We start from the raw sequence: 144179 nt of genomic DNA on the forward strand, positions 1-144179 counted from the left end.
AGGCTTTTTTCTGTAAGTCGAATAGCACTGCAGTAAGCCCAAATAGGACTGAGGTTAGCCGAAATAACAACCTGGTTAACCTCAATACAGTGGAACCCCGATATAACGATCTTCAATATTCCCGATATAACGATGAATATGTTATGTCCCAGCAAAAATAAAATGTATAGGACAGCACCCTGATATAACGATTCCTTGATATAACGATATAATTTTACTGCCCCCTTGGCATTTCGTTATATCGGGGTTACACTGTACATGTAGCACTATTGTTAGCCTTAATAGCATTGCACTTACAATGTAGCCTAAATAGCACTCCAGTTGGCCTTAACAGCACTTTGTGTGGCCCTAAATTTTAAAACTCTGGTTAGCATGTTTATGGTTAGCCTTAAAATAATTAATAGTGGTAATGGTAACATAAAGTGTACTTTAAACATTCTGACAGTTGGCAGCTGGCCACTGTGGTCCAGTGGTCATGAGTATAGCTTACCATGCAATCAACTTTGTAGGAAATTTGCTACATGTACATTTACAGCTGGTCTAGTACAAATTCCTACATGTCCAAATGTGCATTGTAGAGTGCTTAAAAAATACATGTTCAATTGTACATGTGCATATTTTTATGAATTTTGTGATACCATAAGGTCTTTTATTCTTGTGTAAAGTTTATATTTGAGTGCAACCAGTGGACTGCAAAACTCTACTTCTCGCGTCCTTGATAACAACTGGATGGCAATGTACATGGAGCAATGTCTGCATGTAAAAAATTACTTCCAGTCAGCTGTTCTCAAGGTCAGCCCTCCCAGTTATCTTGAAGTCCCTAATGTGCAGGTTCGGAAGTGGTGATGTTGTGGTTTCAACTCTTTGTTGGCTTTAATTTTTCAAACCGGTTTTGATTTTGATTTTCTTTTGTTTCAGATAATATTAAGAAATGAGACAGTGAAAAGTAAAAATTGGTTTGAAAATTTTTTAACCACAACATTGATCTAACCAGAATGTCATTCCTAATGATTCTTTATAATTTGTTGTTAGGTTTAAGAAGGCTCTACCACTTTCACTGATGAAGTCTTGTACATACAAATACTAAAAAAGGTGGCAATAACCAGAGGTGGTTAAGGTGTAAAATCGTTTCACCTCGGGGTCAGTATCAAGTCTGTACCATCACAATGGAGCATCTTGCTGAATGTTCAGTTGGTGTACATACATGTACATGTCGTGTGGTTTTCTGGTGGAAATTTATTCCATCAGTTTTGTTCTACTTTTGTACAAATTATTTGAATTCATGGCAGTTTTTAAATAGGACCATGTTAACAAAGCCTGACAATTACAGTGATAAATGTGTTAAGTGAACCTAGGCTGGTCAGTGTTCAAAATCATTATTCAAAAGGTTCTACTATGGTTATTTGATGCCATAGCTTTTTTATCAATTGTAGTGCTATGATAGTAGTTGAAGGGTTGGAACCCAAACCATTTGCCAAATAACCACTGTTAAAGGTGAAGAATTATTCTACATCAGTGTCAGTCTTAGGTCTGTACTTTCACAATTAAGTGTTTATTCGATTAAGCGCCCAACCTCGAATAAGCGCCCACCTCGAATAAGCGCCCACTCTGTAGGTAGGAAAAGTTAAAAATAAGGTCTTGTAAATGTACAACGAGAGCGACCGAGCAAAGATGAAAATCAGCTTTTGTACAATTTAAATTCAAGGCATTTTTTTGGGAAAATTTTAACATAGCTTAGCAATGAATGGTGTTTGAACTTACCCTGCGGGAAGGCTCACCTTGGGGCACGAAATATACTTTGGGGCACTCACGACTGGCGGGCACAGCAATATGGTGGGGAGGAGACTGGTGAAGAGGCACCAGGAAATTTCATATCTCAATGAATGTCATATCTTGTCAACATTCCTGTCAAACTTCTACTTTCTTTGAAATTAAATTGGCTTGTCAGTATTCCTGCGGTTTTCGGGGTGGGAGTGAAAAATTAGCAGAGGTTGATGCAGGTTCACTCGCGGCTTTGCCACGTAAATGTCGTTCTCGTGCGTGCTCTAAGGTGAGCCTACTCGCAGGCTAGTGTGAACTTGGCTGTTCAGTGTTCAAAATCATTGTGCAAAAGGTTCTGCAATGTTTATTATTCGTTTGATTTCATAGTTTTATGATATGGAAGGGTTGTGGTAGTAACTGAAGGGCTGAAAGCAAAATCATGTGCCAAACATTACATGAATTGAAGCAAAAGAAAAACATTCAACAAAAATTTAATCCTGAAATACCATGGTTTCATTTCCAACCCTTCAGTTACTGTAAAGTATATTTTATGCGGTTATTCAAAAAGACCATTTACGCCTATTAATAAAAGTGATCAATATCTTACCCATAGTATAACTTTTAAAGGCTCATTTTCATCCTACAATACATGTCTTTCACGATATGGTACATTTTCATACATATGCTAAGCTATTGCATAATTCACTTCATATTGAGTGCATGAAGACACTTCAGTAGAGGAACATAGGATAAATCGGGGCACATGCCAAGCAAAAGAGATTGGCTTTTTAAGAGAAAAGCAAACACCAGTGCAACATGCAGGATCAAAGTGGGCCTTTGCAATAGAGGAGTAGTATTATTACTATTTGGAAATGAAGTCACTGATATGTTATTAGACAGTTCTATCAATTAATCATGCATAAATTTATCTTAATCTTTATTGTTTTCCATAATGATTATGTGAAGTTGAAATAATTGGTATCAGCAATTTTTGACCTAGTAAAACTGCTTTATTTGAACTGAAAAAACTATACAAAACTATACGATCTAAATCATTTTATTCTGAATGAAATGCTAATTTTTATTATATTTATAAAGAATATTCCAAGCTATATATACATGCTTTATTGCAAGATACATGCAGACGAACTTTATTACTTATGGGGTATAAAATCATTTGTATGTCTTATTATTAACTGGAAAAATATATGCACTGACGTACTGAAAATGAATGTAGTTAGGATAGTATCAAGAAAAGGTTCTAGACGAATAAAAGAAAACAGTGCCAGGCATTCTGTTCTTCATTTTAATTACAGGGGCTAGGCAGGTCCCCTTTGTCAATTTCCATGTTTTTTACATTTTTCAAACAGGCCCCCTTTGTCAATTTCTATGCTTTTTACATGTTTCCAAACAGGCATCCTTTGCCAATTTCCATGTTTTTTTATATGTTTCAAACAGGCCTCCTTTGTCAATTTCCATGTTTTTTACATGTTTCAAACAGGCCCCCTTTGTCGATTTCCAGGGTATTTACATGTTTCAATCAGGCCCCCTTTGTCAATTTACATGTTTCCAAACAGGCCCCCTTTGTCGATTTCCAGGGTATTTACCTGTTTCAATCAGGCCCCCTTTGTCAATTTACATGTTTCCAAACAGGCCCCCTTTGTCGATTTCCAGGGTATTTACATGTTTCCAAACAGGCCCCCTTTGTCGATTTCCAGGGTATTTACATGTTTCAATCAGGCCCCCTTTGTCAATTTACATGTTTCCAAACAGGCCCCCTTTGTCAATTTCCATGGTTTTTACATGTTTCCAAACAGGCCCCCTTTGTCAATTTCCATGTTTTTTACAGGGTTCAGTCTATTTATAAGCATCAGGTATAAATGTTTTTACATGCTTTTTACAGTGTTGATCGGATAAATTGACATGTTATTTACATGGTCCGTGGTCTTCCGTTCGGGAAATTTACATGATGTTCTGTGTTTTTACATGTTTTACTTCAAATATTTACATGTTTTTGACATGTTTTGAGAAGAACATGTAAAAGGGTAAAAACTATGTAAATCATCCTTTACAGTGTCTTTACATGTTATTTACATACTATGTAAATTTTCAACTTTTCCAGTGATAGTGACCATCTGGCGACTACCGAATATTATAAGCTTTGTCTTGTCCGGATTAAGGAGTAATTGATTATCAAAACACCAATTTCGAATTTTGAGTAGCTCTTTGTTCATCTTGTCCATTGCATTTGATTGGTCCTGAAGGCGGAATGACATCAGAAGTTTAGTGTCGTCCACATAGCACTGGGGTGCACAGTGTTCTGGCAGTGTTCTGGCACCAGTGTTCCGCGCTCGTTGTATAATTATTTAATTTCCCGCGCGTGACTTGATTTTTCATATTTTTTGTATGCACACAAGTCTATTAGGCGTGCTTGTATCTAAAGAAACATTACATCAAGAGTATACCAAGAGATAGCTTAGATGGCAGTTTTATCTCATAACTTGCAACAGCAAATAATTTCCACTTCTCTCCTGGTTATGTCCACAATTGTTCAAAGGTCATCATTTCGATATTTTTATTTTTAAACGTTTTTGAAGATTTGCTTTTCAAAAACTCTCCGAAGATGCATGCCGAATAGCAGGAATTCAAAGTGGAAAACAATTCGTGCGATACTTGTCAATTATTCCATGAACCAGCGTTGAATATGAGATGGTAGATATAATAGCCAACAAGGCGCGTAGCCCCATGTTCTAACAAGCGCGAGTGAAATAATTGTTTTTACCTAAAATAACCTAATAAATGCAATATTTGAGCTCTCCGGCTGTTTGTGTTAGCGCGTGCACCTACCCTAGTTGTTGTCCACAGTATATGAGCACTGTCTGTTAACCAATCAAAAATCAAGAATTACAATATACCATGCATATGGCTTCCAATCATTAAAACCAATTAATTAACTAGTAATAGTTCTCACTATAAAGCTGCCCCCGCCTTTTCATAATTTGTTATACAGTAATGGTCTAAGATTAGTAGTGTCTTTTTTCCGCCATAAGTTATTGATGCCGATGGACTACACAATTAGGCTTCCTTTTTTATTGTGCAATGTACGTCACTACATTGTTTGCTGCGAATTTCTTGTTGTGTGACACAGTTGCATCCTAAAAAAATTCACAAGTTCATGTCAAGTCGAATATATTACCTAGCGGAAATAACACATTGTTCGTGGTGACAACACGCAAGCTTATTCCCGGGCTTATAACATTCAAAATGAACTTACAATAATTTCCAGGGCATAAAGCCTAACAATTCAACGAGTAACAAAATATGGCAAAATCAAAGGTTCGAGAAAACAAGTTTTGATCGTTATTCAACCACTCTTTAGATCAAATAAACTGACAGTTTTTTAGCGAAACGAATAACCTTGTAATGCATGACAAAATTCACGCTTTTGTTTATTACTCGTCGTAAAATGTATGCAATTTTCCACTTGTTTTCACAACGTTCAGTTAAGATAAGAAACTCTTCGTCCCTGAATGATACGCCTGTTATGCTTCCCATGTCATTTTCGGTATCGTTTCAATTTCAGGTACATGTTTTAGCTATTTCTTCAAGCAACAGATGTTTGTTGTGATCACAGTGCGACGGCTGTTTTTATACTTTTCGGCACTGACTTCCTTTGCTCCTTAACGAGCGTCCTGGCAATCCTTTGCGAGCATTAGGGCAATCCTTTGCGAGCATTTGGGCAATCCTTTGCGAGCCGCTTAGACCAAAATCGAGATTTTTTCCGGCACCATTCACTGAATGCACTCATTTAACCTGGGAGGCGCGGTGGCCAAATGGTTAGCGCGCTCGGCTCCGAGTCGAACGGCCCGGGTTCGAGACCTGGCCGGGGCGCTGCGTTGTGTTCTTGGGCAAGACACTTTACTCTCACAGTGCCTCTCTCCACCCAGGTATATAAATAGGTACCGGCGAACTTACTGCTGGGGGGTAACCCTGCGATGGACTAGCATCCCATCCAGGGAGGAGTAGCAATATTCCTAGTCGCTTAATGCTACAGAAACCGGGATAAGCTCCGGCTGTACGGGCCACTTAGGCTCGGACACAGACTTTACCTACCTTACTCATTTAACCTACCTACGTGGGGACTTCTAAGGTGCCTCCTCGGGGGCAATAAACACCATACGAAGGAATGATCGGTAATACAGCTTAGAAATAAACCACTCTTCACTCGATGCTGCACTTACAGTACTTCTAGATTTGACAATGAAGCAAACACGTTGCTGGGTAGAATTGCAATTACGTTTGAAGATAAATCCCTGGGATAATAATAAAGATCAATGTTTTAAATGACTTAATTGCACCTAATTGAACAGCTTATTATTGTGCATGAGCCAATCGTGTGTGAAGCTCTAGGCGTATAAATAATCATGAAAAAAGACAAAAAAAGAGATTCTGAAAGATTTCCCCCATACTTCCTTCCGTCAATAACATCAACACGATGAGCCGTTATCTCATATAACATCAGGAACGCCGTAGTTAACAACAATTACATTAGATACTGAATTTAATGGAACCCGAAAATATCTGTTCCAGCTATTGTGTGGCCACGTTTTTCAACAAGAAACAGGAAAAGTGGACGAAAATGTCGTGCACAAAAGTATGAGAAAAATCAAGCATGAGTTGTTTGTGCCATTGCGGCAATTTTGTTTCCCATTTTTTTCATAAAAAGTGTTTTTACTTGTTAGTACTAACAAAGGAAAACTAAATAAGGATGACCAAACAGTATTTTCCGATGTTGTGATTTCACAATAAAAATACGTGCTGTACATGCAATTTCAAGTGATTTTCAAGCAAAAAATGTTTCACAAAGGGTAAAATCAAGTGTGCTCTCCGAAATGAGAGATTCAGGTGTCAATTAAGAGTGATTGATGTAATACTGACATATTTCAAGATAAAAACAGAAAAAAGGGGGATAAGCTGGGAATTTGAAGAACAAAATGACTTAATATGAAATGAAAAACTGTGACTTTAGTAAAACAGTCGCATAGGCAATTTTTCAGGATTTTAAGACAATCGAACACCGGGTTTAGGAATAGGAAGTGTCTTAGTAATATGTTTGTCTGACTTTAAACTTTATTCTATTTATTTAGTACTGTTTTAATTGTACATACATTTTTTTCTATTTCACTTGTTCGATTCAGCCTGTATTTATATCCACACGACCCCACAAGCTTCATGCTTTTCACATCATGTGTAAATCGTGTATAAATGAAGGTTTTACGTTTACTTAACTTATTTGCACGAAGCTAAGTACATTTTTTTAGAGTGAAATGCCCAATTAATCTTTTTGTTACCAGGATTATCAGAGTGTGCGGATTTTATCAGATGGTATATCATTTATTAAGCATTAATGCATGTTATATTCTATCTACTCATTAATTATTTTTAACTTTTTGAAATACTGTTACACGCGTAAAGTCCATTTTTCCTTTGATTATATGTATGACTATTACTTCGTTCTCGGCTTGTTAGTCTTGTGACTACAGTTTTTGATGAATTTACGTTCCTCTTCTCGACAGTTATGAAATACAACTAATTACTATAATTTACGGTATAGTGACCGCTAGTAGCCTGCACTACAGGCGTTTTTGGCGTTCAGACGCTCGATAATAAGAATGAATCTTTTTTTTTCAGTCGCCATCTTGGATGTTTGACATGTAGATGGTCAACCTGTCCCTTGGGAACACTTTTGATGCGTTGTAGTTCTCTACGCGCCTGTTCATTTAAGATGTCCATCGTAATATGCAGACACCGCTCGCGCCCAACGAATACACCTGCACTGCAGGGTAGACAATTAGAGGAGTTACATCTCTCATCATATTCCGCATTAATATGTCTTTTACTATTGCCGACAGAATTAAGCTGCAAACATTCTAATATATAATCATTACTGTCGTTTTTGTAAGCTTACACTTACAAATATTCCAGAACGGGCATCTCAGCAAAAACACCGTCCGCTACAACTTCAATAGCGTTTGAAGATAAATAGCTGTGGAAAAAAATAATGCAATAAGTTCAACTACACACATCAACGTTTTGTTTGATTAACCCTATACTGAATGGGTTTTATGGAAATGGTTTCTTTGAGATCAGCGATATAGGTTGATGACGTGATATAATCATATGACGTCATGAAGCCATATGATGATGTAAAAGCTACCGATAGAAAGTTAGAAATTTAAAAAAGGGAATTCGAATTTAAAAACACCCATCCCTTTCAAATAAGTTTGTCACGGCAACATCAATTTCAGTAAACAATATCACTGAACGTAACAAATTTATTCTTAAGTATTTCGTAAGATCAAGTTGCAATGTTTGTTGATATTTGTTTGTTGACACAGCGGTTATCAATCACAAGTAAACTTTACAGCAAAAGATATAGTTTTGGCAGAAAAAGACGGCCGACAACGTTGTTCATTCAGTAAAAAGTCGAACAATGGGAAATATCGAGTTTTGTTGCAATTGATAACTAACTACTATATTTATATAGCCCAAATTTAGTTTAATAACTAGCTACAATTGAGGATTTTTTTCTCATTATAACAATGGCATATGTGGTGCTATTTAAATTGCCATGTTCAAATTTATATTTAAATCCAAACTTTTCGAGCTTTGACTTTCATTGTTTTTCATTCTTTTTAATTATGTTCAATTGTAAGTGCATATTATTATCATTATTATTATTATTATTATTATTATTATTATTATTATTATTATTATTATTTTCAAATGCCTTCCTATCGCAAAAACACAGCTATGAATAAAAGATGATTTCAATTCGGCGAAGAATTCTCCTATACTGTGGCAGGTCAATGTTTCATGTGTCCATAAACGTTTTTTTCAGTTAAGAGGTCGTTGCGCTAATTTTCACTTACAGAAATTCCAGTATTGGCTGCAGGCCAAAAACTCTCTCGTGTAGAGTTTTAAAAGAGTTTGCAGTTATTTCCCTGTGGAAAGGAATAATTTTGTAATTTTAACAGTTAATGAGAAACATTGCTGTGGTATTTTACTACTGCGAGTGAGTGATATTCAGAAAGTTTTACAGCAAATTTGGAAAACCTGTATCACGGTATTTCAAAACGTCACCTAAGATTCATGTTATATTTTGTTTATAGCATATGTTAATATTTTACTCGTGTTACTGCCTTGGACGAGGTACCTGACTCGTACAAATCGTACAAGCTTTGTTTCGAAACTTTCACGAATTTGGCTTCCTTTCTCCGCTGCTGATGTCTATCTGATCAATATTTGTACTTAACGTAAACTTTGAAGCAGAATTCATTAAAATGCTCACTTGTCCCCCCGGTGTACATAAGAAAGGTCTGTCATGTTTTAATGACAATCGTGATTGCAAACTATATAACGACAACTGGCGATACATGAAACTGTGATACACAGCTTGCATTGGTAAGACATACAAACAGTTGAAATCAAAAACATTTTAAGCTTCTTTTTGACTACGTAGTCAAAGTGGGATGATAATATTTATATTTTGTAAAAACTAGCAATGGTATATTGCAATTCCTGCGTTTTGATTGGCTGACAGCCAATGGTATATGAACTCATATACCATTGATCACATATATGGTAGTCGATACGCGTCAACGAAAACAGTTTGGGAGCTAAAATATTGCATTTTTTTGGGCGTTTTTAATAAAACAACTATTCCACTCGCGCTTGTTAGATATGAGGATCTACCATCTAATGGCCAACGCGCGCTCCTGGAATAATTGTTAAATATACCCCGTCCGACTATATCCGTCGCCCGATTTTGTAGGCAAGCACACAACAAACGAATGAAGCCATCTTATTCAATTCTAACTTTTAATGAAATCACAGAGTTAAAATATCACGTAAACCAATCGACTTACATTTGTTTAAAACACAGTTTCGCCGCGTTTATTGCGTAGGGTTTTTCCTATAAATTTACTGGCGATAAAGCCAGTAAACATGAGAGCGTTGTAGAAATTATTCGAAGGGTTATGAAATAAATAAAACCATTTCTGGCTTGCTGGTATATTGAAGGATAACGCCCTTGGCTGAAAGATCCCTAAAATTTCACAGTTGCCCTCGAAGCTTCGCTTCTCGGCCATCTGTTCATTTTTCGACAATCTTTTACCCTCTAATATACCAGCCGCCTGAAGGGGTTTATTTACTAATTATTGACCTGGATTCGATAGGTGCTACCTACAGGTAAGAAAGAAACGTCCAGTTAGCAAACAATCCATCAGGTAGAGCTGTTAAACCGTTTGCTGACAAATTCCTATGAAAAGGAAGTAATGTGTAATGGGAGTCGATGTGGCATCTCCCAGAATAACCATTACTCTTGCGACGTTTGCCTACCGCCAAGCTTTAAGAAATTTTGGACAACTTCATGTTTTTGATCTGCTCTGCAGGTATACTCTATTTTGTAGATTGAGGTGTTTTATCAGCAGAACGTTTTTGAATAGAGACAGTTTAAGTATCATGACAAACTTCAAGAAACAAAGCAATATTTTAAATTTTTGCAATTAATTTTGTCAATGATGAAGACATTGGACCCTGGTTTGTAAGTATTGTACGCTATTCTAGTGCTACCCCCATTAAATAAAGACTTTACTTACTAAAATGTTTTTGAAGCGTTCTCTGGTTAAAAATTTGTTAAGATATAAGCTTTCGGCTGCCAAACTACAGCCTTTAACGAATGATAAAAAATGGCGCGAATGAATAAATATATAGGGTAAAAATGTGTGAAAAAATTACAGAATAAAAATGCGTAAAAAGGTGACAAGAAAAATAGTGAGAATTTGATAATAAAAGAGAACTATTTTAAAAGAATAGAATATTGCGGAGGTAATGACCTAGCATTGTTGTCCGCTTCAGTTGTCATGGCAGTGTGCCATGACTCAAGAGTTTTTCGCACGCGATAGTCTCCTTTGTCGATGACTCTTGCATTTTTGAAATCAATTTGGTGGTCGTTCACCCATGCATGGTTTGCAATGTTCGATCCTTTGTTACACTGTTTAACATTTCTGATGTGTTCTTTTCTTCGCGTCTGTAGACATCTGCGGGTTTCTCCAATGTAGCTCCAACTACAGTCATTGCAAGGAATCTTGTAGACCACATTTGTTTGGAGGTGGCTGGGAGGTCTGAATTTTGGTGAAGGGAACTCTTGGTGAAGGGTTTTGTGGGGTCTGGGGACGACACGAATTCCATTGTTTTGAAGCAATCTTTTGAGCGGTTCGGTGAGGCCATTGATATAGGGCAGACAAGCTTAAGCCAAGTTAAATGTTTCTGATGGCTCGACCCACTTAAAAAACAAACCAACAAGTTCCTCTGGAGAGGGAATTGTTTCTGTAGTGCGTTTGTTCTTTAGGATGTTAGAGATAATTGATTGGGGGTAGCCAATCGCTTTTAAAGCATTAGAGATATGTTTGACTTCTTCCGATTTTGCGTCTCTAATGAAGTAGCTCATATGGAAATTTCTGATGATGAAGTCATGCTCTCGTTTGATGTTGTCTCCCTTTTTACAGCAATCCCTGTCCAGAAAGCTTGCACCTACATTCGCGATAAACTAAATAATGACACTACATTAACCTCCAGAACAAATCTCACTACTGATGATATCATCTCCCTTTTGGAATTTGTTCTTTCAAACAACTACTTCGTCTACAACGACTGTACCTACAAACAGATCCACGGCTGTGCCATGGGTAGCCCAGTTAGCCCTGTTGTACCTCTGCATGGAGGTAATTGAAGATTCAGCTCTGATTAATTCCACGGTACCACCCAAAATTTGGAAAAGATATGTGGACGACAGCTTTGTCATCATCAAGAGAGACGCCATCTCAGCCTTCCACGACACTTTGAATTCCATCGACCCTAAGATCGCCTTTACCATCGAAACTGAAAGCAATGGCCAAATCGCCTTCCTGGACACCCTCGTCAACAGAAAAAATGGCAAAATTACCATCGAAGTATACAGAAAACCTACACACACAGACAGGTATTTAGACTTTAACTCGCATCATGAGAAGAAACACAAAATCACTGTGTCGACTGTGTCGCGGGGCGACGATAAACACGATGACTGGTTCTTTTTAACACAACTTTTTAATACTCAACACTTGAGGGAGATACACACAGCTCGCCGAGAAATTCTCACATCCCTCGGGCGCACGTGGCCCATAGCAACGTGACGTCATAATAAATTGATCTTAACTTAACAACGGACCACTCTTCTAAACCGCGCGTGTAATCTTCCAAGCACCGCAGACGCAAAATCGAAATAAGTCAAACATATCTCTGATGCTTTAAAAGCGAATGGCTACCCCCAATCAATTATCTCTAACATCCTAAAGAACAAACGCACTACCGAAACAATTCCCTCTCCAGAGGAACTTGTTGGTTTGTTTTTTAAGTGGGTCGAGCCATCAGAAACATTTAACTTGGCTTGTCTGCCCTATATCAATGGCCTCACCGAACCGCTCAAAAGATTGCTTCAAAACAATGGAATTCGTGTCGTCACGACCCCACAAAACCCTTCACCAAGAGTTCCCTTCACCAAAATTCAGACCTCCCAGCCACCTCCAAACAAATGTGGTCTACAAGATGCCTTGCAATGACTGTAGTTGGAGCTACATTGGAGAAACCGGCAGATGTCTACAGACGCGAAGAAATGAACACATCAGAAATGTTAAACAGTGTAACAAAGGATCGAACATTGCAAACCATGCATGGATGAACGACCACCAAATTGATTTCAAAAATGCAAGAGTCATCGACAAAGGAGACTATCGCGTGCGAAAAACTCTTGAGTCATGGCACACTGCCATGACAACTGAAGCGGACAACAATGCTAGGTCATTACCTCCGCAATATTCTATTCTTTTAAAATAGTTCTCTTTTATTATCAAATTCTCACTATTTTTCTTGTCCCCTTTTTACGCATTTTTATTCTGTAATTTTTTCACACATTTTCACCCTATATATTTATTCATTCGCGCCATTTTTTATCATTCGTTAAAGGCTGTAGTTTGGCAGCCGAAAGCTTATATCTTAACAAATTTTTAACCAGAGAACGCTTCAAAAACATTTTAATTATGAATCCTGGTTACTCTTCCATTTTTAACTTTACTTACTGTCGAAAAACGTTTTCGAAGTTGAGAAATGTTTGTATTCTTTATAAAAATCTCCATTACTTCACCGCTCATTACGAAAAGCGCGCTCATCAGGATTTTGGTAAGCAAAATGAAGCATAATTATTTCGAGCATATTAGTGAAGAGTTTTTAGCATCAAGTCAAAACAAAATTTAAAAAAAAATTGCATTTTGATTACCTACTATTGATTATCCTTAAAAAACCTCTATCGTTTATTTATTTTAATGTTCACTTTGCACTTTTTTCTTATCGTTTCTTGTTATAGGTAAGTCTGGCCTGTTGTTTATACGTCAGGGACCAACATGAGCGCCTAAGCTACTCTCGTCACTTAGCACATTTTATTTTGGCTTTTTATTGATATATTTTCTTTTTTCAATTTATGTATTTTGTGTAAATATAATAGTGTAATAGTGTACGATTTTTGTAAATAGTGTAAAATAATAAAAAAAAGCGTCTGAATTTGAATCGTCCTAAGTTAGCTTAGTTCGAATTTAGCGCCGTTGTACATGCAAAATGTTACGGCATTATGAGAGACGCTTTAAACACAGTTTTAAACGTTAACTTACAAGATATGTAGGAATGTTTGATTGTGAAATAGTCCTTCAGGTAAAACTTTAATAAAATTTTGGTTTAATGAACTGTGAAAGAAATCATGCTTTAGTTTCATGAGATCAAACAATTAACCAATAAAATAATTAACAATAATACTCAAACCATTTCTTTGACAATGTCTTTCGTTCGCTGCCTTTCACACTTTTCACTCAAGTACAAATAAATTGTCAATGATTCGAAAATTTTCAATCCACAAAACATTATGGAGTAATTGACTAAAATATTTTTTTAATCACTTTATAGCTATGCAAGACACAAAATTTTAGTCTCACGCTGAAGAAGACTTGGGCGAAATCATATACACCACTTTCATAATGCCAATTTATTTATTCTTTTTATGTATAATTAGCCCTACTGGCCCGTTTTAGAGTAAATTTTGAATTTTTCACATGCTGACGAGGCCAGTAGGGCAATTAAATACATATAAAAGAATAAATAAATTGGCCGCCATTATGAAAGTGGTGTATGTGACATCATTTTGAGAGCCAGCATAAATGCATGTGCTAGGATTTTTTTTCCCATTCTGCAATAAGCAGTAGCGAGTATTTTTGCCTTTTCATTGTATTAAGACATCGCGATTTTAAACGCAAGTAATAATACTCAGGTGTCTCAACGCACGGTGGAAAAAAAAAATGTCGGGTGTAAGGACACCTTTACAAAACGCCGCCTGACTTACAGACTTCGTAGCTTTGTCAGTGTAGAAAATACCCTGCCAGGCAAAACCGCGATGCTGTTTCTGGACAAATCTCTGTAAAAAGGAACATTCAATAGCGGGAAAACGAAATACAAACTTGTGCAATACCTCATAATGATAGAAGAACCATCTGGGACCAATAGTACAAATATTACTGTTACGAAATGGGCAAATAACTGGATTGTTATTCCTTTTTTTGAGTATTTATTCCTGCTGTCTGCATGTGTCTGTTCTCGGTTTACATTTAAGCAATAGAAACACGAGGGGGTTTAGGAATCATAGCACAAACAGCGGATCTAGCGAGGTCGGTAGCAATGGTATGCCTTTATTGTACGGTGAATTGTTCAGATAGCAATGATTAAACGAGTCCAGTTTCTTTTCAGGGCTGTCGTTTCCTCCGTCTTTGTAATGTGCTTCAAGCGTGGAATAAAACCTGTGGTTTTTCACATATCAAAATTTGGTATTTTTCCATTTCTTTAATATTTTTACTTGAAATTACTTTGCAAGTCTAGCTTTTTGACAGTTTTAAAATGTTTTTAAATTGTGCCGGGAAACACAGAAAGCGTGACGTCACAACGGTGTTTACATACTCTCATCTTAATATATCGACCTATCGACCAATTAGAGCGCGCGTACTATCTTAATTAGTTTATAAAAATATATCAAACCTGGAGGACTAGATTACGTGGCTTTTACGTTGATTACAAGTTGATTTTACCGTACTAGCCGTCTTTCTTTCACCGCCAAAATCTACAATGACAGTCCCAGATATGCTAACCTCTAGTAGGAAATACGCCATAGTGTACGGAGACGACAATTCCTCAAATTGATAACCGTTATTTTTTTGAGCAGATGAATAGGAAATGCTTGCCGATAAGAATAGGATGGTTGAGGGTTCGAAGCAAAGATGAGCTTTTTAACCCTTTCACTCGTAAATGCGAATTTAGGCGAATTTAGGCGCTATTTTGAAGGCGCGGTCATTGAACCACTTGTGACGTTATCAATGAGCACGTCAGTGGATTTTTGTGATAAGCCGCTGATAGAGCTAGGATTGACCTTTCGACAGGACTGTTTATTTTAAATATCGGTTGCATTCTGACAGAGTTAATCAAAGAAAAACACGATCCGTTTTTGGTGCAAAATCGGTGCCTAGGTTCCCTCATCAGGGTTTTCCAATGATAACGTCAAAACGGGGGGGGGGGGGGGGGGGGGGGCAAAGTTGCCACTTTTCTTTGAAGACATAGCAGTACCTGGAAACGGTGCGAGACCTATATCAATCACGCGGCTGCTAAGTCACTCAAAGTTGTGTTTTCTTAGAAATATGTAAATATCAATGACCGCATGCGTGCGAAATGCGAATAGTGGCGTTGTTTGCAATTGATGTTTTACGCCGCTGGGATGTTTTTTTGCATTTTCAGCCAGATTTCTCACCTGTTGTTTCACGTTTCTGAGAATGTTTTTGCGACGTGGAATAACAAGCGAATAATTTGTCACGGTTGACATTTAACAAACAAAAAAAGGTAAATCATTTCAGAATCATAGGAGTTATGTTTGTTTAGTATAATTTGCAAGCTTTACTTTTGTCAGACTGGTCACCATTATCACTGTTTGTTGTTTTGATGTCCGACAAACTTCAAAGGAACAGACAAAATGCAAATAGCTATTGTGTTTTGTTCACGGTCAAGACCAAAACATGCGAATGAGCTTTGTCAAGCTATTCACAACGCCGTTAGCAACCATTCGATATCACTGCGCACACTCGGTTGCCCGGCACCAGTTTTTGAGTCATGTAACAAAAGAAAGTTTCTTCACTCCCCCCCCCCCCCCCCTCTTGTGTCAAAACTTTTTTTCGGCTAGAAGAAAGGATATGAAGAGTAGAAAGAAACGAGAATAAGAATGCCGATAAAACGAAAGGAAAAGGAGCAGGAAAAAAAAATCGTAACGGTTCAGCAAAAATGTCCAAATTTTGGCTTATGCGCAACCACCAAAGTGAAATATTAATAATTGTACATTTTTACATGGAATCGTTATCAAAATGTTGCTGCAGTGTGAAAAATGAAAGTGCTTTCCTAGCAATTTAACGGGAATTTCTGAATCAAAGCACAAAAAAGTTAATCGGTAAAAGCTGACACACTAGTATGTTTATAGTTTTATGTTTTGTTTTTTTTGCATGCTGACCGGTGCCACTCAGTAAGCCACTTATTTCAGTTCACTAAAAATCTCACTTTTGGAAAACATTTGTCCGAAAACCTATACTGTACACTAAAGAAACGCGATTTGCTGATCAATTTTAAATATGCATCTTGCTTGCCGGCATTGACGAATCAGCCCTATGATGTGTTCTATATCATGTATGTAATGGTTGAATGGGATTTGTACGGCTAGGCCTGTCCCAATATTGTGCTCGGCAACGTGTGAGCAACTTTTAGCGTTCGGAGCAACTTTTTGCAGTTCTAGCAACCTCGAGTAAGTTTTGTCTCTCTGAGCAATTTTTGGAGCAAAATATAGGTTAAGAGCATACCAAGCAGGAAAAAGCAACGATTTCATAGAAAACTATGCGAATTTCTTGAATGTTTATCAATCTTTTGAACACATTACCTGTCACTTGACAACTTTTTTTTTCGTGTCGTTAAACTTGAATATCCTTAAATTTTGCCCATATTTACGAGCAATTCTTTAAGGATAAGTTTCAAGCTATTTTTCTTAAAATAAAGCTTTTAATTAATGTTTGTATACAAATATTAAGAAATTTAGGTAGCAACTTTTGAAATTTAAGTTTCGAGAATTTTTTCCAGAATTTTAGGAGCACAATCGGGACAGGCCTTTTTGTACCACGCATTCCTACCCATCTCCAAAATCGTAGTTTTGATCACTTACAGCACTTCAAGATTAGTGAGTGTTGCGAAACCTTTGTCCGGTAAATGAGTTATAGCGTTTGAAGACAAATGTCTATTGAAAAAGAATAATCCAAATATTATTTTAAATAATTTAAACTGGTTAAATCTTATTCAGGTAGAGCTTCAATTGTGTTTAAATAAAAAAATCATACATACTGAGGTAATCTGGTATCGCGCGCATCGCGGTAAATTGTCATCTTTAGATTTCTCTCTTTTGAAGGACATTCTCTGATAAGTTCATTTTAACAAACTTGCCTTGTATGTTGCAAAAGTGGGGTGTTACACGCAAGCTGTTTTGTTTATTGGGTATGAAGCGTTTATTTGCTGCGGTCACATCTAGACTGCTAACTATAGTTAGGACGGCGTTAACTATAGTTAGCTATTTCGGTAATGTGACCGCTTCTCTGTTCGCCCTAACTATAGTTAGAAAATTTACGCCTCGCTGATACAAAACAATACACGCTAACTATGGTTATACCCAAGCAGGGTTCATGGTTAGTCTTAAGTTTACAAACGAAAAGCCAATCAGAATGTGACAATTCTTTTCGCACGTGCGAGATGAACATAAATATGCAAAACAAAGCGTCAAGGGAAGGAAAACAAGAAAAACAACATGCCAAGAAATTACATATCATCAATGTTAGCAAAAATAAAGCTTGAATTCTTCGGTTTCTAGCATCCTTACTTCATTTTATTTTCTTCAACGCCGAAATGCTCTATTTTAGAAAAAAATAGAGGAACAACTGGACACAAGTAAACAACAAGGGCTGTCATAAACTAATATAAATACCAAATTATTCACAACCTAATCAGAACTAACTATAGTTAACTGCATTGGTGTGACCGCAAAGACGACAGAAAGCACTAACTATAGTTAGGTATGACGTCGCGTAACTTGAGACTAACTATAGTTAAACTTTAGTTACGTCGTAGATGTGACCGCAGCCATTGTGTTGTAAGGTGCAAGTGAAATTGCCTAAATGACTTTTACTGGAGGACTATTAGTTTGTCAGCTCAGAGATTTCATATTTTATGTTATATTTGTCGCAGATATAAAACATACCATTGTCCGCACTGCGTTCGTTAGATTTTACACATTTTCTCGTCAAATGTGGTCAAGTCCTCAAAAAAATCCCTTAAAGTAAAACAAAACCAATTCGCTTCACTTACAGTTCTTTGAGATTTTTAAGGTTGGAGAAAATGTCGTAAGGTAAACGTGCAATGTCATTTGAAGACAACATTCTGGAAGAGAAACCAGCAAATAAGACATAAAGTAGGTATTAATCCGTTAATACTTTATTGTATTTAGTTGCATTAATGTGTTTACCACCATTATACGGTAACTCCGGCCTCTTCGCTTTAAAATCTAGCCGATTAATTCGAACAGTCCAATATTTTTTGTTTAACGTACTGTGCACAAAAAAGAAAAAAATGTAGATTGTGCCGTCTCAGTGGGAGAAAATAGTGAGAAAAAATGTAATCTTGATGTGCAAATAATTTAAACCTTCGTAAAAGCCGTGTTAAGTGTTTCTATGACTGGCATCTATAGCATTTTCATTGCGTATGTAATTATTTATCTTTATAATGACCTAATTTACATCTGTAATGTATTTGTAATGGATGATTAAAGACATTTAAGCCAGTGAAAATATTATAATAGGTCTCAGACCTTTTTAGGTTCCACTTGTCAATGAAAGGTCAGAAAGAAACATGAAGAAACAATTTCTGCAGTGTGTTGTGAGCTGACTTGTCACTTACAACTCATTTAGATTTTTCAGTGCGGCGAAAATTCCGTCAGGTAAGTATGTTACGGCATTTGAAGTCAAATTGCTGTAAATGACAACCGTCAAATAAGTAAGGCAACGTTTAGGAAGGTTGATGTATTACGGTACAGTTTACTTGGATAAAGTACACTAGAACAGAAAGTCTTGCAGTGCAGTGTGTGCGATTTACTCACAGGCGCCAAAGATTTGTCAGGTTTCCAAACACATCGCCAGTCAGGTTGGTAATGGTGTTTGAATGTAAATATCTAAGAAATAATTAAATAAAGAATTTAAAAACGCAAGCCATTAACCTAACTTGGACTGAAATTTTCTTAAAATGGGTTTTCCGTAGATGCAGTACAAATAGCTTTTTTACTATAACCTCTTACCCAGTGAAGTTCGTCCGCTACAGCTACTTTTACTTACAAAAATTTAAAATCCAAAAAACAAAAACACGGTCAGGTAGAAGCCTAATAGCGTTTGAATGTAAATCCCTTTGAAAACGAAACAAATATAACAGAACAAGAACAATTAACAATATCTTCGGTAAAGTACCTTTACATGTATATCGTGTCTAACCCACTTACAATAGATGTAAATTTAGATTTCTTTCTAAGTTACAATAAATCAGTCTTAATACTTTTAAGTCCTTTTAACGTGATGACAGGGAAAACGTAAGAATATTTGTTCTCAATGTAACTAGATCACTTTTTGAAACTCTCTAATGGGCAAGATACTGCCATATGCTTATAAACAGGACAATTATGCTAGCTTAATTTGTGTCTGTTGGCTATTTATCTTACTACTTTTGTAATCAGTCTTCAAGAGTTTTCTATTGCTTGACAAAATATAGATATCGCAAAATAGCAACCATATGATGAAATAACCATATGAAATTTTATGCTGAATCTAAGCCCTTAACATGCTAAGCCCGGATTATTCCGGGATTTGGAGGAATGGCCATTCTACCACTTATGACGTCACCAATTTACACGTCAGCAGATTTTTGTGATTTGCATCTTATAGAGCTTGGATAGATCTTTCCACGGGACTGTCCATCTTTAATATTGACTGCATTCCGACAGAGCTAATCGAAAAAAACGCGATCAGTTTTTGGTGTAAAATTGGTGCTAAAACAGGCCAAAATACCCGTACTTAATCATGATCTCCTTTCCAGGGTTTTCTATTGATTCAGATCAAAACTTTTCAGACCAGTAGAAGGGGTGCACAGAGTAAAAGATAGAGAGAATAAGAAAGCAGAGAAAAACGAAAAGGAAAGGAGCAAGGAAAAAAATCGGAACGGTTCCGCAAAAAAAAAAAAAAGTCCAAATTTTGGCTTATGCGCATGCACCAAAGTAAAATATTGTACATCTTTACATGGCAATTTCATCAAAATCTTCCTGAATTGTCAGAAAGTGCATTTTAAGCAAAATTAGAGAATTTTTGGACCGTCGAGCCAAGAAAATCGATTAACGGTTAAAAAATACGCGTTTTTAGGAATAATTTCAGCATATTAAGGGTTAAGTGCATAACTTTGCTTTCCATGGTACATTTTGTTCATAAGTTTTTAATTGTTAAATCCTAACTGCTTTATCAATTTTTCTTCTTTAGATACAGAATAACTAGTCAACACATCTAACTTCTTACTAACATTTTCCACTTACAGCTTTTGAAGATAAGTAAGCGTGACAAATACTTCTTCTGGTAGCAATGTGATAGCGTTCGTGGACAAATCGCTGTAAAATTTAAGAGGATCGTAACAAGAGATTTTTCAGCATTAGATATGATTGTAACACATTCTTTATTCCCACCTTTCGCTAAGCTTATATGAGTCCATAATTTGAACCGTTTAAAGTCTCTTAAAAATCTCAAAAATGAGCTTTTTTATATACTTTTGTGACATTTTTCTTAAAAACTCTGTAACATGATACTTTTATTTTCATTTTTTTGCTACTGGCATTAGAAAACCAAAAGACAGTTGTTCTAATGAAATTTCACGCAGATCTTGCAGAAATGTTTCTTTGGCAAAAATACGATCAGGTAGAGAAGAAATATTGTTGGAAGACAAATATCTGAGAAAGGAAATCGCCCAAAATATGAGGCAATGAAAATTTTCTTTAGGTTCCCTCAAAATTTTCGTTTTCTTTTGATGTTGTTGTTTTCAAGTAAAGTTCTGACATCGTCATCATGTCACATAACGTCGGGAAGAACTGTGATAGGGTAAGACTAGTAACCTAGTGTCAATAACATGAAGAGCTTATAGCCTATTTACCTACGTTTCCCGATACTCAGTGGCCATGTAGCCTTGCTAATTGATAATTGTGTGAATAAACATCCAATATTCTGACTAACCTGCTGTTGTAAAATGTTGTATATAAAAACGTGTAGATTACTTCAAAAGAGGATGGTCTTCGCGTTATGTTATATTTTCTTCGACTGTTGAGCAGCCATGCATTACTATAATTATGTTCCAATTCGGTTTTTCTTTATATGAGTATATGTCTCACTTAGCATCGTTACTGTTGTCTTTGCTGTTGTTGTTGTTGTTGTTGTTATAACCGGTCAGTTCATATGATTGTGTTTCACTCATTCCTTTCATAGTACATGTAATAATTAAATTTTACTACAATTCACTCACAGCTCTTGCAAATTTGTCAAGGGTTCGAATATTCCAATTTGCAAAGATGTAATATTGTTCATAGACAAGTCTCTAAGAAAAGGAATTTGGAAAAAAAGGAAATTCAAATGATAACTTTACACGTTGGTAGCTAATCACATGTTTTCGATATTATCTTCAACATCTTAGATAAATTAACAAGCCCAAACAAGTTACTACATTTTTTTCAGCAGCCATACATAAGTAAGATTGAAAAAACCGTTAGCAGGTAGAACTTTTGCAAAGGCGCAAAATAAATTTATTTATATTACTTTAGACGTCCAGACAGTATTATTAACTTTAATCGTGTCTCTTTTAGGTATGTGGATAAAAAGCTCTCTTTTTATTTAGACACATATAACTTTACTTTAAAGGAAAAAGACTTACCCTTCTGAATGTGACCGAATAAAACAAAATATATATCCCTGACTTGTTTACGAAACATTTCACTTACAGACTTTGCAGATTTGTCTGTGTGGAGAACAAGCCGTCAGGTAGAGATGAAATGTTGTTTAAAGACAAGTCTCTAAAGACAGGGAATTTCAATCACTGCGAGGCAATATTAATGACCAGTACCCAGACGTTGGGTCCAGTATGTTCTCTTTGGCGTTGTCAACAAATTCACAACTATCATTCCAAAAGGTTGCCAGTTGGGATGTTAAGTTCAATTTCGGGTGTTTGTGCGGGGCATCATGACCAACTCTTTCACTTTACATTACATTCGTTGCATAGCTTAGTTCTTGTTCGAAGGCTCAAAAATTTGTGCATTCTACAATCTGGTCACATACTTCTGCCCTGAACTATGTTCACAAACTGAGAGGATAAACAAAATCCACGAAATTCATTTTTAATTCCAAACTTTTAGCGGACCACGAGCAAATTTCCAGCTAGATGTTCGCCTTCCCATTACTCGTCCTTTTTATATATAGCTTCGTGTTGTCGATACTGTTTACCAATTCCAATATCAGCGTTTTTATTTGCAGCCGTTTTGACGACTACATTTTACAGTTTTTTCGAGTCCGTTAATAAGCGTCCAACGCCGGCCTCTACAGTTCTTCAACTCCGTCAACCGTCTTTTCTACTTGAAGATATCAAGGCAGTTATAATGGTCAACATTACGCCTGGCCTCATACGTACGTTTTATAGATGGCCTGAGCTGTAAACGATACATTTTACTTACAGACTTTGCAGTTTTATCTGTGTGGAGAAAACGCCGTCAGGTAGAGACGTAATTTCGTTCGAAGATAAATCTCTGAGTGTGAGAGTGGCAGTAAAAGTGATTACTCCGATGTTGAATTCGAACATTTTCTTTTTTCTTTCCTCTTTCCTGTTTTGCTTCCTTCTTTAACAGCTTAGACAGATATAATGTGTGTTTGGCAGTTTGGATTATCATGACAAGTATAATTTGCTAAAAATATTACGTCAAAAAACCAACAAAACTGTCATAAACGTTATAATCAATAGTTGCTAAGAGACCTTTTTCGCTTGGACGGTTTGTTTCCCCATTACAGACCACGTGATGTTCTCTAGAGAATTTTCCTTTTATCCACATAAAATTTATTCATTCATATACACGCGACTATTTGAAAAATTGAAAGCAAGAATTCTCAAGAGTATCATCACATGGTCTGTAATGGGGCAACAAAACTCCCAAGAGAAAAAGGTCTATTAAAACATAATGAAACGATGTAAAAATGTACTAGGAGACACAGGAAAATTCAAAACTGGCAAAATATTTTTGCTATGGCACTATCAAGTTCTATAAACAAAGATGAATAACAGATCAAGTCGATCATAAAGTTCAGTGGCGTTTCCTTAAAGAGCGGAAGGAGTTTAAAAGTCATCTCCTCCACCCTTCTGATTTTTGGCCGTGAATATTCGTCGGATAGAGTACCGGCGTAAATCACACCAACAGTTTTTACGCTAATTTACTTACAGCGTTTGCATATTTACCAGTCCAGTGAACACCCCGTCAGACAGAGATGTAATAGTGTTTGAAGACAAATCTCTTTGAAAAGGAAATCAGTCGATTAATACGACTATATAATGAGATGATAAAATTGTTTCAATTTGCGTTACCTCAGTGTGTGACCATTGTAAGATATGACGTAAGGTTAAAGATGTAAGGTAAAACTCTCCTGTTTCAAAAAGCTCAGTAGTGTCGAATGCGTTCGAACGCAAATACCTATCTTTTATAATTGTTTTCGTTTTCCAAAGATATATGGCGAAGGAATAAGGCAAAAACATTAACTCTGCCGAAGTATTTTTGCGGTGTGGTACTTTTTCACTTACAACCATTGCAGATTCGTCAGGTTGGCAAATACTCCTTCTGGTAGAAAGTTAATATCGTTTGCATACAAATACCTATGAAATTAACAAATCAATAACTTAATACTGTATTCGATTTGCTTTAGATTAGTCATTTTCATCTGTTTAATTGAAATTTCTTCTTTTTTTGCGAATATGGGCGCAGGTTATGTTCGCACGCAGGAAGTTATACAGTTAGCAAGCATATACCACAAAAAAGTGTCATAACATACGTTTGTGAATGTTTCTTTTAATTTTAATGTGATCTAATCTGATAGGCCTTATCATGGTTTTAGACGCCATCTTGACGAGTCTATAATCCTTTCCAGCGAACTGCGTCAACTCACCGAACCGGAACGTAAATCTGCAGAGAAAATACTGACAAATGTATGGGAAATTAAAAACGTAACTGAACGCTTTCTAGCCCCGCTACATCCTTTAAACTCGGCGAATAAAAACTTTTGCCTATTATCTTAACTTTACAATTCATAAGTTATCCAGAATTCAATTTCTGTAAAAGATATTTGCCGTCCGATTCCCATACAAACACTGTAATTTCTACCCGCTTTGTCTACCCGTCAAGATGGCGTCGAAAACCGTGATGGCGTCGAAGGCCTATTGGTCAATTGATTGCACTAAACAATTCCACTTACAGTGTTTGCAGATTTGTCAGGTTGCCAAATACTCCTTCAGGTAAAAACTTTATATTGTTTGAATACAAATACCTGTAAAGATCACCCATCCAACGCGAAAAATTTAACCTCTGTTAAGTTTTTTTCGTATCAGTCATTATGATATATTCCTTAGCGTCCTATCTGACAGTGCATTTATCCAATTTTACTATTCATGGTGTCCACTGTGATTTATGCATAACAGAAATCTTGCGATATACAAAATATACGTAGGGTACCAAGATTCGCCTAAAGTCTTGCAAAGTGTTGCATAATCTCAGTTTTTCTAGCTTTAAAATGCGTTTTATTGACCATTGATGAATTTATTGATGAATAATAAAACAATTATCCTGTTTTATTATTATCTGATTTTAGCAAATTGCATCGATACGGCCTCGTTGGCTAAGTGTAAGGTGACATTCTGCGAGATTCTTCAGAATAATTGTTCAAGCTATAAGGCGCAATAGAGAGCGACTCCGACAGCATGTTACCACTCTTAAGTTAGTTCGTGTCATTAAAAACATTCGTTGTACTATTTAGAGTTTATAACAGAAAATATTTCTCGACGTGTTGTTTAATTCGCTCTTTATCACTCCAGGAGAATGTCCACTTTTGGAAATGTGGAAAACAATAGCGTGACGTAACAACATGGCGGTTGTCAATTCTTCCCGAGTGGACTCCACTAGAATTTTATATTTGCCTTTTTTCAAGTTTTCCCGTGGTGCGTTTCCTGCCAGATGGTAACACAACACAAAGAAAGCATTGAAGAAGCGTTATGCGTGACAATTGTGTAAAATCACGGCGGATTGTGCGCGGAGGTTAGAATTTACTTTCGATGCGTATGTTTGTTTTGGTTGTCTTTCGGGTCGTTTCTTCAGCTTTAATCCAGTGTATCTCTTGTGAAAAATTTTTCTGAGCCTTGAAAAAATTCAGAGATGTTCTACAGTTATTCTAGTTGCTCTGTGCGAAATCTGAGCGATGGGCCGCAATTTGGGTGGATGGGCCGCGATTTTTGCTGGAAGCCATCGTCTATGCAAAGTGAGACTGCTTACAACTAATCTGTTTAGGCTTCTGTTCGTTCGCTTCAGTCGCTTTGATGGATAATTGACGTCAAAGAACATCTTAAATATATCCAAGATCGCCACAGATTATCTACTGGACGTGTTTAAAGACACAACAAGGTCAACAAGGACAACAGGATGCGAGCTTTGTTTTCTTTCTGGTTTCTTTGGACCGAAGGTCGACGCGCGGCTGAAAAGCGCAAAAGCACATTGAAATGTATTAAAAGGAAGAGTATCTGGCAAAAGAAATCAAGCACGGACTCGCCTGAAGCGAAGGAAATTATTTTCTCGATTAGATTCAATTTCTTGATAACCTGGAGTTAGAAAAACATGGAAGGAATGAGAACCCTGGCGAGCTGCGTGTTTGCGCCATGCCAGGGAAGGCGAAGGAGACTTCAGTCAATGTATGTTCCTGCATTTCAGTGTAGTCAACTTAATTCTAACCTGCTAGGAGTTCTGACGGTCTTGTTGTTATGTTTATAAGAAGCTCAAAATGCCATGATGTTTTCAAATGATTGAGCTAGCCTTCGAGTTGAGGTCATCGGTCTAATTTTGCGAAGCAGAGTTTGACACCTTTTGACGCCTATTTATTGATGAAATATATGTTAGAAAGGTTTGTTGTGACTCATTTTTATTGCAAGATAAAACTCAGTTCAGCTCACTTTATGTTTTTACTACAAGACCAGCAGATTATGAGCTGCGAGAAGGATTTTTCTTTTCTAATATTTTTATTGTGTTGCCAAGCCAGGCTGTTTGATTTGCAGCAATGTAATGCCACTGTAATGTCTGTAATGTGTCGCTTCCTTCGACGCGTGTTCTATTTTCTTGACTCAGTTGCGCCAAATATTCATGTGCCTTCTAGGAAGCTATTTACTTTTTCGTTTAATTCGTAGAAAACAAGTAATAAGTTTAACGGCTTATGCAAACCTTCGACTATCAATTTGTTAGACCGGTCAGTTCTGGCACGATACCAACTGTAAATGTTTTCATGTCAGTTTGCGACATCGCATTTAATTTTTGAATTCGAGACGCCGCCAAGCTAATGCCCGGGGTAAATGTGAAAGTATCTTATCTGAAAATCGGAGTTCATAGCTCCTGTTAATTTACCAAACCAAGTGCTTAGTGTGTCACTGATATGTACATAGCGCGCGACGGAAAACGTTCGTTTCCACTTTACTCACTCTCGGCCAAGAGAGATAAACGGCATATTTTTTTCTTTCTGCAAGCCGTGAAAAAGTTAGGCCCAGGATGTTTAAATCCTTGCATGATGTGTGGTAAACTGCGAGAATATCTTATTTTAAAAGCGGAGTTCATAGCTCAGTTCTTTTAATTTACCAAAACCAAGTGCATAGTGTGGACATAGCGCGCGACAGAAAAGCATTTAAAATGCAAGCTCGTCTCCGCTTTACTTATTCCTGTCTAAGAGAGGTCAATGGCATATTTTCCTCTTTCTGTAAGCTGTGAATTTCCGCTTAGTTAATAGACCGAAGCTTGTTTCATTCGAATTCGAGTTCTGTACACTTCGCTGTTCTAGATTTTGATCGACAGAGCAGCAATATTTTATGTCAACAGACCTCGCATCATGTGACGACAAATTCGAGCAATGATTGGATAACCGTTTGTTTTGATCTGCGGATCAAAACATTTCCAAAAGTGGACATTCGTCTGAACTGTTTATGGTCGTATCTGAGTTTAATTTTGCAGTATGATGATTTTGACACGTAACACTTACAGCGACTGCAAATTTGGTAGGTTGGCAAACGTTCCTTCAGGTAGAAATTTGATTTTGTTCGAATACAGATATCTGTAAGCAGAATCATCCAACAAGTGACAAGAGAAAAAATTTACTCTTGAGTCAGTTTTTCTGAGACTGTTGAGTTTAATTTCTACTGTATGATTTAAGAAACCTGTTGATTATGATTGACTGTAATATTATTTAGAATACTGTAATGATTCTAATAAGCGCTCCCATTCTTATAAGCGCCCCTATTCTAAAAAGCGCCCCTATTGTGGATAACTGTCCCTACTGAAGTCATCGACGTCGAATAGATAAACTCGTCAACATTCACCGTACCGTACATGTATATATTTACTGCTAAAATGAACAATTCTTGTAAAAGTAACTGAACTTTCAACAGTTTGTTACTGTTACTGTTTCTGTTATTGTTAGTTATTTTAATATTTTTGTTAAAGTTTTCTTTTGAACATTTGGTTGTTTCTTAAAAAAATTAAATAAACGCCCTGTCTCGAATAAGCGCCTATCTCGAATAAGCGCCCTCCCTTGAGATGCCAAAAGGAAATAAGCGCCCGGGCGCTAAATCGAATCTTTACGGTATGGCCATGGATTTGGCAAGTTGGCGAACACTATATATCTGCTACATAGAAATGCATTAACGTTTGAAAACAAATACCTGAATATAAATCGTTAAAAAGTAATAATAACTAGTTCTTATTATTATGGACATGTACATGCATTTATGCAAAACTATGATGCATTTGGTTTACAAAGCACATGGTATAGAAACGCGCAAAAAGTGCGCGTGCTTACAATTTCACTTGCTGGACCAATACGCTGCAAAAAATTGCAACTAAATTGATTTTACAGTTGGGTGGGAAAACTATGTTCACTTACAGCCTTTGTAAATTTTTCAGTGTGGAAAAGACTCCATCAGCTACATATGTAATAGCATTTGAATACAAATCCCTGTCAGAGTGCAAGGTAAATACTTAATTATTATGGTAGATGGCTGCCAATAACGTTTCCCATAAAAGTACGGAAAATACGGTAAAATGATAATGGCAAAAAGTTGACTTAAAATTAAAAATAGTTGGTTTGTAGCCAGGCATGGTTAAAAATGGATTAAAAACCGGTTGACACTGGCTTTAAAAACTATGTTAGGACGTTTCGGTTGCTGCTGTAACCTTTAGCTAATAAATTTCACATTGTTTAGCTGAAGAAGCTTACACATGCAAGAACCGAAACATCCTAACCATTTTTTTTACAGTCAAACCGGATGTTCTTTTGATGGGAACTTTGCAATGTTGTGGCGCAATGTTCCAATATTAATTGACAGTTTGCTCGTCGCAACTTGCAACTTTCAATTCAAATTTGCTCGAGCAATTTGCCAAGTTCCGGTCTTCATTTTGCCGTATAAAACGAGGTTGTACCACCTTTGTTTCAAAGAAACAGAAAATAATTGCCCCTTATTCGACTGTTTATCAACAGAATGCGAGAAATAAGCGACAGGCTTAGTTTACATTGCTAAGTTAGGAATTAAGCTTCAAAATTACAAACGTAAGCCGTAACTTGCGGAGCAAATTTGAATTTTTAAGCGTAATTCCAAGTCAGTTTGGCGATTGCAACTAAGCCTGTCGCTAATTTATCGCAGTCTGTTGATAAGCAGTCGACCATAGGACAATTATTTCATCCTTCTTTGAGACAGAAGTGGAATTATTATGTATCATACGGGAAAAATGAAAAGCGGAACTTGCTCAGGCAAATTTGAATTGAAAGTTGCAAGTTGCGACGAGCAAACTGTCAATCAATATTGGAACATTGCGCCGCAACATTGCAAAGTTCCTATCAAAAGAACATCCGGTTTGACTGTAAGCCAGTGTCAACCCTTTTTAATGAAGTAAAATGAACCCAAGATGAAATCAAATTGAAATCGAAATATTTTAGTGCTGGCCAGCGGGTTGCCAAATTTCTTCGCTAGGTGAAGAACTAATTGAGTTGGATACTAAAGCCCCTTCACTTCTTGATGTGCGAAAAAAGGTTAAGATTGTCTTTTATGAAGCTATTGAAATTAATTGGCTGTTCCATGAGCATACTATACAGATGGATTTTTCGTCGCACGTGCATTTATCGACATAACGATGGAGTAATTCCATCATTATGCTGATAAATTGACAGCAATAGTGCGGTGGTGTCGACAACTTTCACTTACAGATGTTGCAGATTTTTCAAATTAGAGAACACTCCTTCAGGAAGAAGTTGAATATCGTTTGAATACAAATACCTAAAAAAAGAACTATTTAATAAGTAATTATCAATTTATTGGAATTTTTATAAGCAAATTTCGCAGAAACTTTTTCCGTGTAGCGTAATATGATTCTTAGTTCGTAATCTGATAAAGTTCAAAATGATCAACACTTATTTGTTGCAATTTATCGTGTGCAATACACTAAGACTTTACTTACAGCTTTTGCAGAGTTGTCAGTGTGGCGAAGACTCCATTATGTAGAGTTGTAATAGCGTTTGAAGACAAATCCCTTAAGAAAACAACATCCAATAAGTGTGGCAATGAATTTGCGCGTCCTTAAGTTAACTTATGCAATTTCATTTATTATTATTATTTTTTTTGAAATTTCATTTATGCTTCTTATTCATTCCATCCATTATTTTAGGTGAAAGGCACGAGACACAAATCGTTTAACTTACAGCCATTGCAGATTTCTCAGGTTGGCAAACACTCTTTCACGTAGTGATTTAATATCGTTTGAATATAGATATCTGAACAAAACTACTTTCAATAAGTAAAATAAGTTCGTAAACGTTATTATACCTGCATCAGCATATTTTATGTTTGAGTCACCTTTTTGTGGTGTGACTGGAGCAGTTTTCAATTGAGTGTCGTAAAAACCAAAACCAAAGTAATTACTCCGGCCAATCACAAAGAGCACAGACAATCCAGTCAACCAATCAAAACTCGAAGCAAATACATGTAGCTGGCTCGAAGCGCGGGAAAACGTGCGCGAGCGAGTCACGATTGGTTTTGGTTTTAGTTCTGATTGGCTGAGAAAGTGGCGCGAGATTTTTAACCCAATCACTGAGCGTAGTAATGCAAAACCAATGCAAACGCAATTTACTTTCGACACTCAAGTGAAAACCGCTCTAATAAACATACTTTCCACTTACAGCCATTGCAGATTTCTCAGGTTGGCAAACACTCTTTCAGGTAGATGTTTAATATCGTTTGAATACAGATACCTGAACAAAAAAGGAAACATTAAATAAGTAAAAGTAGTTAAACGGATTAACTCTGCCTTTAATTCATAAAAGTTGTTATATTTTCATCAGCATATTTCATGCTTGAGTCACCTTTTTTGCGGTGTGATATTTCCTGGACATACTTTCCACTTACAGCTGTTGTAGATTTACCAAGTTGGCAAACACTCTTTTAGGCAGATATTTAACATCGTTTGAGTACAGATACCTGAACAAAAAACGAATCATTAATGAGTAATTGAAAGGTTTATAATTGAGTGTCGAAAGAAGTTCGCATTTACGGTGGTTGATTTACAACGTTTGGTGATTGGTTTAAACATAGTTAGTATTGAGTACAGATACCTGAACAAAAAACGAATCATTAATGAGTAATTGAAAGGTTTTTAATTGAGTGTCGAAAGAAGTTCGCATTTACGGTGGTTGATTTACAATGTTTGGTGATTGGTTTAAACATAGTTAGTAGATGGGACTATTATGCAACTCATCAAAAACTGAAATTTTGCATTTTTCATCTCGCTATCTTCAGCGTCAACCTATAGCCGCGGTGAATATTGCTGGCTCTGAGATCAAGACAAGCGCGAATGCCCGAGATCTTGGGGTTACTCTTGACCAGTGCTTAACGATGTCCACGCATGTAAGCAATCTTTGCAAATCTGCTTCATTTGCTCTAAAGCGTATTGGAAATATTCGTCAGTATCTTGACCAACCGAGCACAGAAAAACTGGTTCACGCCTTTGTGTCCTTTAAACTGGACTACTGTAACAGTCTCTTGTATGGTCTCCCTGAAAAAGAAATCTCGAAAATTCAACGTGTTTAAAACTCGGCCGCATCTCCCCAATCCTCCGTCAGCTTCACTGGCTGCCCGTGCGCAAGCGTATAATTTTTAAGATTTTACTTTTAACTTTTAAAGTTTTAAATGATTTAGCACCCAGTTACTTGGAGGAACTTATTAATATTCATCGACCGATTAGGTGTCTTCGTTCAAACAATGATCATCTGCGACTGCAGAGACCAGTCTTTAAGACCAAGAATTACGGTGGGCGCGCTTTTTCATCTTGCGCGCCAACATTGTGGAACAGTCTCCCACTTGATGTGAGGAGTGCCCCATCGGTTGACACTTTTAAAACTAAGCTTAAAACGTTTTTATTCAATAATGATCTTTAGTATTTTTCTTTTTTAATGAATTTTAGTATTTTATAATGAGTTCAGTATTTTTTATAAATTTTAGTATTTTTAATGACCTTTAGATTTTAAGAATTTAGTATTTATCCTATATTGTAATTTTAAATATTTTTTATTTGTAAGGGCATTGAGATTTTTAATGTAATGCACTAAAAATAAATTATTATTATTAACTATGTTTAAAAACCTAACTCCTCTACTAACTATGGTTTAAAAACCTCGCGTCACTTCATCGACCAATCAGAAGTAAAACCAAAACCAATCGTGATTCGCTCGCACATTGACAGTTGATTGGTTCACTAGATTGTTAGTCTCTTTTGTAATTGACCAGAGTGATAACCGACTTTGGTTCTGTTTTACGACATTAAACCGAAAATGATCTATTAGTCAAACGAGTTAACACTGTCTTTCGTAAAATTGTTATATTTTCATTAGCATTTTTCAGGCTTGAGTCACCTTTTTTGCGTTTTGATATTGGTATACTATTACTTACAGCTGTTGCAGATTTGTCAAGTTGGCAAACACTCCTTCAGGCAGAAATTTTATATAGTTTGAATATAAATGTCTGTGGAGTAAAATCATTCAATAAGTAATAAATTAGAAAAGACGCTGTCGTATTTCATGAAATTTGGTGTACTTCATAGCAAATTTCACGTGTTTTAATACAAATCTTAAATTTTGTTTTCTGGTTATCTGAGATACCACTCGGGCAAAATGAAAATAGAAATGTAACTGACAGCGCTTAAATACAAGAAATTACAAAAGAGCGAGACTGACACTCTTGATAAAAGCATTTAAATTAAAATTGGTTGCACTGCTAACAGCAGTTCACTTACAGTTCCATTAGATTCCTCAGGTTTGAAAACACATTGTCAGACAAACCTTCAATAGCATTGAAATACAAATACCTACAAAATTGTGTCATTCGATAAGTCTTTCAAGTTTATCTTTCGTAATCCGTCTTAATCCTCCTCCTTCTATACAATCCTAGTTTATGTTCGGTACATTATTACTATTTTTGGTTTTCAACCTTAGGTAAGGTACAGTACAATATGTAGTATCTTTGGTTTTCGCCTTTCGTTTTACTTACAGGTATCGCAAATATGTCTGTGTGGAAAACACCCCGTCAGGTAGAACTTTTATTCTGTTTGTATTCAGCCTCCTGTAAGAAGATTCACCCAAGTAGTAAAGATAAAACACTCTTTAAAAAAATTTTCTGGTTTCATTTTACTGGTTTTAGTGTTGTCTACACAACAATTTTCACTTACAGCCACATTAGTTCTGTCTGATTGGCAAACACTCCAGCTGGTAAATAATTGATATTGTTTGAATTCAAATATCTGTGGAAAATGAATCATTTAGTTAGTTTAGGGGCTGAAATGTAGTTGAATTAGTTTTACATGAGCAAAAGCAGTCTTTACCTTACACATAAACAAAGCGACGGTTATAAACTCCAATAATAACTCTAATAATAAACTCAGGCGCGGAGCGGTGAAAGGTCAGACCTGTTTCATTAAATCATTCGTGAATATTTTTATTTTTGCCCAAATTCGCCCAGTTCCTCAATTCGGGATGTCTTGTAATTTGTTATACTGAAATAAATTTATATTAAAAACCAGAAGTCTCACACTGGTCTATCTGCAACACTCAAAACCAGCTGCAGAGGCCTGAACAAGCTGCATTTACGATTTTTGAATCATAGCTGCTCTTTTGATGACTTACACAATAGGACGGATTTTTATAGATTTTCAGTCGTCTCTAGAGGTTGCTATTACATAAAATATTAGCAGTATGCAGGACGCGATCACTTACAACCTAGAAAATGGCCCAGCTCACAACGAGTCTCTCGTAGCCAGGGAGAGCGCCCAACCGATCTGGGAGTCAAGGGTTCGACCCGTCGGGGATTTAGATTTTTCTTTGTCCCACGCTCGTGTCATGTTGAACAACTCATCTTCATACATAAAATATTGTCCTGAACTATCAGGTTGCGGCTTTGTTTTTTTTGTTTTGTTTTATAATTTTTGAAATGGCTTCTTATTTCGTCGAATCTCCATCGTTTGTTTTTCATAGCTACCATATATCTTTCCATTCTGTAGGCTGATATTTGAATAATTTCTTCGCCTTTTTAATTTAATTAAACAACAATTAGCTTGCAGAATATGCGCGTGTGAGAAACAAATTTTGGAAACCAGTCTTTTAAGGTTTTGTTAGCCAACAAAACAGTTAAAAAGTTATGTCCAAGGCCACCCAAGTACGAAGCCATGTCCTTGGTCTTAATTATAGCTATTATCAACTATTGGCTTCGGTGCCTCTGGCAAAGTTCCACCTTTACGAACCTTCTGCTAATAACATTTTCTTAATTAACTAACCCCTTCCGTCATTCCTTGTTTTCGACATCGGAGTTTATGCTTACAACAATTTCAGCCTGGTTAGTCCGGAAAACACTCCATCAGGTAGCACTGTAATCGCGTTTGTGGACAAATCTCTGTGGAAGGGTGACATCCATTACTAAAAGCCTGTTCCAGGCGTCCGGTTAGTTGGGGGACGGTGGGTAAAAACATTCGAGGGTAAGCCTTCGCTCCGAAACCCTCACCTTTTGTTCACTCGTCGTTCGTCGTGGTAATTCCCAACTAACCGAACGCTAGACCAGGCTACATTTACAAAAGCAAATGGATTATCGTATATTAAAATAAACCCACCTCGACCATTTGACTCTTTGCATTCATTTTCATGTCATATTTCGTTCGAGAAATTCGTTCGAGATGCTCTTTTTGTCTCACCATGAGTCACCAGTCAGAACATTGCAAAATAGTATAAAATCTTTAAACAATAACTTAAAAATAAACCTGACGTAGGTTAAGTCTGCATACGAGCCTAGTGACCCATCAGGCCGGAGCTTATCCCGGTTTCCGTAGCATGAAGCGACTAGGAGTAATCCTACTCCCCCTGGATGGGATGCTAGTCCATCGCAGGATTGATCAATTAATAGACGGATGGACAGAGCAAGAAAAACGACATTCCCAATAATATTTTTTGGACTAACAGCCATAGCAGATTCGTGAGGTGGGAAAAAACTTCAGCTGAAGGAATTGAGACGTCACTTTCTCCCACAAACCTACAAAAACACAGAAACTTAAAATTATCCACTCGTAGAAGTCGAAATTGTTACGTGCCGTGAGTGTCCAGAAAAATAAGCAAACCGTGACGCAGTATAACAAGACACCGAGTACGAACAAAGACACACAACAAAAGGGAAAAAAAGGCGACTAGCAATTACACTAGTCACTACCATTTATAAGAAAAACCAAGAAAGATTTATTGCTTCTTGACGTTTCGAAATCATCGTGACTCCATTATCAAGAGAGTATGCTTAAAGTACAATGAACGGCGTAAACAAATACCTCAGCGCGGATGGAATCAGTTTGCACGTTAAGCTGATTGGCTTACGCATACGAATGTATTGCATTTCTTTTACGAGGCAATCAAATTTGCCGCTACATTTCGCGATAGCGTGAAATTGCTCGATGAAGCGTTCAGGCATTTCGCTATTGTGCTGGAGCTTGTAATGTTTGTAAATCGAAGTTGACTTTCTAGTGTGCCCTTCTACGCGCTCGTGTAAGTGGCCACTTGTGAATGTACCCCACATCATCACCTGCATCACACAGGTACACACAGGTTACATTTGTTGGTTGACAATAGGGGGCTTACCATTTTATTACATACTAAAACAAATACTATCATTACAATCATGAACTAATGGAAAGGAGGTAATAAATAAATCAGGGGCCATCCGCAATAAATATACACTTACATTCCCTTAGTAATCGCGGGAGCGCATGCTGCGATATCCAGAAGTGAAATTACTTTAATGCACGAGACATAATTCCCCAAGACATTATGCCATCCGTAACCACATCCAGGTCCACAATCTATAAGGTAAATAAAAAAACTCTGGATAAACATATATTTCTTATTATAATTCTATCAACAGAATTAAAAAAGATTTTCCTCTACGAAACGTTTTAGCGAAATTCCCCTTGTCTTACTTTAAGGTAAACGACTCCTCTCGTTTTTGGAGGATAGAATGCTTTCGCCGAGCTGACAGCGAGAAAACCAATGATGTATAATGCCTTTTTGAATTCATTTGTTTATACCTCTATGATTAGACAAAACTCCAATAGTTTCTTGAAACGGTCAATCATTTTGGTTAGTACGTTCTATCCCAAGCGCTCCGCAGTCGACATTTTTATAAAAAAAAAAAGCTTAAAAATTCAAAGGCGGCATTTAAAATTGCACGATTTCAGAAGGTATTTTGCATCACGACGCTATTTTAAGTGCAGCATGTAAGTATACGTTGCCCTGATGTGAAAGAATAAAACAACAGCAACCTGTAAAACACGCATCCTCTACCTTATGGTAAAATATAAAACAAGGCTAACACTGTTCAATATTGTGTACCACAAATTAATGTTTGCTGTAAATTGATGGGAAAATATGAAAAAGAACCAAAAGCAAGTTGAATTTCAATTAAACTTATGTGGACACATGTTGAAAACGACATGACCAAAAGAAAGGTGATGTCTATTTGACCTTGTGTTACATGGTTACAATTGAAATAAAACGACTCTGGCCGGGTAGATAAATGGGGGGGGGGGGGGGGGGGGGGGGGGGGGGGCTCTGGCCAGCTCAAATAGTTTTTCCTAATCAGTGAAAACCACCAACTGGTGAGCAAAGCCTGCTTCTGAGAACTTCTCACCGGTAAAAATGACTACGAATTCTCTGATGTCTGTTCCATACTTGTTACTGGCAATGCAAGTGTAGTTTCCTTCCTGATATAATAGGATGCTAGCAGTGTTGGTTGTATTAACCAGTACTGTAGATTTCCATATCAATGCTGTGTATATGGGAGGAGTGCCAGTGGCTGAACATGACAGTCTGTATCCTGGTAACGCGTGGATTATAGAAGCTGGTAAAGTTACCTTCGGTGAAGCTAATAATAAAGTAATATAATAATAAATGAAGTTAGCTAACTAAACCAAGTTATTTTTTTATGTCATGCTGTGCTATGTTATGTTTTTTGTAGGATCGCGTAACCCAGAGAAAGGTCACAAATGGTTTGCAATAAAAGCGTATAAGTTGATCGCAGAATGAAGAACTTTTTGCAATATATATTGCAGTGCAATTTGCACTGCCCTTCTTAAGGCTGTGCATTTTTTAGTTGTTCGTTGCACCTGCGTCTTGTGTCTGCGAGTTTTCTTTTCGTTGGCTATCGATCACCCATTAATTTTGCAATGTGACGCACTTAGAGAAAATGCAAGAACCTGACCAAGATCAAATTTATTCGGCGTATGAACTACTTGCAGTCATTGCAGTCATGCCGGATCGATTATTGTAATAGCTTACGGCACGGCCTACCCAACCACCAAACTAGCCAAGCTCCAGATGGTCTAAAATGCGGCTGCCAGATTAGCCTATAGGAAGAGCAAATTCTGCCACATTACTCCACTGCTTATGCAGCTTCACTGGCGTCCTGTTAGCTTTAGGATTAAGTTTAAATAGCTCTTTTACATAAAAGGCTATACATGGTTCGGCACCGTCCTACATTACCGATCTCTCGCCATTAATTACTGCACAGGCTATTGCTTTCGATCTGTCAACGACCTACGTTGAAACTTTCCTTTACGTAAGTCTTATGCTACACTTCATACTTTATAGTTAATTTTATTCTAGCATCTTTTTAGCATATGATTAGTCAATTGTTGGATTTTTTATCTTTTAAAATTTTAATTGTGAAGCGCGTACATCCATCCTGTCATGAAGCATGCGCTGTTTAAGCTATTGAATTATTATTATTACAGTTGAATCCCGATAACTCGAACTCCCGATAACTCGAACCTTTTTTTGATTCCCTCCAGGTCAATTTCTTACTAATTTTATCCTCGATAACTCGAACTCCCGATAACTCGAACCTTTTTAGATTTCCCTTGAAGGTTTGAGTTATCAGGATTCAACTGTAGTCGTTTTTAAAGAGATTTCGTTTACATTTCTTTGGCAAATCTGGAAGCTGCAAATTCAGATTTTTGTATCCAGTTATTTTGAATTATAGTTATATAAATTAAGGGAAACAAAAAGGTTCATTTGCGAACTTACCTTGTACAGCAAGGGAAGTGCCTTTTTCATTCCACATTAACGCAAATAGCAAGAAAAATACTATCATGATGCTGGGATACGCTTTCAGTTTGTCAAATGACAACTCAAAAGGGCCAACGTTAGCCAGGAACTATTATTCCTGCAGATAGAGAGTACAAGTATGTTCAAGAACACGAGTGGAAAAAATCATATTTTTAAATAGTTATAAAAAAGAGAACAAATAAACATTGATGGCGTGGAATGTAAGTGCCGGATCACTAGTTAGAACATTTGCCCAAAATTGTTGTTCTGCAACATCGCTGGTTCAAAAAAGCCACGTGATACACTTCTATCAAAACACTTCAAAAAAGATTGTGTAAAATTAACCTAGTATAACCGAATGAAAGTGCTCTATTATAGCGTAAATAACTTTTGCCTACGAATCTTCTTTTCTCGCGAAGGTATTAATTTTCAGGCGGTTTATTTAGCTATAGGGGTCGGAAGTGCGAGAAATATTTCTTTATGGCTTTCTCTACAACACTATATGTGTGGTATTTGTGTACACGAACTCGTCTTTGAATCTTTTCGGTTTAATTGTATTCCTGAATATTTTCAGCGTGCCTTTAACTGATTTTTTTTTTTTTAGTTTTTTTTTACATTTTTTTTATTGCAACACACAAAAAAAAACACTACTTACAAAACAAAAAACATACGCTAGTTACAATACTACTTACAAAAACAATACTTATACTACGCTACTTACTATACAATACTTCTATAAACTACAGTTTTTTACTATTTTTATACAGGTTTTTTGCAGAATTTGCTTTGTAATACACGCTTACACACTAGTAACAATACATAACACTACAGAAATTACAAATTTTCCGCCTAATTTTGAATTAACCTACATTACCTACAATACTAATATCCTTCATATATACAGTACGGATTTACAATGTTATAAAAGGAGTATTACAAAAGGAAAGCCCACGTACGTTGAAATTTGTGTAAGCATTTACTTGCGATTGCACTCTCTCTAAGTATCTGCAATTTGTCGTGAAGACGAAAAAGAAACGTTCGGAAACACAGTTCGTCTTGGTCACCATTTGTGCAGAAAATATAGTGCTTTCCCAGGATAATTGAATAGTTAAGTGCCTGCCAGTGTGATGTCTTACCGAAAAAAACATATAGTATGTTGCTTTGAGTTAGAGATAGTCGTTCTTGGGACTTCCCATACCACCAGTCTTCAAACAGTTTCCCAGAAAGACCATCACGATAAAGACTCATCTGAGTCGGGAGTATGTTGTGTATATTTTTATATTGGAACATGATGATTTTGGTTTCTTTCGTAATAGTGAAAGGTAATTGATAAACCTTTTGGACATTACTCTCAGTAAAGCCATGACGAAGGATCCTACTTTGCGAAGTTGGTGGTTTGAAGGAGTTTTGTAGGAAAGTAGAGTAAATTGAAGCAGTCGATAAGAGTGTTTCACTATTTTGGTTGACAATGTCGGTATGGTTACACAGTTTTAGTTCATTTTTCCACGCGCGTGGTATGGCATCAAGGACGGTGAAAGGCACGTTAAGGTTGTATTTTATTTTAAATTCAGCAAGGTTGTAAAAAAGTCCATGCTTGTTCAGTAAATGGTGCAAACGAACAATTCCTTGGGCGAACCAATTTCTATAAAAGATTGGCTTTCTGTCGATAAGAATGCTGCAGTTATCCCATAGAATTTCCTGTTTAATATCACTGTTGTTGTCATCTAGTGTTTTAAAATTTTGCCAATATTTTAAGATTGAGCAATAGAAATCCGGCAGATTTTCAAGCTTTAGAGATTTAACATCATAGTTATAATTCGTTAAGAAAGTGAAATTGCCGTGGTGTCGCACAATGTGGTCCGGGATGAATTTCCATGCAGCAGATGAGTTGCTTTGAATTCTGTAAATCCAAGCTGTCTTTAGTGTCTTTTCCATAATTGTAAAATCGCACATTTTTAGTCCACGTTCTTTTTTTCGCCTATTATGGTAGTTCTTTTGATTTTAGATGGTTTTCCATCCCAGATAAAGTTGAACGTAATCTTATTGATTTTCTCGATAAAGTGGTATGGAACGTGCAGGACTGAAGCATTAAAGATCAGTTTAGAGAGACCTAGTGTTTTAACTATATTAATTTTTCCATATAACGTTAGCTTTCTTTAACTGCCTGCCTTTGCCTTTAACTGATAACTGTGACTAATTTTTTGCATGTTTCATACAACTGCCTGTAATTTATAATTTGTCCGCAGATTTCAATAGAAAACGTAAAACGTAGAGATGATGCACCCTTCCCACAACGGCTTCATTATTTTGTCAATCCCCTCGACAAACCGTTCAGTTCAGCATGGTAAGCAGTAACAACGTTTTCCGTTACTCTTTTAATCCTACGATTGTCATACGAATAATCAGATTTTCAATGATTAACAACAAAGGGTATAAAAAATGCGAGGCATCATAAAAAATATATGAAATATGAATCAAATACTCACATATCGTATTTTTTATCATTTTTACGACCAATGGAAAACTTTTAAAGCCCTAAAAAAAGAAAACAACAGCCTATGAGTATATCTGGGCAGTTGATCAGTTGTTGTTCAATTCGTTCAAATATGATTTTCGACAGTTTTTTCTTTCTTGCTAAGCAATGTCAAAATGGATGTTAAACTGTTTACACGAAAGCCTGTTCCTAAAATTACCTAAAGAAAATAGTTACTGACTGAAGCTGAGCTCGAGCATAAATAAAAAGCGAATCCGTACGCGTTGGTAGTGTATCCAACACTTCGGCAGCTGCTGTTGATGTTTGTTTAATGATGGGAGCCGCAACACACGGTGACAATTTCTGGTTTATAAACGTTTTAAATGTTTGAAACAAAATAGTTTCGCAGCAGTGAAGTGTCAACGCGTTAGTCTTTGTCTTTGTCAAAAGAAAAAAAAAGGTTGGTATATTGACTTAAATTGTGATTCTGAAGTTTGGTTCTTTCGTAGCTCATTAAAGGCCAGCCAATTCGCCTTAGCTAAAAGTGGAAATGGTCAAACAACCCACTTCAAACTTTGCAGGCATGAAAAGCTAGTAATATGTAAGTAAAAAAGTCATTAGCAGGTCCGCTAAATACAATGACCTGAAGCTAATTAATCAAGCTCTCTTGGGAAGGATATTTAGCAGCGCATGTTTCATAAATAATAACTCTACATGGCTGTCATGATTATCATACATTAAAGACTAGCTTTCAAGACCATCTGGAAGGACCTCGGATCTTGCATTGGGTCTAGCATAGCGATTATAAGCGATAATATTTAAAGAAATAATTTCTCTAGACGAATTTCAAATTGGATTTTATTCACTCGCAAATGACGCCAAGAACATTTAAAACACTTGTAAGGCTAACGTAATTTTATTTCAAAACAAATTCGCAAAAAACAGTGGGGCATTAATATGTTACTCTTTTTGGGTTTCAAACTGGGTTTCACTTCTCTTTGTCTGGAAGAGAAACCAAATAAAACGTAGCTTTATTTCATTTTATTTTTCAGCAGATTTTCCACTCCTAAGTTCATGATCTTTTACGCTCATCTTTTTATTTTTTTTTTTGTCTAGAAAAGAAACGCCTTGAAAGGCCGTTCTGAAAGCCAATTTCATGGTAGAGTTTATTATAACCTCATTTGCTTAGACAAGGCAATTATTACCATGAAGTATGTTCTGTTTATTTCACTTTCGCCTTTGTTTCAAAAAAATCCTTTTATCTAAAAACAAAAAGCATCTTTAAGTAACAATCGGCAGATTTGAAGAATAGAAAAATCTAACAACAGTTATTTTTCCTCATTTCATTCAACACTTAGACAGATGTTTCTCGCCAATTTACAATCGGCAAAACACATAACTGTTCAATCATAGTTAGATTGCGTGCAAAGCAATAAGTTTTTTACGAAAACAATTTTCCGTAATATTCACCGAGGAGGTTTTATTCAAAGAGAAGAGACTGTTTTTAATCTGTGTCTACTCAGCGCCCCAGCTAAGTTTTGTATAAAATTAAGGAAGACACGTTTGAAAATTTGCAGTGAGAATAATAAACGACTTTAGTTTGGTCTTCGGGGGTGAAAGTCGGCATATTCGCTTTTTCCCTCAACTTGCGATGTTTAGAACCATTTTTACCTTTTTACAATCAATTTACTGACAATACAACGACAATCTGGTGTAGTTAACGACGAGGAACACATATATGTTAGCACGCTTTATCCTGCTCTTGTTAACTGGTTAGCTGCTCGGATTGCCAAGTGAAATCTATAACTCTCTAAGTTAATCTTTATTTACAATTTGTTCTGAAGCCAAAAAATAGAAAGTTTCTATTTTTTGGCTTCAGGACAACTTCTCGATAACAGGCAAATTTGCATTATTGAATACAACAGCATTGGGACTGAGGCCGGATCCTTATTTAAAATATGCGCTTTAATTAAACTATCTATTGCTGCTAGCGTGGTATCACATATGGCAAGACAATGTATGGAAGGCTTCAGTTGCGTACACGTTAACGCAAGTCATTCATACATTGTCTCTAAGTTTTTTCCTTTTGCAGAATGTTTATTAAGAGTTTATCTCCAGTCCCCCTTACTAAAGGACTGCCATCTTTTTAGCAAACCTGTAAACACTCTTGCACTCATATATAGAAAATATTGTTAAGTATATTTTGTAAACAGTGTAACTATGGCAAACCCAAACAACTTTCAAATTGTTATTTCCCCTCCCCCCGACTGACAAACTCTTTGTAATTTTTGTCATGTATCCAAACCATTGTAATTAGGATTACTTACTCTTTTTATTTTGCTGTATTTTTTAGTTACGTGCTCTAGTGTTTGTACTGTATGCCTATTTGTTTTTGTATTTTTGTGCTTACAAGTAATAAAAAGTAATAATAATAAAACATTTTACATCTAAGTGCAAATTGTGAATGTAAATAGCAATTTGTTAAACAAACAAAGTTTAATGGTATTTGTTTAAAAGTGTGTTCTCAGTCGTTCAGGTGCATTGCATTTGAACAATGCATTTGGATGCTAGAAAATGATCGTGATTTACCAAGCTAAGTTATAGAGATTTCATGAAGTCCGGGCAAAACCTGAGGAAAACGTGTGTATCAGCTAGGGCCTGGGAACAAGAACTCTTATAGTGAAAGGCTTTTAATCGGTTCTCTGTAGAGATTTATTTAGTAATAATAAGAACTTTCACTTAAAATCCTCCCACCATAAAGATAACAAAAATAACCCATTTACTAGTCTTATTTGGTAACAATTATTTGTTGAATAATTATAACCACGGGTTTAATGTATGATTATTCTGCATTTTTGAAGATGAAGTAGTTTTATGTACCCAATGTTTTGTCCTTTAGAGGTGCTGAAAAAATATTAATACTTAGTGATACCAACCACGCCACTTCCTTCGTGATGTATTTACTTTACATATCCCGGCAACACATTCCAATTTATTTTTCACAGTAGCAATTGGTATTAAGTAGAAGGTATATAACTGTTTCCTCGTCTTGTAATGATTACAAAACAAAACAAAAATCTCTTAGAAATGGATGTGTAGCATAGAAATGGGACACATAAATTTTAATTTTGAAAAATAAAAGAACACCATTCTCTCAAAAAAAGACTGAGTTCTTTTCTCTAATGAGATTTGATACTGTGATCAGCGGCAGGCTCTTTTCCTAAATGTCTGTGGAGTCTATAGAAAGGTAAATCATTCCGTTTTTAACTTGTATCTTTAAACGTCTGAGTTAACTTTAATTTTAGGCTGTCCACAGTCCTCTGCTTAGTACCTTGTTAAGAAGCACTTTACATAAATCTGATACCAAATTTGGTTTTAAGAGACGAGGACTTACAAAACGTCATTAGACGTGTAAGACGTTTCTAGTATGTATACAGACATATTTGCAGTAAAATCATAGCCCAGCTTACCTATGGAGTTATTAAACCTTAGCAGGTTGAATTTTGGCCTATATATTGTATTCATATTACAAGTATTCAACAATTTATATATTTATGCAAAAGTCTATATACTAGTTATGCAACGCTTTCGAGTGGTATACTATGGAATATCCCACGAGTCACTTGTATTTTCTCGGTATACACACGAGCCTTTAGGCGAGTGTGTATGCCAAGAAAATACAAGTGACAAGTGGGATATTCCATAGTATACCACGAGAAAGTGTTGTGTAACTATTTTATACCATGCCATAGAAAATACGCTTACTAAATTTCGTCGAGAATACAGTCGCAGCGCACTATGGGAAGGTTGGGTTGAATACAGTCGAATATACAACGACTTTCCTGTATTCTGATTGGCTGTATTTTCTATGGCATGGTATAAATATGCATACGGTATATAATATACAAGAAAAATTTCAAAATTTTAAAACTTTAATCTTTGAATTGCATCCGCGTCACTAGCAGTGTAGTTTAGTTTAATCGCGTTAAAATGTATGTTCGGCGCTGTCATTATTAATAGAGAGCTTAAGCACAGACGTTTTTGAGCCACGGACGGCGACCGGAAGAGGATTATTTTCGTTTTTGACGCACTTTCACCTCCACGAATGATTTGGAAAGCCCCTGTTGTAGAATTTGTTATTGCATTTTACGGATAAAAGTCGATAACAGGCCAAAGAAGTGAAAAATTCAACTTCCGGTTGCCGTCCGTGGTCGTGGTCCGTGGCTCTTTTTAAAACGGCCGCATGAGCGAGCAAAAAATTGTTAACTGGAAACTTTTTACCTAAAAGAATGAGGTCACCTTCGAGCTTCCTTTTTTCTGAGCAATTATTTTAGCGGTTAGGGCAATCTGATTTAAAACGTTCGGTAAAATCGCGATGGCTAGCAAGCATCTCATCTAGCGAGAATATAAAAAGAAAATCTTGTAGTCGCTAAATGCTACGAAAACTGGATAAGCTACAGCTGCGCGCGGGCCAATTGGTCCATGAGTCGCTAGTACACTTTTCCTTGCGCTGAAAATGTAAGAGTTCGACCATACTTTGTGTATTATGTTCTTAATCTAGTATTTATTTCCTCCCTCATTAAGTTTTATCTCTTTTTCTTTTGTTTTTGCATTAGGTCCTATTCTCGCCTATCATCGACTCCATAAGAAAAAGTACCTCAATGACAACCTTTTATCGATAATTAGTCATTCATTATGGTCAGCCCACAAAACGCGTAATGCAAACAAAAAAGAGGGAGAGGGAGTTAACGGCTTCTGAAACATTTTGTCAGCTACAATTTTCGACCTAGTTAGTTAGGACAATAATAGACTCTAAACCCTATTCAGTACATGAATTCAAGTCTGAAGACTATTGATATAAATCTGTATAAATTTTTTTACTTTCGATTGACCGCCTTTATTAGCTACTCCCACATCCTCTCCACCAGTATGCGGTGAACTCCCTACTTCTGGCACAAGGATTGTTGGTGGAGCTGAAACGGTAAAGAACAGCATCCCATGGCAAGCGATGCTGCGATGGGACTATGGTGGACTCTGTGGCAGTTCGCTGGTCAGTGAGGAATGGGTGTTGACGGCAGCTCACAGTTTTGAAGATGATTTCAACTTTAAAATTTGGTACAGTAATTTTTGTGGCTACTACCCTGCACATGCATATGTGCATGAGTTGTGCTGTGATGTGATGTAATGTGATGTTATGTAATGTGATGTGATGTGATGTGATGTGATGTGATGTGATGTGATGTGATGTGATGTGATGTGATGTGATGTGATGTGATGTGATGTGATGTGATGTGATGTGATGTGATGTGATGTGATGTGATGCGACGTGACGTGACGTGACGTGATGTGAAGTTATGCGATGCAGTGTGACTCGGTCACTTCTAAAAACAGTATTTGTTACTAGTAATTTTATTATTCTTATTGTTTTGTCATTTTGCTTTAGTCGACAATGCTTCCAAAGCCCAGGGGGGTACTCGAAGTATACATGACGGGGAGTCCGACGGAGCTCATATTGCCGTTGCAAACCCCAAAAAATACACAAGCCTGCCATTTTAGACCCAAAAAAATACCTGGCATAAAAAAATTTCCAACCCAAAAAATACAAGACTTTTATAAATAGCTTCGGAACACAAGTCGCTGAATAAAAGTTCAAATGAATATTTTCTGATCCACTGATCGCAACGAAAACCCGAAAAGAAAAGTTCGCTCGGAGATAAGACCCAAAAAAATACCAGGCATGTAAATTTTCAACCTAAAAAAATACATCGGAGGCCCCCCGTCACGTATACTTCAAGTACCCCCCCCCCCCCTGGGATTCAAAGTATCCAAAACCCAGAGAGAGCAGGGCATGGTCCAAGTACTTGCTTCTCACTTTGTACGGTCGTAGGGATACGAGTTTATATGTCTGCGCGAGAATACAATGTTAATTCAAGAGGCGTTTGTAACATGCAGAAATCAATCATGACCAGAACAAATCCTGTGAAAGAAAATAGTTTAAGATGTACTTTTGGCTCATACGAAGTTTCTTTTGCTTGGTTTATTACGTGGCGTCAATTGAGTTGCGTCAAGAAGCTCTTATTTGCATTTCGGATGGACTGAATGATGCTAATTTCAACGGATTTGAGGACTATGTATTACCGTTGAAGCTCTTCCTTTTCTAGAGTAGTTGCATTGCAGCATGAATCATTCTGCCACTACACATTAGAATGCCTCATTCAGTCACCTTCATAAGTTTAAGAGATTTGGTAAAGTCTCATCTCCATCAACTCGAAACAGCTAAGTTTTAAATTTCGTATCAGGAGTGAGGGTTTTAATTTGGATTTCGGAAATTTAAAGTTTTAGGTAGGTTTTATTTAACATTCAATATTGTTTTATTTTTCTATTGTTTCTTGGCCAACTTCTGGAGGAACTTGTTACTGCTTTTCTTTGCTTTTTCCTCGGTATAAATGTTCCCAACCCATGAAGTCAAAACAGTGGGAGAAAAGGGGTAAGGGATGAAGTGCTCGAGTTGCCAATCAGAATCATCAATAGGAATCATGCAGGGTACATGTATCACAGGTTAGTTGGTTGGCAACGAGAGACTGGAATCCTTTCCTTCCTTTCAGGAAGCCCTAGTTCCCAAGAACCTGGGGTCCTAATCTCTAGGACCCTTGGGAACAAACACAACCACATGCCCTGGTTCCCAAGAACCTGGGGTCCTAATCTCTAGGACCCTTGGGAACGTTCCCAAGAACCTGGGGTCCTAATCTCTAGGACCCTTGGGAACAATCACAACAACCAACAACAGCAACACTGGGGGTCCCCACTATAAGGGGAAAGCTGACCCTGTGAGGCTATGGGGCAAAAGGGCGAATGGTACAGAGCACTTCATCCCCTCCCGTGGTTTATTAACTATAAGGAAAGACAATGCTTAATTAAGATGGTCTAAAGCTATTGAAGAAGTTCAGAAGAGACAGTAATCGAATAACAGAATGGTCGAGTTAGTGTATGCCAGCTCGACACTAAAGCTAGCGGTTACATGTATATCAATATCTCAAAAGCAGACACATTGCTCAAGTCCAACAGCTCTAAGCCTGAGCTAGCATACAAAATGGTAACAATATAAAAAACAATTCTGTAAGCAGGCATGCTGCTTAAGTCCATCAGCTCTAAACGTAAGTTAGCATACAAAATGGAAATAATAATAATTATAACAATGTCTATAATTACGGGCTTGCTTCTTTAGTCCATCAGCTATGGCTTACGTTTGTAAATAATAATAATAATAAAATAAACACCCTCAACATAGCCGGATATGTGCGTAGAACTACAACATTGCCTACATTTTTACAAATACTAAGCTAAAAGAAAACCAAAGAGGGTTGGGTGGGTGGGGATTATTGTGAAAACTCTTCTAGGGAGCTCAGAGAATTTGAAGTAAAACTACTCAAGTCTAGATAAAACCGCATGGCCTTGATTGACATAATAGAAAAGGGGGCGATGTGATTGGCCAGCCCGAATAGCGCATCACACTCTAAAAGTGAATTTGACCTTGAATGTAACGCAAGAGTGATAGTCTTGCAGCATATTGCGTGACAGATCTGCATATTTGAATAGAGTGATCTTATGACTTCTCTGAACTCCTTTCATGGTTGTCACATTAACTTTAATTTATATTACATGTAAATTGGAATTTATATTACATATAAATTTGCTTTAATGTTCCAAACCCATGAAGTCAAAACAAGACAACAAGTTCAGTGGGAGAAAAGGGGTAAGGGATGAAGTACTCGAGTTGCCAATCAGAATCATCAATAGGAATCATGCAGGGTACATGTATCACAGGTTAGTTGGTTGGCAACGAGAGACTGGAATCCTTTCCTTCCTTTCAGGAAGCCCTAGTTCCCAAGAACCTGGGGTCCTAATCTCTAGGACCCTTGGGAACAAACACAACCACATGCCCTGGTTCCCAAGAACCTGGGGTCCTAATCTCTAGGACCTTGGGAACGTTCCCAAGAACCTGGGGTCCTAATCTCTAGGACCCTTGGGAACAATCACAACAACCAACAACAGCAACACTGGGGGTCCCCACTATAAGGGGAAAGCTGACTCTGTGAGGCTATGGGGCAAAAGGGCGAATGGTACAGATAGTCCGGCAATATGGTGCATAAATTTGGGTGAATTGTGCGATTTTTGTTAAAAGCACCAAATTTGGCACAGTGATAGTATTCGATGAGCTGATCAATTTCAGATATAGGCCCATCCGGAATTCTGTCAGGGGGGACATCTTTTGGACCCAGGGGGTGGGGGTGGGTGGCATTAAAGCTTTATGGCAAATTTTACTGCATCCTTTGAGTAAAAAGCACCAAATTTGGTACAGTGATAGTATTCGATGAGCTGATCTATTTCAGATATAGGCCCATCCGGAATTTTGTCAGGGGGGACATCTTTTGGACCCAGGGGGTGAGGGTGGGTGGCATTTAAGCTTTATGGCAAAATGTACTGCATCCCTGAGGTAACAACCACCAAATTTGGCACAGTGATAGTATTTGATGAGCTGATCAATTTCAGATATAGGCCCATCTGCAATTTTGTCAGGGGGGCACCTTTCGGATCCAGGGGGTGGGGTGGTCAACATTTGGGCTTTATGACAAAATTTACTGCATCCTTTGGGTTAAAAGAACCAAATTTGGCACAGTGATAGCATTCGATGAGCTGATCCATTTCAGTTATAGGCATGTATGAAATTCTGACAGGGGGGAAGGGACTTTTAACCCAGAGGGTGGGGTGGGCAACATTTAAGTTTTATGGTGAAACAACTAAACCAATTGGGTTAAAGCACCAAATTTGGCAGAATTATAGTTCTTAACGGGCTGTTGATTTCATATTTGGGTCTATTTAGGTTTCTTTCAGCGCTGCGTTTTTTACCCAAGCGGATGGGGCGGTCTCGTGTTGAGCTTTGTGCCCAAAACACCATTTTTGGCTCGTTTATAGCATTTAATGTGATCAGCAATTTCAGTATCAATGGGCTCATCTGAAATGGTTTATGGGGAACTCAGATGGCATACAGGGGTAGGTATGTTGTTAACTAATGGTAAATTGATTGTGCATTTAATTGTTGGTTACGAGCACCACATTGATAAGATTAGCCTAGCTCATAAGCCATTACGGTATTTTTCCAGCCAGGGTGAACTATTTGATCCCTGAAGAAGGATGAAAATTTTTGAGCAAATTGGTGAAATGATTGGGCACGTTAGGCTAAGAGAATCAAATAGGAATCAAAGAGCATGACAATTTCAGCAATGTACAAGGGGTATTTAACATTTCTTCAACGGGCATTCAACGTTTCTTCAAAAAATGAAATGGAGGAATGTAAAACACAAGCTAACACAACGACACCCATATTCACTGTTTCCGCCATCAGCTCTCACCATCTTGTTAGACTGCTTTCAAAAAATCTCACCCCACTTGCTTTGTAGTCTCACATCAGGTTCAACCCTTCGGGGAATTCCTACCCTGTTTCTGATCCCGGGTGAGGAGACCCTCTCCATCCAAACGAAAGAGAAACTCACATGGGCAATGCGAGGTTATCATATGTTATTAAAGGAAACCTTCGAGAGTTCTTCTTTCTGCACAGAACCGCCAAGAGGCAAAACAAGTGCAGCGCGCTCAGCCAATTTCTTACATATGTGGTTGTTAACATCCACATATGTACGAAACTTATCCTTGTGTTGTCATGAAAAGACAGACACCAGTCTACTTTTTGCATGCACCGGACTGTGATCATGACAACCAAAACTTTAACAAGTTCGTGATTAGAACAATGGACTCAAATATCTCTGATTTATATACTTCAGATCAGTGGATTGCATTGCCTTCAGAGTAAGAAAACAGTTCTTTGCTATATATTAGTGCATAAAACTCTTACAACTCTTGGGAAAAAAACGCCACGAGTCTTCCCTGAATTATCCAGCTGTAAACCTCAGCATCCAGAAGAAGCGCAAAGGCACTACCTGCGCAGCATCAGGTGGAACACCGTGAATGAGTAAGTTGAAACCACATGGCATAACGACATTCCGCTAATATCATCGCTATTACTCGCAAATACTGGAAACTTACATGGGATTTTGCATATTTTAACCGATAAAGGACTACACTTTTCGGCTTTTAGAGTGGAGTTATCGGTTAGGTCCCGAAATTGAACTATTCTCTTCAAAATCAAGGCCATTTTTCAACCTTTGTTCGATGCCGATCAGAAATGGTCATTATATATCCTTGATTTCGCATTTCCAGAGAAATCTAAGACTTAATTGCTACTTTTTCTTAGAAAACTAAAAATGACTATAAACATATTAATATAAAAAATATTAGTGTAATGGCTCATGAGCTAGGCTAATCTTATCAATGTGGTGCTCGTAACCAACAATTAAATGCACAATCAATTAGTTATTTTTTTGACCCGAATTTGAGTGGGTTGTCTTCAGAAAGACAGCCTCTTAAATCTTTTTTCAGACCAAAACAAACGTAACCCTGAAACTGCTGAAAGCATACCAGAAATGTCCATTGCTGAAATTGAACAATCAAGCTCAACAAATACTATAGTTGTGTCAAATATGTCAACTCAAAGGGCGCAACAATTCCACCATAAGCTCAAAAGGATACCATTGATCCCCCCTAGGCCGAACAAATACCCCAGAAAAGCATTTTGGATTAGCCCATAGGTGTAATGATTATCTCAGTTAATTCTATAATCGTGGCAAAAATAGTGCGAACTCAAATGGCCTGACAGTGTAAAAACTCAAACGGAAACCACCACCTCCCCCTTGGTCCAAAAAGGACAGCTCTGAAAGAATTCTGGATATAGTAAACTCGATCATATCTGAAATTGATCAACTCATCATACTGACTATAACAGTGTCATTTTTTTAACCAAAAGGGTTCAGTTATTCTACCATAAAGTGCAAATGCTATCAACTACCTCTCCCTGCGTCAAAAAATGTCTCCCTCTGGAAAAATGTCGAATGAGCCCTCAGCTGAAATCGATCAGCTTATCAAATACTATCACTGTGCGAAATTTGGTACTAAAAGGATGCAATAAATTTTGCCATTAAGCTCCAATGCTACCCAACCCCACCCCCTGGGTCCAAAAGGTGGCCCCCTGTCAGAATTCCGGATGGGACTATATCTGAAATCGATCAGCTCATCAAAAACTATCACTGTGCCAAATTTGGTGCTTCTTACTCAAAGGATGCAGTACATTTGCCATTAAGCCCAAATGTTGCCCACCCCCACCCCCTGGGTCCAAAAGATGTCCCCCCTGACAAAATTGCGGATGGGCCTTTATCAGAAATTGATCAGCTCATCAAATACTATCACTGTGCCAAATTTGGTGCTTGTTACTCAAAGGATGCAGTAAATTTTGCCATAAAGCCCAAATGTCGCCCACCCCCACCCCCTGGGTCCAAAAGATGCTCCCCCTGACAGAATTGCGGATGGGCCTATATCTAAAATCGATCAGCTCATCAAATACTACCACTGTGCCAAATTTGATGCTTCTTACTCAAAGGATACAGTAAATTTTGCCATAAAGCCCAAATGCCGCCCACCCCCACCCCCTGGGTCCAAAAGATGTCCCCCCTGACAGAATTCCGGATGGGCCTATATCTGAAATTGATCAGCTCGTCGAATACTATCACTGTGCCAAATTTGGTGCTTTTAACAAAAATCGCACAATCATTTCACCATATTGCCGGACTAAGAGCACTTCATCCCCACAAATACACGAAGTGTATTCCCCATAGACGAACACCACACAAATATAAAATAGGTTTAAGTTAACATGTAAATAAGTAGTAGTAGCCCTTCGCTCGACTCCTTCTTAGGAGTATAGACCATCAACAGTCTCTAGTCATAGCATCCTGTCCCGTGCATCCCTCTCTAGCTGGTACTAACTCTGAGATTCATTTTAAGTGATTTTGAATCGCCTTATAATGTGCTGCTAGACAGGATAAACTGTCTCAACTTCATGATCAACGCATCTGTAAATTCCTTACTATCTTGTACAAAAGTCTATTTTTCAATGACTATCCAGCCTATATGAGAAACATGTTCTCGTTCCGTTCTACTTCATACAACCTGCGTGGAAACTATATACTGGAAATGCCCAAACCTAAAACTACAACTTTTGGTCTCCACTCCTTTACTTATCTGGCAACAAAAGAATGGAATTCTCTACCTAATTTTATAAGGCTATGTAACTTATCTGACATTAAAAGGTACATCTGCAAAGCCAATTCATGAAGCATGTAAATGACAATTTTATAATTAGTTAATATAAGTCAATTTTAAATATGTAAATAGTAATTTTTATTTTTTTTTTGTTGTTGTTCTCTATTTTTCGTTCTCGAAAATATTAGCTGCCAAGCTACTCAAAATTCGAGTTTAAATAAAGTTTTATTAATATTATTATTATTGCCCATGGACTTCATCTCTGCTTTTAGCAAACGTCTCCAGGTGTTCATGGTCGACCTCTCTTTTAACTCCCTTGAGGATTTCAGGACAAAGCTTGCCTTGTGATGGTACAGGAAGGCATCCGTAAGGTGTGACCTAGCCATTTCATACACGTAAAGGAGTATGTAAACAAATCTCTCAGTCAGTTGGTGTCATATTTAGATCAAGATATTATTTATCATCTAATACTAGGCTTGCTCTGCACTACACCTTAATTTACCCTTATATCACTTACTGTAATTCAGCCTGGTCTTCTACATATGTAACTAATTTAAATAGAATTTTTAATTTACAAAAACGTGCTGTGCGAGCTATTACCAACTCAGACTATCGAGAACATTCTGTCCCCTTAGTTGCTAAACTGGGCATCTTAGATATCTTCCAAGTTAATGCATTGCAAATAGCTAAATTTATGTTTTACTATCATAACCAATTATTGCCCCCGATGTTTCTCAATTTGTTTTCTACTAGTAGTCAAATACACAGTTATGATACAAGAATAGCCAAGTGTTATCGACCACATCACTGTCGTACAAATCTAAAGCAGTTTACAATACTTTTCCAGGGTCCTAAAATTTGGAATACTCTACCAGAATCGATCACTGGTTCGAGTAGCTTCTCTTCTTTTAAGAAAACAAAAATGATTAAATTTCTAATAAAATGAGTCTGAAATTGACCTACATGTAGCTGCACACTCACAGCGAAATTACAAACTTATTGCTAACCCGAGGTGGCCTCCCCAATAAGCCTTGTGGTTTCTTGGAGGTCTCCTCGCCCTATCTTTTAAGTTATTTTAATTTGTATTTGTAATTCTGAAGTGACAAATAAAATGATGATGATGATGATGATAGATATATAAATACAAGACTGTTAATGCTAAAATGCCAATTCATGGTTTCCCTTTGAATGATACAGCACGAAGTCAATGAGTGCTGGGAAAAACGGAAAGAAAGACCTTATACAGAGCAAAAGTTTGTTATTCACCACTGAAATTATACATTGCTGACCTGAGAAACATGGCAGGAAGGCAGAACTCGCACAAGAATCAATCAGGGAAGAAGGTGCGAAAAATAAGGCGTCTTTGAACAATTCATTGTAGATAGAGTAGCTCCTGTTAGATTTATCCTTGTGCCACTAAATTTGGCAGGCTTGAAATGGTTAGAATTTCGAGTATGTCGTGAGTTGTTTGATGCTTCTTGCATGAACAAGGTAATGTATTCACTACAAAGCAAAATTTTATGTTTTGATCCTAGAATCCTCACTTTTATATTTCCTGTGACATACTCCCGTAAAAAGTCCTGTTATTGTATTTTATGTCAGGGGCGTTCCTAGGCAATTTATAGTGCTAGTAAAGGCAGGTACGCCCCTGTATGTCTTGGATCAAATTCTTGCTACAATTGTTCAATTTCCCCTTGAGTTATAACCTATTTTTTGTTAAAATGGCAGTCACAATGGCACCTTTAAAATACCTCAAATTCCTTGCATTAAATGTAAAAACTCTTTACATTTTCAGAATCTTCATAAAATATTCTATAAGCTGAGAACTTTCGTTGCTTTGAGTTGTTATTTGTCCTATTTTGACTTTAGTGACAAGGGAGGAGAATTCACCACACTAGCCTCCAGCAAAGCTAAGTTTATGTCACTCTTCCTCAACTTTGAGCAGCCAAATTATAAAGGGTCTCGTCTACTCAGGTATTAAGACATGACTTCGAACGCTGCAGAAGATAACAATAGCAAATTCCACCGGTATCTTGTAATTTCCAGCCCTTTAGGCTTTACGACGGCTGGTGGAAACGGCAGCCTGCAAATTGCTCTAAGTTTCGTTTGTTTTCATATTAAAATCTCATTTTACGCCGGTCGAATATAACTCTACTAACTATGATATAACGCAAAATAGAATCAGCTTATAAATATTTATACTTAGCTTTTAGCAAGCTCCTGGATTCCACTTGGCCAAGATGCACCCTAGGGAAATCCGGATTGCTTGTCAAATTTTTTTTGACCACTTTCGGCGGGAGAGAAGGCGCTGGACGAGGCTTGAAAGACATTCACGACGGCCATGACCCTTGTTGGTTGTTCTCCGGCTTGACAAGAGAATAGTATTTTCTAGTTGAAGAAATCGTCTTGTTCTTTATAAGTCGTTCATTCACATTACATAATCTCGGGCAAACGAAGGCATGTTGTCTCCACCATACAAATGATGTTTTCGTGAGGTTCATGCTGTTTGCTGTACTGTCGGTTTTAGCCGCGGTTTGGAAACCACAGGACCTTGAAGCGGAGTCGGTAGAGTGGCCATATTCCGGTAGAGGCAATCCGTTCTGTGAATGCATATCAAGTTCCTCAGTTGCTGGACCGAATACCTGTTCAGAAGTGCGAGGCCTTCGACAGATCGTCCGCATATTTATCTTCGAACGACAGAATAAAATGTGTAAAACCGGAACGTAGTTCGCGGGCAGATACCAGGATAACTCATAAAGTACTGATGGAGCGATGTTGAAGCAAAAAACAATCGAAGGATATCACAGCAATAATAATTCCTCGCGAAGCGAGGCCAAAGGCCGAGCGTAGCGGGGTGTATAATTTTGTCCCTCAAAGGGCTCAGGCGGGATGAAATCTCGTGTGGAGTTTACGGTCATGTATATATTTAACAATTATCCTGCGAAATCGCGCGGAATATCGCCTGATACTTAGCCGACGAGGCCGTAGGCCGAGTTGGCTAAAATCAGACGATATTCCGCAAGATTGAGCAGGATAATTGTTTTATTATTCGACAAATTGTCAACGAAACACATTTTGCAGAAAGAAAAACGGTAATTATGCAGCGCTTTACAAGATTTCGGACGAATCTTCGCAACCTATGTATACCGCAGGATATCTGTTATGTACGGATGACAGATATCGTTAACATTTTGACCATATATGGGCAGCGCGCGCATTTGTTGAATAATAATATTTGTGAGCTTGGTGTCTGGCGGAAATGACGTCACACGGCCGCCGCGCGCTGGTGGCCTAATGGTAAGGCGTCGAACTTGAAATCAGATCTTCGGGACTGAGGGCGCGGGTTCGAATCCGGCTAGGGTTTTTTTTTTTCCTTATTTTTTTTGTGGGTTCGAATCCTGAGCCTTTCATTTTTATCGTTTTTCTTTTCGGATTAAAATAACACTGATTTCCACATAATACTCCCTCAACGCCTATTCAGGCTATAAACCTTTCATCGCCATCAGGGGCGCGCGGGCGGAGGGTTCGAATCCTCCTGCCGTTCGTTCGACAACTTTACGAGATATTTATGACTGGACAAAAATATGGGCGCGTGCGCGTGATTTGTAAAAAATCCCTGTTTCTTTGATATTTTAACCAATTTAAAACAACACTTATAACCAATTTAAAACAACACTTAGCGATATACGTTCATATTTTTAGGAAGTCTTTCAGCTTATTTTCATTTAAATTTGAATATTTCTGCAACTCAGAGTAATCACAAAAATATTCGGCGTAAACAATCGTGTCCTGTTTAAAAACGCATTGTTCTCACCATAAAAGCGTGGAATATAATTACCATAATTACATCTCTCCTTGGCAAAATGATCGTATTTAGGTCGGGACACCTTCGGAAATCTCAAAGTTTGGACTTTTCCGACAATTTTGTGGCAGAGAATACAGCACGGATACAGAACTTTATGACTTGCCACTGCAGATAGGTAAACTATGAATACTGTAGTGTGTCATAACAGAAGCGGAATTTTAAAAGAGCGCTTTTAGAAAGAGGTAGAAGACATTAAATTCAAATTTGCGCACTTAAACCGCCGTAACTTGCTGGCAAACTTTAAATTAAAAAATCCGCTTCTGTTATGACACTCTAGAGGTATTGACTGATTAGTTTTTGACAAGATCACAATGTGCTGTCTCCTTCTCGTTCCGCAAACTCTGCCACAAAATCATGTTTTTCCCAATTTGGCACTCACGAGGCAATAACATCGCCGTTAAAGGCAATCTACCAAATAAAAGACGACATTCACAATCTTTCATCATTTCTTTATGTCTCTGTAAACTTTGAGCTTAATCGCACCCATAACAGCTGAGAAATAAGCGCTTTAACAGATGCCGGTCAAGCAAAATTTCCCTTCATGAATTTATTCATGCCGTAGGTATCCCCCGCGACCTTAAAACTGGTTGTGACAGATAACAAACTCAAGAAGTTTTTTATAAGATGTCTCATCTGTGACGTAGCTTCCAAGAATGTGAAATGTGTGTTCTGTTTTCTAGGCTGGGTGCTCATCGCAGGGAAACCAAAGAGGACACAACTCAAGAGTTCAGTGTGGCCAAAGTCGTGATACATCCGCAATATAACCCCATTAGTTTTGATAACGATATTGCGTTAATCAAACTTGATGGGAAGGCTGTTTTGGGACCAGGTGTCGGCCTTGTCTGCCTGGGAGACGATGCGTTTCATCTGCCCCTGGACGATCTCAACCACCAGTGTCTGCTAAGCGGATGGGGAGATCTTCAAAGTGGAGGCAACGAGCCAGATACCTTGCAAGAGGTGATGGTCCCCCTTGTGTCCAAATCCGTGTGTTCAAACGCCTATGACGAAGACGATCTGTATGACTCTATGCTCTGCGCCGAATTCGAGGAAGGTGGGAAAGGCAGTTGCGACAATGACAGCGGTGGTCCGTTGGCGTGTCAATACGATGGGAAGTATTACATTGAAGGAGTAACAAGCTGGGGAAATGGTGGATGCGCTGATCCTAACGCGTACGGAGTGTACGCTAAGGTGCGCCATCTGAGAGGCTTTATCGACAGCACCATTATTGAAGGATAAAGAAATCTAGTGACAAAGTAGATCAAAGTAGATGTAAAAAAGGGCAATTACAGTTTTTAAAATGTTGTAAGGGATAAGCAGCGCTAAAAAATAAAGAAAGAGGAATGAGCAATAAACGTGGTCTCGTTCTTTTTATTGTTTCAAATTTCAATATTGGCGGAATATAGTGTGTTACAGTCGGTAGAGAACGTTGATAAACTTAATGAGCTTCAACTTATAAAGTCCAGTGATTCATAAAGTTAGATTGACTTGATGCATCGAACATCTTTACTGATTCCCCCCCCCCCCCCCAAAGTAAATTGCGATTTTATGGAACTTCGATTATCGTTCATGCAAAACATCTACAAGATACAATTCTACATATGTGACACCGTAATCTAGTAAAAACAATGAATGGACTCGCTCTGGTTGAAATATCAAAATATTTAAGACACCACCTTCACTGGATTAGCCTTATTTTGACTTTTCCTTAAATGAAACGTTTGAGAAAGATTTTTAGCGATGCGCATGCTTACGAATGTGTAGCGAAAAGTCAAAAAGTGTAAAAATTCGAGTGAAACGTGAGTTTTCTGTATGAATACCGTTTTTTACGGATTCTTGTGTCTTTATTGGATATGTTAAAAAAATAACCCCACATCGATATCGTTCAGTTACTTACCTAGCTCTAGAAACTGACAAAGTATGAGCAAATTCGACTTTTGACCGTGACTGCTGTTTCTTTGATTTTTCGAAGCTCTGCTGCAAACAATGACATGCAGTGAACGAAAAATTAGCGTGATTTTATGTTATTTTGTTGCCAGGTACAGTATATTCCTCCAAGGTTATATTTTTCCACCACACGTTTGCTTTTGTTTTGCTTCCCTTGTGTGCATCCTTTTCGCTAAAATAAATCAAGGCAAGTTTAAATGCGAAGTCGGTCAACTTACCTTAACTTGAAAGTGTTTGAACCGGATTTAAAAGAAATCTGCCTACCTGTACCAGCACCCAAGCTTAATCAGAAGTATTTTACGTATTGAATAAAGGAAATTATAACATAGCGCGCGCGCAAGCTCTATCTGATTCCTATTGAGCGATCATGGCATAAATCTTTATCTACGCATGGCCGTGCGTATATTATAAAATGACGTGTGCATTTGCATTTTAGCTAAGTCGAGTGTTATAGCTGCGAGTTCCCATCGTTTACTCGAGTTGGCTTAAACCTCTCGTATCAAACAAGGGCGAAAATTGCTTTATTTTAAAATTCTTGGACATTTCTTTTTGACGTAAACGAAGTGATAGCGCGAACAGGCGGGAAAATTTGTGGCGCTGTGTTCACTTCTTGAGTTGAATGAACCCGCGAGGGAGCGAACAAGAGAGTTTTCTTTCGAACATTTCCTCAAAAAATCTCCTCCAAAGTCCTTTATACGTCCTGGAAAATTGTGAAGCAGTATATTTTCTGGAAGTTATACGCCTTGTGCAAGTCGAACAAAGCAAGCGTTTACATTGTTCTTGTTTACGGCTCCACGGCTGTCATGAAGACTACTTTATTGTGCTGAAACTGAAGCGAAATTAAGCTCAAAGTGTTGAGTCTAACAAGTTTCCACTTGACGTAAAAAGGATAAGACCAAGATTCAAAGGTACAAACATTACCGAAGTGTCGAGCCTAATTCTATGTCATACACTGAATAAAATTTGCCAGTTTTCCGGTCATCCCGTAAGCTTAAATTATTTGCTGTTATATCTTCATTCAGTCGCTCTTTTTTTGTACATTTACAAGTATCTTCAATAAAACATTTTGCATCAATCCTTTTGTTTTGCGTAGTTGAGTTAACTATTACATTGTACATTTTTGTGGTTTTAGGGAAGACCGATTGCTGTCAGTATTTCTTGCGTTTCAGAGCTCGACAAATTTGCTGTTTTTAACCAACTTTGTAGCCGTTATGTTATAAAAGAATTGGTTCATACTTTTAGCTGTGCGTATATCGAGTTAAGGATGCACTTGGGAAGTTTGGAAAGAACTCAAGAAGCTAGAAAGAACTCAAAAAGCCTCGGCAACTCTTACGCTTCTTTCGTTCTCCACACTTCCCGCGTGCATCCATAACTCGATAGTGCACGCTAAGAATGAACCAATTCTTAAGTATTGTCATTTTTATTTAAGTATATGCTTAAAAGTTATTCGTTTTTTATGAATCTGCTTACTTTTGATATAATTGAGATGTTAAGTGGACATTTGGACTGGCTTAGTCAGCTTTTAATTTTTCATGATCTGCCACTACATCATGAATCATCTGAAAATTTTTACGTTCAAGTGAACGTAAAAGATGTTCAAAGTGCAAATTGTTCCAATCGGGGATTACAAGAAACGCCTAGATGTCGCCTACACGTCTGGTCCATTTGAAACATTAAAAAGTGTACAATGTATTTGTTTACATTATTTTTTGTTAAACAACTAAAGTTTAATGCATGTTTCTATGTTAAAGTGTGTAAATGAGTTCTTTAGTTGCCCAGGTTTTCTAAAAATGTTCATTTTGTTGACTTTTACTTTCCATCCAATTACACGATTAAAAAAAACATGTCATCTGGACTTAAATGGTTGAACATTTTATATGATAATATTAAAATACAGTTAACACTGAATCCGGCAGCAATACATAATATGATTCACCAAGCTTTTTCAAGTTGTAGTATTGATGTCATGTTAAAGATTTTATGTGGTCCGCGCGAAACCTTCATTGAGTCAGTAGATCTTAGAGCAAGAACTCTTAATGCAAGATCCAGTATAGACTTACTTAGACATAACTCAAGCACATGCGTGCATTAATTTCCATTCAAGCCCTCACCAAACAAGTTATCTAAAATAAATGCATCTCATTTTATTTTAAATAATTTTTAAAAGTAAATAGCAGCTTAATGTATGTTTGCTTTCTTCGTAGATATTAAAAAAAAAAAAAAAAAATTGTAATATTTTTACTTCAGCCACCAACCACTTTTGCCGTAGTTAATTTTGGTTTGTCAGCCTCCTAGAATTCTAACTATTCTTTCCGCTATCAATAGGCAAGTAACAAAAGGTAGATGCAACGTGAAGAGCCGGGAGCTGGAAACAAAATTGAAGTTTAAACGCTTACATGTGTCTCTGTGTTTTAGTTGTATCATAAGATTGCTCCTCTTTTTTACAACGAAGTCAACAAACAAGCCTCGGGTGGGTAGAAACGAAAACGAAAAACTATTACACGCGTTTGTAACAAAGGGAAAAAAGAAATTTAGAAATATTTACAGTATTTTAAGCCCACCAAAAGGAATGTTTGGACACCAAAAAGGTGATAGACTGAGACAATCAGCGGTTGCCTCGTGTTTACCTTGCTTGTATGAAGATACGGTGAAAATGATAGACCAGCAATTACCCTAAAAAACAACTGATTTTGGATATTTTCGTTCGATGGTTGCGTGCTTGTGCAAGTGTTCCTTTAGATAGTATGAAGAGTTTCAATAACTTCAATGAAAAATTTAGATTTTCACTAAAATGAAAATCATGGTTTATTAAACTTGGTATAATTTCTATCAGGTTTTGGAAAGTTAGTTTACTTTGCGAAGTATAAAACCATTTTAATAGCCTTCACGAGGATGATAGTGTGCTATTTTTATGAGCAGTAGATCAAACAAATGGTGACCTTTAAATGGTTTGTTTACTGGGCTTTTAGAATCTTTCATTTACATGCAGAGGTTTTAAAACAAATAAAGCTGTACTTACTACGACAACTCGCTAAAAGCAAGACAAACTTACAACTTTTGCCCACTATTATTTTATATCTCATATTGGCCATTTATCATCTTTTATTTATGGGTGTGTTCAGTAGCCTCTCTACAAATGCCATATAATGGAGCTTTATTTTTTCCCGTATATACTAATGTTTATGCAACGTAAAGAGCCGAGAGTTTAATCGAAAGATAATTATTATTTTTTGGCAACTTCTCCATTCATTTCGTACATTAGAGAGCAAACAAGGCTTGAGTGGGTGGAAACGAAAAAAGAAAACTTTTCCACGCATTTTGAACAAATTACAAAAATTAGCAACCTTTAGATTCGTTTCAGTAATATGTAGCCCACCAAAACGATTTTTTATTTGCATACAGAAATAAACCCATTAAGGTGAAAGAGACAGCGTTTACTCTGTGTTTATCTTTCATTTACAGTTACACGCATAGGGCTTAAAACAAAACAAGGTGCACTTATCACGACAACTCGCCTAAAGCTAGACAAACTTACAAATTTTGCTTACTTTTATCTTTTGATTTTTTTTGCCGCGCACACACAAACTAATATTATGCAAGACTGCAAAATCAATATCAATTATCGCGAGGACATTGTGTGAAACAGTTACTTATAAAAGTTCAATCCCTATGCTATCTACTGAAACCCACCTATGTACCGAAACAATAGTTTACGTAGACCCAAAGCATAGACCTGTAGACCCAAAGCATAAAAAATATTGAACGTAAGCGGAAGATCAGGCATGTTGAAACATTTTAATCGTTTGCTTTTTGTAAATGCGATTTATCACTTTTATTGATGTGTAAGTTAAAGCAGCCTCTGCACAAATGACATATCACGAAGCTGTACAATTATTTAACATGGCAGTTAACATTAAACGAACGAACAAATGTTAGCCGCTTTAATAGCGCAAAACGTTTAAAGAGTAGGTAATCACAAAGATCAAACGGAAAAAAGTTATTAGCACACTTCAGTACAAACATGTTACGAGCTTTCAATCGTTTTTTACTTACTATTAGACGTTTTCATTTTTACGCAGAGGGCTAAAACCAAATAAAGTTGTACTATTCACGATAAAAGCAAAACAAACGAACAACTATATAGTCACTTTTTCCGTGTAAACGGTATGTAAAACAACTTTTTTTCGCTCGTTAAAATTTCGATCTGCCACTATTTAAATCAACGGCCGACGATGCAATGCAAACATTACTTGCGTAGCCAATTTTGAGTCAAAACGGAAAAAAATTATTGTTAGTGGTCTTAATTGCTGTTAAGTAATCTTTCATATAACGGGCTACGTTTAAGTATACCGTAAAATTCCGGTTATAAGTCCTGGGCTTATACAATTTCGTAAGGGGTTTTGGGTGGGCTTATAATCGGAAGGGCTTATATCCGGAAGGGCTTATAAGCGGAATAAAGAGAACGTTTTGTAATGAGCCACGGTAGTGTTAAACGAAATAAGTTTTTAAGCAAAAAACGCATAATTAATAAAGCAACATTTAGCAGTGTTCAGTACTGTCATCCGGTAGAGGGGGGCTTATATCCGGGAGGGCTTATAATCGGACGTATTTTTTTGTTTCCAGATAGATGGGCCTGTAACCGGGGGGGCTTATAAGCGGGAGGGCTTATAAGCGGAATTTTACGGTATTCTACTCAAACATCATACAAAGTCTTATACCTAAACTTAATGGGTAAACAAACGAACAACTTTTAAAAGCTTTTAATGCGAAAAAAGGGTATTCAGTAATTAATTATAAAATTAACAAAAGCGGTCTGAAAGTGGGGCATAATCACGTAATAATCAAAATCAAACGGAAAAAAGCAATGAGCACTCTCCAGTACAAACAACTAAACCGTTTGTTTACTTGCTTTTAGAGTTTTTCAATTTCACGCAACGAGATAAAAACAAATAAAATTGTACTATTCACGAAAACTTGACAAGAGCAAAACAAACGAACAACTATTAGTCAATTATACGGTGTAAACATTTTGTAAAACTACTTCTTTTAAGAGGTGTAATCCCTTTAAAGTATCGATCTTCCACTATTTAAATAAGAGGGCCGACGATGTACTTCAAACATTGCTTACGTAGTATTTTTGACCCAAAACGGAAATCGAGTTATTTTTGTGGTAGATCAAGCGTGTTGGTACCCTTTAATCGCTCTTTTGTTGATCTTTCATTTATGGACTGCGTTTAAGTAGCCTCTTCTCAAACATAATATAAAGTAACAGCATAATGCAACAACTTAATGGGAAAACAAACGAACCTTAAATCGCTGTTTAGTTGATCTTTCATTTATGGGCTGCGTTTAAGAAGCCTCTACTCAAACATAATATAAAGTAACGACATAATGCAACAACTTAATGGGGAAACAAACGAACCATAAATTGCTGTTTCAGTAGTTGCCCTTCCATTTATGCACTGCGTTTAAGTAGCCTCTGCAAACATCAATATAAAGTCTTATGTATTAACTTAATGGAAAGACAAACGAACGACTTTTAAAAGCTTTTAAAGCGAAAAAGTGTATCGAGTAAGTAATTATGAAGATCAACAAAAGCGATCTGAAAGTGGGGCATCTGTAAAAATAAAGCGGCACCATAGAGAAATCGGGTTAATTGATATACGCTATAAGAGTAAGCTGCTAAGGGAAGTTTTAACACAGAAGTTGAGACTTCAAAAGGATTAAATTCAAAATGATGCCCCTAGTGCTTTTTGCCTTGGCTACATTTTTTGTCAGGATTCAAGGTTAGTAGCTTGTCATTTGAAATATTGTAGACTAAATTTTAGTTCTTTGGTACAAGAAGTTGGGTTTTGATAAAATATTATTGATTGGCCATATTGCTGATGGGACGTCTTACAATTTATGAATCAATTCAAAAATACGAAGAGACCTGTATAAAAAACGTACAATTCATTAACCTATTTTTGTGCTTCGAGATTTGAAAAAAACATTTACCGTTTATTACTATCAATGGTGTTTGATACGCCCAGCTTGTGCCGCCGAATGGTTAACTTTCATTGCCCAAGGTGAAATTTTCCTTTTAGTTGGTAAAAAGTATGGTTCACGGAAAGATTAATCTATTCAAGCCCCACAATTTTCGATCGCTGTGTTAAGTTCAGATCGAGTTCTAAGGTTTTCTGAATTATTTTTGTTTTCTATTGTAGCAGTTTAACTGTTCCCATTTTCACGATAGTATGACATTAATGGTACTGATCTTTTTATCTTGTATTCTCCTTTTAGGGAATCCTGTTCCTGACTTTTTTACTGACTGTCCCGAAGGATCGGGCGACTGCACCCGTAAGTTGTTCTTGGCACACCTTTTTATAACTATAAACAAGGCGCTTGAGTTAGGCGTTTTATCCCAATTGTTAGACAAACATTTTTATCTTCTTTATTTTCATCTCGTTACAACTTATTATTTTTACCTATCGTTGTATTTGACACCGGTAACTCTTTGCGCGAAGAATGCATTTTCCTTAATTTCGCAATTTTAATAAATCAAGGAAACGTATCTCCCTAACATCAGTTTTGCTTAAAGAAAATAACCGTCACGGGAAGTCTTCGTCCACATTGCTAATAATGCAATTTATTAGGCTAGTTAGTTAACAAATTGTATGAAGAAAGAAAAAGGAAAAAATGCTCCGTTTTGGATGTAATTAATTGGAATACTAAAGGAAGGGATCAGACTTGATATGGTATAAAAGTCTTAGCTTACTGAACCTAATGTACATTGCTTTTCTGTCAATTCAAGCCGCGCCGCCGCCACCACCAGGACCTACAACATCAGCACCACCACCACCATCACCGCCGCCTTCTCCATCCTCCTGCGGTGCTCGTCCAACGTCCAATGCACGAATTGTTGGTGGACAGGAATCGGTGAAGAACAGCATTCCATGGCAGGCTATGCTGCGAACTGACTCAGCTCAATTCTGTGGCGGCTCGCTGATCCATAAGCAATGGGTGCTAACGGCTGCTCACTGTGTTGAGGGGTCATCGGCTGGCAGCTTTAAAATTTGGTACAGTCTTGTTTTGGTAGCTACTACTCTACACGTATTAACATGGGGGAGTCACTTTGTGATAAACTCCGGGGAGAAAACATATTTCGTTTTTTTTTTTTTCGTCATGCTGGCGAAAAAGCTTTCTTTCTTATTTTACTTTGCCTTGCACTTTATTCTAATCTGAAAACTTTTAAAACACTTTTTAGGTTATTTACTCACATCTGTTATCCTGTTTTAAGGCTGGGTGCCCATCGCAAGGAAACCAAAGAGAGCACAACTCAGGAGTTTAACACGATAAAAGTTGTGTCCCATCCTCAGTACAGTTCCTCTACCATGCAAAACGACGTTGCACTGGTCAAGCTTGACAGGGAGGCTGTACTGGGAACCGGCGTCGGTCTTGTCTGCCTGGGAGACGATTCGTTCCACCTTCCGTTGGACGATCTCACCAACCAGTGCCTGATAAGTGGATGGGGAACTCTTGAAAGCGGAGGGCAACAACCGGACACTTTGCAAGAGGTCTTGGTCCCTCTTGTGTCTGAAAAAGTGTGCCAAGGCGCCTATAACGATCTTCACGCCTCCATGCTGTGTGCCGGATTGAAAGAAGGCGGGAAGGACAGCTGCCAGGGTGATAGCGGTGGTCCATTGGTGTGTCAGTACAATGGCAAGCATTACGTTGAAGGGGCGACAAGCTGGGGAAGTGGATGCGCCGGTGCTAACGCGTACGGAGTGTACGCTAAGGTGCGTCATCTGAGAAGCTTTATCGACAGCACCATTCAAGGATGAAGAAATCTCGCCATAAAGTGTATTGTCAAGAAATTGGGTTGTAGTTCAAAAGCTGTAAGGGATAGCAAGTTCCCAAAAATAAAGAGATAATCAGCATTAAACGTGTTTCAGTAGTCTTTTTTGAACTTCAAATAATAATAACAACAATAATAATAATGATAGAATGTATTCAGGGACCGCGGAGAGGGAGGGGCTAGGGTAACACTAACAAGAAAAAAAATTAAATTAAGCCGAAAAGGGACAAAAAAATTCTGAAAACAAGTCTATTCCTGAGCGCCATATTATCGATTTAGTTTGTAAAGGACGAAAGTAACAGCATTACTTTTACCAAAATAGACTTGCCTTTGACTCAGATATATAAAGAACAAGTAAATGCGGACAATTGTCTTAACAATTTTCAGTTATAATTGAATAATGTTGGACTACTACCCTTAACTAAAAAATGGTTTTTAAGGGCGAGCAGATTTTTCATGAAAAAGGCATGATCACCTTGGTAGTTTCGACCTGTAAATGGGTTTAGTTTAGACGATACAACGTTTTGTTTTCGAGTTCAGTTGCTTAAGGTAATTCATTTTGTAAGAATAAAAGAAAAAATTGCCTTTTCTGTTTTTATTCGTTCTGGTACATCGCAGTTACAAGTTCTCCAAAAGTTTTGTGTCTTTATATAACGTTTAAATGGTCAGTGAAAAGTTGTATCGAAAGTTTTGTGGAGCAACGTTGCTTTATTGCAATACTTTGTCAGTTTAAGCAATAATTTTAAAGCACAATTTTAAGCGCTGAACAATTTTAAATGCGTTTCCCGGTATCTTAGAGAAATTGAAATGTAAATTTTCCCGGGGGATCGGGGGCATGTTCCCGGACCCCCCCCCCAGTTGGCTCACGCTGACACGTTCGCAGTGAAGCCCCCCCCCCCCCCAACTCAAATTCTTGCTGCGCGGTCCCTGATATTGTTGTTATAGTCTGTCTGTAACGTCGTATAAAGCGGACGTTTATGAACGTAGCGATGGGCTATCAGTTACAGAGCACAGAACATCATACATTAACTACATCGATCATCCAAACTAAGCTGAAATCTATCCTTTCTTCCCCTTATTTTTTAAGTTTGAAAGTCGCTTTTCTTTGCGCTATCTTGTTTCCTTTTTGTTTTTTGGCTATTTTCTTTTGTATTGTTTTGACCATTGTTTAGGCCCATAGCCAGACGTTTCTAACAACCGAAGACGCGAGCTGCTTGGGGGTCGATCTTCAAAGTCTCGAAGGCCCGGAAGTACTCTTTTTGGGGCAATATCAGAAAAAGAAACACTAGTTATGCACAGCCTTTTCAGGAACATAAAAATTTCCAATGAATTCAAGATTTTTACCGAGGCAAGAGCTAACGGCTCTGCTGTTTCATAACCCACACACTATCAACTACCTTAAGGTTACTATTGTTAGCGGCTACTAATAATACTAATTTTACTACTAATTTTTAATTTAATACGCGTTAAATGTATACCTCCGCCCGCCAGAGGAATACAAAATTAAATATAATGGCCCTGTTCAACTATATGACAACGTCAGAAGTAAGGGCAACAATATAAAAAAGGTTGGGAGAGAGCTGGCTTCACCTTGGGCTGCCACCTTGCCGTGGTGGTGAAGCTTGTGTGTCTCAATGACCCAGAGAGCTGTGCCGGCGGGGACTTCGGTCCCTGGCAGGTCTAACCATGCCAGATTGGTCGACGGGTAGAGGCCAGACGAAGAAAAGCCCCTGGTCCTCCAGGTTGGGGGTTGGGCTGCGGGCTGATAACCCGCTCCTGTAAAAAACACATTATTACCGAAACAAGAAGCAGAATAATTTCAAATGATCTGGGGGACATAGTGGTCACTCCTCACACCATGAGAGGTTCGATGACGCGTGGGGGTGAAAGCCACACGGAAGCCCTTGGGCAGATGAGACCACTAGTCCACCCAAAGAACGTCATGAAGATAGGGAATTGGAACGTAAGAACGCTATACCATAGCGGTAACGTAGCACAGGCATCAAGAGAGATGGAGAAGAGGGGTATTGACATCATGGGAATTAGTGAGACACATTGGACAGGACAAGGAAAAGTAGTATTGCAGAGGGGAAACACTATCATACACTCTGGCAGAGAAGATGACAACCACAGAGGTGGAGTAGGAATACTGATGACTAGATTTGCAGCAAGATCACTCATGGATTGGGCACCAATAAGGGAAAGGATAATTACAGCCAGGTTCTATTCCAAACATGTTAAGATGACGATTGTACATGTATATGCACCAACAGAGGATGCAGAAGAGTCTGTAAAGGATGAATTCTATGAGAGGCTACAGGATGTGTTGAATAACAAAAAAGAACATGATATGCTGGTAATTACAGGTGATATGAACGCAAAAGTCGGTGAAGATAATCGAGGTTACGAGGGAATCATGGGTAGACATGGCATTGGGAGAATGAACGACAATGGAGAAAGACTTTGTGAATTTTGTGATATGAATGAACTGATAATTACAGGAACGTGGTTTCCACATAGAGATATTCACAAAGCCACCTGGGTATCGCCAGATGGAAAAACAAGAAATCAAATAGACCATGTGCTGATAAACAAGAAGTTTCGTAACTCTGTAATTGACACCAGAGTCTATAGATCAGCAGACATTGGAAGCGATCACCATCTTGTATGCATGAAAGTTAAGCTAAGACTAAGAAAACAGCAATCCAAAGAACAGGGAAGTATACGGACAAGATATGACACCAACAAATTGAAAGAAAAGATCACTTTGCAGAATAGATATCAGGTATTAGAAGAAGAGTCACTGGAGGGAGAGGAGGAGGACGAGATAGAAAAGGAGTTTCATATAATGGAAGAAGCATACACGAAAACAGCAGATGAAGTATTAGGCCGTCCTAGGAAAAAAAGAAAGCCATGGATAACAGAAGAATCGTGGGCGCTTGTTGACCAAAGAGAAGAGATAAACAAGAAGATTCTAAGTACTTGTTCAGAGAGGATCAAGAAACGACTAAGAACAGAATACAAGGAAAAGAGTAAAGAAGTAAAAAGGAGCATAAGGAGTGATAAAAGGAAGTGGATGGATGGCATAGCAAGTGAAGCAGAGGATGCTGCAAGAAAACAACATATGAGAACGTTATATGGATTGACAAAAGTGCTATGCAATGAAAGGTCTAAGAGCAGCACAGCCATCCTTGATAAGAGCGGTAATCTCGTGAGCGGCAAGAAGGAAATGCAGGCAAGATGGACAGAGCACTTTAGAGAGGTACTGAACAGAGAAGAACCAACAGACCCTATAACAATAGAAGATGAAAGCGAGTTCGAGCTAGGCGGATTGATTGAGGAAATCGTGATCACTGAGCCAACAATCGGCGAGATTCAAGCAGCAATTGAACGTTTAAAGAATGGGAAATCTCCAGGCGTCGACTCCATCACGGCTGAATTGTTAAAGGCGCACAAGGAGCTCTCAGCAACGAAAATACATCAGCTATTGGAGAAAGTATGGAAACATGAAAAGATCCCGGAAAAATGGAAAAGAGGCTTGATCATCAAATTGCCAAAGAAGGGAAACCTCAAAGAATGTAAGAACTGGAGGGGAATTACTCTACTTTCAGAAGTCGGCAAAATACTTGGACGGATCGTGATTGATCGAATACGGAATGGAGTTGATATCAGACTGAGGAATGAACAAGCAGGATATAGAAAAGGGAGAGGAACAACAGAACAGATTTTCATATTAAGGAACATCGTTGAGTGGCAGGCAAGTTTATATATTAGCTTCATAGACTTTGAAAAAGCATTTGATTCCATCCACCGTGCAAGTCTATGGTTAATTATGCAGAAGTACGGAATCCCGGACAAGATAGTAAGAATGGTAAAAGTGTTCTATGAGGACTTCAATTGCGCTGTAGAAGATCAGGCAGAAGCTTGTGAGTGGTTCAACATCAAAACGGGTGTCAAACAAGGATGCAATATGTCTGGTTTTCTCTTCTTAATAGCTATGGATTGGATTATGAGAAGGACTGTAGGAAAAGGAGAAAACGGAATCAGGTGGAACTTTACATCTAAGCTTGATGATCTAGATTTTGCAGATGATGTGGCGCTTTTGTCTTCTACTAAACAGCATATACAGAACAAGACTACTAAAATGAATGAGGAAGCAACACGGGTCGGGCTGAAAATCAACAAAGGAAAGACAAAAGTGATGAGGATTAACGGGAAGAGTCAGGAGAAGGTTGCAGTAGATGGGCAAGATATAGACGAAGTTGAGGAGTTTAATTATCTGGGAGCTATCATTTGTAAGGAGGGAGGAGGAATGAAAGATCTGAAAAGCAGGCTATCCAAGGCGAGAGGCACATTTGCCAGACTCAAAAGAATATGGAACTCAAAGAGCATCACGAAGAGGACCAAGCTTAGACTGTTTAAAACCTTAGTCGTACCGGTGCTACTGTATGGATGTGAGACATGGAAGATGAACATGGGAGATGACCAACGAATAGATGTGTTTCACAACAAATGCCTCAGGAGGATTCTCAAAATAAACTGGCAAGATCACGTTACCACTAGGGAGCTCCTTGAGAAGGCAGAGACGAGGTTGCTAAGTGAGGAGGTTAAGATGAGAAGATGGAAGATGATAGGGCATATCCTGCGACGAAACAGAAACAGCCACACCAACATAGCCCTATCATGGACACCTGAAGGAAAAAGGAGGAGAGGAAGGCCTAAGACCACCTGGCGAAGAACAGTCGAGAGAGAGAGGAACAGTGCGGGATGGCGTACATGGGGTGAGGCAAGAGCTGCTGCAGCCAACAGAGAAAATTGGAGGCATTCTGTGGAGGCCTTATGTGCCACGAGGCACAAAGAAGCTAGGTGAAGGTGAAGGGAGAGAGCTGGGATCGCCGGTATCGTGGAGAATATGACTGATATCCCAGACGAGGACCCACTTTCAAATATTTGAAATTCACTTCTTTCTGACAATGATAATGTTCGTTCAATTTTAAGTGTCTTCGTTCTATTACTGAACATTTATGTTCATCTTATCTGTATATTAATTTTGATTTTTAATTTTCGGAAAATCGCTAAATTTAATAGTCGCTAAATTTTGCTTAAAAAAAATCGCTAAAATTAGTAGTCGCTAAAATAGTAACCTTAAGGTATTTGCCTTTCGCACGAGTATTGAACCTTACGAGATGCACTCGCGATTCAAAAGCCGTAAGTTACTTACAGAAACTAAATTATTCATTAAGTGTATCCAAGTGTAGTTCTCAAGACTACTGATTTACGATGTAAAAGAGAATTTACCAAGTTTATCTTAATGAAACAAAGCTTGAATGTTCAAAAACAAGATTACGCCATTTAGCACGAGCAAGCGCACGCTGTGAATTTTATTTGAATATTGCAAATTGGATTGGCTACGTTTTTTCTCCAAAACTGAAAAGGGGCCTTCTTTTGCAAAATGGTAAAATGGCAATCAATGAAAGATATAATGTGAAATTCCGTTGACCTGCAAACGATTTTAAAATTTATGTCCAAAAATAATTGTCAGCGAAACGCAACTTTGAATGTTATAAGATTAGAAATTGCCGAAATTTAAAAGTGTAAACGAAGAATCATAATCACTTCTCTTGTTTCAACTCTTATTCATACTGTGAAAAACTTTCATCCCCTATTTCGTTGCAATTTTTGTCTTCTCCGAAATCGCCTCGACTAGTAAATCATCCAAACCATCTTCACAGAAACTTTGAAAACATGAAGAAGCTTCCGCCATTTTGTTGACAACCGCACGCTGTTTGGCTACTCACTTTCTACAACAGAATAAATATATAGTGAGTAGCTTAGCCAATCAGAGAACAGCTTTCGTGATAGATCGCTAGTAGATTTATACTAAAGTTAGTTAGATAACGTGAGTATGACATATTTATGTATTATTGATGTATAAGATTGTGAGTTAAATCAGGGATATGCTTTAGAGAGTACTATACATGTGTTCAATGCTCAATTTAGAAGAATGACAGAGACAATACAAGACGCGGTCGACTTTCATCAATTGACAAATTGAAGGAGATAGGTTTTGTTCCCTTCTTTGTGGCACAAACGAAACAATTATTTTCCCTATTGAACCAAGAGAAGAAGACAAAGCTTTCTCAATAAAGGTTTTAAATAAATGCAAAGGTTAAGTGAAAAGCGTAAGATGTTTACCTTTAAGTTCACATTGTTTCTTGTAATTCTGAATGTTGGTAAACAGATTTAAGACTTAAAGGAAAAACAAAAAGGAACAGTGGTACGCATTAAATTGCATATTTAGTAACGTTTAGTAACGTTATGTGTACTGTAGTCTTTCATTATTCTATTTTTTTTATCTTTCTATGGTTTAACACTCTCTACCCGAAGTAAGAAAGCCACAATAATCGCCTGTTATTTTCAGCCAAGTGAGTTGTGCTTTGTTTTCTTGTCCATCTCGTCCTGTCATAACGCCCCAATCACACCTCTTACAATAACGTCCACTTCACTCCACCTGGAGTTGGTCAAGCCTCCATTAGCGTCTGAACTAACTTCTTAAATAAAAGACTGAAGGAAAACCCTTAGTGAAAGTGAACCATTGAAAATGAGTGAAAACCATTGGTGAAGGAAAACCATTAACAAGAAAGCTGAAAAAGAAACGAAAAACAAACAATTTAATAACAATAAAACCAAATGAAGAACAGATAAATCTGCAGCAGCGCCATCATTTGGATATCATTGTGGTTAGCCCTGTATAGGACAGCGCTGGCAAAATGAAGTCGTTGATATTTCTTCTTCTGGCAATTGCGAGCTCTCGTAGTGAAGGTAGGCATCCGCATCTGTAAACGTCTTATGTATATGTTGTTTCAATACCCCTTCTGTCGGAAAGAGATCGAATAAAAAGAGCTCCCTTTGCACTCGACCTTTTTTGATCGTTTTAATAATTATACTAATAATAGTAATACTTATAATACTTTTAATGGTTTATCAAAATGACCATCAGCCAGAGTCACTCACTTGAGCAATTTATCAAATGTAGTCTTGTTTTCAAACGCTTACCTGCTTACTGGCTAAGTTTTTGCAAGAAAGAAGGAATCACAGTTTACAGTGACATTTCACAAGAAAAACAGCAGTCATTTCGAAATCCTCTTGAAAATTAAAGATCTATTCACGGATTACAGCTATGTAACCAAATCGCGTTTTCAGGGAAAAAAAGTAAAGCCATTTTACAATTCACGGAAAAACCTGACCTTTCACCTATCCCGAAAAAACCTTTCACAGCTTTGCTATTTCACATTGGCGGGATTTAGATTTGTCATTTCTCTGTTCTTTGATTTCATTTAGAGAAACTCCATTCGCATGTAATTAAATGCGCTAGTCGTAAAGAAATCGTATTAATTTTTTGGCCTTGACTTACCCAAAACCATTAACCGATGAGAAAAAAAAACAGTTAACAAGTTGTTGTGATGTAATGTATATGAAATGATTCATATATGAACTGCGGATGTATATGAAAGTGATAAATGATCGTCGTAGTGAATTTCCAATTTAAGCAATTGGAATAAAGAAGCCTAAATTGGAAATTCACTGCGACGATCATTTATCACTTTCAACAAGTTGTTGTCTTTACAAAAATGTTGTAGTTAAGATGGGAAGCGGCAAAAACATACGGATCTAGAAAACTGGTCACGTTTATTCTATTTTTATTCTGCTTAAAATGTCCTTTTTCCTGAAAGTGTGACAATTGTTGCTTGTTTGTTCGTTTTCTTAGATGCAACCTGTGATTTCGAAAACGGCTTCTGTAACTGGAAGCAGTCCACAACTGACAACTTTGACTGGACACGCAAGACTGGTCGTACTCCCTCTAGTAACACGGGACCAAACTCCGGCAACAATGGAAAAGGTAAGTAACAAACAGAAATGTAAAAGAACAAAATATTTTCGAATTTGAAGATTCAGCTGAGAAAGTAACTAACAAAGAAACAGAGAATCAAACATACGTTTTTCTGTTATTCCTGTCACAACTATACTGCAAAGAGTGCTTTGCTCCCAGCTCGAAATGAATGCATCCTCTAAATCACCGTTGCAACTTTTAAAAAACCTTTTGTTATATAATACCGTTTTTCGAACAATCATCTTTCATCATTCGATTTATTAATATTTTACACAGATAATTAGTCAGTAATTTACATATTTAAATAAAATGATGTATTCCATTATATTCTAATGATCCTTGTCACAAGCATGTCACCAGAATAGAGTTGCCCCTCTGCCAAAAGTTGTGTTACCTGAGTTCGGATCCTGACGGATTTTCTCTTTCCTTATCTATTTAAAGAAATGTGGCGTGCAAGAGACCCGTGTGGTTTCCAATGGTATTATATTACATAATACCAATTGTTTTTTAATTTTCTTTTTTCCCACGAACAATCTGTGAATGGAACTCCCTTCCAGATGATATTGTAAATATAACGTCTGTAAATAGTTTTAAATCTAAGTTAGTTAATAGTTTTTAATATTTTATTGTATTAGTTTTATTTAGTTTTTAACATTTTTAACATTCATCATTTTAGTTTTTAACGGTTGGTGTGATATCTTAAGATTTTTACCGACCTAATTATATGTAGATGTAGATGTAGATATTCACGGCCACTTAAGACGTGAAAAAAAAAATTGCTAAGAGAAACACAGGGTTTTGTATAACTCCCTGAGATATATGATCTTGTGTAAAAAGCTATTTTTTAGTCCTGATACGTAGTTGCCCGTTGGAAAAAAAAAAACACAAAAAAATTGAACGTACCAGAAACCAAGTTTTAATCTACTTTGACTTTTTACAGGGTATTACATTTATATCGAGACTTCCAGACCCCGCAAAACTGGTGACAAAGCCATTTTGACTCTTCAGGGTGCCAACAGTAAACCCGTTTGCCTCTCGTTTTACTATCATATGTACGGAAAAACCATTAATCAGCTGAACATTTACAATCGTGGAAAAGTAATTTGGACCATGACTGGTGAGCAGGGGAATGCCTGGAAAAAGGCCGAAGTGTCAATCAGTGGGAATTATGATGTAAGTGTTGATGGAAAGAACCTTTCTTGCTTACTTTCCAAAGGGTCTTGTTAGCAGCAGGCTTCCGTTGGTTGAAAATAGGTAACGCTTTTAAGATTTGAAAACATGGTTCGACACTAAATTTTTTCATTTAAGTTATTGAGGACTAAAGAATAATTTAACTTCATTAACAGAATTGGGTCCTATAGTTAGTTATGTTTTAACATTCATTTTGTTAGCACTTTTTTCCCGATTTGTATTTTAGTAATCACTGAAACAAAGAATGGTGTAATAATTGTTTAGTGGATGGTGCCATGCTAATTTTGTTTATACAAGAGAAAAGAGATGGAAGAATGTGTGTAAAAAAGAAGGATGTCGATGAAGATTTTATTAAAAGTAGGATTTTTGTATGTTTTTTGCATGTTATATCCTTTGCAAGTAACTTTCCTATGTTATCTCCGGTTTATTTTAACTACTGATCTTAGTATGTCTTCATACTTTTCCTTGTAGCTGAAGATCGAAGGAATTAGTGGCACATCCTACACCGGTGATATTGCTCTAGATGACTTGTCCGTGACTGATGGGTCTTGTGGTGGAGTGGTACCCACAACTTTACCAACTGCCCCACCAACTACAGGTAGTTGACCTCTTCTAGTCGTTTAGTTAGTTTGGGTAGGTGGGTGGCAAATTTGTACTTTGGTCGCGGAATAAAGTTATTCGACAGCCGACGATTTGTATGCAGAAAATTCGGACTGAGATACCCTATTTGCATGATTTAAAATTGCTTAAATAGTGCTTAATAGTATCTAAAGAAATTTTGCATAGCTCTATAGTTCTGATGCAATGTTCTTATAGGAGAATTTTAATGTGGGCCAATCTTAGATCAAACTCTACTTTACGACTCTTTGGACCGAGAAGACTCTATTTACATTTTCATTCAGATGGCTTCATGACGTCTACCAATTTAACCGAAAATAACATCAAACGACAACAAACCTAAAACGTATGAGCGCGAGAGCTGATCAGAAGCTTGCAAATTCAATGCATGGTCTCAAATGAAGTAAGAAAAAGGCGTTTTACATGGACGGAAATCACGTCATTTTCAGTTTAGCAGAATAGCCCGGATGAAACAGGAATTTTTGAGAAGGACAGACTACCACCGCAGTAAATTCAAGCCAAATAATGCCATGACCGCGTTCAAATCAGCAGTGAAATTTAGTTTCGAGTCTATTTTAATTGGCAAAAGATATCTGCTGTCTAATACAGCCATCAATAAAATTCGGTTCACCGAGACTTCCTAAACAATGTTTTCCACTTTTTTTTCTTTTTCATATAAATGCATTCTTATGTATATATAATGGTTTACAGTCTTAGACTTATCTTTAAGACTTCAATGCGCTTTAAGGGAAGCTTCGATCCCTGTGGCCCATACAGCCGGAGCTTATCCCGGTTTCGATAACACTAAGCGGCTAGGAATATTTCTACTCCCCTCTGGATGGGATGCTAGTCCATCACAGGGTTGCCTCCAGCATATTCTTTCGCCTGTACCCATTTATACACCAGGCACCGTGAGAGTAAAGTGTCTTGCCCAAGCACACAACACAGCGACACCGGCCAGGGCTCGAATCCGGACCGTTTGAGCTCGTTTGATCCAGAGTCTGGCGCGCTAATAATTATTCCACCGCGTTTCCCACTTCGTCACTGATAAAACAAACTGAGCAGTTTTTATTGACGACAAAACCAAAACTTGACGCCAAAACACCTAGCCGATGAATAATACTATTCCTACCACTTATTGTAACTAACTGTGGAATTTTCTACACCACTTATCAGCATCAGCTGGCAGTGGGACCATTCTGAACAATCAAGACAACAATCAGTGGTACAAAGATGGTATCAAGCTGATTCAAGACAACGTTAAGGCAAAACCGAATAACAAAACTGCAAAAAACGCCATTATCTTCGTGGGGGATGGAATGGGCGTCACAACTCTCACTGCTGCACGTATTTTAGATGGACAGATGAAAGGCAAATCAGGCGAGGATAATGTTTTGAGCTGGGAGATGTTTCCTTGGTCAGCTCTAGTCAAAACGTACTGTGTGGATTTGCAAGGTGCAGAATCTGCCTCTGCCGCGACGGCGATTCTGACTGGAGTTAAGACTAATTATGGTAGGTGTCAAATGAACAATGCACGCTGCTCAAAAATCTTGGTTCGAAAGAGACAGGAGTTAATCTAGCTTAGCCCTCTCGGACTTCCATTCATTGTTAGTTAAGTTTGTTTTCTTTTGATCTAACGGTCTGGGCATAAAGTTTGCCGTGTAGAGATACCAGTTTCATTCATTTTTTGTTACTGCTACCTTGAAATGTAAGTAACGTCCAAACCTGGGGACAGAGAAATTAAACAGATCTAAACAGGCTGCAAAATCATCTAGCAATTTTAATTCACAAGCGACAGCTCTAAAAACTCTAAGTAAGGCGACGGAAAAGTGGATGGTCAAAGATAATTTCATTTCAGCTTTAACGCTTTTCTTTTAAAAGCATAAATTGTGTATTGATCATTTACTTTAAATTCATGTTTAATTTTGAATCCTATATAACTCCATCAGGTGTTGTTGGAATGGACGAAAATGTAAAACGAGGCTACTGTTCTTCTGCGAGTGCAAACCGAAGAGCGATCTCTATTCTATCGCTCGCGGAGATGGCTGGGATGTCAACTGGGATTGTGTCCACTGCGCGTGTGACACACGCAACTCCCGCGAGCGCGTACGCGCATTCTGTGGATCGCGGATGGGAAAGCGATGCCAACAAGAAGAATGATGCGTCTGCCTGCAAAGATATTGGTAATTTCTTAGTTCTAACATTGAGGAATTTTTATCATTATAAGAACACCAATTATTACAATTTTATAAATAACATGTACACAAGTTCAGGTTGCATCTGCCAGGTTTCGTTTACTGGCCTGCAGTGGAGCAAAACTTGGTTGTTTAGCTTTCGAGATTTTTAATGACAAGTACTTAAAATTCCAAAGTGACCAAAATATCTCCATTAGTGCTGCTGTAAAAATCGTCGCATCGACAACTTTCATGTCATGTGTAGTACCCGGGGGGGGGGGGGGGGGGCGGGGTACCCCCTATAATGGCCTATACGGGGAGGCTCCGCCCGAAAGGGGATTTCACGAGTTTAAGTATATGAAAGGGTATGGAAAGCTGTCATTTGGCAATTTAAAAGGGCCTTCAATTTAAATATTTCGAACAGACCCAATTTATGGCTGTATTGTTTTAATTTTATTAAGCGCTACATAAAAATGGCAAGAAAACATCCTATTTTAAGTCCACGCCATGTACCTTTTTTCAGTTAAAGGTATACAAAAGGGGTACAATTTCTGTCAAAAATGGTATATAAAAGGGTAAGGGGTTAGAACTAGAGGCGGAGCCTCCCCGTATAAAACTTTTTTGAGTACACCCCCCCCCCCGGGGGGGGGTATAGTACCTGCACTACTAGACAACACAAGTGGAGAAAAGCATTTGGCGAATTTGGGAAGAATGCGTCGTTAGTCACCAACACTTCTTTAAAATCATTCATTTTTAGCCTTACAACTTGCTGAATACCCATATGGTGACGGAATAGATGTCATCTTTTCCGGGGGCCGTAGTAAGTTCCTGCACCGCAATCAAAAAGACCCTGAGTATCCGGATAAAAAGGGAGAGAGACTGGATGGCAGAGATCTGATTCAGGAGTGGGTGAACAAACATCCGAACTCCAAATACGTGTGGAACAAATCTGGGTTTGATCAAATTGACGTGAAGAAGGTTGATCACGTGATTGGTAAGCAATGACGTGTACTTTCTTATATGTCTGTCAGTGGCAAACGTTTTAATCGCTATCTTTACCTCTGTTTATTTATTGCATTAACAACACAAGTGAAATGATTATTACTTCTTTTTGTGTAGGCAACGAAAGTCCATTTTTTCTTCACGATTCAAGTTATTGTAAAAGCTGTTCTAAAAAAAGCTTTTGAACATTCTCTAGTGGAAATAGTTTTTTTGGTGCGACTTTATGAAGTCCACGTTAAGTGAAACGTTTTTCTTGACAATGGAAATAATGCATTAGCAAACATATATAAAAAAATCTTGAAAACACTTCCTAGAATAATTAATTAAAATTACGACACATCATTTTGTGAAAAGTCACCAAATTTGGTGATTAAAATTAAGATCCTTTTGTAATTACACATCTTCAATTCTAGCACGGGTCACTAAAGCTTGCAACTCGGGTCTGAATAGGGTTACGTAATTGCTGTTATGATCTCTGCATATTACAACTACCTTTACAGGACTCTTTGAGCATTCCCACATGAAGTATGAAGTGGACCGTGCAGATGATGCAGCTGGTGAACCATCAATAGCAGAGATGACAGAAAAAGCCATCCAGATACTACAGAAAAACCCTAAAGGCTACTTCCTGTTAGTTGAAGGTATTAAAAAATGCTTGCAAATCAGCTATTAGCCATCTTATTCCGTCTAGGAATTAACTGTGATGGAAACAAAACCACATAAGGGAAAAATTGACAATAAGACTCAGGCTGTATTGACGTTTTGAGTGATTATTCGAGTGGCCCAATTCGAGTGCGGCAAGCCACTTCTCTACTGGAAATCAACTTGACCTTTCCACCGGTAAAGTGCTAAGCCTGAAATCTTTTAATCGTTTCGGCGAGAACGTAAATATAATTTTTGTTGATTATAAGTGCAAGTGCTCAATCTTGGCAGTACACGGGAATCTCTCCTCTTTTCTCTTTTCTGTTGAGTAGCACCCTGCTTCTATAATGCAATAACTGCCTATAGTGGTGCTTTGTCAATCTTGTCAGTTATTACTACAAGCTCAATTATCTGTCCATCCAGTCCACCCAGTCGCCGGAACACTTGCCAGTTGATTGCAGGCCTCAGGTCTTCGATACTACACTGATCCACGTATATTTTTTGGTGCCTTAAAGAAGTATTTGATTACGCCACAAACAGTGCGACAAATGTTTGAGTAATGGGTTTTTACATTGAAGAATAAAGAACACTCAACAAATGGCCAAAAAGGGGCAGTGAATTTTTTTGGACTGCAGAATCCATTTACGCTCCATGCATATTCAATTATTTATTCTGATTACTGATTACGCAATATTTTTCGCAGGAGGACGCATTGATCACGGACACCACGCAGGTCAGGCAGTGAGAGCTCTTCACGAGGCAGTAGCTATGAATAAAGCCGTCTCCAAGGCATCACAAATGATAAATCGAGGTAACCATACACCGACGCGTTTTGTTTTTCATTGTATTCTAAGTCACTTTTGGATTATTCGTTGCAATCCTTAGTTATTAATAATCTTCTCCCTGTTAAGACGTTAAAACTTGAAACTTTCAGGTATAACTCATTTTCTTCTTCACCCTAAATAACGTATACTTCACCAATGTGTGAAACAGTTTAGTCAGTATACAAACTCACCCAGTCGTATTAGCCTAACCACGCCAAGTAAGTGTCGTATCACTAGCGTATTTGGTAGCAATAATTGTAAAGCAAGTATTTTGTCCAAAAAATACTCGTCAAACACTATTTTCTATTGTATTACTAGCGTATTTGTAGTATTTGAGTATTAATTTTTTTATCGCAGAAGAAACTCTCATAGCGGTAACCGCTGACCACTCCCACGTCTTCACCATTGGTGCTTACCCCAAGCGCGGAAACCCAATATTTTCCACTGTTCGTGACAGGGGCGGTAGCTTAGCAGTTGGTTCCGATGGCAAGACATACACCTCGCTTGGTTACGCTAACGGCAAGGGAGCCTTAAGAGGCCCTCGTCCGGACCTGAGGGGGGTGAACACAGCAGACAAGAACTTCCGTCAACAAGCGACAGTTCTGTTGGGTGGTGAGACTCACGGAACCGAAGATGTTGGTAAATATAGTTACTCGTCTGTTTGTTTATTTTATTGTTTGTCTGTCTGTTTGTGTGTTTGTTTGTGTGTTTGTTTGTTTTTGTTATTGTAATTTTTTTTGGCCTTTCGGTGGTTAATTTTTTCTTTGTCTCATTCACTTTTGAACTAAGCAGAATTATTTTGTTTACAGGACTTTTCGCGGACGGGCCTGGAGCCTACTTGTTTCGTGGCGTGTTTGAACAGCCGTACATTTTCCACGTGATGGATCATGCGTTATGTTTGAGTGGCAGCAAACAGAAATCATGTGAAAAGCATGTGAAACGGAGAGTAGTTTAACCGCCGCGCTGGTGAAAACCAGTTCCACTTGCGAAGCGAGTGCTCTTTGAACGTGTGGCTGGCGTGTAGTTCTCTTAAAAAAAACTGAGTTGTAGTGATTTAAAATGAATTAAAGTAATTTAAAATCTGACCTTAAGTATTGTGTTGCCTTGTGTTTTACAAACCGGTTTCACCTGCGTTTTATCAGGGATAGTTTTTTAATGTTATTATTAGACATTTCTTGTGAGAAAAACAACTGTAACCACTCTTTTTACGGTTAAACAAATCACAGACACAGCTCATACACTGTAGTCTAGCCTGTGTACAGCCGTCCCACTTCACTTATGTTGGAAGGCACTATTTTACACTTGTCACAGACAGGGATATTTGAAGTTCTATCTTCTATATATTCTATTCACCGATTTTTCACCGACACTGACACTAGTGACCGAAAAGAGCGCGGCAAAAGTCGCATGACAACATCTGGCAATCGCCAAAAGAAATTAAAACGTGTTTCGTCCGCTCGATGGATTTCTGTGGATTTCAAAGTGAAAGTATTCGTTTTGATTGTTAGTTGTAGACGTACCAAACATGGAGAGTTTTATATTAACCATAATTCACACGTTCTACCGTTTCATGGCCCGGGAAACTTGCCTTGAAGTTAAAATTTCAGTTATGAAACGTGCCGCTAAAAACGGAGCCTTGATAAAGATCACTGGCAAGACTCCGCGGACAGTCGAGAGATTGTCCGCGGTTCAGAGAATTCCAAAGAAGAAGTTTTCTAAATCCCCGATGTAGCTGCAGTTAATAATTTTACCAAATATAAAAGCAGCTATAGAGATTTGGGACAACTACGACATTTTGGTCATCTGTACGGCAACCAGAATACTTTCGAGCCTGATGAGACCAACAAAATTTTATTAAGTCGAAACAGATATAACAGATATTCTCCGAGTAAAAGTTTGCTTTTAGAAAAAAATTCCAAAGCTAGAGTAAGGAGTAGGGTATAAAAACAAAATGCCGAGATGGGGGTTTGATTGTGTGGAGCAGATTCTAAATTTATTTCTATTGTTAACAATTGGTGCCCCTGAAAATTATAATTTCAAAATAACAAATATTAGCCAAAGAACAAAGTGCGAGGCCTAAAAAGCTAGTTTTTTTTAGGAAAATTACCGGTTTGTACAAGTACAGAGAAAAAACACTCCTTGTCTCTATCGTGCAACTCTAGATTTTCGTAACTGCCTTAAACTGACAACGAAATAAATAAATTTATTTATGGAAATTGCAACACTGTGCAACGCTTGGTACATTTGCATTTTGTATGGAAAGGTTTTTTATTTCGGTAAAATAAAATTTGTGTGTTTTTCAAATGTTTAGCGGCATTACGCAAATAATTTGGAGAAAATTGCGGTATTTTGCATGTAGTTGTCATCTTTGTGTTTCTCTTTGGGGCACAAATATGGCGGCATAGAATCAATCAGTAAAGTAGATTCTCCTATTGATATTATAATGGCTTTCGCAAAAAATCATGTTACATATCACATTTTTTAAAATTATTATCGCGTATAAAAACTGAAAAAATAAGTTTAAAATATACGTTTTTAGTCAGTTGAGAAATAAGTTCATCCAGAACATCACAAGTTACAAAATGCTTTATCTCTTAAAAGAAACACTTGGTCGATACCAACATTTGCGCAAAAAAAATCTTGATCTTTATGTCCAGAATATGTAAAAATATTAGCTTTGTAGGATTTTTAAGCGATGACGTCAGGAAATCGCTTATTGTCATCGCACGACCGACCCGATCTTTTTGTCTGTTTCGGTCGAACAGAAATCAGTAATAAAAAGAAACGCCGCGAGAACACAAAAAAAAAAACCCCGGAGGGAAGGAACACAACAATGAAAAAGAAAAAGAAAAAAGGAACAGTTTAGATTTGATGACATTTGATGAAAATCACAAATATGCACAAAAAAAATAACCATTTGCCGGCCTTGTGGCAGGTTGATCATAGTTTTTGCCAAATTCAGGACTACTATTTTAAAGTTCTTTCAAAATGTCACTTCCACTTTTTCCCACTTAACAAAAAAAGTTTTCTGCGCTCAGAAATAACCCTAGCAATACTAACTACATATCGCATATCTGTTTTTCATTATTACTATTTTTTATTTATCTTTTTTAACCCCTTGCTGTATCATAATATGTTATTTTCCCTATCCTACAAAATCCTGTAACCTAAAGAATGGTTTCTTTTTCGGTTTCGCAAGACCGTAAAAAAACGTTGTTAAGCTCTAAACGTTTCCTATAAAATCAGCTTGTTCCCCTGTTTAAACTGAGTCCTTTGCAGAGATAATGCATTCATCAGACTGTCATTCTATTACAAAAGAAATGGTAGCACAGTTTTCAAACCAATAGAAAGTTAATGGCAATAATTGGGGAGAAAATAAACCAAATCGCATGTTTACATTGCAAATTCATTGTACCCGTTTTATCCTGTCTACCCTGTTTAAAAGAAAACAAAAGAGGTGCCAAAATGATTATGGACTATCATCAGCAAGTCTACTAGTAATATTAATTATTTTTGCAGCTACCTGCGACCTTGTTTAATGTATAGAAAGTGGAACAAATTTGTTTATTTTTATTTTTTTTGATTAACGGCTTCGCAAGACCGTCGTTGTTAAGCTCATTTACTATAAAATCAGCTTGTTCCCCTGTTTAAACTGAGTCCTTTGCAGAGATAATGCATTCATTAGACTGTCTTTCTATTACAAAAGAAATAGCAGCACAGTTTACAAACCAATAGAAAGTTAATGGCAATAATTGGGGAGAAAATAAACCAAAAATCGCATGTTTACATTGCAAATTCATTGTACCCTGTTTACCCTGTTTAAAAGAAAAACAAAAGGAGTGCCAAAATGACAAAAGACTATCATTAGCAAGTCTACTAGTAATATAAATTATATTTACAGCTACCTGCGACCTTGTTTAATGTATAGAAAGTGGAACAAATTTGTTTGTTTTATTTTTGATTAACGTTTAGCTCAACCTGTTATAACAGTTGTTTATCTTCGCCCACCAACTTCTTAACTCGTGTCATCGTGTGCAAAAATCCGAATAAGTTAAGACATGCAGCATGGTTATAAAAAATCCGCACAAAATTTGCCGATAATATGAATATCTTTTGTTATATTTGGCAATTGCCATATATTTTGTTAAACGTTAATTTGTATATGCAATTGACAACTCAGCGTGGATTAGGCAATTTATAAGATTTCTCGTTCGTTGGGTTCTTACATAAAAAAATCTGCAAAAAGGGCAAAATTTATTGGCTAATACTAAAAGTAACAAATGTAGATTATAATTCAGACTCGCATATCATGTATTTCTTGTACAAAAATGAAACTTGCGCGTCTCTACCAAACTAAGTTAAAAGATATGACATATTATCAGCAGACAGTTTATTACCTTCATAGTGATAAATAGTTTACCGTGTCTTCTTTCAATAAAATTAGAACGCGTAAGGCAAATCTTCAACAAAGCAAGTTTGAAAATTTGCATGCAGTAACCATGATAAGATGTGACTTGTGTCTTGTAAAAGTGCAGACAAAAATGTTTTCTTGGTATATCAGAAGGTTTATTTGTTGCTTGATAGGTTCACTTGGTAGTATATGGGGTGGTTCGTTGTCTTGAGAAGTGCTTTTGAAAGGGAGATTTTAAAGCGAGTTTTTGTATTTTGAAGTTCGAAAATTGAAGAGAATATCTACAAAATATACATGTGTACAATGCTGAATCAATAACGACGACAAGGAAACAATACAAGACGATGTTGACTTTTATCGATTGACAACTTGAAGGAGATGTGGTTTTGTTCCATTCTTTGTAGCAAAGAAAACAATTATCTCCATATTCGAGCCAAATTTGCAGACGGCAAACATAAACTAAAGAAGAAGGAAAAATGCTTTAACGTAACCCTTTGGCTAGACACAGCTAATTCAATAAAGGTTTTTGAAAAACCTCGACAGCGTCTATTTTTCAGGAGCAGACGAAAACATACAAGGGGGAGATGCTTTCCAGCAAATTAGACGCACGATTTTGGGCTAAGGTGCTCTCTTACGATATAGAGTCGCTAAAAGTTGGGCTAAAATGTCCTAAACAGAAATTAGGTTGCTCCACAGTTTTACTCAAGCGATTTTCCAAAATTTTACTTGATTTTAGGGCCGAAGCAGTTTCGACATAGATGAGGCAAATACTGTGATGCGATAGCACGAGCTACAAGAGGGGCTTAGGAAATGCACCTTCAGGACTTTTGTGTAATGATACAAGTTCTAGAACGCTATTTTTATTATTTACATAATGTATTTCCTTCGAAACAATTAAATCTTTATCAAATGGGGATTATTTTCCTAAGTAAGAGCAATTTTTTTAAATTTTGGATAAAACGAGGCAGACCCCTGCCCTGCTAGTTACGGCCCGCTTTTGTTTAACGCCATTTGAGGAAACATTTCTCTTTTGTGACTTTTGAAATAACTCATTAACAACGGAAACCGCTATGCTCTAATTTAAAAGATAACGTTCAAAAGTAAAACTTTGCTTACCAATAATTCAAGCAATTTTTTAACAACCCTTACCTTAAAACATGAAAATTTATAGGTAAGGTGAAAAGCATAAGATGTTTAGTTTTTTTGATTTACTCTGGTGGTTTTAATATCTTTTACTATTTTCCTTTTGTCCTTCAGTTGTTCCGAATGTTCACAGTACAGTGTGTATTTAGTCCTATGTAGTCTTTCCATTGTCGCTATTTTTATCTTTCTTTTTAAACGATCTCTACTCGAAGGGCGATAGCCACAAGAAATGCTAGTTAATTTTCAGGCAAGACTGATGGTTGCTCTTTTTCTTATCTCATCTCCCCCCTGCCTGTAACGCCCTCATTCGTACCTCTTACAATAACACCCACTTCACTCCACCTTGAGTTGGTCAAACCTCAGTAAGCGTCTGTCCTAATAATTGAGCCAACAGATTAAAAGAAAACCATTAGTGAAATAAAAGAAATCTTAAAGCAAAGCAAGCTGAAAAAAGGAACGAAAAACAAACTATTTAATAACAATAGAAGCATGGCAATCTACATTGCCATAAATAAATCTGAAGCAGCGCCATCATTCGCCATCAATTTCTCTCGACCTGAAAAGGACAGCACTGGCAAAATGAAGTCGATGATCCTCCTTCTTCTGGCAATTGCGATTTCTCGCGGTGAAGGTAAGCATTTAAAGATTCCTCTCGTCATCTTAATCTGTAATCGTGAGATGAATACGTTGTTTCAAGACCCTTTCTGTCGGAATCGAAAGAGATAGAATAAAAAAGGCTTCCTTTCAGTTGCACTTGACCTTTTTAATAATCTGCTTATAATTAAGGCAAGTGTAGGCCAAAAAAATCCGCGATGTGTTTCAGAAATATATCCCCACTTAATGATAAAATAATTTTCTATGCCGATTTTGGCAAAGGGTAAAAAAGGAATTAACTAGAGAGGTATGTTGTCTAGTAATGCAAAAATATACCACGGAAGTGATATGGAATCAAATTTATGTCTTCCTAACATTTTCAGTTCCAGGAAATATATTGGCTAAACAAACAGTGCACATAATGACTCTACGCGCTCTCTCGTAAAACAATTCAACTTTTTTAATATTCCTAGCTATAAAAATCAATGTTCAGGAAAGTATGTAATTTCAGGGATCCCAATATATAGAGAAACTCCCCCAGTCTGAGTTTAAACAGAATTACTTGCTTTTAGACCACTTTTCATGAATCGCGAGATTTTTCATCTTGTTTGAGTTTCGAGCATTTGTCTTTTCTGGAAGAAGATTTTCCTCAATTTTCTTGCCATTTTAAATTGTACATGTACATGTATTTTAGTCTATTCTATTCGTCCTTTTTTTAACTTGTATTTTTATTTACACGACCCCACAAGCTTCAAGCTTTAACTCATCATCATGTATAAATAAATTAAAGGTTTTAATGTACCTTACAATTCTAACATTTTAATTGTTTATTTTCCACGTGTAGCGGCTTGCAGCTCCACTGCCCCTCCTGTTCCTCCTACTGCACCGCCTACTCCACCTCCTCCCCACACCCCGGCACCGCCAAAGCCCACTGTAGGTAAGTGCTAAAGATCTGCAGTATTATAAAGAGTTAAACAAGACGATACCCTGATTTCACACTGGTGGGATTCAGATTTGCTTTCTGCTCTTTGTTTTCACAAATGGGAACTCTATGTAAACAATGCAATAGCATTGAAATCGTATAAACTTTATGGCCTTGACTGAAACAAATCCAACGGATTAATGTATTTAAAAAACTGTTGTCTTAAAAAATGAATTTACTTCAAGATGGCCTGGGTAGCGGATAAATTTATGGATCTAGAAAAAGAAGATGAAGGATTGTTTCGTTTTTAGTCAACTTAAAAATGTATATTTTCCATAAAATATGACAGTTGTTTATTTCTTTTCTCAGATGCAGCATGTGATTTCGAAAAGGGCTTCTGTAACTGGAAGCAATCTAGAGCTGACAACTTTGACTGGACACGAAAGTCTGGTCGCACTCCCTCTAGTAGCACGGGACCAAACTCAGCTAACAAAGGAGGTAAGTAAAATAACAAAAAAATGTAAAATAACGCCTTTGAATTACAACAATTGACTCAGAAAGTAACTAACAAACGCTCCTTCGTTGATTCAGTAATATTGGAGTGAGTATTTGGCACCCAGTTCTCTCTCCTCCGCAGAGGCCGTTTTTTGTACGGGCTGTGAAATGAGGAGAGGTGAAAAGTAAGCGCGCGGAACCTGGAGAAAATGGAACGTCCCCGCGCTCCCCCTATTTTTCTTTTTTCGTGTTTTTTTTTTTTCGCCTTTCCACTCCCCCCTGAAGGAGCCTCTGCGGAGGAAAGAGCCCCCAGTTTGAAATGAGTGCATCCTCTGAATCATCTTGTACTTTTTAAAAACTCTTTTAATAAACCTTGTTTCGTAAAATCATATAACGTAATAATATTAACCCGGGGAACAGTCAGTAATGATTCTTGTCACAAGCATATCACCAGAAATGGAGCTGCCATATTTCTTGAAATGTGTATTTGCCAGGTTCGGATCCTGCCGTTTCTTTCCTTCCTCCATCTTTCTGATTCACCCAATTAGGGAAATGTGGTGATCTCTCCTGGATAAGTACTGACGTACTACCTGAGAGCATGAGAATACAAAACGATGTAAATGCATGCGGTGTATAAGAGATTAGTGTAGTATTCATGGCCAATATTTTCCGCTAGGGGAAGAAACACCGTTATGTTAAATTCCCAATGAGAGATATTTGATCCTGTGTAACTTGAAAAGTTAAGTTTTAGTGGTGGTAATGATTAGAGTCATGTTTGCTTCAATGGTAAATGTTGTTTTGCGTGCCCGTTGGAACACAACGCAGTCAAACCAAACTAAAAGTTTGTCAATTATTTTTCCTTGCAGGTTTTTACATTTATATTGAGACTTCCAGTCCCCGGAGGATAAATGACAAAGCCATTCTGACCCTCACCGGAGCCAACAGCAAATCCGTTTGTTTCTCGTTTTACTATCATATGTACGGATCAGACATTAACAAACTTAACATTTACAACCGTGGAAAAGAAATTTGGACCATGGCTGGGAACCAGGGAAACTCCTGGAAAAGGGCCGAGGTGTCAATCAGTGGTGATTATGATGTAAGTGTTGATGGAAAGAATAATTTAGTTTTTTCTGCTTGTACTGTTTATTTCCAAGGAATGACCTACTTTATATGAAAAATTAAGTTTTATTAGTTATCGAACAAAGTTTTTTCTTGTCAATTGTTTTGATATTTAAGTTACTAACAATTAAAATGAATGATACACGTGTATGACGTTATAAATATTTCCCATTTTTTTTAGCTCTATTTTCCCAATAGCTATTTTGGAAATCATTAAATAAAATAATGCGCTATTAAGTGTTCAGTGTAAGTTGCCATGTTCATTTTCATTTAATCGAAGGGAAAAGGAGAAAGAAGATACGCGTAAAATAAGGAGGATAATGAAAAATATTTAAAAGAAATTAACAGATAGGCACAGAAATAACCCACCTCTTACCCGAAACTACTGTGGAGAAAGAAAACGTTTCGATATTAAATACTACCCCATGACCTAAACAATTCTTTTTTTCTTCCTGTCAGCTACGCTTAAACATTTATGACAGTTTTGCCCCAGAAATGTTTTTATTTTTAGTATGTGTATATTTTTTCATTTTAATTCGTTGCATCCCTTACAAATAACTTTACAATGTAATCCCCGATTTTATTTCAGCCACTGATCTTTGTATACCTTCATATTTTTCTTTAAAGCTCAAGATAGAAGGAATTAGAGGAAAGAGTTACAGAGGCGACATTGCTCTGGATGACTTGTCTGTCGCTGATGGATCTTGTGGTGGCGTGGTACCCACAACGTTACCAACTGCCCCACCACCTACAGGTAGCAGGCCCTTTTCAGGCGTTTGTTTAGTTGGAGAAAAAAGTGTCACTTTGGTCACAGAATAAAGCAATTTAGCCTATCACGAAATTACTTTTCAAATCGATTTACGGGACATTTTTGACCGCGTACTGGTTTTCTCGTGATTGGAATAATGTTGGAACCTAACTCCTCATTTGTTTCAGAAACTGCTTTGAAATTTCTGTTCGAATTGAAGAATAGTGTAAGCAAACTGTTAAGGTCAACAACGCTCCTTCTTCACTTAGCAAGCTCATGTTTTTCGCGCACCAGCTCAGTAAATTCGCTCAATAATACGAATAGAAGAGATTAATTTTTTAAGTTCTTTGAAAATGTATTTTATCACCCCTGAAAACCAGAACTAATAATTATCTTTCGCTCTACGTTGTTGTTCTAGTCACTAACACTTTCTTTTATTCGTAATTTTAAATACTTTTTTATCTTAGTTTAAAAGTATTGTATTTTTAATTTATTATTTTATTATTATTATTATCATTATTTTATTTTACTATTATTATTTTTTTATTATTATTATTATCTATTATGATTACTACTACTACTGTTATTATTATTATTATTATACTTATTTTATATTATTTATTTATTTTTTTAAAACAAGGACCCATGTTGATAGCAGTTCTTTTTATAAAAATGACCATCCTGTATGATCAAACTTCACGCTGGCAATGTCGCTATGTCACTGCAAATGAATTCTTAATACCATGATTTGTTAAACTTCAACACATCCTGTCAGTATAATACGTCAGTATTGTAAAACCTTCCTCCTTGATATTGTTAGTACCACCTGGTCCGTCAAGCTGTGGTGTTTCCCCTATGACGCGTGTCATTGGTGGAGTTGACGCTAAACCAGGAAACTGGCCTTGGCAGGTAAAATGCATTTCATTCTTCTTCTAGTCCATAGTCTTATTTCCTTTGTATTTTTTCTTGCGTGTCAAACTGCTTTCAGACAAAGTAAAGGTAATACAGGCGAGAAAGCAGGCCAAGTGACACAACAATAAATGAAAGTAAAACTGTGAAATTTCAATTCGTATATTTGAGCAACAGGAGGAAGATTAAACACATCAAAGATCATCTGATTGCAGTTATGTACGCAACTTAAGCAGTTGCGAGAAAATCCCCCAAAAAATAAGGCTAGAACCAGTTATGAGCCCATGACCTTTGCAATGCCAGCGTAGTGCTCTTACTAGACAAGCGCGAATGCCCGAGATCTTGGGGTTACTCTTGACCAGTGCTTAACGATGTCCACGCATGTAAGCAATCTTTGCAAATCTGCTTCATTTGCTCTAAAGCGTATTGGAAATATTCGTCAGCACAGAAAAACTGGTTCACGCCTTTGTGTCCTCTAAACTGGACTACTGTAACAGTCTCTTGTATGGTCTCCCTGATAAAGAAATCTCGAAAATTCAACGTGTTCAGAACTCGGCTGCCCGACTGGTAACAAGAACAAGGAGAGCAGATCGCATCACCCCAATCCTCCGTCAGCTTCACTGGCTGCCCGTGCGCAAGCGTATAATTTTTAAGATTTTACTTTTAACTTTTAAAGTTTTAAATGATTTAGCACCCAGTTACTTGGCGGAACTTATTAATATTCATCGACCGATTAGGTGTCTTCGTTCAAACAATAGGGAATTTAAGATACCTGGACGGCTGACCTCGAGGACGGTAGAATTTCGCGAGGAGGACTGGGCCGATTTCGACGTTCTTGGCGGGAACTTCCAACGTTAAGAGCTGGCGTGTGTGAACGGAGGACGGCTTCGTTAGTGGATCAATAATTCCTTTGCCCAAAACATGCAAAGAAAAATATTTGGCGCTTCTAGCCCAAAGTCTGGGACCAGAAAGCACTATTTTCATTCACAGGGTACAAATTCCAAGTGAATTTTTTGTAGAAACACAAGCAATAAAGTTCATAATTTCACGCACGTGGCTTCGCCATCAGCGTTTATGCAAAGCACCACAGCAAATATATTCGCAACCGCAAATAAAACTTGACTTCTTAACTTTTTATCAGTACCAAACCAAGAATACCATAAAGGACCACCTAACAAAGTAACAAAATTACAAAAATATGAGATTTTTAAACGAAATCATACAAAAAGCACTCCCGTTCACTGGTGGACGGCAAAACTCTACTTCTCACGTCCTCGACAACAGCTGGACGGAGCTGGACGGCAATGTGCGTGGAGCGGGCATGCGCAATATAGGCTACACGCGAAAAATTACTTCCGGTCAGCCGTCCTCGAGGTCAGCCGTCCAGGTATCTTAAAGTCCCTAGTGATCATCTGCGACTGCAGAGACCAGTCTTTAAGACCAAGAATTACGGTGGGCGCGCTTTTTCATCTTGCGTGCCAACATTGTGGAACAGTCTCCCACTTGATGTGAGGAGTGCCCCATCGGTTGACACTTTTAAAACTAAGCTTAAAACGTTTTTATTCAATAATGATCTTTAGTATGTTTCTTTTTTAATGAATTTTAGTATTTTATAATGAGTTCAGTATTTTTTATGAATTTTAGTATTTTTAATGAACTTTTGATTTTAAGAATTTAGTATTTATTCTATATTGTAATTTTAAATATTTTTTACTTGTAAGGGCATTGAGATTTTTAATGTAATGCACTAAAAATAAATTATTATTATTATTACTAACTGTGCTGACAAGCCAACTGCGAGTTAGTCACTTTGTGATTTCGTGATATATCCGTAGAGGATGAAGATGTGCAAGTGGAGATACAAAATTACACATATATAATTATTTAAAATTCGGGAGAAAGATTTGACACATGAAGGCTCATAGCAGTTACGAAAAGAAACAAAAATAAATCCTGCCTCGTATCACCTTTGAAGGCAAAGTTTCAAAAGCCTATGGTCTGTCATGTCGTATAAAATTTTCAATATGTCTATCTTCACAATGTAAAATTAAGCCTTAGCCCAGTTAGACAAACAGTGTGAAGAACAAAGCTTGCAAAGAATTAGTCAACACGTGACAACCGCTTAAGGTCCAATAAATGAGATGGCAAGGACGGACGGTAACTTAATTTTTAATTTGGCAAACGAAGACACACCTCTGAGAATATTGCTAAAATGGCTTAGACTGGTGATAAATAATTCATATATAAGTGGCCTCAGTTGTCTTGCTTTTATAAATAAATTTTAAAGCAATACGTTTCTTGACATATATAACAAATGATAGCATGTTAAATGCGGGATTACATGGAGTTACATGAATATGCATATACGGTTAGATTTGAATAAAAACATTGGCCTCCTTAGAATATAATTTACAATTGAAGACTTTTGTTTGCCTGGTTTACCTGGTGAACAACCAGTCAACCAGCTTTCACCAGGTCTGTTTCAGGGAGGTGTTTTGCAACAATTACTGTTTTGAGAAATGGACTCTCTACTGCAAATTTCCTTAATTTTCATTTCATTCTTGTTCTAGATCGCCCTTCATATGGGAAACAGGTTCGGGTGTGGTGGATCTTTGATCGCTCCTGATTGGATCCTCACAGCGGCACATTGCATTTCATCCAGGTAGAATATCGTACTTCAAAATGACACATTGTAAAATATTTCCTTGCTTTTCCTGGTTAACAAAATGCAGATTTCAGGAACAAGAATCATAATAGCTGCTGATTTGCTTTTTCAACAATTTTTAAATAAATAAAATAAAATAAGGATCATAAGAGGTTAAAAAATCGAAGTTAATAATTATGGAATTTTTCTTTGTAATTTTGAAATGCATCTCACTCGTGATTATTTCCTCTTTTTAAAGTAAAAACGAAAGACGCCCATGCGCTTCCAAAGGCAAAATCGAATCCTGTACGAAAAATTGGACTTGGCCCAAAATATGTTTGTTTGTTATTTCAATATCATTTTTATTGGACATGTCTTACTTTCAGCCACTGTTTTCATATCAAGTTAGTCACTTTAATTTCAAATCTTAATACTGACTTTTAAATCTATGATTCAGTTTAGCAAGCTATTTTACTATTCGCCTTGGAGAGCACAACCGAAATGTACCTGAAGGAACTGAAGAGAATATAAAGGGAAAACGAGTAATAAGACATCCAAATTACAACCAACCGTCTGCAATAAACAACGACATCGCCTTGATCCAGCTTGAAAGGCCAGCCAAGCTAAGCGCCCGAGTTGGAACTGTTTGCCTGCCTTCCCACGATGAGGTTGTTCCTCCTTCTGCCAAATGTTACATTACAGGTTTGACAGAAGAAATATGTATATTGTACAATACAGGTGGCGAAGGTTAACTAAAAGTACTTTTTTCACCGTTTTTATTTTCACACTTGACCTTGAACTTGTGCTTAAGGTCATTGCCCTGTATTGCATTGCGCATCCTTACTGCGCAGAATTTTACGCGTAATTAGCGCGCGCTCATAAACAAAATGGCGGCTTTTTTCTATGCGGCTTAGTCCGCGAGAGAAGTAAATTGTCGCTTTCTCGTGAACGAGTCTGGTGACCTATCAATTTTTTCTCATATTTTGGGTGCAGCGATCAAATTCTTTCTGTAAAATGAAAACAGATCAATTCTTGTGTTTGAAAAATAAATTATCGCTAAAAACGTGTACTTTGCTAGTTCTCGCAGAGGAATTTTAAAGGAATTATATGGAATATACAAGGTCTTCCCACTCCTAAACGAATCTGGTGACCCCCCTTTTTTATTTCAAAGTTTAAGTTCCCCTAAAGTAATAAACAAGTAGGCGAAGTTTGGTTAAAAATCTATGTTCAGTTCTATTTCAGGGTAATGACCTTAAAACTCGATTTTTTTTGTTGCACCATTTTGACGAACCACAAAAATAAGGCGTCAGAGGTCATCACAAACTAACGTCCAAATGGGCAGAGGAAAGCCAGTTGGCTACAATATAATGTAAACGAACTCGGCTCGAGCTACTCTACGTTTCCTCCTAAAATAATTAACCCTTAATTAATTGTACGGGGACACGATCGGCACTTATTTATTTACTTCATAGATGGAAGAGTGTCATCAATTACGTAAATTAAACCCTAAAAGTGGTTTTTCATTCGGTCAAATTCAATTGACCCAAGTTTATTCAGGCGTCGTCGGTTGCACTTTTGGCGTTGAACTTTGCACTTTTTTCAAACATATGCAACGGAAACAACAAATTCAGCGTGTATTAAATAAGTTGAGTCCCCAACTTGAGTTGTTCATGACTGGGTTGACACTCGAATTAAATTCGCTACTTGATCCTGCAGGCTGGGGCAAGATTAAGCATCCTGGATCAGCACATCACACTCTTCAGCAGGCCAAACTACCACCGGTTTCAAATGACGAGTGTGCAAAAAAGCTGGCAGCATCGCCAGGTAACATTCTTGCTCTGTGGGAATTGAAGTACATAACGATTAAAATCGAATTCATTTAGTTTGCTGCTTAACTCCAATTGCAAAAAGACTAAGATAATAAGGTCAAACTGAATTAACTGCGAGGTACAGAAGAAGGACGTCTTATTACTCTTTGTTAACCGTTGTCCGCCTCATTTCTATTGTTGAGCCTATCTGTTGATAAACCGAATTCCTGTCTGACAATTTACTTTGTTTACCACCTAATACTTTCCCCCTGAAGACATCGTTCCCGTTAAACGAGTAAACGAATTCGAACATTACTTTTTACCTCACGTAATATTTTTGTGTGTGAATTCACAGGTGGCGACAGACTTAAAATTACCCCACAAATGATCTGCGCAGGTGTGAAGGGAACCATCTTGAGTGGCTGCCATGGTGACAGTGGTGGACCATATGTCTGCCAGGCATCCAGCGGAAGGTGGGTCCTACAAGGTGCTGTGAGCTGGGGCTCACCCAGATGTTCTGCGGCCGAACGTTACACGGTGTTTGCACGAGTGGCCAAGTTTAGAAACTGGATTAAGCAGCACGTCGGCATATAATGTGCTCAACAAATTCAGTCATGATTTAATCATGGGAATGAGCTAATAAATGACATAGAAAGATCAAAATTGCGATATGTTGTCTGTTTTCAATTACTTATGTAATCCTTTAGTTTCTCTCTCCTTGATAATCCCTATTCTGTACGATGTTTTATTAACCAGTGCTAGACTGAGGAACAGAACGAATTGTTTGCATTCGGAATGTACGTTCCCCAACAATGGCTGTTTATATATATAAGATCGTAGGCTCAGGCTCTGAGCAAAAATTATAGTTTACTGCTAAGGCACAACTTCTGTAACTTCGTTGCGCAGGATTACTCCTTTTCCATCCTTGGATTGATTTAATATCAAACCAAGCAATGCTAAATGCCTTAATCGGGCTCGAGTGTTTCTCAGAGTGTGTCACACAATGCCTCTGTACTTGAGAAAATCAAAAGGCTCTTTGGGCTGTCTCGTGCCACACTATTGGAAGATTTGGGTTGTCAACCAAACCTTTTTGGCCATTCTCGAGCAGTTCCCTAAAGTACACGTACCAGCATGGAAAGGGTCACATAACATAACGTGACACGTTTACCCAAACCTCCCCATTGCTTTATTTATGGGTTAGAGACTGTTGTGAGTGTTTTGTTGACAAATACACGCACGCGCTGGCCGCACAATGAACGAGAAATTTTCAATACTGCACGAGGCGTAGCCGAGTGCAGTATTGAAAATTTTGAGTTCATTGTGAGGCCAGCAAGTGCGTGTATTTGTCAACAAAACACGAACGAACAGACTCTAACCCTTTTAATATACAATCTGAGTACACTGCATCGAACTGCAAGCGATCATCGACTTAACGAACTTCAAACAACAAACTTAATGTTTAAAAATAAGAAGTGTAGTAGTACATAATTACACGGGATTACATCAATAATATAAAAATCACAAATTAGCCGTACAGAAATAAAACTTAAAATGGTTCATAAAATCGTTCATCAGCTGTGGTCGTTCATAAATACAGTCAGCGAGAAGCTTGTTCAATGCAAGTCGATGGCTTTCACAATCAAGCAACTACAAGCAAGTCAATCGCACACAAAAATGTATTTATTGAGCTGCAGTTTACCTTTGAACATGAAAGCGCTTCAAGTTGTTATCCTCTTCGATTTTGTTTGGTATTGGATCGTTGATAATTTGAGGAATATACTTTTCTTCCACTTCTACAAGCTTTGAAGCTGAAGACACCTTCAATAATGCACGATTTTCGTGCATTATTGTCAATACTGCACTGTCTGAGTTTGCTGACGACAGGTAAAGCAAAATCACGTGATCTATTTTAACCAATTGCGCGCGTGGATTTTGGACAGTGAACGAAGATTGTATATTAATCTTTTATAAAGCCCGGATACACAGGCGATTTTTGATACGATTTTTGTCGCGCTTTCCAATGCAACTCTTGTCGTGCTCGAGCTCGCGATGAAAATTGCACGAAAATCGCCAAATGTAAACCAGAGGCGATTTTGTCGCCGTGATATCGCAGAGGTCTTGAACTTGTTCAAAACCTCTGTTTTTCGTTTGTGAAATTTAGAACTCTCTGGTCCTTTCAAATGCATAAAATTTCCTAGTTACCTTATTATAAGAAATTAACGCTATTCGAAATTAATGCGGATTTCAAAGAGTCGCGTTACTTTTTTTTAACGTTAATTTCAACGCCGCTAACTAAGTGTAGCTTTAATTTCCATGACCTCAATTTCCATTATTTTGGCACTCATTTCGACGTTTTTGCTTGTTTACAAGCAAAAATGGTAGAATAGGGGTTAGTAGACAACATTTGGAACCACATATTTGTAAACTCTCAAGGGACTTTTTTAATTTCTCAAGGGACTGTTTTAATTTCTCAAGGGATTACTTTCCGCTGTGGGTGATCACTTGCGATTTCGTGGAAAAAACGTGACTTGTCACATTTACAAACGTTATATAACAATTTTAAAAGTGACATGTCAGCTTTCTTATCTCAAAGGCGCACGTGTGTCTGAAAGGCGATCTATAAAAAGCGTCGCACAAACAATGGATTGCGTAACTAAAACACGAATAAATAATCACTAGCACTTACATCGCGTTGAGAGCAAATGTTGCATGAATCGGCTTTACAACATGCGATCGTATCTACGCAGTTCGAGTGGAATTTCAGTCAAAGACAGCAAAATTCTTTCGTATTTCATCTTCAAATATAATTCGAAAGCATTCACTGTATATGTGGCTTTTGTTTAATCCTGGGTCTTGATATCCGACCCTCGCCGAGCCTAGACAAAACGCAGCTTGGGTGTAACGATTTGTTTACGCAATGTTTTCTCCGACAGTAGTCGGAAATATCCGTATTTTTTTTCGTGCTTTTTCATGGAGCAATCGTAACGATACGGCCTTGAACACATTGAACGGCGGTCTACCTATAACAATTCAAATATAGCGTCGCAAAAACAAAGCGTCGAACGCATATTTTGCTGTTTCATTTACTAATTTCGCTGCCGTAATCGACTGCCTCGAAAGGTCCTTGCAGTTTTAAAGTATAGAATTGTCAGATCTCGCTGAAATTTGCACTGTTTATTTGTGTAATGTTAAGGAATATGTGTATAAATACCCGGCGCGAACGAGCCATTTTTGAAAAAATTATATGGCTGCATTTCCTCCGCGAAGATAGGAAATTGTTAAATTAAACTACAAAGAAACTGTAATGATAAGTTCGAAGAACAATGCACAGGATAAACCTTCGACTCATACTTCATGCAAAAACGTCGATATCTCGAAGAGACTTTGATTTTTCACTACAGTCCAGACGTTCTTGACTCCAAGGAAAAAGCATTATTTTATCAGGATGAAAAAAATCAGCCGGTATTACTAAAACTATGAGGAACGCTCGAGGTGGTCAGTTTCAATTCTGACTAAACTATTACGAGCCACCTTAAATGAGTGCATCAAACAAATCATGCCTTTATGCTGTCAAGACACTGGGACGTCAAAACAAAATTAAACACAGAGCTCGTAGTATTGTCTTTCAGAGTCTACTTGACTATTCGGTGCACATTTATTTAAGAATTGTATAAAATTTCCATAACAAAGAGAAATTTAGCACTGATTATCATTATTTTCGAAAAAAATATATGTGTGTTGTCATTAATCCTTCCTTCCCTCTCTCCCTTTCCTTCTTCCTTCACTCGGGTGTCTCTCTCGACACATTTTGAACGAATAATTGTCGCGACTCTTTAAATATCCTTTTGGTCAAGTCCAATAAATCACTACCTGTCACAAAGTTTTAACAAATATAGTTCGTTGGAATAATTCTCAGACTAATAGCCCTGCTAGTTAAAATGAAAAAAGAACTGACTGGCACCTTCAGTAAATGTCGTTATATTTATTTATCTGGTTCACCTTGCATTGTTTTATGTGCGTAATGCTATTTTCACTGCAACGTAAACTTTCTTAATAGCTGTTCGACTTACCATTACATGTGAAATTATTGTTATCCTCTTAATATAACGGTGGCTGCAGATTAACATTGTCCTGGAAACCCGCTACTGTGGAAATCTCCAATCACTATCAAATAACTCTCCAAAGCTAAAACCTAACTTATAGTGTGTCTTAACAATCATTTCATATACTGCAGACAAGAAAAGTTTACAAAATCAATGTGACATTTCTTTGCTTAAAACAAGAAGTTTCGCTATGGGTAGAAGCTACAGTTTACACCTTTCGGATGCATATGCGAAATGTAATTTTTTACTCTTGCATTCATGGCACGTTAAGTCAAGCTATCTGAAATCGAAGTGTGCTTTTAAATCTCACGAAGCCAGAATATACTATGAAAAAATAAGACAAATTACAAACGTCGTAACAGAACATTCTCACCAAAAAAATGAAAAGCAGTTATTTCGTAAAAAGTGTACTTTGTCGGCCGTTTGCACTTTGACAACTAGGCGTGAGATTGGCCTGGACCCTTTTATACCTGAACGTCCTCTTTAAAATTTAGCATCACTTTTATATTCAGTGATATCCAAAAGAGGTCTCCTTTGGTCCGTGAGCCATTGATGACTCCCAAGCTGACTCGAACATCCAATAATTTGCTTGATTAGAAACACCAGCAACCTAGCCAGCTGAGAGAGAATCGCGAAGGTGACCAAACCAGACACTAGCACTGGGACAAAAGATAGGGCGCACACCTCAAACCATTCTAGACTGTCCAAATAAGATCGGTAAGGTCCTTCAATGGTGATACCAAATGACATCAGGGTAGCTTTCGTCAGGTTGATGACAGCAATAATAGTTAAAGCGGTAAGGGACAATGTTTCAGCTTTGTTAGCTAGTGGTTCTCGAAATGGTTTCTTTAAAACATGATGAATGGTCATCAGTAAACATGCTGCAGCCATGGATACCATACGTAACATCGAACTTCTTATGAACGAATGGCACGCGAGGAGAATAAATCTTCGACCAATTAAAACGCTCTCCCAGTAAAGAGTTCCTTTATCTTCATTTTTTGGCGGACGGAAAGGACCATGAAGTACCTCCAAGACATCTTTGTTCACAACTTGCGCTCTGGTAGATCTTGGCCCTGTTTGTTTTTGCATTTTTTTAGAAAACCAGTAGATGAGAAATGGTAGTGGAAGCATGCAAGCAGCGATGAACTCACTTGCAGTAATGGACGCGCTGTAAAGCTTGAAGGATCCGCAGTAGAGAACAATGATAAAGGGAACCACGAACACTGCAATATAGGCTAGAAGAAAATACTGCCACCATTGCATACATGGAACATTTGCATCAATAAAAAGCCTCTTAGTAGACCCGAACGAGACGCACTGCATTAGCTTCAGGGACGTTTCTGCCAACCTTTCGTAACCTAACAGCAATATTTCCATGACAACGGCCATGTACTGGATGAGGGTTGGTTTTTCTCTTCCCCTCAGCGTGTTGATGGACGCAATATATGAGTACAATGTCAGTCATTGTCATGAAAACTGTACCAGAAAGGACCAACTCCTTAGTCACGGCTGTCATGCCAACAAAAGGGCAACCAATGCCATTGTTTACAGTTCGAACTTGGAAGTTAAAGGCGGCAATCACTGTATAAATAAACGGTAATTTTTCAAGAACGCTTTCTACGGAACCGATCATTAGTAGTTCGGCAGCTTGATAGAGATAGAATGTGATTTTAATATAACCGTTGTCCGCACCTGGGTGTTGATGGAAGTCACTTAAGTCTTCTTTTTCATAGTTCTCAACTTTTCGTCTAAACCATAATATCTGGTTTGCAAGAAAACCTAAGATCGGAGGTTTCATCAACAGGTAGAGAGCCAATCCAGTTGTTAACAAAATCGTTAAAATCCAAAACCAGTAGTTGTCACATTCCTCATTTCTACGGCATTCAGCTGAAAAGAGAGTTTCGCTGTATCCTTGAGGGCATTTCCCACAGAGAATGCCCGTTCTATTTCCCTGACAACTGTTGTATCCTTGTGAGTCTGATGTTGGTGTTTTACAGTAATGCTCTGGACAAGCCATGAATCTCAATGATCGCGGATCGTTGGATGTGGGATAACCCCAAAAGTTTGGCTTGGCAGCTATGTTCCTTTCAATACAATTGGCACCGAACGGGCATTGTAGACACTCGATGGTGTTGTTTACAATTAAGCCACGTGAAGCTCCTTTTTGAATACTGTAAAACCCGGGAGAACACAACTGGCAAGAGTACTTCAAAGCTGTCACATTTATTCTGCAAAAGATTTTGTTTTGCTCAGTATACACAAAATGTGTCATATTGTCCAATAAAAGCTGGCTTCCGATAGGACATTGGATCGTCGAATTATCATCCATGTATACGTAACCTCCGTTGTAAATATCCAGTACAGGATAGGGAGTTCTTTCAGCAGTAAAAGTCATCATAGTCGTATTTTGAAGATTTATAGGTCCCCCGCTTTCCGACTGCAAGAACGTCGATTTTTGAAACGTGATACCGTTCCTTGTCATATTCACTTTTGTTGAAGAGAATATACAGTCTTTGAAATCCACTTGGCCAGTTCCACATGCTGAAAACACATGTCCTGAATTCTCAGCAGCGAAATTATTTCGAAACCTGCATCTTTTAAAAGTTGTGTAGCCATTTATTATGTATACAGCACCAGCGATTAATCCTCCATTGTCCTCGAATAAGGTATCTTCAAATGTCACGTGAGTCTGATAATGCCAACGAGGATGAACGTCTTTCTCTGTTTCCTCATTGACACATCCTAAACTTAGCTTTTTATCAGAACTTGAGACGACCGATACAGCGCCAGATGAAATTACGTAAACACTAAACATGCTAATATTATACCAATAGTATCGATTGAAACAGAAACCATTAATAAATGAAGATCTTTTTATGTGTATCGTTTTGGTTCCTCGGAATAGCAAGCCAACAATGTTGCATGGTTTCGAGTCAAATGTTAAGTTATCCAGCTCGATAATGGCCTTCGAAAAATTCAGTATTTTCAAAGGTTCTATATAGATTGAAATTCCAAATGAGTTGGGTACAGCCTGTCTGTTGGTGAATTTGAAAATGGTGTTCTTAATTGTTAATTCTACCTGAGTTGGATCGGGTGATGTTGCCACCATATCACGAACATTATCGAGGAAGGTGCAGTTATAAATTGACACGTTCAAAGGGTAGGCTTCAGAATATGTATTTGGCAACAAACCTTTTATTATGAGTCCGTGCAGATGTGAAGTTAATACAGTGTTTTTCAGACTGATGCGAAAGTGCGAAGCTGCAAATATGCCACAAGACACATTGCCACTTTTGACTTGACCAGATACGGCACTGTCTACAATCGTTAATGTGCCCGCTTGACGATTGTCGGAGTCTACACGAACAACGGCTTTTTTCACGATGTTGCGAAAAAATGTGCATCCAGAAATAGTTGCGTCCGTGTTACCACCTGTGGCGAACACCGTCAAAGCATGATCTATGAATTTGATGTTGTTTTCCAAGGAAGAATCATTGATGGTCACTTTGCCATTAAATAACATTAGTCTGATACCGTCACACAGACCGTGGGAGCCAAAGCAGTCACGTACTCTGACTTCTCTGAAGTTTGCAATCAACTTGTGTGTTCCTGTTGAGTTTTCCGTTATTCGTGGATTTTGGTCTCCAACCAAAATTGCACATCCGGATCCATTCCTTGTTGCGGCACATTCCGTGAAGTTAACATTTGCGATGTTTATACTCAAGGTTCCACTCTTACTATGGGCAAACAAAGCTCCTCCGCCTGTAGCTATGTTTCTGCGAAACCTGCTGTTGAATATAACTACAGACCCATGTACTGTCGAGTAAATAAACATGGCTCCCCCTCTTTCGTTTGGAAGTTCCTGTCCAACAAATGACGAATTTTGAATTTCAACTTGGGCTTCCTTAGAATGAATTTTTATACATCGCAACAAATGGTTATGAGAACATCTTAGGTTGCTGAACTTAACACTCGTTTTCTTTGTATTAGAATTGTACAAACTGTTCACCACGTGATGTGTTTTCCAATCAGGCGATGCCTCAAATAAACCAGACATGGTATTGTTGAACAGCCTGACGTCATTATATTCCTCGCTGGTTACGGCTGATGGCAGATCAAGATGAACAAGATGTAACATTGAAGCAAGATAATTGGACATGTATACTGGACGGCAGCGTGGCTTCTGATTGGATTGTCACTACACCCCTTATAAACCGCTGTTTGTGAAATCCATTTTCCGAAAACTTTGTCTCGCTGATATTTATGACTAGAAACTGATCTTTGAGTAAAGCATCACTTTTCAAAGTGATCTCCACACAAGAAGTGTTGTTCTTAAAGAAAGAAGACCGCTGAATGTTTAGGCTCATTTTGGCGTTGTGTTTTATGACAATACTTAGAGCAATGGATGTGTCTTCAAAAGAACAGTTTGTAATCGTTAGAATTTCACAATCTTGGAACATCAATGGCGTTTGGCGGAAAGCAGTACCAAATAAAGTAATGTTCAGTGTCTGAATAGTCGACCTCTTTATAAAATGAAATCCATCAAAACAAGAAATTAGTGACGTGGCTTTCCAAGCCTCTATTTCCAAACTTTTCTGAACAAGAATTCCCGGTTGTTGCTCGTGCGTCATGCCAAGGTGACAGTCATAAGGATTTTCCTCGGTCCCAGTGCCATCAAGGTAAATGTGTCCGCCCCAGTCCACTTGATGAACTGCTTTAGCGATAGACCTGCATGGATGACTGACAGGACCACAGTTTCCGGAATCGTGTCCACTCAGCGAAACATAGACATCAGTAAATTCACTGTATTGAGCAGCTAAAACAAATGTAACACGGTATAAGATAATTTATTACGCTTTTTGCATTATCAGTACATTTGGTCTGATTTGATAAGGTAACGACCCATGTCAAAATATTCAGTAAAAGTCATGAACGTGCGAACGTGCAATATACTCTTAATTAAAGAAGGGGCTGGCGAAAGAGCGAAAGAAATAAAACTGTGAAAACTGTTACCGCTTCCTTAGTATCGAGATCTATCGAGGACGAATTAATGTTCCCTTAATTTCTTGTCACATGTATCAGTCACTACGACTGGCCAATATTGCTTAGTTCATACCGTAATCTGATCAACGCGTAATCCTATAGACGAACTAACAGATTGTCCCGCAAGCAATGCTTAAATATTACAGAATTTATCCTTTATTAACATGAAAACCAATAATAATAATTAACGATATGCAAGATTTCTGAAGGAAGGTAAGGCTGTAATGAAAATTCTCTATTCTATTCAGTCCAGTGTTTGTAGTATTCCAATACTTGAATTTTTGAAGACGACAAGAATTCATCTCCAACAGCTTTACTTTTGTCAATCTGACAATTTAATTATTCGTTCCCGCATACCAAATTTTAAAGGAACTCACTTTCTCGTTTTCCGTTTCGAACGTGGGGACTGAACAGCATGAATGGCAAATTGTTTTTCTTTTGATCTTGTGTCCCTAAAAAATTACTCATTCTATTAATTAAACAGTCCCCAAATGCATTTCCCATCATACACGCGAAAATATTGCGCTTTCTTTATTATATTTTCGTCGATTTTTGACAGGATAAATTTCTCTGTTTATTTGATGATTTGCTTCCTTTCCGGTTCTGAAAACTGAAATTTGCCGTGGTCAAGTAATTCTCCTGAAAAAATATATTGTGGATGAGTCCTTGGTGTTATTTGCGGAAATAAAAAATCTTTGCAATGGAACCTCGATATAACGAAGGGTCAAGGGACTGGCAAAAAACGTTCGCTATATCGAGGTTACCTTATATCGGGGTTCTTTTCCCATTCTTTACCGAGGACTTCATTATGTAGAAGTTTCGTTTAACCGAGGTTCCACTGTACAGGAAAAGAAATTTATGTGTTGAACAGAATTTAACTAATCTCTAAATGAGTCGAGAAAGGACAATTGGGCTATCAATAACATTTCTCTTGACTGACTGCTGTCGAATCTATTTTCGTTGAAATTACAGGAAATCTGATCAATTGATCAGATGACTTTGTTCTCTGACCTAGTAAGTTTACGAAGTGTTAGTTTGCTTCTGGTAGTTACCTGATTTCTTGCTTGATAGCGAAAAGAAGATCCACACGGCTATAAAAATCCACAAATATGCCATTGAAGATCACTTCCTAATTGACGCCGAGAACCGAACTCGCTTTTCTTCCTTTTGAAGTTGCATTACATTTTCTATTCCCTCTGATGTGAATGCTCTGTAAATGCAGAAACACTGTTGAATGTGTCGATTTTAAAATAGTCAGGAACCGAAATAACTTGCGCATAGAAAGTGAAATGTAGTCGTTTCTGATGAGCCAGCCCAATGATATTCTGTTCTCGTTTTTGAAACTTTTAGAGGTTGACACGTATATGCATCATTGGATATCATATTTAATTTTTTCTTGTTCTTCCAGTTTCGAGAGTATAACTTAGAACTTGATCTCCCTCCTTTCCATAATGACAAGTTACTAAAAGCTGAGCGCCTCCCAGGGGCTGTTGTTCATTAATTTCAAGGGAGCAAGGAATATCTTTATTATTAGTACTATTGACCAGAACTTGGCAGGAAAAGCTCTAGTGAACAACTGATTTTTTTATCGGAACAGGAGAGGAAACAGGGTCCCCTATACCTCTTTGCAAAATGGAATCACGTAAAAATATTTGGTTTTTCACCCGTCACGAAATAATTCTAAAAATGTTTTCACGTTCACGCAAAAATCATGGCGATCCCTGTTTACTCGTAAGGTGTAAATCCGGATATTGTGTCTGTCAAGATCACGCACGCAGCAAAATAGCTGACAAGAGCTAAAACAAAGACGTACGTTTACTAGAACTACCTAAAAAATCAGAAACAAAGTCACAAAAAAGAAGATGATTCACGATTCACGTCTAATTCAACTCTTCGTTCACGGGTCACGTTTAAGCTAAAAACTGCGTTCACGCGCACGCGAAAAGATCTTAAACTTGTGAATCACGAATCACGAAAAAATGAAAGCCAAAATCACGTTTCACGGCGAAAAATAGCCTCAATCACGCTTCACGTTAAAAGTATAGGGGATCCTGAGGAAATGCAAGCGTGAGTAATAAACCAGAAAAGAATCTGTTCTGCATTTTAGCTAGCGACTTTTAGTGTTGCCCTGACCACGCTAGGAAAGCAAAAAGATCGCAAAGCAAACAACCATATTTTGAGAATTAGAATCCTCCGACGAAGTTAATGTTCTCTTGCCAGCTTTCAAATTCGCTGTATCAACCTCACGTTAGTAAGGGCTACAATTGTCTGCCGACGCAGCAGAGCTGTTTCCTTGGTGATAAAGTAGCCAGTTTTTGTTCTCATTTAGTCGTTTTATTAGTTTATTGATATTATTTCCTCTAATTCTTTGTTATGGTTAGGGACGGACCATTAGAGATTGCTGGGGGGGGGGGGGGGTGGTGAAAGGGGGTGACTTTTCCCAAAAAAATTCCTGCAAGGGAACTCTTGTTTTAAAAAAATCATGCAGACAAGAAGGCCTTAAAAAAAACATTCGTGCCCGGAAAATGTTTTACCCCCTCCCCCTCTCCGGTTGTTTCTAATGGTCTGTCCCTTAACGTTGCTGAATGAAGTCTTCCGACAGATGAGACGATCACGTAATGCAACTGTCCTACCCCCCTCCCGCACCCACGTACACGCACTGCGGTATTAAAACAAAACGTGGACTGTCTTTATTTGCTGACCTATCTAAAAGAAACCAACGAGTAATATGCGTTTCTCCCATAAATTGCAGGACAGTAAAAAATCCAATATAAGTTTTTCCTGGGTATGCCCGCGAGTGGCAAAAACTTAAGATTTAAATATTTTCAAGATTTCATAACATATCTTGAACTTCCAGAATTTTTCAAACTAATTATTTACTTACGCAGTGCGTACCGCACAAAAAAGTATTTAAGTGCATCTGTCACAGTGAGCCGACCAGAGCCGTGAAAATTAAAATAACCGATTTCGACGAAAGTTGGTGTGGTTGAAGTACTTCTTATGGCCATTAACGTGACACAGTTTAAAATTTGTCAGACCTTTATATGACAAAAAAAGTGAAGGTCAAAGGTCAAGCCTAAACTGTAGGCGATTTATCGCCTTCAAAAAAGCAAATATTGACAATTTTTAAACATTTTTTTTACAACTCCAAGACGCAAGGAATCAAAATAAAGTTAATAGCAGTGAAGAATAATGCAAACTGAATAAGACTATGTAAGAATTTATTTTGTATCTGAGGAATTTCATTTTCATAACCTTCGTGAATAACGTGTCCTAGTTGGTTGGTGTTTTTTGTCTTAAAAGTGGTGTTTTTTAAGATCCTTTAATTATGCATTCCAGCGTTCTATTAATAAAACGAATGCTCCGAGACAAAGATAAGGAGCTATATTTTAAGATAAAAAATAAAAATGCTCGGGCAATTTTGTTTTCTAGGAATTTTTCATAAGTACTTTTAGACTATTCAGCCAGCTTCGCGTTGCGTGACACTAAAGAAAACGGTGTTTGTTTCATTCGTGTGGAATATATTTATTTCGCTATAATGAGTATTCAGGCCTAAGGATGAGTAACATTATTTTATTATTTAGCAATACTTTTATAAGCGTGCCAAAAAGGTCCTTCGCACGTTTAAGGATGTGTCATTCAAAGTCTTCAAAAGGGTTTATAAACGACGAAATTATAAAGTCAATATTCAACAGACACCTCACCTCACGAAATTTATGCCTGCGGCCTTCAATTAATCCTTTACAATTTTCAGCTCTTTTTCGGTATTTTGTGCATATGTACTAAGGATAGATCTAGGAATGTAACAATCTTTAAGTGGTTTACATAGTTATTGATATAATTACGGCGCGTGAGCCGCGGTTGTAAAGCGTGGGAACAAAGACCTCTCAACTGAACTTGATTTTGCGTTTCGCAGCTAAATTTTACGATTGATAAAAGGGAAATGTTATTTGAATCCGTTTGTTAGTTATTTTCTAACCGAAAGGTAGCATATGCACAGAAGTTTCTTAGATCTATATATTTTTCAACGATTTGACGGTGAATGCAGGAAAGAAAAGATGTTTTGTTCATTTGCGCGAGCGGCAAGCTCAATTCCTTGTGGCAATCGACAAGTGAGAGAAGGAAACGACGAACTTCTGCTGACTTCGCTGGAGACTTTGACAGCTCAACTCGAAACATGGAAAATTCAGGAAAAAGATTTACTTCTAAACAGAGCAGGTAACCGTTTTAAACGTAACAAGCCGACTGAATTGCCTTACTTTTGCACTTGAATTGAACTTCTCATAAATTAAACATCACTATTTACAAATTACCTAATATTAAAGTTTTAGACTATTTTATTTCTAGAATTGAACCCTGAACAAAAATTAAATTAGACATACTTGATATTATTTTAGGCATTCAAGATGTAAATGATGAACAAAAAAATGTCTTGACAATATGTTCGGCAAATCGCTTTGAGCTTGCCAAACACTGGAGACCTTCAACCGCTTGCTGTCATCCCGAACATACTCAAAGTACTCAGAAACGAAAGGTTTCAATTCCTGATAGATACATCACACCGGATATGGCGAAAGAAATCATGTTAATGTATGGTTTACACTGTATTATTGGATCCCGTAAGTGTTTCAAGTAGTATCTTGTAATTAACCTGTGTATATTTGTTCGGCCCCGTTACACTTGCCAATGTTTCATGCAACATGTCTCGCATTTTTGTTGCGCCTTTGCGACAAGTTCCAGGAGGCGTTACAAACTCGTGTAAGGTGTTACAGCGTTGTTGCTCGTTATTAAAAGAGGCTTTGATTCCTTTCGTGCAAGGCTTGCTACATCGTATACCGAAACATGTCCATTTGAGTGGATGTCACGGAAGTTATTTTTGCGTGTAATCTATCGCAGCGAGACAAGTTGCAAGACAACTCGCCTCGTGCCACCGTGCCCGAAAGTTGCATACGGTAAACCAGCAACCCCCGGGGGGGGGACTCCCATATCAAACAGACAGGGATGCTCCTCGGAAATTTTGAATTAAACCCCGAAAGGAGACCAATCTGGGCGTTACTCACTCTTCTTTGACCCCTAAAAGATACCTTTTTAAAACATTTTTAAACTAAGAGTCCAAAATCCGAAAGTTACACCCGCAGGCGAGACGACGAGCATCCCAGTCTCTTTGATATGGGAGTCCCACCCCCCAACCCCCGGGCCAGCAACGCAGGGGAAAGCAGAACAAAATAATGTCTCTTTTTTGCCAGACACTGATTTATTGTCAGTTCGCTCACTACACGCGCTCTCTCCCTAAACTTCTTTATTCACCTATATACATTCTTCACACACTTTAGGGGGTTGGGGTTAGGTGCGGGGGGGGGGGGTACTACTTTTTTATAATTGTATGCTATGACGGTAGTTGCCAGTAGGTGGTGTCGAGTTTGTAAGGGGAATAGGGTCCCTAACTATGTATAAACATTTCTGCTTTTATCAATGTTGAGGCGTGTTGTGTTATCTGTTAGGGGACTGGGATCAAACATAAGACCACATGGTCTAACTATCCAACCAGGCGTAGTAAAAAAGATCAATATCGTCGAATTTTCTTCACAATCTGGCATTTTTTTAATGCTAGCTTGACATTCTGCATGGAGGAAAGGAGATGTTATACAGTTTCTTCTCTGATCTTTGGGAAGGTAGATTTAGGTTAGATTGAGAGTGTGCTATCATTCGCGGAATTAAAGGAAGCGTAAACAACGCATGTACCGCCACCCTTATGTTTTTGGTCAACGAACTTAAACATCTATCCGTTTATGTGAAATATGAATCTTATACCCGTAATTTGTATACATATCAATGGTGTGTGCCGTCAGTGTCGGGAAAAGCACGCTTGTTATCTGAAACAATTTAAGTCTTCACAGCAGCCATCTTCAGAGAATATTGCAGCTAAGAGTATCACACCCCGTAAAAGGTTTCCTATTCCACCTGAAGTGTTAAGCAGCCCGTCTTGTATGGAAGATTCTTTAATAAGCGATGAAGATTACAAACAACCACTTACACCAGCCACTGCAAAACAGCCTACAACCAGTATGTGTACAAATTACATGAAGCGACTGGGATAAGTGAGCCATTTAGACATCTGGATTCTGTTCTTATGAAAGAGTGGAACGATTTGCACCCTCGTACTCAACATCATTATGCATCGCTCGCTAAACAAGGAGTAAGACCAGTTTTGAAATCAATTGCCCCTGGCCAAGGTGAAGAGCTTTGGAATTACTTGAAAAACAGTTCAATAATGGGTCTTGGCAACAACGATAACGACGATGAAGATGAAGAACTTTCTCTTAACACCCTCTCGGACAGCACTTTACGGAATCTCATTGATGCCTATAACAATGCACAGTCTTCAAAATCGAGAAAAGAAATTCTGTCAATATTTGCCCAAAATTTTACGAGAAAGCAATTGAAAGACCTTATTCCTGGTTTGACAGATTTCCGTATAAAGGAGGCTAGAAAGCATTGTAAAGAACATGGACCAGGCATTGCAGTGCCTACAGCTCCAATTCACAGGTTCTACCTCAGTGAAAACAAAGTTGACCACTTTTTAAGGTTCATAACAAGCGACATGATTTCGCAAGACACAGCATACGGTACTTCCAAAATTAAACTTGAAAGTGGAGTGGAACTAGTGGTTCCAAAACCAATACGAAAATTGATTCCAGCGCGAATCATCGCCCAGTACACGAAGATTTGTGACGAAAGTGGATTTAAACCGGCCAGTGTAAGAACTTTGTTCAGAATTCTTGAAGTCTGCCCCGCATCGACAAGAAAATCTCTTCAAGGTCTGGACAACTACACTGCGGACGGATCAGAGGCATTTGAAAATTTAGAAGAAGTTATCAGCAAGCTCTATGACGGAGGAATGCCCGATAGTAAGGCTGACAGGCTGCGTTCATTGGCCCTATCTTGCAAACGTTACCTTAAGCAGGACTACAGCACACATGTCGTGAACGATTCAACAAGCGACAATTTCTCTGTGTCTCCTGACCATTGTCGATTCTTTGCACTAAGCGACCCTAAGAAAGAACAATTGAAGCAGAGCTGTACACATAGCCACTTACTCGAGTGTGATAGGTGCCAGGAACTACGTGATCTATTTTTGTCGTTAGAGGAGGAAATAGGAAAGATCTCTGAGCAGTGCACCATGGCTAGTGACGACATATGTGATCTTCGTTTCCTGCTGGATGACAGTAAAGACAAGATAGAACAATGGAAAGCTCACATTTTGAGAAGTGTGAATCAAGAGGAGGGAGGAGGAGGTCCTTGATCAGTTACAACCTACTGAAGCCCTTTTGGTGGAAGATTGGGCGATGAAATTTTTGCCACTGCACTTCAGGGAAAAATCAGCTGAGTTCTATGGAAAGCGTGGTATCAACTGGCATGTCACAGCAGTGATACGAAAAACACAAGAATGCTCATTATCAGTAGACGTTTTTGTCCATGTCTTCGACAGTTGCGATCAGAACCAGATCACAGTGGCTTCAATTACCCAGAACACGCTCTTTACACTTTAAGAGCTGTATCCGGAGCTAACAGGAGTTTATCTAAGATCAGACAACGCCGGTTGTTATCACGGGGGATATCTTTTGACAAGCCTCCCCAGTATTGGTCATGAAACTGGCATCAGAGTCATTGGCTATGATTTCAGCGAAGCTCAACATGGCAAAGATATATGCGATCGAAAGACAGCGACAATGAAGCAACATGCAAGATGCTTTGTGGCAGAGACGAAGACCGACATTCTGACAGCGCGTGATCTAAAAAAGGCCCTGGAAAGTAATGGTGGAGTGAAGGGATGCCGAGTGAGCGTCGCAGAAATGCCACAGCGATCCAGCCAAATTGACGTGAAAAACGTGAAAATAAAAGGAATTAGTCAGATTCACAACATTCGTTACGAAGAAGGTGGCATGCGCTTTTGGAAGGCGTTTGACATTGGAAAAGGAGAACGCATGTTACAAGACGATATGCCATCAATTGAAATTCCAAAGGTTAAGGTACTACAGGCCTTTCCGGAAACATGCCGTTCCAGCGGAGCAATGGCAGGGAGTTCCAAACACACTGAAGGGGAAACGGCATCTCCTACAGGTACTGAAGAAGTTGAAACGGATACGTTATTTGAATGCCCTATTGACGGGTGTATCTGCTCTTTCGATACTGAAACAGAGCTCCAGAGGCACCTAGATTTCGGTAATCACGTTCGTCGCTTACATAGGGAGTCTCAGTTTGATCACATAAGGCGTCGCTATGCTGATATGATAAATGACGAACTGTCAAAGCCACTTTTCGCCGCTAACTTTTCATGTGAGTCTGAGCAGAGTGGACAGGGGGTCAACAATATTACCATGGGATGGGCATTAAAAACACACAAGTCTGCCCGGTTTTCTGAAACCGTTAAAGCGTATCTTAATGACAGATTCCTTATTGGCGAGGAAACAGGAAATAAGGCATCGCCAACTCAAGTTGCTCGGGAAATGCGCAGAGAAGGGTAATCGTCTATTTGTTGGAAGTGACTGTCTCAGTTCTCAACAGATTGCATCATACTTTTCCCGTCTTGCAACAGCAAAAAAGAAACACGGTTCTTTAAACGCAGCTGCCAGTCTGGAGGAGGTAGAAGAATTTTTGGATGAAGAGCAGATGCAGGAACGCGAAGAGGACATCACACGTAGAAAGAAGGTTGTTTTTGGCAGCCTGAATTTGGAGCATCCCATCACCTACAAGTCCTACAACCTGTGCAAGTTAGCTGCAGATGGGAAACTAGAAAAGAAATTCAGTATTGCTGATCTGAAAGACATCTGCGACTTACTTGACATAGACACTGAGAACTTTAAGCGTCGTAAAGCCCCGTACGAGGATGCTTTAACAAATGTTTTAAGTTGTTGTACTTGCAATAGGAAGTAACATGGAATGGAGTACTATGATGTTGGACTATTTTGGCCACATTCTGTCTAAGAAGCTTAGAGTTTAGTTCAGCTAGGTACGTATTATTTAAGACATGCACGATGGCGACAACAAAGTTGCATATTGTGCTCGCTGACGTCAATTTTCGCCATTATTCAGATTGTTTTTCAATTTTCCAATAGTCCAGTGTTTTAGATACGAAGTATGACCAAAACATTAACACATTTCCGCATATTGACCCCACCCTATCGATCATACCCTCATGGTTTAATTTTCGCCTTCAAAAGATTTTAAAAATTAATTTCAGTTTCTTTTAAAACTATTTCAGGCTTTTTGTACGTAAAACTTATTTTTCATTTTTTTTTCATTTTTGCAAATTTCTAGATATTTTCTACCAATCTTAAATTTTGAAAGTGAAGATTTTGAAGTTGATGACGTCATTTTGACGTTATATGACGTCACTGCTAAAACGTTACCACAATCAACCTACGAGGTTTAGGGCGCTTAGCATTCCAAAAAAGTTTCTACGCAATAGCTTAATTACTTTTATAAGTAAAGAGGAGGCTCTTTATGCCTCCCCTCCCCACCCCCTCCCCCTCGCCTTACCAATTCAAAACACTCAGGTTTTCAACGTTATTTGCAAAAAAAGTATGAGAAATGATGAAACAGTGTGATTGTGACAGTAAATGTCTTGTCAAACGTTATGGTTTTTTAAATCTCATTTAAAACTTCTCACCGACAACAGGTTGTTAAAACATTAAAAATACCCATTTTTTTACAAAATAGAGGTAGAAGAAGCAGCGCATGAGATCCATAATATGCAATTGCCCAATAAGTTCTTCACAGCTTTTTAAAGCTGGGGCCATCTTCTTTACATCCATATATGAATGGAAGCCCAAAATTGCTGGAGCATGGAGAAGTGGCATTTTAAAAAAAGTGAAAATATGCTGGTGTCTGACAATTAAAATAGATACTCACTTTTGACCACCCCTGAATATTTAACCTTGATATGGCAGGCAATTTTAATGATATTTCCTAAGAGCATATACCACCCCATTTCCATATATTGCCAAAGAAGGATGCCTTCTTTTTATCACTTCATGAAAATAAATAATAAAATATGCATTATTTTTGTTATTTTTGAAGATAAAATTTTGTCCTCGGATCACGGAAAAAAGGCTGCCCAATTTCTTGGCTTATTAAAAGCAGCTAGTCAAACTTTTATGCTCATTGTGATCGGCACATGTAATGCTATCATTCCACAAAAAATAGTGGGAATCAAGGATTTCGAATTTCATAACCTCCATACATAGATGGTCGGTTTTCTGTGACAGATGCACTTAATTATTCATTCATTCATTCATTCATTCATTCATTCATTTTCATTCATTCATTTATTTTCTTTTTTATTACAATAAGAAAGCAGAATTACAATAATAATAATAATTTGTACAGATAATTTAAAGTGATCAGAGTGCACCAGGGCGCTAAAAAGGAAGGGCAGCGAAACGCGCTCAGAGCCAGGGGGTTAGAGGGCGGTGAAACGGGCATACAAGCTCATTGGTGCAGCCTTGATGCAGAGAGGGACTTGTACTAGTCCGCTTTTCCGCTCTTGACTCGCTGTTTGGCTAAGGAAAATGGCGGCTGACAGCTGAAGGCAAGTTCATATTTATTGTTTTATATCACGAGATCGATGTAATGCATAAACAAATTCGATATCTGGTACTGTTCTAAGGGATACACAGACAATATCTAGCCCATAGTTTATATTAGATCTTTTTCGTGTCTGTGTTTTTTCTCTAGTTATATAAATGTAGTGTCGAAAACAGAGGGTCAAGCAATCCGGTGCGAATGTCGTATCTTACTGATACCAGTCAAAAGAAAATGATAATAAACGCCTGAAATACCTATTGAAAGACTCCTTTTTTCGTTTAGATTGTGTATGCAAATTTGTAGAATGATCTTTTGTGATCCTTTACGTTTTTTAATTCTCTGAAGTGACAGCTTGACAACGGCGATCGAAAGATCTCGTATGAACGTTTGCATAACATAAAGCTTGTCAACAACATCGAGGGATTTCGGTCACTGGATTAAGCGATTTTGAATAAGAAATATGTATCAATATTGTGCATACGAATTCCTGAAGTGATCGCTCGTAATCAAAAAGGGTCAAAATGCAAACTTCAAAGTTGACATGCCAGAACTTTAGCATGATCGAGTAAATAGGATACAAATTTTCACAGGACCTTGTGAAAGCGCCCTGCTCACCGGTTTGTAAAATTTGCAACCTGTGTAAAGCTGTGAAAAGCATGTTTTTCGTAGGTAGATAGAAATGGCATTACTTTTGCTTGTTGTCCGTTCAAAGAGGATAAAATGTTTCCCGCAGTGATTAATTATTGCACCGTCAATATTACAGTCGCTGTCTGCTATTCGCGACAACTCGTTTTAAGAAGACATATTCTCTGTCCTCCACATGTTCAAACCACACACCTTCACCCTCCTTTTCCTCAGATGCTTCTGTTAATGATTTATCGTGAAAATCATCTGTTACGTCTACGGGCATGTAATTTTATATGGAGATCGGCGTCCGCCATATTGGTCACGGAAAGGGAAATGGGAAAACCCTCAAAAATCTATAACTGGTACCCAGGCTTCTGCATTAAGGCTTTTCCGCTCGAACCCGCTCGTTTCGACGCCCTCCCTCCTAACGCCCTGCTCAGAGCTCTTCAGTGATGTGTGATGCGGAGGCGGAATGGGTCGAGCGCGCTCTTCGGCAGCAAAGTGAAAAACATGGCGGCGAGTGAGATTCGATGGTTGTTGGAGAAAAGTGATTGTTACGCGGAAACAGAATGAGCTTTTTCACGAAATTCTTTTGGGAAAGAAATAACGATATGTTCCCTCGACTGCCAGAAGTTAGAGAGTGCTCGATTCTGTGAACACGGTTTTGCATTATCACAAATAAAACCAACTTGCTCGAAAGCAAAAGGAGTTTTCTTAAAGATGTGAGCGCCGCGTAAATCATTAGCACGTGTTTTATACTTTAAAACTCGTTATCTGAGGAAAGAAGCGGCTTTCCACTCCGGGCTTCCGCAGGATTTTCCTTTTCTGTATGGGAATAGACTCCTACATTTCACAGACCAGTTACGCGTAAGTTAAAATGCATCGCACTGATTTCGAATTTTATCCTTTCACGGTTTTGCTTTTATTTTTCATCTGCTCAACTTCAAAGTGTTTTTCTTCATAATTTTTACCTCGTCAGTTCACTTTTTATTTACGTTTCTTGCTTCAGTTTTTATTTGCCATAACCTATTTCTTTTCCACATTTTTTTTGCACAGGTTAAATGAAGAACCATTATTGTTTCATTGGTGGCAGTTACCTTAAAGGTCTTCACTGCGTGGGTGGGATACGAACCAAAGACCTCCGGATTATATTATTGCTTTATCTACTAAACTTGTTCTTTTATGGCGCACATTCTTTTTTTTTTTTCAGTGAACTAATGAACTACCTCTTTTTGGCGTCCCAACAATGCAAACTCTCGTGGAATAAGTGTTAAGTGCGAAAATACTTTAAGGATTTACACATCATCAAGGCATTAAGTTATTAAAATTTAAATGGAAGAGGCGGAAAGAGCACAAAGGGCCCTCATTGCATTTGGTTATTAAAATTTAAATTTTGGAGGCGGAAAGACCACAAAGGGCCCTCAAGAACACCAAAGCCACCAACATAAGTGCAAACGCTTTATTGGATAACGAATAATGAAAAACAAGTAACATCCCACGAGCATGAGGTAATGAGGAATTTAAACGTTGAGGAGAGTCAAAGGTATTCAAACGGTTAACAGATTTCAAGTTCATAAGTTAACTTCAGAACTGCACCAAGATGAAGAGCACAGCTTTGATCGTCTGCCTTATTCTTACTCAGATAGCTTACTCAGCTGCCAAGAAGAAACAAAGTAGGTTTAAGATATACGGCCAAGATGCATATATGCAATATGAAATATTTTTTTCTCATTGGCTATACAGTAAAAACCCGCGAGTAAGAACCTATTGTTTTTCAGGTTAGCCTAAACAGGTTCTTACATAAAGGGTTATTAACACAAATTTAGGCTAATTAGGTTCTTAATAGGTTCTTAATTTCTGAAGAAAAAAATTCAATGTTGTTATAGAGATTTTAGTGGTATTTGGCCTTTTTCTTGTATAAAATTTGCATACCACATAGCGTTTATGTCAAAATGAAGCAATAATCATATCATTATTTTCCCAAAAGTAAACATTTTAAGTAATATATCAAACACGAGACAGCGCTTTTCATCACATTTCCAAACACCGAGAAGAGAGTTGAAAGTACGACGCGCAGCGGAGTATTTTTGACGAACTTCGAGGTGTTTTGAAATGTGATGAAACACTCTGTCGAGTGGTTGATATATCTTCTCAATCGAAACTAAAACTACAACGAAAACGGAAAAATAAAGTCGTCAAAATCTATGCTAATTAAGATCAGATTTCCAAACTCCGTCACGGTTCTGATTTCCTTTGTTTTAACTAGATGAATTATTAATGAGTTTGAGAATCAATTTTAGAAATTAAGAACCTGTTTCCAAATTTTAGGCTAAATAGGTTTATACAAAAATGGTGTCTAATTTGCAAATTTTAGCCTAACAGGTTCTTAAATGTTAGGTTCTTACTCGCGGGTTTTTACTGTATATTCTTTATCGCTTATAATCTATTGTAAGTATTATTTCACTAAAACATTTCCTTCTGTTGTCAATTTTTTTTTCAGATAACCATAGACACCATCCAAAAAATGATCTGCCTGAGACATTTCAAGGTCACCCCATTGCTGGTAAGTTACCCGACGGGGAAAGGAAAAAAGGGAAAGATAAGGCTTTTTTTTTTCTCTCAAGCATCTCAGCGGTCCGGAATCCTCAATCCTTGAATCTGATTGGCTAATTGCGCGCGCTCCAGCGGTCCGGATTTTCCTATCCGGACCCCGCGTACGGACCGCTCACGGCGCGAAATCATATTGCACCTTCAGTCTAACGAACACATGAAAGTTTTGCTCTCCAAACTCGAAATAGCTGCTCACCATCCATTGTTAATGCAAAAGGACAAAGAAGCAATGGAATTAAAGGCCTGAAAGTTCTTCAAAAGGCGAGTATTAATTTCTTTCTCAACAAAATCGAGTTGTAGTTTAGCGTTCGCAGTTTTCCGTTGTTTGTGCATTTCGCAATGATTTTCACGCCATTGCGGTAAAATTCATTCGGTGTTTTAGACTCCATCTATGTGTGATGACAAAACCGAGATGTTATTAATTGGAACTCAGTATCAGCTAAATAAGTTAGCTTGCGACGGCTGTTTACACGTAGGTGATAATGACATAAGGTCTGTCGCCTGTGCTAGAAATTTGGGAGTCTGGTTTGATGAAGAAATGTCCATGTCTACACATATCAGCAAGGCATGCAGTAGTGCGTTCTTTCATTTACATAATATAAGGAGAATTAAGAAATATCTATCTGTTGACAGTCTACGTACAATTGTTCATGCTTTTATTACCTCTCGACTGGATTATTGTAATAGCTTAATGTATGGACTGTCAAATCTTCAAATTTCCAAACTGCAGCCTGTTCAAAATGCCGCTGCAAGACTAATTATGGACATACCAAAGTACTCACATATAACTCCAGCCCTCTACGAGCTTCATTGGCTTCCCATTGCTCATCGAATTAAGTTTAAGATTTTAATTCTTACCTTTAAATCAATTTATGGTCTTGCGCCATCTTATCTTAGTGATTTGGTGAAAGTTAAGCAAACGAGCTCATACTCGTTACGCTCAAATAGTAGCCTATTATTAGACGTTCCACGGGAGACAATGCGCCCTACACTTGGCGGCAGGTCCTTCACTTCATCTGCACCGGCTTTATGGAACAGTTTGCCGGCCGACCTGCGTATTATTACGACACTTGGTGTTTTTAGAAGTAAACTTAAGACATTTTTATTTAGATCAGCATTTTAATGTATCTTTTTAAATTTTTACTGTATTTTACCTTTAGGTTTTAGTTGTTTTATGTATATGTATACTTTTTATTGTTTTTAATGAAATTACTGTAAAGCGCTTTTGATCAGCACATGTAAAAAGCGCTATATAAATTATTAAGAGTGAGTCCGCACGAGAACCATGCAGGCGAGTCTACAGCGCATCTCACCGATTTCCCTCAAATTTGGCACACTTGTGTAACTTCACTAGTACATTAACCATGTGCAATATTTTGGTTCAATTGTTTATTGTTTTGGAGAAATGTCAATCAAACTGTCAGACAGTGGAAAGTACTTAAATTTGACCTAAAAATATTCACCATGTTTGATCCCCTGCTACATGCTAAATATAAAAAGAAATGATACGAAACTTTTACATAAGACAAATCAAGTCCCGAACAATAGAAAAACGTTCAGTAAACTTGTGTCATTTGCTGCGTTTGGCTGAAAGCAAAATTCCAAATCTCCTTATTCAATTCGTATCAAAAAAGTGGGGTTTCAAAAGTCGTTGTTTGTAGACATGCGGCGTTTCTTCAATCGAATTTGAAAGTATCAATAGATTGCCAAGGAAATGGTGTCCCTATTTATCAAATAAAATCTCTGTTAAGTTTAAGAGGAATTACAGGTTCGCATCAATAAATGGTGTTAACTTCGTGACAATATGCAAATGAGCTCAACACGGAAATCGTGATAAGTTCAGAGTTTGTAAAATATAAACTAAATAAAATATTGCTATAAGAAGTAAAACATCGTTATGAAGCTTTTTGCATAAAAATACTTTTAAATCGTTAGTAGTTTTAACTACTGGAAGTCGTTGGCTGGTAATAAGCAAATTAAACAAATTCAAACGAACACAAAGGTCATACCGACCTGCTGGTCGTACTGCACCAATTTGAAAGATATCCCCACAAGCAAGCATCATTGCATAAAAGTCATTTCCTTCAAGGGTTTTTGGCATCGCCCTCTTGGTGTGTAAGCTGCGTTTTGCCGTATTTGCCAGCACCATAGTAATTTAAGAACAGATGTTATCAAAACAAGTTGGCGGCGAGACATCGAATATAATATCCACCGATCATGAAAACCGACTTGTTTTAGAATTCGGTCGCGTGTTTTGTTCACATATAAAAAAAACATGTTTCCACTGCAAAGAAATTATGTAGTCATCGTTTTCATCCAGTAAGAATCTGTGGCACAAGTGGTTTTTGGTGCTGTCGTTCTTAGAAGAACACCGACAATAGTTGATTGCGTGACAGACCGACTTGTGAATTTTATCCCAAATTTCATGTCTCAAATTTCACTCTGACTCAGATCATATTGCGATCGTCATGGCTTCGTTTATGTGCTTTCAAGAAGGACCTGACATTCAGGGGCCATGCATGGGATATGTATTGACTCATTTATAAATGATCCAATACGCCACAAATTGCCATGGTTTTAATTTTCCACCTTTTTTAATTTTGAAAATCTGAAATCGAAAAATTAGCCTTTAATACCGACTTACCGTAAATAATCTTATAAACGCCAGGGCTTTTTAATTTAAGGGGTACATGCGATAGTTTTAAATAAATATGAGGCGTTTAGTAGAAAAGGGGCATTCATTTCACCAGGAGCCCATGATTTCACTCTAACTGTAACGAAACAAATAGACAAACAAGTATGTAAATATGACGCGTAGTTTGCTCCCGGATAAAGATAGGAAACAGATTTTGTGAGGTAGGAGACTACTCTAATCTTTTCTAATGCAAAGCCTAAAGATGTCGTTCACAGATTGTTCGATATCGATGTCTTCATCGTCATCGCATCGGGGTTAACCATGTTGGCTAGCTAGCTCCTTTGGTCCCTTCGATGTCCGAGTGAATCAATTAACTAACTAAAGAAAATTGCGTGTTTTTTACTCCATGAAACGTTTACTTGAATTTTGAGGCGAATATATTTTTTCTTTTTTTATTGAGGGGGTGGGGGGGGGGGTGATGGGGGCAGGGGGTGTCTATTAGACACGGGACGTTTATTAGTAGAGGCCTCTAATACAAATTTTACACCTCAGGGGGAGGCGTTTATTTAAGAGTGGGGCGTTTATTAAATCATTTACAGTATTTCACTCATTTACATTTATTCTAATGATTGCCTACGGGAAAAATAAAATAGAACAAAAGAGTATGATTATAAGTATCATTGAAAACGAACTTTCAACAACCTGGTCAAGGCAAAGACGAATCATGAGTTGTAAAAAGGCACGCTGATCTACACTTATACAAATATTTAATTCCGTCGATACGTCGGTCCGTCATTCTAGCTTTAAATTAGGAAATCAGTAGGAGCACTATCAGAGATACAGGTGATTCCAAATTTGTTGAAACTGTTCTGGATCCTTGTTCCCAGGGTCTTCGTTCCCCTAAACCAGCGGTTGATAAACGAGTTTGGACATTAAATTTCGTTCCAAGAACTTGCGCATTTTCCGTCAGCCTTGACCGAACTGGGCCGTCCTCTGCCCCAGAGTCTACGGTCCTTCTGTTCTGCGCCAGGGATCGAGACCTCTGCCGTTAATGTCTGTTAAGCTACGCAACGAATTGAAGGCGGGGTTTGGCTGGGAATGAAAAGGAATGAGGCACCAGCGGAGTGGCCCCGAGGCGAAAGCGGAAACCCGACTGAGAGGTAAGTGCTTGGACGGTTGCTATAGAAAACGGCTCCACATCGAGGCCCTTTGAGTCACACTAGGGCTTTCCACAAGTTGCTCGGCAACTTTTTGGCATTTTTTCATGTTTCGAGCAACTTTTTCCCCCTTGGAGCAACTTTTTTCCTCTCGAGCAACTTGTTGCATTTTGAGCAATTTCCAGACCGAAGATTTCCGAAGATTATACGAGTGCTGTTCTAAGGCAAAACGAACTTTTCCGAAGACTTACGACGTTTGCCGAAGATTTTCGAGGGACATTTGAAGACGTTTCAACATTCGGCTCATTCTGTATAAAACATTACAAAACTCGTCAGCAAACATGACGTCATCAATATCTTCACGATTTTTCCCAGTTAAAGGAATCCTTGTCACTTAACAAAATAATATTCCCTATAATATGTTATTTAGATACTTTTGCTGTAAAATTGCTTAAAACTGCTTTGAAGATCTTACTCTCAAAGGGAAATTAGCATATATTTAGAAAAAATTCTTTTGGTTAGAAGTAGCGTTTTGGATTTTTTGGAGCAACTTTCGATCAACCTTTATTATATGAAGCAACGTTTTTGGATTTTTGGAGCAACTTTTTGAGATATTACGGGCAACTTTTTGGGAAATCTCGAGCAACTTGTGGAAAGCCCTAAGTCACACTGCCCGAAGCCAGTGGAGAGCACGGATGAAAGAAAGAAGGATATAGTGAAGGCTAGAGCAACGAAAAAGAAACTACTTGCAGCAAGCGAGCAGAATGCAAATATACGCGTCAGCATGACGACATGTCGACAGCGCACGAAAGGCATGATCCACGAGGGCGAGGCTGCACCAGGCACGAACTCAAACCAGTTTAAATTCGTGCGACTGATCGCAGTGACAAAATGAGTGAAAGCAGCCTTGTCGCAGCGTGTGTGCACTTCTGCGACAAAATATAAACTAACCAATGAGAGAGCTTCATCTATTGAATTCAAAAACTAGTTTACATTCTCCCTCTTCCAAATTCGCTGCAGGTGCACCGAACAAACGCCTTGTTGCAGGGACTTTTTGAAGTAGTACACACGAAGCGATTTGTCGCAGAGAACCTCACTTAAGGTTTATTAGTACTTCATTAGTGTTTTCATTAATTTGAAAGTAATATTGTGTATAATTAATATAAGCTACTTTAACTTTTTCATATATCACATTGATCTGCAATATGGTACGAACAGGAGCTAGAGAGATGGTGGATTAACCCCAGTGTATAAAGATTGAGTGAAGTCCAATTGGGTATGTAATTATACGCGTTATTAACAAAATCGAACTGCGCGGTCGTTCGATTTTGTTAACAAGGCCTTTGAAAGACCTTTCAATTGGCATTAATGGTTTTGACATCCACACTATAAATCAAACATTCAGTTAGGGAAGCAACATTATTTTTTTGGAGGAGTGGCCAAGTGGGATCAAAAATCCTGAAAAAAAATTGTTTGCAATAGCAAAATGCCCACATAAATTGTTTGAAGACATCAAAAAACATTGTCTGCAGAAAGATGCAGCTGGAAAAATTGTTTGGACAGAGAGCGCCACGGAAAGAAATCGTCTGTACTGTACTATACTACGCTTCGAGTAAAACAATGGTCCATTCCAGCGTTTCGATCGAGCACTGAGGCAAGTCTTGAGAGACTGGGTACTAGTCCAAAACAACATGGCGCCCGGGTGAAAAGTAACTTACCAGGCTTATGAAAATGTGAAGCACTGAGGCCATCGCTTACGAGAAAGGTGGAGACTAAATCCTTGCAGAATTGTTTGTGAACATTATAACTACCAGGTAGACAGGAGTGAGCGACGTTTTCTCTTTCCAATCTGCACGTGAAGATACGCTTGAATTCGATCGATGATGAACATGTCAAGTGGCTTGTTTACCTTTTCTCACGCTGTAAGTCTGTATTTATGGGCACTAAATAGCCGGATAATTAACATCACGAACCACTTTAGATGCTAAAAGGTTTATTGGATTTATGTAAGCGGTATTTCACACGTCCTCAGCCGACCTATCCATCATGTTATGAAACTCGTTCTAAAACTTTCAGAACTTTGTTTTTATTTTGCTCACATGTACCACATTTTTGTACGCTAAAATCATACGTGCCGATTAAACTTAACATACTTTTTTTGACTTTAATTTATTATTTAGTAAATGTTTTACAAAATAATGGCTAATGGAACCATCAGAATAACGCCGCATCGGCGATATTCAAACGTAATTTTAACCTAAAATCTCTAGTGTCACGCATTGCCCGAAATACCTTATTTTTAAAATAGGTTTACTACTAAACGTGAGAGCGATGAAAAATCTTGATGATATCTTTTAAATTGTACTAGGTGACACTAATTACAGTGGTATTTTTATATGGAAAGCTTCAATTCTTGCAGAGATATTTTGGTCGAAAGATGGGTCAAAATTTAGGTATTTTTTGGCTCAAAACCGACCATGGGCACGTTGACCACGATATCTTCCACACGTTAAAGAATTTTGCGATAATATTCTACCTACAGCATTATCATCTCAATATGTAGCCCCATGCAAAATATAAAGGAAATCTGAGAGGGTCGATGTAGACTCAAATTTTAATATTGCATGGATTTCATATGGACCCTCTCTTAAATTATTATTATTATTATTATTATTACTAAACTGCCTTGTTTATCTGTCACTTTTTGCTAAAACAGAACACTATTTACCATCATTCATGGAAATGAGATTCTTTGTGTGGCTGCAGTTCAGCCAGATTATGATCAGCGGTTATCTACGCAGCTTAGCGACCGCTCGCTCGTTTACTTACCGCCATTTTGTTTTCGCATCGTGTGGTGCTCTTATAAATATGTATTGGTGAAAGCAAATCGTTTTCCATCGGACCGTGTCATGTGTTGTTAAAGGCCTAAACGGTAAGAAACTGTTCGTTGAACTTTCCGCTCAATGTTGTAAATCATTTTAGTGATGTGCTTAGAACTTTAGCTTATTTCAGTTCGGTTCTTCCCACAGATTGTTATCTCGGGTAATCCACCTCGGGTAATCCAGCTCGGGTCGTAATCCAGCTCGTGTAATCCAGTTAATGTTCAAGAATCTACATGTGTAGTACAACCTATCTTACCTGTGAATAAACGTCGTTTTGGGTTTTTGAAACTCTTCTGGTCGAGTGACTTAGAAGCAGCCACAATAACAATCGTTTTCAACAGCCGAAATGTCCGGCAAGAAAGATGCGACTCCCGATGAAGCTTCGTCCGTGGCACAAGCAAGTAGCGACGAGAAAGTTCTCGATGATGCACACGTAGAGGACGCAAGGAGGCACCCAATGACGGAGAAAGGTTACCATTATGTAATGGACGTGAAGACAAACAACTTAAAGTCTAAGAAGCGTGAGCTAGTCCAACGAATGAGAAATACTCTGCTGGAAAGAGGTCAGTCAGTAGATCTTTCTAAATTTAAGAGAGAGCTAAGTGAAGCTCAAGTCATCTATGGCGAATTTAGAGATATTGTTGGTGGAATTAAGGAGGTTGTCATTCCTGGTGAAAGCATTGAAGAGGTTGAAAGAATCTGTGTAGAAACTGAGCAAGAGTGGTCGAAATTTGAAGCTGATATTAGAGCAGAAATAAAACATCTAGAAGCTATTGAGTATCAAAAACTTGAATCTGCCTTCGATGCAGCCAGCTCCAAAGGTTCTAGTCGTGTTTCCTTTAAGGACAGAGACAGTCTCAAATCAAAACGCAGTTCCACCAGCAGTGTCAAGTCTGATAAGTTTCAGTTACGAAAGAAAGAAGCTGCTTTAAAGGTCAAGATGGCTTTTGCAGATGAAGAACGAAAATTGAAAATGGAACAAAAAAAGGTTGAGTTAATGAAGCTAGAACAAGAGCAAAGGTTAGAGGAGCTAAGATTGAAAAGTAAGCTAGCACAAAATCAAGCCAAGCTTAATGTCTGCTTAGCAGAAGAAAAGGAAGAAATTGTTGACCGTGAACAGGACCTGGGCTCTGTTCCTCCAGTTGATAAAGCTAAGGATATGGACAATTTCCTCAAATCCATTCCAGTTACAAGTGACATTGAACAGACTCCTGTTCATCAGAATCCAATCTATTCATCATCTCAAGTTAATGGGGTTCAACTTACACCTAGTCCCCAACAGTACAGTACACCGAACCCTAATGCCACACCCTTTACACCAGTCTCTATCATCTTAGAGAAATGTATGGATAAGTTAGTGGAAACAAGTAGTAAGTTAGTGGCCGCAACTGTAGAACAGAACCAAGTAAACAGGCAATTAGCTATCACTGGTCAGCTGCCAAAGATTTCAATTCCAGTCTTCAGTGGAGACCCCCTTCAGTATCCTTCCTGGAACAGTTCCTTTGGTACCCTTATTGATTCTAAGCCGATGGATGCTCAAACCAAATTGAACTTCCTAAATCAATACCTCACAGGGAAACCTAAACAAGTTGTTGATCAGTACCTATTGATTGGAACTGAAGATGCTTATCAGTCTGCCAGAAAATTGCTAAAAGAAAGATATGGTAATTGCAGTGGTGTTGGCTCGGCATTCCTAAACAAGTTAGAAAATTGGCCAAAAGTTGGTATCAAGGATGCAGAGGCTCTAAGGGATCTTTCCGACTTCCTTGAAAAGATAAAGGCTGCCAGAGAAACTACTCCAAGTCTCGAAGTGTTGGACTTTGCCAGAGAAAATGTTAAGATTCTGTCAAAGCTGCCTGTCCAGCTCCAAAGTAAATGGAGAGGAAATGTAAAGAAGTGTAGAGCGCTAAATGGAGATGGGGCCTATCCACCTTTCACCGAATTTGCTGCATTTGTGAAAGAATGCGCTGAAAGGGCAAACATCCCTGAGCTTGAAGACCTAACAAGAACAATGGAGACTGTTAAACCCAATGACCATACCAGAAAGTCATTCAAGGACAAGGAAGTACATTCCTTTGCCACTCAAGGATCTGAACAAAACAGGAACTCAAACAACCAGAGTCAAGGCAAGAAAGAAAATTCTCAAACCTGTTTGTTTTGCAAGGAACATCATCACCTAGACAACTGTAAGAAGTTTGCAGAGATGTCCCACAGGGATCGGAAGGACTTTTTCTTTGAGAAATTTCTGTGTTTTGGTTGTGCTTCCAGTAGACAGCACCAAGCAGCATCCTGTAAGAACAAACTTGTATGTCGTGTTTGTTCTAAAACCCATCCAACGTGTCTCCACCTGCAGAAGGACACTGTTGAGGCTACCTCTAACTGTACAAATGTTTGTACAATTCCAGAGCAAGGCAAAGGTTCTGATCATGCCATGATTGTGCCAGTGTGGGTTCGTCACATAAGTAAACCCAGTCAAGAAGTTTTGCATTATGCAGTGTTAGATGACCAGTCTAATGTTAGTTTCGTGTCGCAGAGTCTATGTGAGAAACTGAATTTGCAAGGCTCACCAACGGATTTGCTGCTGACCACAGTGCAAGAGCGAAATGTACATACACCGAGTAGCCGAATTTGTGGACTTGAAGTGTTGGACTTAAAACGGGAGCACAGTGTGAAGTTGCCTATGTTGTTCACGCGGGATGCCATCCCAGCTAGTAGGTCACAGATTCCAAAGGCCAGTGTTGCCCAAGAGTGGGAACATCTACGCCCCATTGCTGAAAAGCTAATGCCGTATGATCCTAATGTTGAGATCTCCCTGCTTATTGGAAATAATTGCCCAAGTATCGTCAGGCCCAGAGAAGTTGTCGTGGGAAAAGATGATGATCCCTATGGTCAGAAGTCCCTAATGGGATGGGGAATAGTTGGCAGAGTTTGCAAATCTACAAGTGAAAGTGGCGAGAGTGAAGCAGTGTGTAACAAGATAGTTGCCAGCGAGACACATGAACACTTTACCTTTTCGACCAAGGTAAAGGAAGTTATCAATCCGCAAAGGATTATCCAAGTTCTTGAGTCGGACTTTGTAGAAAGTTCTACGAGGAGCAAATCCTATTCAGTGGAAGACCAAAGGTTTCTCTCAGTTCTGGAGAATGGTATTGTAAAGAGATCAGATGGTCACTATGAGATGCCTTTACCCTTGAAGATGGATAAAGTGTCTTTACCATACAACCGTCAGCTTGCTGTCAAGAGATGGCACCAGTTGTTAGCAAGGTTTAAGAAGAACCCCAAGTTCCTTGAAGATTACCAAGTGTTCATGAAGGATATGATTGACCTGTGTGCAGAGAGGGTACCAACAGACCGTCTGAATGTTCAGGATGGAAGGGTTAACTATGTGCCGCACACCGGTGTGTACCACCCGAAGAAGAAAGACATTCAAGTTGAAAAGGATGATCCGGAAGTCAAGAAAGGAAATGTCTTCATGTCTCATGTAGAAAGTACAGCTACTTACTGCCCTGATTCGTTCAAGTCAGACCGCTTAGCCCATGTATCAAGCTGGTGGCGTCTTCTGAAGGTTGTTGCTTTATGCCTGCAACTCAAGTCAAAGTTAACAAACAGAAAGGTTAAGTTGAACAATCAAGCAAATGTGAAGTGCGCTAGACCCTTGCCAAGAGCAGCTGTTTCGCTTACAGAATTCCAGTTTGCTGAAAAGGAAGTCCTGAAGATTGTTCAGCGTGAACATTTCTATGAAGAAATTCAAGTACTAGTGAAACTTCAAGTGGTTGGAGAAGTATCAACTAGAGAGTCAGCAAGACAGAGAAATCAAACTATCAAGATGTCCAGTTGTTTGTACCGTCTAGATCCATTCCTAGATGACGATGGTCTTATCAGAGTAGGTGGTCGAATCAAACGAGCCGACCTTCCAGTTGCAACAAAGCATCCAGTAATACTTCCACGGAAGAGTCCAATTACTGATTTGTTAATCAAGTTCTACCACGCCAAGGTGAACCACATGGGACGAGGAATCACCCAAAATGAATTACGCCAGAGAGGTTATTGGGTAGTTGGTGGCTCTTCAGCCGTGTCAAACTGTATATCAAAGTGTGTGACCTGCAGAAAGTTGCGTCGTCCCCTGGAATCTCAGAAGATGGCAGACTTGCCTATTGACCGCGTTGAGCCTTCCCCGCCATTCTCGTACTGTGGTGTCGATTTCTTCGGGCCCTTTCTTATCAAAGAGAGAAGAAGTGAAGTAAAGCGTTATGGTGTCATATTCACCTGCATGGCAAGCAGAAGTATACATTTGGAGACGGCTAACTCCTTGAACACCTCGTCGTTCATCAGTGCTCTGAGTCGTTTTCTCCATCGACGTGGTCCAGTGAGACAACTACGTTGTGACCAAGGAACAAACTTTGTGGGGGCACAAAATGAGTTGAAAGCGGCTTTAGAAGAGTTAAACCAAGAGCATTTGCAGGAGTACCTGGTGGAAAATGGCTGCAAATGGATACCATTTCAGATGAATGTACCACATTCAAGTCATATGGGTGGTGTATGGGAGCGCCTCATACGGACAGTTCGTAGTGCATTGGAAACTCTAATTGTCAGTGCTGGCACCCAGCTGGACGACGAAGCGTTCAGAACCCTTATGACAGAGGTAGAGTGTATAGTGAATTCCAGGCCACTAACAGTCAGCAACCTGAATGATCCAGATGCACCAGAACCTCTAACGCCAAATCATCTGCTCACCCTAAAGCAGAAAGTAGTGCTTCCGCCCCCTGGCAAATTCCAGCGAGCAGATCTTTATTGTCGCAAATGGTGGCGTAGAGTGCAGTATCTTGCCAATCAATTCTGGGTTAGGTGGCGTCATGAGTTTCTCCAGAACCTGCAGTCCCGTAGTAAGTGGATGCGCCCAACACGAAACCTGATGGTAGGGGACATAGTAATATCCAAGGAAGATGAAGGGCCACGTAACCAGTGGCCACTCGCCAAGGTCGTTGAAGTCTACCCCAGTGAAGATGGTTATGTCAGGAAAGTCAAAATTCTAAAGGCTGACGGAGAGCTTGACAACAAAGGGAGACGACAGAAGCCTCCTTCACTCTTGGACAGACCAATCCATAAATTGGTCCTGCTGTTACCGTGTGATGAGTCTTAGCTGCTTTCCCATGAGAGTAATACAAAGACCGGGGAATTCCCCATCGAGGAGCCAGATGTTCAGTGAGAGAGACTAAGTACAAGTGAACTATAGACATGAACATTCGTTTTTATTTTCAAGTGACTGTTGATTAAGTTTGTTAAGGTTTAATTGTTAGAAAACAATTAGGGGAGCCATGTGGCTGCAGTTCAGCCAGATTATGATCAGCGGTTATCTACGCAGCTTAGCGACCGCTCGCTCGTTTACTTACCGCCATTTTGTTTTCGCATCGTGTGGTGCTCTTATAAATATGTATTGGTGAAAGCAAATCGTTTTCCATCGGACCGTGTCATGTGTTGTTAAAGGCCTAAACGGTAAGAAACTGTTCGTTGAACTTTCCGCTCAATGTTGTAAATCATTTTAGTGATGTGCTTAGAACTTTAGCTTATTTCAGTTCGGTTCTTCCCACAGATTGTTATCTCGGGTAATCCACCTCGGGTAATCCAGCTCGGGTAATCCAGCTCGTGTAATCCAGTTAATGTTCAAGAATCTACATGTGTAGTACAACCTATCTTACCTGTGAATAAACGTCGTTTTGGGTTTTTTGAAACTCTTCTGGTCGAGTGACTTAGAAGCAGCCACACTTTGATTAAAAACGGACAAATGAATTATCACAGTATTGTGCCGTACGTAGTAGACACTGCGCATTTCATTCAGTTTGGAACTGTTTATCAGAATAAAATTCTCCTGGGAATCAACGCAGAGATTATTAATGTGTTAAATACAAGTGTGAATAGCTTGTAAAACTGCTTTTCGGTCAAAGAGTATTTTTGAGTCAGAGAAATAGGCTAAGCAAAGTTGCAAAGTTTCTTTCAAGACTTTTCAAAACTTTTATCGGGAATTGTTCGGGAAGCCGAAATCGATTTAAATGTGTTAGGCAGGGGCGTTAGGTTTTGTGGCATATTTGTGCTATATTTTAGTATGACTTCATTTGCTCTTCTTGATTTTCTGCAGTGTAAATAAAGCTGAACATTTCTTGAGTACAGTTCATTTTAAGCGAAGCTGTTTTATTCGGAATTAAATAGAAAACAGCATTCTTCACTCTTGCTTGTCGATCGAGTCGGACTCAACGTAAACATTGAAATCAAATCCGCACGTATACAAACAAAGATTTTGCGACAGATTTTTTCACGGTTTCTTAAATCCAAACAAACTTAAGCAGGAAAAAAATAAAAACGTTATTTGCCGGCCTAGGTCGGTCCGTATTGGGAAAAACTGTACCCGAGGTCTTGAGTACGGCCCGAGGCCGCGGCCTCGGGCCGTACTCAAGACCTCGGGTACAGTTTTTCCCAATACGGACTTCCCGACCGGCAAATAACATATATATATTGGCCGTTCCGAGGTTGCGCAGGGAACTGGGGCGAGTTTCAAATTTTAAGTAATCGATAATCTGACACCACCACATGAAAGATCACGGTAAGATTGGTCATTTGACCAAGTTTGATGCTTTTAGGATGAACAGAAACGAAGTTATGGACCTTGAAACATGGTTCAAAATCCATACAAAAATAAGAGAAGTTTGTATGGATTTTTAACCATGTTTCAAGGCCCATAACTTCGTCTCTGTTCAGATTATCGATTGCTTAAAATTAAAAACTCGCCCCAGTTCCCTGCGCAACCTCGGAACGGCCAATATTTAGTAGTTCCTTACAATCACGGAAAACGGTTAAAGCGTTCCTCATAAAATGATTATTTGACTTGAATTTCGAATATTTAACTGAACAATGGATATCAGTCAAGCGCAACCTATATAGAGATAAACCCAATTTTAATCACTACTGTTTTCGGACGTTTCTCTGTTTTTAACCCAAGTCAGAGTTTTCATAACAGCTCTGCACTTCGCAAAATGTCCAAAAATTAATAGGTGAAACGATATTTTAAATAATTTAAATCCATGAATCAAAGCCGCCTCAAAATCGACATTGAATCGATTTTACTGGCGCCAAAATGGCGGCTAGAATTCAACAATACAACGAAAAGCTTAACAAATTCCAAAATGATAAAGACGGCAAAAACACAAAAACTTCGGAGGGTAGGCATTTGTGAATTAGAGTCTATCTTCATGACAGAAACATCGAAAAATTAATCCAGCAACAGCTCAAACTGGTCGCTAGAATTGAACATTACGCGACGAAAAACTTTTCAATTTATGAGATGATAAAGACAAAAAAAGAAAAAGCTTCCGTCAAAGGTAAGACTTGTTATTTAGATCTTATCCTCCAGTCAGAAACATCCAAAATCCAGCAACAGCGGATGAATTTGCCATTTTTTGCAAAACATTTTATGCCGAAGCGAGAACCCATTTCAATGATTTTGTGTTTTCAGAGCTGTGGAAATATTTTGAATGAATACTAAAACAATTATTGAACTCGGCTTTCTCTGAGGGTGTTATCCACCACAAGCCTTCGGCTTCGGCGGATAACATCCTCCTCTATCTGCATAATTCTTCATATCATACTTAGCCTCGTCCAAAATTGCTAAATGTAAGATACGTAAACGAGATATATAACGTTATATTGCGTCACAATTAAGATCAATGTTATCCTTTCCCATTTTTGCCTTTAATTTTTCATTCGACTAACCTATTATCTATTTCTTTGTTGCACTTTACCCTTTTAGAATGTGACAACAAAGAAGACAGAACCAGTTATTGTTTTAATGGTGGCACTTGCTTTGTTATTACGAATTCCAACAACGAGGAGGCTGGCGAAAGAGATCCTCACTGCATATGCACTAAAGGTTTCACTTCGGAACGATGCGACAAGACGGAAATCATAATTTAAACCATGTTACGTAACTATAAAACAAGTTGCAATAGAAGAATATCGTTCAATAAAGGTGTACTGATATTTCCTGTTTTGTTCACTGGTTTTTTCCTTACGGTCAAAAGAGAGTAGGACTTGACCAACACATGAGAAGAAAAGACATTTATGTTTAAATTGCGACCTTATTCTCGCTCATTTTTGCGCGCAATAAATTTCGTGAAACTCTCCGTGAGCTCTGCACATCGTAAGTACTACTCTTCGCGATTCCCGGAAAAGAAAGAAATCATGAAGAGAAGTGTATTTAATTCCGTGATTTTGCCATTTCTCAAACTGATCTGAGAACCCCGTTTTACAACGCGTCCGTTAAATCAGAGGAAGAGTTCTTGTCAAACTCCAGACCAGAAAGAAGTATTGAAACTCTTACTGGTTTATGACGACGAAATTTTTCTTTTTTTTCAAGTTTGGCTTTGCTGGGAAAAGACAATACATTTTAATAACAAAGATGCAGCTAAAGTTATACGAGATTTAGTTGTGAATGGTAGCGACAAAATGATTTATAATAAAGCGAATTAGCAGGTGGAGAGCAGGTAGGATGTTTTTCCGTGTAACCTTATAGCTATCAGGCGGTGAGCATACACGCAAGGAAACTATGTAGTTGAGTGAAAAGTATTAATCATCCTCAATAAAACGGCATTTCTTTTAAAGAAAATTAATCTATGAAATTGAGTTCAGGTTTTTCGACTCGTGATACACCTAGCTTTTAACTCTCTTTCCGAATTCGGCTTTCATTGCATTTAAACATTTTATCGACCCATTTCCGTACATGATCATTAGCTTATTCATTAGCTGATTCAGTTATGAAAAGTTGTTTAGATTTTTTGTGACACCAACCCATGCTCCTTTTATATAATTGTAGCGAGTTTTATAAACTTTTTTACCTACTGCTTGTCAAGTAAAAAAGTGGGGATAGAAATCAAACTTCGGCTATAAATATCGATTTTTTGAAGGCGCGCGAAAACAACTTGAAAACGTTCGTTAACGTTTTCAAATTGCAATCCATTTCCATCTGAGCCATCCGTTAGCTGCTCAGACAGAAGTAAACAACCATTGTGTTTTGTGCACGGCCAGGGCCAAAAAATACGAACTAAACAAAGACATTTGTCTAGCTTCATGACCATTCTATTCTATTCTATTCAATATGCCCTTAGCAACCATTCGATTGCTATGCGCAAACTCGGTTGCCTCCACCGCTATGTCGCACTTCCAAGTCCTTTCAAATAGGCATCCCCCTCCCCCCTGACCCAAGCGGAGCATCAAAAGATTTCTGTTAACTGAACCAAGCGGGGCATCATAAAATCTCTGTAAAGGGATCTGGGTAATCGACCCAAACAGTGTATTGTCAGTAAAATTTCTGTAAATCGACCCAAACAGGGCGATTCTACCACCGCGAGGCGCGAGAAACTTCTGCAAGCGAGTCACAGTTAGTTTGGGTTCTAAATCTGATTGGTTGAGTAGGTGGCATGAGATTTTCAAACAATTTGCTTAGCGTAGTAAATGCTAAGGCGACTGAAAAGTAGCAGTAAACGTTCCGTAAACAAGAAAACATTTCAAGGGTTGACATCATTTACAACATCTGAACCTTTGTGAGAATTTTAAAATCCTTAGGAAATGCCGAGGTGAGGGAAGTTTGAACGTTTAATTATTGAAATTTTAATGATTAGAAAGCAACGACCAAAACTAACGACTCAAACGGGCTCTGTTCACGTGAAACTTTTTGTTAAAATGAAAACTTGCGTTTTCATGCTTTCATTTACATTAAAGGAGCTACGTTAAAGCCTGGTTCTCATATGATCGTCCCGATCGTCTCTGTCGCTTCTGTCGCTTCAAAAAGTTTGCTTGCTCCAATCACCTCAGACTTTGCAAACGACAGAAGCGACAGAGACGATCGGGGCGATCATATGAGAACCAGCCTTAAGGAGAGTAGTATAGGAGTTGGGGGTACGAGATCATAAAAATTTTTATAATCTCTTACATCCCCAACTCCTATACTACTGCACAGCACTGGAATCAAAAATGAAATCAAAAATAGAATAAAAAATGAAACCAAACCTCGAAGCCAAACTGAAAACCAAAATGGAATCAAGTTTGAAAACCAAAATGAAAAAACCAAGCCTTAAAAACCAACCCTTGCTAAACCCTTTAATCAAAATAAAAAAATCTCTTATACTCTTTTTAAAATTTTGAAATCAAGGTGCGTTTAAAAATCTCTTACACTAGAAATCATAATGAAAATTATTGCTTTATATTATAATGCCCGTAAGCATAACTTGTTAAGCCATCATCAAGTATATACCGTTTATCATCAAAACAGCTCAGTGATATTTTATTAATCTCATAGCTTCCAAGTTGATGGCCTTGACTTCTGATGGTTTTCATAGTATGATGCATCTGTGTTTTATTGAATAAGGTCTCTTTGTAGTTTTCATGTGTGATATCTTTTTTGATAACGGATTTCTTGATTCCTTTGGCTGTCTTTCCTACTTGTAGATTGTCTTTAATATAAGAATACATTTTTGATCGCAGACCGATCAATTCTAAAATAGGAATAAAAGAAGCTTCATCTTTGAATTTACCAATGACTTTCTTGTTTGTTTTATCAAAGAATGGTGATTTTTCAGGGTAGTCACTGTTATCGAATTTCTCTTTATCATCAAAAAAGTCTTTATATACATCTTCAGCCTGAATTTCATAAGTTAAACTGTCTGTATCTGTGAATAGCAGTTTGGCTTTGTTTGCATACTTCTTTTTTATGTAGTTATAATGGAAATCATACATTAGTGTTTTGCTTAAATCTAATATAGCCATTCCTACATATGAAGGTCGATTGAGGGTTAATGTTTCTTTGATTTTATGGACAGCTACTAAGTTTTCATTAAATATTTTGCTACTGACATATGTTGGTTTTGAAGCTAACTTTAATAATTTATTTTTATTAGTCACTAACCTAACGTCGACTCGCTTCCTCAAATTCTCCATGGTTTTGCCGTATACTGAATTATTCATCAATTTAAAAAAGTCTTTTTCAAAAGCGTTTTTAGAATTTTTACGTTTTTCGGTATTAAAATCGATGTATTGTTTTAACCATGGAGATTGATTGAATTCAAGCACTCTGTACACTTTTTTTAGCTTTAATCCAAGATTTAAGTACAATCTAAGGTTTCTATAATGTAGTACATACTTTTCTCTGTTGTTTAAAGTTGGAATCAACTTATGAACTAATCCTGTTGATATATTGTATTTAGTTGCTATGTTTTTACAATAATTTGATAACATGTCATTAGTTACTTTAACTTTTTCTGGCCCCAGTGGGTATGAATTATGAAGGTTATGTAGTTCATTAGGATACTCTAGATCAACTTCTAAAATTAAACCCTTATTAGAATCTTCTTTGTACTTAGCTAAGTTTGTTTCATCTATCTGTTTTTGTGTTAACCATCTAAATCCACCTGTTGGTAAATATTGACTCATAGCCCAACCATAGAGATTATTAGCATCAAGATACATGATATACTTTGAGGCTGAATTTTCATCATATTCTTTCATATATTTATTGTTTGCTTTACCATATCGATTGGCTATATAACTAATACCTCCTCTCATTCCTTTTTCAATGAATTGGTACATATCAATGTCTGTTATAAGCTCTAGTTTGATATCTGTCATTTTAAGCATTGAATCCCAAGACAAGCTGGGACTGCTAAAATAATGGCATGGATCTAGCTTATAATACTTAAGACAGGTCTTGCGGAAGCTTTCAAATACATCAGCAAGTAAAAGTACATCGCTTTTAAGATATAAATTGTGATATTCACCCATATTTTTGATCTTAAACGTTTTCCACACATTTTTAGCATGCTTATAGTCATCATCTGATATATGCTCATCATTTAATATACTGTAAAAGTCTTCTTTTTTGGGTAGTTTTTCATTAAATTTGTCAAAGCTATCCATATAGTCATACGGATATATTCCTTTTCTTGACATCAGATTGAGTTGCTTACTCTCGAATATTTCAGAAGTATATTTTAGGGATTCCTTAGGTAGATTACTAACCAGCTTCTCAAGACTTGAACTCATAAACTGAAAACTATCTAGAAAGGTTAAATGATTACCGAGCATGAAAGCCATATATTTCTCTATATTATTTGGTATAGCATTGATATTCATTTCTTTAATTTCTCCCTTTTTATTTTTGTATGTATGATTTTTTACAATTTTTCCTATCTCTTGCATTATGAAATGGCTGTCATAACCTCTTAAGTTGTGAAAAATTACTGGAATTTTTATTTTATCGGGTTCTATTCTTAATTTCAGATTGCATTCTGTATGAGCGCTCCCTCTGTATTTGCTAGTAATATGACAATGGTCTCTAACCCGAATATCTTCATCTATGTATTTTATATCACAGATATGACATGCTTCTGCTTTTTGAAATTCATTTTCATCATCTTTAGTCATCTTTAATGGTTTCTTGAAGTATTTTTTCATTGTATTTTTACAATATTTAACTTCTTCTAGCATCTTTTCCATGAATTTGTAAACAGCTTTTTCTCCTCTATATATTTGTATCGGTTTGGAATATTTATCATTATAGCAACAAACAACCTTATAACCATATCCACAGTCAGTATGCTTTTGATAGGCTTCAGTATATGATTTATCATTGTTTTGCTTACAGCCGGATATCTTTTCTGTTATAGCTTCAAAATCGGCATAAATGACAAATGGCACTTGTTGCTGTTTATGGAAGTTGTTGAATTTTAGTATGTTGTTATCCTTATCAGGCATTTTTACTGCTTGTACTCCATTTATTTGAATACAATTATCTTTGTGATTATTTAATACTTTTTCAGAACTGAAGCATTGTAAACAGTGCATACAGAAGTGCTTCCTCTCTTTGTGTTTAGTTTGGTTATACATGAATTTATTAAAATCTTTTATTAGAACATAATGCTTGTTTTCATTTTCAGTTATCAATAATAAATTCATCTGATTGTCATACTTTTCTTTTGATATATAGATGGGATATGGTTGTTTGTTTTCATAACCGAAAACATTAATATTAATCTCATTTTGCTTCTCAATTTTATTGTACTGTTTTATTTTTACTGGAAATTCAATTTTAGAGTAATCTAATCTCTCGATGTATGCCTTATCAGATTTTTTAATTCGTTGAGGATATTTATCTTGAGGATTTATGTATCTGATATGACACCACCGAAAGCATTCATTATCTTCATTTTTCATGTTTATTAATCCTTTAGCACTGTTTCTAAGTTCTGGTGGTAGCTGAATATAAGATTCGCCTTTCATTGGTTCATATTTAACTAAATTTATATAATGACCATCAACTGATTCAATAGTCCATCCTGAGCCTTCAGATATCCATTGAGCTACGAAATTTAATATCTGTTGTTTAGATGCTTGTAGTGATTCAACGATTTCCAGATTATTAATTATGGTCTGTGCTTTACTGTTGAAATAAGCGGTTTTATATATTACACTATCCCCAGACATTTTAGTGAATTTCACCTTGAGCGTTTCAATGAACTTAACACCTTTCATTGCTGATAGCTGTTTTATTATGTGATTTTCTACAGCTTTTCTTGTGTTTTGAAGCTGTAATAACGGGTCTTTATTATTTTTTATACCAATTTCAAAAGACTTTGTGTAGCCTTTCATAGCTTTAGCAACTTCCTCTATCTTAGTCCTTGGTAATGGAATTGGTTTTTGTTTTATAGTCCTAGGCATTGGTATAGGCTTATAATCATCCCTAAATTCAGGAGGTGGTTGAATGATATTTTCCTCATAATCCTGCACCCTCTGTTTTACACTCTTACGAGGAGTTGGGATTGGTTGCCTAGGTTTGTAAACTCTTGGTTGGTTTGCTTTTAGTGATAATATCATTTTTATAAGATCGGTTTTCGATAGCTTAGCTAGATCTGATTCGTTCATATTATTAGATGAGATATTTTTATTTTCCATTTTTTTTAATTTATAGTATAACCAATTCTTTAAGTGTCTTATAGTAAAATCATTTTTTTTGATTTCAGATTTTTAAATAACTAGATATATTTGTATATTTAGTCATTGTAAAAGTGCATGAAGTGTTAATTATATATATCATTCTTCATCGATTATTTCAAACCGATCATCCTCTCGTAGACCAGCTAATATACTATTTGTGATGTGTTTTTTAGTTTTCATATGCATCCATTTAGATGCTAGATTGCTATCGTAATCGCAAACGTCGCATCTCCACTGTTTATTAAGCATGTATTTGGTTTTTGAATTTCGAATAGCTTTTATCCGATCATCGTCATTATCGTATTTGCATTTCCCAGCCATTTTCTCTTTATTTTATATTATAAAATATTTCTTTATATCAGTTTATAGTAATTCTTATTTTTAAATAACCAGATATAATTATATATTTGGTTACCGATAGTACAAGTAACAATAACAGCTATTAATATGCTGTGCAATCAGCCTCTCAAAGGCCTTCCTCAATATAAGATACATAATTATTCTTTATATCAATAATAGTTCTAAATTCAGTCTATTTTCATCAAAACAACTGCGATATGATTATTATTCTGAAATATGAAAATCAAAAAAGGTATCCCACAGGTAGTGACATGATTAATATTTAAAATGCTTTTTGAAAACCTTTGAGAAGATTCTAACAATTAAAAAAAGAGATGGGGATTTTCCCCAGTTGTTAAGTTGTATGATTTCCCTCAGTTTTTTATAGTGCGTTTAAGTGATAATTATTTTCTTTAATATATATATAGAATGACTGATATAACATTAAATATCAAACACCTACTAGAAGCTGATCAAAGCTCGAATGATATAGCCTTCATTAATAAAATGTATTGTATTCAGAGCATCCTTAAAACAAATATTTGTATTATTAAAATGCTATCTTCAGACCTGAATAGCAGATCTGAAATATCAAATGAAGACAAAAATCATGTACGTTTAAAGTGTATACCTGAAGACCAGAAAAGACGACGTGGAAGACCTCGTAAGGATCAACATTAAATACATATTTATTCAGTTTACGGTTTTAGCCATAAGTTATAAATTATTAATGACTAAACCATTGACCGAAAAAACCTGCTGACGCGTCAGCAGGTATTTTAATCTGGTTTGATTTCTATTGACCAATCATATTTCAACAAGTAAAAAGTTTTTTATATATAAACTTTTTGAGTAAAATTTACTCAAAAAGTTTACTCAAAAAGTTTACTCAAAAAGTTTACTCAAAAAGTTTACTCAAAAAGTTTACTCTAAAATTTACTGCCAAAACAGCTGTGCCGTGAAGTTATGTGTGTTATATATATAATGGTTTGTAATTCTGAAATCCACGATGAATTAAAAATTTTAAAAGAAACTATATGCCCTTTATGCGATCAACTATTGATAGAAGGTAACAAGGATGTTGAGCCATGCTGTAGTAAGCAGGATATGTCAAATCAAAACGGTATTAATGTTTGTATTAATTGCGGTTTGGTTCATGGTTCTATTTATTACAATGAGTATTTCGATTTTTACGAGAACAGACACAAAATATGGCGTAAAAGCATCTATCATCGTAAATACCATATTGAGAATGTTTTAAACGATTTATGTATTAAAAATGGAGTTCAATTGTCTCATAATCATCGCGATAAGATTTATAAAGTGTTTCATGAGATCGATACTATTCTTCCATCTATAAATAAAAGAAGAAAGAGGATGATCTCAACGAAATATATTATAAGACAGCTGTTTAAAATGCTCGGTATCCCATACAATTTCATCTGTGTTACTGAATCAAAAAAAACGCGAGCTTTTAATGATCGGTATTGGGGTGAGATTTTAGCATTAAAATCGGCTGAGATCGCACGGATTATTTGGTAAATTTATCATCATACTTGAGCAGATACCGATCGATTATTGGACCGGTATCGCATATGTAGTCGTCAATGCTTTTCATTGTATTTAGGATGCTAGACGGATTATAATTGCCACTTCTCATAGCGCCTTTAATAGAGTTCAAAAGGTGTTGATAGCTTTGGTAAGCATATATGGAGTTATGAATTTTTAGTTCGAGATTCTTATGTATCATCAAAGCCTGAATCAATAATGAAATTGTTGATATTGTGATCAAAGCAATGCCACCAGTCGCTATAGAGGAGGCGAATCCGCTTGATGCAAATATGATAGACAATGAATTCCCTAATAACTTCCATTTTTTGAAACGTTTAACAGCCTGCTTATAAGCCCAACATTTTCGATGATATGTTTGATAATAAGCTTTCAACTCTATAATTTGGTCTTCAGTAAGTTCGCTTGATATATGGTTCCATGTAAATATGCATTTTCGATGTTTAGTCATATATATTAGTTATATATGATTTTTTTGCTTTATTATTTTGTTATTTTACCATTGCGCTTGTTCTTTATTGTGTAATACAGCTTCCTTATGTTTTGAATTAATCTCTCAATAGAATCAATAATATTGCTAACCAATTTCACTGTTTTCATATAATTTAATTAGATAAAATCGTTGGAGTTAGATAATTTATTGGAAGAATACAGCCTTTGTTTTATCTAAAAATTGGATTTTATGGTACTCTCTACCATTTATCGGATATGCAGTTTTACTAAAAGCGATTCTTTGTACATAGTAATCTGAACTGATTTTAATGTTGGATGCATTGATATTAAACCCAGACAATGTTTGATCAATACTCATAGCATTATTGCAAACAGCGATTCTAAATTGATTTCCTATTTTAGTATACCAGAGATTCAAATATTTATCAAAATACGTTCCTCTTATTTGCTCTGTATATGAATCTAGATCATAATCGATGAATAGCTTATTATGCTCCACTTTAACCCACGGAAAACTAAAACTATCACCCTCGATAAATTCAATTTTAATCCTTTTATTATCACTGGGCTTATAGTCATATTTAAATGCCATATATATAGTCCAGTCATTGGATTCAGTGATATTTTCATTTAAATTAATTTCGAAACCACTCATAAAGCCGTTTTTTGGATCAAAATCTTCTAACAATTTTGTGGGATTAAAGACAAGATTGCCATTTAATCCAGACACTACAGCACCGTTACTATCTGACATGATGAATTCATATGGATCCGTTAGATCATAAAAATACTCGAAAATTTTATGGTAATAGCTGATGTTTCTTTTCTTATCCATTTTTAATTCAAGATCAGACTTCAAATTGTCCCGAAAATATTTTTTTAACTGTTCAAAATTAACAGCTTGGTCATTAGTAGTAGCTGGTTTAATACCATAAATAGCCTTTGTTTTCATATCAATCGATGCATTGAAAGCTATTCTATCATTTTCAACATAATATAGCTGATCGTATATCCTAGGATCAACGTTACTCTGATAACCTTTTATTCCATAAATCACGATATATGTTTGTAATTTTGGGACATATGCGTTCCCTGATTTCATCTTTAAAACGATATCAACATAGAGATAATTATTAGGATGTTGCTGATATTTATTAATTTGTGCTATTGTTCGACTATATCCATCATAAACTCGCGTAGTTGATTTGTCGATGTTGTCGATTGATGATACAATATCGATATCTAGACTATCATGATCTATTTCAGCTGGAAAAAATAGCTCGAAAACCATTGTGTATCGATTGATTGGTAAACTATATACATTGATACCTAATCTGCTTGAGTAGTAGCCTTTATTGCTGTCAAGTACCAGCTTACTGTCTACAACTTTCGTATTGATCTTATGGTATGAATTCGGATGATCGATTAAACTGCCTAAATTTATATCATTCTCTTCACTAAGTTGATTATTACTGTCAATCATTATATTATTGAAAACGTTTCCTTTATCAATAGAGGTAATATGTGAACTGTCAACATACAATTTATTTACAGCATCTGCATTCTTTTTCGGCTCTTTTAAATTATTAATGGTATGGCCATTCATATCGAGATCAGCTAACATTTTTTTACTACCGTTGATATCAAGCTTAGTATGAAGGTTATAAGCTAGGGATGTAGTTATAGACTTGTTTGCAAATTTGCTGTCAACGTATTGTTTATCAGCCTTTGTTTGAATGCTTTTAGCCATAGCTGTACCAGTGATTTTTTTCAAATATGTATTGTCGGCATATGTTTTATCGGCTTTAAGCGCGTCTCTGGAGTCAATATATTCTTTATTCATCACGTTAGACATATTGCTATAACCTTGATCGAAATTAGGTACATTTAAAATGCTGTTAAACGTTTGTTCATTATTGGTACTAAGGTCGGCTTTATCAGCGAGTTTGTTATTGAGTTCTGCTTTGACTTTATTGTCTTCTAATTTTACGTATTCAACATTCGGTATTGATAAGTCGTTATACAACCCATCATAGTAAGCTTCAGTGTTCTGAAGTGAAAGTCCAACACAATCAAAAGTAGTTTCATCTCTATTTTTTTTAAACAAAATTGATTAATATATCTCTTATTAATAGCACTACCCAAGTCTTTTGCATATGAATCATAATCAGCATCCACTGCAACGTCATCTTGTGTCTTTAACCCGAATATTTTCTTTTTGTCCATATAATAGTTACCATGGCTAGTCAATTTAAAACCAATTGCAGGTTTTGCACTTTGAGAATATTTAGTTGATATAAAATCATTTTCGTCATTAATGTAACCCATCTATGTTAATATATTAGATTATAATATAGATTCGTCGAAATTCTTTTTTACGGTATTTTTTTGTTTGTCAAGAAATAAAAACTCATATTTTTTGAGTTTATCAAACAAATTCGGCGATATCAGATTTTCTCTAGCAATCATCTGGAGGTTATTTTTTGTCGTGGGTGGATATAGAATCATATGAGAGCAATTTAACCGAATTTTTTGCGGAACATCATAGTAGCTTTGACTCAGATATATAGGGCTAATCTTATGATGTCGACCATCAGTAAAATGGTTAGCTATTTTATCTTGAATTTTATTGTTTGAATTCATCATATCGTCAAAAATAACAACTTTTCTGTTATCATCTTGATACTCATTTGTATT

General features: G+C 37.5%; 3 protein-coding genes, 2 long non-coding RNA genes and 1 pseudogene across 6 annotated transcripts; 4 read left to right on the forward strand and 2 right to left on the reverse strand.

The window, feature by feature from the left end:
* Positions 1-45286: 45286 nt before the first annotated feature.
* LOC144644678 (CUB and peptidase domain-containing protein 1-like) lies at positions 45287-57857 on the forward strand. Its single transcript, XM_078504213.1, has 2 exons — positions 45287-45567; positions 57205-57857. The coding sequence occupies exons 1-2, from the start codon at positions 45461-45463 to the stop codon at positions 57758-57760; spliced, it is 663 nt and encodes a 220-aa protein (XP_078360339.1). The 5' UTR covers positions 45287-45460; the 3' UTR covers positions 57761-57857.
* Positions 57639-58741, reverse strand: LOC144644697 (uncharacterized). The gene is made up of 3 exons (XR_013569172.1): positions 58687-58741; positions 58419-58498; positions 57639-57766 (listed from the first exon to the last, which is right to left on the reverse strand). It is a non-coding gene; the product is annotated as an uncharacterized LOC144644697 (long non-coding RNA).
* Positions 58742-64103: 5362 nt separating this feature from the next.
* On the forward strand, positions 64104-66392 carry LOC144644670 (trypsin-3-like). The gene is made up of 4 exons (XM_078504202.1): positions 64104-64254; positions 64751-64807; positions 65262-65526; positions 65748-66392. The coding sequence occupies exons 1-4, from the start codon at positions 64203-64205 to the stop codon at positions 66289-66291; spliced, it is 918 nt and encodes a 305-aa protein (XP_078360328.1). The 5' UTR covers positions 64104-64202; the 3' UTR covers positions 66292-66392.
* A 6612-nt stretch (positions 66393-73004) lies between these two features.
* Positions 73005-96110, forward strand: LOC144640010 (uncharacterized). The gene is made up of 21 exons (XM_078499258.1): positions 73005-73127; positions 74074-74205; positions 75137-75369; positions 75859-75985; positions 77188-77517; positions 77955-78188; positions 78937-79173; positions 79682-79822; positions 80527-80634; positions 81005-81286; positions 81457-81601; positions 86690-86832; positions 87640-87732; positions 88087-88215; positions 89079-89311; positions 89962-90088; positions 90903-90991; positions 93562-93653; positions 94093-94337; positions 95352-95459; positions 95799-96110. Exons 1-21 carry the CDS (start codon positions 73076-73078, stop codon positions 96035-96037), a joined length of 3519 nt encoding a protein of 1172 aa, XP_078355384.1. The 5' UTR covers positions 73005-73075; the 3' UTR covers positions 96038-96110.
* Positions 96111-99411: 3301 nt separating this feature from the next.
* Positions 99412-105780, reverse strand: LOC144640022 (uncharacterized; annotated as a pseudogene). Its single transcript, XR_013568265.1, has 3 exons — positions 105645-105780; positions 103715-104365; positions 99412-103653 (listed from the first exon to the last, which is right to left on the reverse strand). The product of XR_013568265.1 is annotated as an uncharacterized LOC144640022 (transcript).
* An 11255-nt stretch (positions 105781-117035) lies between these two features.
* Positions 117036-133111, forward strand: LOC144644687 (uncharacterized). The gene is made up of 3 exons (XR_013569163.1): positions 117036-117479; positions 118307-118369; positions 132889-133111. It is a non-coding gene; the product is annotated as an uncharacterized LOC144644687 (long non-coding RNA).
* The last annotated feature ends 11068 nt before the right edge of the window (positions 133112-144179 follow it).

Source organism: Oculina patagonica, chromosome 2 (assembly GCF_052425735.1).
Source record: "Oculina patagonica isolate OP01 chromosome 2, crgOcupat, whole genome shotgun sequence".
Lineage (NCBI taxonomy): Eukaryota > Metazoa > Cnidaria > Anthozoa > Scleractinia > Oculinidae > Oculina > Oculina patagonica.

Bases quoted from the DNA above. Each gene is read 5' to 3' on its own strand.
- LOC144640010 (XM_078499258.1), top strand. From the start codon at position 73,076: ATGAAGTCGTTGATATTTCTTCTTCTGGCAATTGCGAGCTCTCGTAGT. The intron at 78,189-78,936 runs GTAATTTCTTAG...ATTCATTTTTAG, and splicing joins GTCTGCCTGCAAAGATATTG to CCTTACAACTTGCTGAATAC. The intron at 89,312-89,961 runs GTAAGTGTTGAT...TTTTCTTTAAAG, and splicing joins CAATCAGTGGTGATTATGAT to CTCAAGATAGAAGGAATTAG.
- LOC144644678 (XM_078504213.1), top strand. From the start codon at position 45,461: ATGCTGCGATGGGACTATGGTGGACTCTGTGGCAGTTCGCTGGTCAGT. The intron at 45,568-57,204 runs GTACAGTAATTT...TCTGTTTTCTAG, and splicing joins GATTTCAACTTTAAAATTTG to GCTGGGTGCTCATCGCAGGG.
- LOC144644670 (XM_078504202.1), top strand. From the start codon at position 64,203: ATGATGCCCCTAGTGCTTTTTGCCTTGGCTACATTTTTTGTCAGGATT. The intron at 64,255-64,750 runs GTTAGTAGCTTG...TTCTCCTTTTAG, and splicing joins ATTTTTTGTCAGGATTCAAG to GGAATCCTGTTCCTGACTTT. The intron at 65,527-65,747 runs GTACAGTCTTGT...TCCTGTTTTAAG, and splicing joins GCTGGCAGCTTTAAAATTTG to GCTGGGTGCCCATCGCAAGG.